The sequence below is a fragment of the Plasmodium knowlesi genome (genome assembly GCF_000006355.2).
Source record: "Plasmodium knowlesi strain H genome assembly, chromosome: 10".
NCBI classification, from domain to species: domain Eukaryota; phylum Apicomplexa; class Aconoidasida; order Haemosporida; family Plasmodiidae; genus Plasmodium; species Plasmodium knowlesi.
In genome coordinates, this window is record NC_011911.2 from 715,895 (window position 1) to 835,039 (window position 119,145).

The 119,145-nt window shown below is 40.3% G+C and overlaps 24 protein-coding genes across 24 annotated transcripts; 15 read left to right on the top strand and 9 right to left on the bottom strand.

The window, feature by feature from the left end:
- Window positions 1–2,155: 2,155 nt before the first annotated feature.
- On the top strand, window positions 2,156–3,070 carry PKNH_1015700 (F-actin-capping protein subunit beta, putative; the record flags this gene model as incomplete). The annotated part of the gene is made up of 1 exon (XM_002259604.1): window positions 2,156–3,070. One exon carries the CDS (start codon window positions 2,156–2,158, stop codon window positions 3,068–3,070), a length of 915 nt encoding a protein of 304 aa, XP_002259640.1.
- Window positions 3,071–4,583: 1,513 nt separating this feature from the next.
- Window positions 4,584–6,866, top strand: PKNH_1015800 (uncharacterized protein; the record flags this gene model as incomplete). The annotated part of the gene is made up of 1 exon (XM_002259605.1): window positions 4,584–6,866. One exon carries the CDS (start codon window positions 4,584–4,586, stop codon window positions 6,864–6,866), a length of 2,283 nt encoding a protein of 760 aa, XP_002259641.1.
- Window positions 6,867–8,343: 1,477 nt separating this feature from the next.
- PKNH_1015900 (FACT complex subunit SPT16, putative) lies at window positions 8,344–11,784 on the bottom strand (the record flags this gene model as incomplete). The annotated part of the gene is made up of 3 exons (XM_002259606.1): window positions 8,344–8,420; window positions 8,544–8,682; window positions 8,830–11,784. The coding sequence occupies 3 exons, from the start codon at window positions 11,782–11,784 to the stop codon at window positions 8,344–8,346; spliced, it is 3,171 nt and encodes a 1,056-aa protein (XP_002259642.1).
- A 4,899-nt stretch (window positions 11,785–16,683) lies between these two features.
- Window positions 16,684–17,825, top strand: PKNH_1016000 (serine/arginine-rich splicing factor 1, putative; the record flags this gene model as incomplete). Its single annotated transcript, XM_002259607.1, has 2 exons — window positions 16,684–17,022; window positions 17,226–17,825. 2 exons carry the CDS (start codon window positions 16,684–16,686, stop codon window positions 17,823–17,825), a joined length of 939 nt encoding a protein of 312 aa, XP_002259643.1.
- Window positions 17,826–19,563: 1,738 nt separating this feature from the next.
- On the top strand, window positions 19,564–21,375 carry PKNH_1016100 (conserved Plasmodium protein, unknown function; the record flags this gene model as incomplete). Its single annotated transcript, XM_002259608.1, has 1 exon — window positions 19,564–21,375. One exon carries the CDS (start codon window positions 19,564–19,566, stop codon window positions 21,373–21,375), a length of 1,812 nt encoding a protein of 603 aa, XP_002259644.1.
- Window positions 21,376–22,331: 956 nt separating this feature from the next.
- On the top strand, window positions 22,332–23,861 carry PKNH_1016200 (conserved protein, unknown function; the record flags this gene model as incomplete). The annotated part of the gene is made up of 1 exon (XM_002259609.1): window positions 22,332–23,861. The coding sequence occupies one exon, from the start codon at window positions 22,332–22,334 to the stop codon at window positions 23,859–23,861; it is 1,530 nt and encodes a 509-aa protein (XP_002259645.1).
- Window positions 23,862–24,774: 913 nt separating this feature from the next.
- On the top strand, window positions 24,775–25,837 carry PKNH_1016300 (60S ribosomal protein L12, putative; the record flags this gene model as incomplete). Its single annotated transcript, XM_002259610.1, has 2 exons — window positions 24,775–24,811; window positions 25,377–25,837. 2 exons carry the CDS (start codon window positions 24,775–24,777, stop codon window positions 25,835–25,837), a joined length of 498 nt encoding a protein of 165 aa, XP_002259646.1.
- Window positions 25,838–27,895: 2,058 nt separating this feature from the next.
- PKNH_1016400 (60S ribosomal protein L2, putative) lies at window positions 27,896–28,890 on the top strand (the record flags this gene model as incomplete). Its single annotated transcript, XM_002259611.1, has 2 exons — window positions 27,896–27,914; window positions 28,127–28,890. 2 exons carry the CDS (start codon window positions 27,896–27,898, stop codon window positions 28,888–28,890), a joined length of 783 nt encoding a protein of 260 aa, XP_002259647.1.
- Window positions 28,891–35,128: 6,238 nt separating this feature from the next.
- On the top strand, window positions 35,129–41,944 carry PKNH_1016500 (AP2 domain transcription factor AP2-O2, putative; the record flags this gene model as incomplete). The annotated part of the gene is made up of 1 exon (XM_002259612.1): window positions 35,129–41,944. One exon carries the CDS (start codon window positions 35,129–35,131, stop codon window positions 41,942–41,944), a length of 6,816 nt encoding a protein of 2,271 aa, XP_002259648.1.
- A 1,306-nt stretch (window positions 41,945–43,250) lies between these two features.
- PKNH_1016600 (ubiquitin carboxyl-terminal hydrolase 2, putative) lies at window positions 43,251–47,676 on the bottom strand (the record flags this gene model as incomplete). The annotated part of the gene is made up of 3 exons (XM_002259613.1): window positions 43,251–46,676; window positions 46,999–47,404; window positions 47,552–47,676. 3 exons carry the CDS (start codon window positions 47,674–47,676, stop codon window positions 43,251–43,253), a joined length of 3,957 nt encoding a protein of 1,318 aa, XP_002259649.1.
- Window positions 47,677–50,575: 2,899 nt separating this feature from the next.
- PKNH_1016700 (sporozoite surface antigen MB2, putative) lies at window positions 50,576–54,706 on the top strand (the record flags this gene model as incomplete). The annotated part of the gene is made up of 1 exon (XM_002259614.1): window positions 50,576–54,706. One exon carries the CDS (start codon window positions 50,576–50,578, stop codon window positions 54,704–54,706), a length of 4,131 nt encoding a protein of 1,376 aa, XP_002259650.1.
- A 755-nt stretch (window positions 54,707–55,461) lies between these two features.
- Window positions 55,462–57,681, bottom strand: PKNH_1016800 (major facilitator superfamily domain-containing protein, putative; the record flags this gene model as incomplete). Its single annotated transcript, XM_002259615.1, has 6 exons — window positions 55,462–55,591; window positions 55,749–56,608; window positions 56,715–56,775; window positions 57,127–57,230; window positions 57,371–57,441; window positions 57,582–57,681. The coding sequence occupies 6 exons, from the start codon at window positions 57,679–57,681 to the stop codon at window positions 55,462–55,464; spliced, it is 1,326 nt and encodes a 441-aa protein (XP_002259651.1).
- Window positions 57,682–59,247: 1,566 nt separating this feature from the next.
- Window positions 59,248–60,249, top strand: PKNH_1016900 (uncharacterized protein; the record flags this gene model as incomplete). Its single annotated transcript, XM_002259616.1, has 1 exon — window positions 59,248–60,249. One exon carries the CDS (start codon window positions 59,248–59,250, stop codon window positions 60,247–60,249), a length of 1,002 nt encoding a protein of 333 aa, XP_002259652.1.
- A 491-nt stretch (window positions 60,250–60,740) lies between these two features.
- PKNH_1017000 (tRNA pseudouridine synthase, putative) lies at window positions 60,741–62,462 on the bottom strand (the record flags this gene model as incomplete). Its single annotated transcript, XM_002259617.1, has 1 exon — window positions 60,741–62,462. One exon carries the CDS (start codon window positions 62,460–62,462, stop codon window positions 60,741–60,743), a length of 1,722 nt encoding a protein of 573 aa, XP_002259653.1.
- Window positions 62,463–65,139: 2,677 nt separating this feature from the next.
- PKNH_1017100 (40S ribosomal protein S11, putative) lies at window positions 65,140–66,137 on the top strand (the record flags this gene model as incomplete). The annotated part of the gene is made up of 3 exons (XM_002259618.1): window positions 65,140–65,311; window positions 65,650–65,827; window positions 66,032–66,137. 3 exons carry the CDS (start codon window positions 65,140–65,142, stop codon window positions 66,135–66,137), a joined length of 456 nt encoding a protein of 151 aa, XP_002259654.1.
- Window positions 66,138–67,198: 1,061 nt separating this feature from the next.
- Window positions 67,199–70,031, bottom strand: PKNH_1017200 (RAP protein, putative; the record flags this gene model as incomplete). The annotated part of the gene is made up of 2 exons (XM_002259619.1): window positions 67,199–67,297; window positions 67,479–70,031. 2 exons carry the CDS (start codon window positions 70,029–70,031, stop codon window positions 67,199–67,201), a joined length of 2,652 nt encoding a protein of 883 aa, XP_002259655.1.
- Window positions 70,032–72,567: 2,536 nt separating this feature from the next.
- Window positions 72,568–73,551, top strand: PKNH_1017300 (NLI interacting factor-like phosphatase, putative; the record flags this gene model as incomplete). Its single annotated transcript, XM_002259620.1, has 1 exon — window positions 72,568–73,551. The coding sequence occupies one exon, from the start codon at window positions 72,568–72,570 to the stop codon at window positions 73,549–73,551; it is 984 nt and encodes a 327-aa protein (XP_002259656.1).
- A 1,364-nt stretch (window positions 73,552–74,915) lies between these two features.
- Window positions 74,916–75,176, top strand: PKNH_1017400 (uncharacterized protein; the record flags this gene model as incomplete). Its single annotated transcript, XM_002259621.1, has 1 exon — window positions 74,916–75,176. The coding sequence occupies one exon, from the start codon at window positions 74,916–74,918 to the stop codon at window positions 75,174–75,176; it is 261 nt and encodes an 86-aa protein (XP_002259657.1).
- Window positions 75,177–78,568: 3,392 nt separating this feature from the next.
- Window positions 78,569–79,960, top strand: PKNH_1017500 (uncharacterized protein; the record flags this gene model as incomplete). The annotated part of the gene is made up of 1 exon (XM_002259622.1): window positions 78,569–79,960. One exon carries the CDS (start codon window positions 78,569–78,571, stop codon window positions 79,958–79,960), a length of 1,392 nt encoding a protein of 463 aa, XP_002259658.1.
- A 1,335-nt stretch (window positions 79,961–81,295) lies between these two features.
- On the bottom strand, window positions 81,296–86,383 carry PKNH_1017600 (conserved Plasmodium protein, unknown function; the record flags this gene model as incomplete). The annotated part of the gene is made up of 10 exons (XM_039114102.1): window positions 81,296–81,579; window positions 81,702–81,756; window positions 81,899–82,621; window positions 82,768–83,387; window positions 83,530–85,097; window positions 85,217–85,288; window positions 85,405–85,495; window positions 85,631–85,700; window positions 85,892–85,949; window positions 86,091–86,383. 10 exons carry the CDS (start codon window positions 86,381–86,383, stop codon window positions 81,296–81,298), a joined length of 3,834 nt encoding a protein of 1,277 aa, XP_038969722.1.
- Window positions 86,384–88,902: 2,519 nt separating this feature from the next.
- Window positions 88,903–91,897, top strand: PKNH_1017700 (amino acid transporter, putative; the record flags this gene model as incomplete). The annotated part of the gene is made up of 4 exons (XM_002259624.1): window positions 88,903–90,018; window positions 90,161–90,519; window positions 90,599–91,331; window positions 91,475–91,897. 4 exons carry the CDS (start codon window positions 88,903–88,905, stop codon window positions 91,895–91,897), a joined length of 2,631 nt encoding a protein of 876 aa, XP_002259660.1.
- A 319-nt stretch (window positions 91,898–92,216) lies between these two features.
- Window positions 92,217–95,096, bottom strand: PKNH_1017800 (conserved protein, unknown function; the record flags this gene model as incomplete). Its single annotated transcript, XM_002259625.1, has 6 exons — window positions 92,217–93,869; window positions 93,993–94,054; window positions 94,186–94,316; window positions 94,588–94,652; window positions 94,866–94,908; window positions 95,083–95,096. 6 exons carry the CDS (start codon window positions 95,094–95,096, stop codon window positions 92,217–92,219), a joined length of 1,968 nt encoding a protein of 655 aa, XP_002259661.1.
- Window positions 95,097–97,583: 2,487 nt separating this feature from the next.
- On the bottom strand, window positions 97,584–102,959 carry PKNH_1017900 (phosphatidylinositol 3-kinase, putative; the record flags this gene model as incomplete). The annotated part of the gene is made up of 1 exon (XM_002259626.1): window positions 97,584–102,959. The coding sequence occupies one exon, from the start codon at window positions 102,957–102,959 to the stop codon at window positions 97,584–97,586; it is 5,376 nt and encodes a 1,791-aa protein (XP_002259662.1).
- Window positions 102,960–104,641: 1,682 nt separating this feature from the next.
- Window positions 104,642–118,255, bottom strand: PKNH_1018000 (SICAvar, type I; the record flags this gene model as incomplete). Its single annotated transcript, XM_002259627.1, has 12 exons — window positions 104,642–105,055; window positions 105,359–105,994; window positions 106,288–106,992; window positions 107,350–108,006; window positions 108,560–109,189; window positions 109,417–109,523; window positions 109,736–110,258; window positions 110,417–111,079; window positions 111,470–112,033; window positions 112,351–112,445; window positions 114,142–114,973; window positions 118,142–118,255. The coding sequence occupies 12 exons, from the start codon at window positions 118,253–118,255 to the stop codon at window positions 104,642–104,644; spliced, it is 5,940 nt and encodes a 1,979-aa protein (XP_002259663.1).
- Between the last annotated feature and the right edge of the window lie 890 nt (window positions 118,256–119,145).

Consider the following 119,145-nt stretch of genomic DNA (forward strand, 5'->3'; position numbering starts at 1 on the left):
TACCGCAGTTACTTTTCCTGAAAATTATAAAAATTCCCGTTGCGCGTAAATAATGCTACGTAGGCAAAAGCTTTTATATTTTTTTTTTTGCATACGTCCCTCTTAATAAGCGTTGGCAACTTTGCAAAGGGAGTTATTTTTTTTTTTGCGCTGCTGTTTTTTTTTTTTTTTTCCTTTTTTTCCTATTTTTTTTTTATTTTTCTGTTTTTTTTTTTTTACACTCTTTTCTACGCATCGCTGCTTGGGATGCATCTCCTCTAAACTGTTACGCTGTTTCGAAGTTACGTGTCGGTTAACATTTTTTTTTTTTTTCCTATTTTTTGGCGCCTCAAAATTTTTTTTTTTTTTTTCTGTGGGGTAGGAAGAAATACGCCGCAAGGAATAGGGGGCCCCCCTTTCCCTGCGCACCGATACTGTCACCTTTACCAAGTCGCATACATAAAGCATCAGTGCATACGTTCTCGAGAGATCACCGTGAATCCCTGTATCTCGGTAAAAATCATCCAAGTGAGCGTTTATAGTTTTGTTCTTCTTATACGTTGTAAAAATGGGAAGCGCGTGGTATATTTTTTTTTTTTTATGTGCATTTCCATACAACCGCGTCGTGCACCTTTTTTCCCTATAATCAGCAACGTTGCATACCGTAGGGGAATTGAGTCAGGGAGCCCCCTTGCAGATGTACCTCCTGGCAAAACCCACACCTTTTTGCGGATTTATTCTTAGGAACTTTGCAAACGGGAGAAAAATATATTTACAATAAAATGCTGCAATGATTTAAAAGAAAAAAAAAATTCTCTCAAAGGGGAGGTAGCGGGGGAAATCACTTTTCCGCACCTGACAGATGCCACCAAGTTATGCTGCCAAATTGCTTTGAACTTAATAGGGGAAAAATAACTAAACCGTAAGTCATACACGACTGTAAATTTTACCGAACTGGCAAATTGTACCATTTGGGAAAAATAGCTCTGGAGAAGTAAAATGGGGTGATCCCCGATGATATTACACCCCCTTTTTTAAAAGGGTTAGTTCGCTGCCCCTGTTTAGCCTCTCACGTTTGTTCTCATTGGGGTACCCAACTTGGTGTATATAACAAAAAAAAGTGTGTTCCTTCTTTGCCGTTTTCCCAAAACGGGAGCTGTATTTCCACCTGGGTAGAATATGTAGATCCATTCTTACCTGCACAGTTATGCAAAATATATATATACATGTGTGGAATACTTCCTATGAAGGTGTGGCCACACAACAAGAAATTACATGGTATGCCCTTTCACACAATTTCGGAAGGAGTAATGTTCCAAAATATTATTCTTCGTTCAGTCCGTTCTTCCAATATGGGAAGCTATGCTGTCTTCCTACAATCGGAATAACTCATCTGTTTGGTACCATTTCGTAAAATTATTAAGGTAATCTATCCCTGCGAGTTTTTTTTTTTTTTTTTTTTTTTTTTTATTTTCCCTGCATTTTTGTTGCCACGTAAACATAGTTGTAAAAATAAGGGCATTTCTGCTGGTGAAACCAAATGCTGTTAGCCACTTTAAGTGAATTCTTTATGCACACCGAACATGGGGTAAATTTGATTTATTTTATTCTTCCGCGTTTGAACTTTTCCAAACGGAACATCCTTTTATTTGAAAAAAAAAAAAAAAAGAAAAAAAAAAAATAGGCGCAATGGCGAAGGGATGATACTTGTCTGAGCACATTGCACACTTTACGCATTCACATTGCTGTGCGAACAAGGGTGATCTTTTTTTCCCATCCTAAATGCGTATTTCTTACCATTTTGTTTTAAGCGAGAAAAGGACGACGTCCATTTTTCCAAAAATGTCAAATGATCAAATTATCAAATGAGCAGACCATTTTTGGCGACGAAAAAATGCAAAACATTCTGCGATGAGAGACAAAATAGGTCCAACAACACCAGGGTGGCTTCCGCGTCATTTTTCAATTTTTCGGGATCCTCTCAGACGGAAATCTTTACCCATGCAGGTGTGTACAGAAGTGTAAATAGCTGTACGCATGCATATATATACTTATCTAGACACAAGGAGAAACGAACACTGATTGTCCCTCCCCTCCCCCTTTGCGCTACAAATTATACCACTTTCTACATTGTCAACACGCGCTGCTCTGAATCCCTACCTTAAGGAGGCACAAAATGGAGGAAGCGAAGATCGAGGCCGCCTTGCACATTTGCAATATTTTGCCTGCGCACTTATTCGAGGAGACAATCAAACTGTTATCCAAAGTTGACCAAAACTTAACGAACAATATTTTGATAAACAAAGAAGGGCCAATAAAAATAAAATTCGATAGTGAAGAAAATAAACATTACCTTGGTAATATGTTCAATAAAGAAAAGGATTCATATAGGTCTCCCTACAGTAACAGATACTATCCTGAACATTTCCCAAATGCGTACATCCCATCGGAATCCTTAAGGACGCTGGAAATTTTGTACAACGAAATGTATGACCGGTACAGGAAAGCATACTACGTAGGTGGATTGTCTTCCGTTTATCTGTGGCCAAATCCAATCGAAGAAGGATTTGTCGCATGTTTTTTAATCAAGAAAAAAGAAAATTACGACAAATTCACCAGTCTGACATGGGAAGGTACTCATCTTATACAAGTAAGCATAACTCATGTAACAATTCTTTACCAAATTTCTACCACTGTAAATTTTTTCATTAAGAAAAAAAACGAAATGACCCTGTCTGCCTCCATTAACAAAGCTTTGGAAACCCCCAAGAAGGTGTCCAACGTTGATTTGGTGAAGGATAAATATTTCCACATGCACAACATGGGAAAAATGATTGAAGGTATCGAGAACTCCCTGAGGAAAAGTATTGAATATATATATTTACCAAAAATGAACGACATTTTGAATTCCATTCGGATGGACGATTTGTTTTCGTCTGGTTTGTATAATACTGATGGTCGCGCTGATCAGAACATGCGCGCCATTTCCAGCAACATCGCCTTGTCCAGAGAGAGTATACAGGACGAGTTGAGACAAAAATTGAAAAGCAGGGAGTTGAACGTAGGGGTGGAGTATTCCCTTCGAACGTGAGAAGGAGTCAAGCGCCCAAGTAACCATCCTTTCTTTCACATTGCGAACATGTGCTTATCGTTCCACATTCCCGTGCCTCTTATGAAAAGGGGCTTGCTCAAAATCAGTGTAAAAAATGTATCAACCTCTAGGGGGAAAAAAAATATATATATATATATAAATCTGAAATCATATATATTCAAAATATATGCACACATGTATTCCCCCATGTATGGTACATTCCTGTCTACACAGATGAGTTACATGTATGCGTTCCCTTTCTGTTCTTTCGAGCAGAAGTCACCAAATGGGGGCATTGTGTAACATATTCTCCACAGCGCAATCTTCTACACTTTTTGAAAGTTTTTAACTTCCCAATTTTGCCAAAAAACGATTTATGAAGTTTCCAGCCAAAAGGAGGAAGCAGTGTAAAGTTGAGTTTTTGACCTGAACAAAAAAAAAAAAAAAAAAAAAAAAAAAACAGCCAAATTGTTTTTTTTTTTTTTTTTTTTCCGAGTGTACAGATTTGTTTTTAGAAAAAAAAAAAAAAAAAATATATCTGGTATTTTCCCCTTCTACACTAATTGGACAGCGTGTATTTCATCTTTCCAAAAAAAAGGTCAACGGAAAAGTGGAAAGCAATTTAGGGGAAAATAATGTAAATCTGTTGTTTCTTGCAAACTGGTGGAAAATTGATGAAATTCCTATATAACTGCATACATCGACAAAAAAAGACGTTTCACCAGCACATGCCTGTACTTGTATGAGCGTTCTTCCGTCGTATTTTTTTTTTTTTTTTTTTTTTTTTTTTTCCTCTCTACAACGGGCCCAACTGCGGAAGCCACGTGATTGTAAACTCAACGTTTCTTCCTCTTAAGACCCTTTCAATTCGCCTGTCAATTGGCTACAACGAACTTTTCCGTCCTTAGAACATAGTGAATTTGCCCTTGTGCCAGGTTTTTGTGTCCCCCTTAAAAAACCAAAGAGGATAAAAAAAGAAAAAAACTCAAAGGTAGAGAGTAATAATAAAAAAAAAAAAAAAAAACAAAAACAGCGAAAGTTAGAAAATATTGTGTTGCACGTTATGAAAATTTAAAAAAATGAAGAAAAAGGTAGCCTGAACAAAGTTGTTTCGTTCTCCTTCCTCAGATCTTTGCTCCTTCGGAGCTCAGTGAACGCGAGAAGTTTGATAACCCCCTTTCAACATCGGTGGACAAATAGACATGGTGGATTCGTTTTGCTGTAAAGTGAAATTACAACCTTGGGTGACCGGTCCGATCTATATTTCACCAAGCACCATCTGCTAGCGACAATTTCCTTGGTGAACTAGTGAAAACGTTTTTCTTGATTTAGTTGGGAAGAACTGCTTACTATTATATTTGCTAAATACAGAGATATCACACCAACGAGCGTGTGGAGAAGAGATTAAAAAAGAATACTAGCGTGTTCTCATTCGAGAAAGGGAGGGTCTCTTTCGCAGTGAGCGAAAGAGACGAGATAACTCCGATAAAACGCACCGCTAACGCTAGCGAGGATGCATAAAATCGACGAACTCATAAAAACGATCAGCGATGAAGACAGAAGATACATCGAAGACCTGATTGAGACGGGGCAGACGGAGCTGTTGAACCATGAAGGAATAAACGAGAGGAACATCTTAGACATCATTAAACAGATAAAAGAATTCGAACTCGTATACCCTGATGGGCTGAGAACATACGTAGAGAGAGCTAAAACTTTGATGAAAAAATCGGAAAAGAAAATGCACAAATTTGCACACTGTGTGATAGAAAGACCAGATAATTTAATAAAAATAAAATTTCCCTGGGATGATATGATCCCTCAATTTGGTGGAAATAACAGAGAGGAGAAGAGGATATATGTACAGGATGGGTATTGCGATGGAAAGGAAGATCCTTTTAATGTGTCGACAAGCACGTCAAACGAAAGCAGCGTGGAGTACGATGCGAATGGTACTTTTACCCAGGACGGCAACTTCGTCTCTCTGTCAGAGGGGGAGACCACTCCGCTATCCCAGAGGACGATATCCCACAGGGAGTTATCCACCACAGGCATTCCCACAACGCCCCTTTCCTCTGCTTCATCGAATGGCCAAGCTTACGACCCGAATTTATACAGAAGTAGTTACCTCTCGTTATGTGATGAGACAAAAGGGAAGAAGCAAAATAAAACAAAGACACAGCAGGAAAATCAGGAGAGTGAAACCATAGAACAAATCGAACAGTATCTGCATTACGAGCAGATAGGACTGAGCCAAATCGATAGAGTATGCTTCGTGTTGCTAGCGGGGGGGTTGGGAGAGAGATTAAATCACAAGGATATCAAATTGAAGCTACTAACAAATTTAGTCTCAGAGAAAACGTACATTGAATATTATTGTAATTATTTGAAAGTTTTCCAAGAGTATATAAAGAGGGAAAAAAACAAAGAGGTAGAGATCCCCTTTATTATCATGTTGTCCGATGATACGTATGAAGAGACAGTCACGTTTTTGAGGAAGAATAATTTTTTCACCCTTAAGGAGAATCAAATGTACTTTTTAAAGCAGAAGAAGGTATTATGCTTTAAGGATAGCGAGGCACACATTGATTTTGTTTTTCAAAATGAATCATTTATCTTTTCCAAAAAACCGCATGGTCATGGAGATATTCATTCTCTCATTAGAAAGTACATTAATTTGGATGATCTCATAGAAGAAGGATATAGATACTTGTATTTTTTCCAAGATACGAACGCTTTAGCCATGAAGGTTTTATTTGCATGCTTGGGGGTGTCCATAGAGAAAGAACTCCATATGAACTTCCTCGCTATTTCGAGAAATCCGGGGGAAGAGATAGGAGCCATTTGCAACTTAATCGACGAGGATAATTGTAAAAGAGTTGTAAATATAGAATATAATTTTTTAGAATCCATCCTGACTGGTTCAGGTGGACAGGAGTTGGTGGATGAGGATGGGTTTTCCCTCTTTCCCGGTAATACTAGTTCTATTCTGTTCGAAATGAAGACATACAATGAGTTGCTCAAAAGAACCAATGGGGTTGTTCCAGAATATGTTAATCCGAAGTATGCGGATCATGAGAGGAAGCATTTTGTTCGTGCTACTCGAGTGGAATGCATGATGCAGGACTTTGCCTTTCTGTACTACTCTGGGGGTAGGGAAGGACCAGGCGAACGTTCATACGAAATGGGGATGAACATCAGAAGCTATGTCTCCAAACGGGGGAGAGTCGGAGTTACCCATCTAGATAGGTGTCTCTGTTTCTCCCCTGTAAAGAACGACTCTACGAAGGCGAAGAGAAAAGTGCAAAGTGGCATACACCCAGAATGCATGTTCAGCGCAGAAGCAGATCTCTACTACAACAACTGTGCCTTCTTACAATTGGCCTGTCTGTACAATCGGAAGATTTTCCTGTTGGACGAATTGGAGATGAAGACATTTAAAGGGGTTGGTTATTTCCTTCCCCCCAAGGTTTTATTAGAACCGCAATTTGCCTTTACCCTAACGGATCTGATAAAAAAAGTTACAGGAAATATATCCATTAGTAGGAGCTCCACGTTGTGGGTGAAGTCAGATGCACTCATTCAAAATTTACATCTGGACGGGGCACTCATCATTGGAGGAGTTAATTCTGAAGAAGGCGTTGCCCTCCCTGTTATATTGGAGAAGAACCTCTGCGTACGGAACAGAGGGGATCAGTTTCTACCCCTTTCGGGCATTGAGGATGAGAATTCTCAGCAACTACAAATAAGGGGGTATAAGTTAGTAAGGAGGGAGGTCCTAATGATAAGCGGCTAAGGGGCATTTAATAAATATTTTTCTTTTTTTTTAGTTCACTTTTTGTGGGAGTTTTTTTTCTCCTAGATGAATGCACCACCGAGGTGATGTTATACATATTCCCTTATAATAACTATTTCATTGCCCTGATTACATGTTTGGTGTATATGCCTGGATATATATATATATATATATATATATATATATATATATATATATATAGAAAACGCTTAACATTCTTTTCCTTCGTGTTGATTAACTTAAGCAGGGCTATACTACGTACTGTGTGTGCGAAGTCCCAGCACAGAGCAACGGCAGGGCAAATTTCATATGGATGTATTGGGTGCACGAATTTTTCCGTTTGCCCCCTTTGAAGTTCGTTCGATTATTTTTATTTAATGCTACAGGATGAGTCGGACAGGTAGGGATGGGCCGAATGGAAGAAAAAAAAAAAGAAGAAGAAGATGAACGGGAGGTACAAGGGGAGAGTAATAGGAAAACAGAGATGTGGCGGAGAGATAAAATAATGTACGACTGCATGGTGTGTGTGTGTGTGGGGGGCACGATAATATGACTAGACGCAGGAGTACCTCCCCTCCGTATCAACCAAGATGTCATTGAGGAGTAAGCATATAATTACGTATAAATGTGTGTATGTGTGCGTACACAGATGAGTATGCAGATCTGGGGGTGATAATTCCTTGAGACATGAAGTTTAAAAGGTTGTGTGGAACGGGATGTTCTCTGCCCTAGCAACCCCTCACAAGTGTACCCCTTCTGCGCCTGTATGCCACATGTTCATCTTGATCATCTGCGTACCATCGACCATCCAGAGCAGATACAGACAGGTGTCTTCCCACGGGTATATTCTCGTCGCCATCGGAATGTCTGCAACTGCGAATTGTGTCCAGTGACTCACCGTGGGGAGATAAGCAGAGAGAGAAAGGTAGCATGGAAAAAAAAAAAAAAAAAAAAAAAAATGCAAAAGTAAATCACCTATTGGTGATTATATGCCAGGGGATAGGACTACATGTGTGTAGGACCACTTTGATCTTTGGGAATGTAATCAAATGGTGTTGCGTGGCACCCTCTGAAGAGGGGGGGGAAGGAACAAAAGCTCTTGCCACAACACATTCGACATGGAAATAATAGCAGTAGTCTTGTCCATTGCTATTGTGGCGACACATGATATAGGTCGCCGAAGCGAGTGGACCAAAAAGCCAAAATCCTGTTGGAGAATTTGTAGAAAAGCCAAAGGTACAGTGAACTGCAAAGTCGGGGTGTGGATATACCAGCGAGCCAAAATTTGTTGCTCATCAGTGGGGCCAGAAAAAACTGAGCGCCACACAAAGAGGTACTGCATCTGTTGTACATTTGTATGTGCCCTTCGGAGGGAGGAAGTAAAGAGGGGCATAATATGGTGAACCCAAATTGGTAAATGGTGAGAAAAGAAACCATGTAAATGTTGACAGAACGTTTTGTGTAGTGAAAATTTACATTAATTCTTTTTCTTTTTCTTCCTCTTATTGTATCCTTCATCTTCGTCGCTTTTGTAAGCGAATCGTTTCTTGTCGTCTGCAGGGGGAGGGGGAAAAAAGAAGAAAAAAAAAAAAAAAAAAAAAAAAGAGGTTATAAGGTTATCATGTGGGCCTATCAGGACAATGGTCAGTCCCGTATGAGCGTGTTTCTTTGGTGTACCCTTTTTGGCCCGCTCCTCGAGCTCATCCCAAGAAAGCCCCTCATCCTCGGAATCTTCTTCGACTTCTCCCTCGCCGTCGCTCTCCGTGGCGAGGCTCTCATCTTCGCTGTCATCGTAGTCGCTGTCATCCTCCGCGCTCTGCATTGGGGTGGAAAGTGTGCACATAGAGAAACATGAACAGGTGTAAAGAAGGGGTTCTCATCACATGTGGCCGATTCGCACTGCATCTGAACGAGGTCCTTTACAGTAGCCATTAGCCCTTGCAGAGCCTTCACCACATCCTACCATTTCAGATTCGTCCAGCTCGTACTCGTCATCATCATCCTCATCTTCCGCGGACTGCTCCTCCTCGTCATCGTCGTCGCCGAGGAACCCGTCGAAGCCCTTCGATTCGACAAACGAGTCGATGTCAGCCAAAATGGTCTTCAAAATATTTCCCCACTGGAGGTTGTTCTTGCCCTCGTAGAAGACGATGTCAATGGTGGTCAGCCACTTCTTGATGGTATCGATGTACTCCGTGGGGATAACATCAATGCGCTTTACCGGTTTGGTGTAGTCCTTAAATACAAATATCATATCAAAATTACGTAACCCATGGTGGATTCTTTCTAGGGAAGCAATTTCGATATCTTCAACGGAGAGAATAAAGGGTGGCCACTCCACGAGATGGTTAATTGTATTTGCAGTGACAAAAATTTCTACATTGCTTTTGTTTGGGACTCCAGAGAATGTCAATTCAGGGTATGGAATTTCGAATTCTATTTTTGATGCATCTTGCATCTGTTGTACAAAATTTTTAAAAATAAGATTTAGTCGATTTTTTTGCTCTCTTTCTTTCATTTCATCATGCATTTCATCTGGGTCGTAGACGTTTCTTGCCTTGGCTCTATCCAGATCATCAATTTGTGTTCCTGCTTCACAGTAGAACTGCACGTCTAGTGTCTTTTTTTTTCCCACCATGATGTACCTCTTCAAGTGGAAATGGATAAGAATAATTAATTGCCCATCAGAAGGTTGATAAAAGGCGTACTTGATATCGTCGAAGAGGATATCAATATGTTCTGTCGTTCCTCGAGAGTTGGCTGAGTATCTAAGCCCATTGGTATGCAACTCCAGGGTTCCTAAAATTTTTCTTCCTGTAAAAATATTTGGTCTGGTCATAAGATCTCTAAGAATAATTCTTCTTCCACTTTTGTTCAGAACAAGTTTCTCTTGAGCATGCTCAGGATCATTAACATCTGCTTCTACTTCCTTCTGCCTGACGTGTTTAATGAGATCCTTCACTTGTTTTACAATATTTTGGAAATGTCTTTCATCATTCGATTTAAATATCAATTCTTTGATGTACATTTCTTTTTCCTGTAGGGTAGGGAATGTATTGAAATCTGCTTTCAGAACCCCTTGGCCACCTGGTACTTGAAAATTAATACGGAGAACATATATATCGTTGTTGTCTTCATAATTGGAACTAAGATTTTTTATGGTAGAAACGTGGAAGGGGACATGTGCACCGTTGATGGGAAGTAAAATGCATTCATGTTTATTATCTATAGATATTATATTGGGCCGTAAATCTCTAGGAAGGAGATCAACATCATTATACGCTTTTACATCTTCCAACTTTTTAATATTTTTTTTATTTGGATCTTTATAATCGCTGGTTCCTTTGGAGAAGCGAATTTTTATTTCGTTCATTTTTTTCTCCTTAAGTTCACTTTGCCTTTTGTTCAGTTCTTCCATTTCTTGTTCATTGTTGTGTGCAAGTGAATTTTTGTTCCTCCTCCTGAGTCTATCAGAAACGATAACACTGGCTGCGTTGTTTAGAATACTAGCAGAAATGCCAGTTTTTTTTTTTTGATATTCTGCATTCTGTTCTTTCTTTTCACTCTTGACGTTGTTATCCATTTCTTCTTCACTTTTGCTATCCTCCAATTCATAGGATATAGTGTTGATTTCTTTGCTGATGGAGTCGGTAAGAATGTTCACTTCACCGTTATCATTAATGCACACTGTGTCGCTGATCCAGATGGCAAAATTGTTTTTGTCATTGCCGGGCACGTTTTCGAATCCAACAGATAAATTATAGGATGTATTTTTCTGTATAATTCCTGTGTTGTTATTTTCCGTGATGAGAAACTCTTTCTCCATAAATTCAATTCCAATGACATGTCCAATGCATTTCACAAAATAATCTTCCAAATCGATCTGACTCAAGGTAGAGTAATCCTGTTTATTTTTTTTGATAAAACTAATGGCCTTCTTATACACATCTGAATAAGTGCTATTTACCTGGAGGCATTCCTTAATAATGTACTTTTCGATGGCCAAAGTGAAATTGTACAATTCCTTATGTTGCGTTTTGGCATTTAGCAAAAGTGTTCTATTCACATTAGAACACAACTCCTTGTATTTGACTCCAACCCCGACTAATATGGTACCTTCATTCTGGGAGAGGTAATTTTTATTACTACTATTTTTATAATTTAAGGTGAATTGATTTCCACTTTGTACATTGCTGTATATAACATCTATATCGTCTATATCAACTTTCAGCTTCTCCTTCAATTTTAAAACGCACTTTTTATTTTCGTGAAATTTTAAAGCTTTGTCTTTTATCTTATCGTGACTTTGGAATTCTTCACTGTCTAGCGCATTTTCAATTGTCGTTATTAAAATATTTTTTAAGATTATGCAAGCAATGTCGCTTCCACTTTTCTGTATTTTCATGTCTGACTCGGATCGAAAATTCAACAAAAACTTCAATTCACTATTCACATCTATCTGAGGTATTTCTAAACTTTTTATAAAACCGTAGCAACTTTCAAAAAAATTTCCTGTGGCATCTTTATCTTTTAGAATGGCTATTTCATCCGTTCCTGTGTCATTTATCATTTCTTTTATTTTCGCAAAATTATCCGAGTTGTCGTTACTTCTTTCCATTACATGTACATTTTGCACACTATCCAATAACGGTTGGAGGAATTTTTTCTTCTTATCACTTGTCAGGATGATTAACTTTTCCTTGCTCAGGAAGAGAAAAAATGTCTCCGTCAGTTGGTACCCCATCAGCCACATCTGGAACTGCTCCTGCGTCGTGGCATTTTCCTCCTTGCTCGACTTTCCCGATAAAACGCAGAATGCGTTGCTTTGCGAGAAGCTTTTGTTTTCCGAACTCTCCCAAAAGGAGAACACCAACTTCAACTTGGCCTTTGCGTTTTCGATATCCAGAGATTCGTTCATTTTGTGGGGGAGTTGAAAAAGTAGAAAGGTTTTTTTTTTTTTTTTTCTGTTAGACGGTAATAGGCCCTGTCAGAACACTTGGCCCAGTTGGCACCTTCTTCTAATGACACGTGGTCTCTGCTCCTATTCGCGACTTGTCCTTGTTCGCCGCCTGCACGTGTATCTGGGGGTGGCAGATCGGATGGATGGACAGATGGACAGATGGACGGATGGACGGATGGACGGAAGTACGACACTTTGGAAGCTTAACCGTGCTGCCCGAGCCGATCACTTCACTCTCTACCCGATGGAGTAAATATAAGTGAACTTCTCAATGTATTCTCAATTGTGCTCCAGGGTCGATATGCTCGTGGGTCTATCCACTTCCGCTTGCTTATATTTTCAGCGCTACAGTCACGGCAGGCACTGTGCATATACCACCTCTTCAGGGTTATGCGGCCAGGGGGGGCATATTTCGTCTCTTCCTCTCTTCCCTGTCGTTCGGTGTGCTCTCCCTCCGCTGAGGAGGTTACTTTAAGAAGCAACTTGGAAAGGTGGCTTGGCTTCTTCGGCGATTCACCAAGGTGGGATTTTATTCCCTCGTGAGAAATGCAAAAGAGGGAGATTTTAAATGCCGAATCTGATTAACACGATGGAGAAAAAAAAAAAAAAAAAAAAAAAAAAAAGTAAATATTTTCTCTTTCTCAAAAGGGGAATAAAATAAAAAATAGGAAGAAACAAATGACCATTTGGAGATTTGTGAGAAAAAAAAAAAAAAAAAAAAAAAAAAATTTCTGATCGACTTTTTGGTTGATTTAAGTCCCTATCATGCTCATGTGCAAACCACATATGAATGTGCAAGTGCATATGAACATATTTTTTTTTCCCGCGGGCGTGGCTTTATGCATCTGCGCACAGAGGCTTGCTTCACTGCGTACAAATTTCTATACGTATGTGCGCACGGGCAGGCGCACTAGAAAAAATGGGTACTTTCGAATGTGCAAAGTGGCGAGTGCCGCAGATGAGCATCCTCGTGTGGATATGATTACGTATGTGTTTGCACATCTGTTTGCGCATGTGTTTTGGAGATGTAACCCATGCGGTGTAACGCGATTTGAGCCTTAATGGGGTGTGTGTAGCGCGAAGGCAGATGCGGAGAATGACCTAATATGCACTGAGCTGGGGAGAAAGGGGAGGGGTGCCTAAATGAGAACGAGATGAATAATCTCGAGTCGCGTGTGACACCTTAGCCGGGTGTTCCGCATGTTGGGTCGCGATGAACATTATTTAGCTTAACTTTTGTTTCACTCACTTCCTTCCTTGTTCCGCTTCTTTCTTCCGGATTGTCTTAGCAAACACGACTTCACTGGGGTTAACTTTTTTTTTTTTTTTTTTTTTTTTTTTGAACTTTCACCTTCACCATTAGTATTGTGTCTCGGACATCACTTCATGTTGGGGTGGTCACCTAATTGTAGCGCATTCCTTGTGCGAGTACGTCAGAGGGATGGAGATCCACCAAGTATCCCAACATGGGTATGCACTGAGGCAGATGGACATACACATGTGTACATTCATATAAGTATATTTGCACGTATGTACAAAAGTAGGGTTTCTCTCTTTCCGTTCCTCTCTGCGGAGTGTACTTTGCCAAGTTTATCTTCTTCCAAAGTGGAAGAATCCTCTACATGAGCGGATACCATGGGAACTTCATCACTACACACACAAGACAAACCTTCTGGGTGTTGAGAAATCCAAAATGATTTAAAAAAGGAGAGGAAAAAAAAAAAAAAAAAAAAAAAGGATGAGTAGTCTTTATAAGCTCTCCACAGAAAAGATCACTACAAGTGTGTTATACACGAATGCCCACTTATGTTCATTTCTACCTTGCGATGGCGATAACGTAAACCACAATTTTCTTTCACCCATTTTACTTTCCTATTTATATTGATCAGGGAAGTGAAAAACCTTGTGCATCCCCTGGAAGGGGCCTCCTTAAAAATTGCTTTTCATAAAAAGTGGAAATAGACGGATTCCCCTTTTTGCGTATTAGAGAGGGGATCACTGAGCCGAAAGGCTTATGGGAAATGCGTCTGTGCGGGTGCAACACCTTTATACCATTTTGATGGAGGAACCCCAAATGGGTAATCCTCCCCAGGTAGTGCATAATATGTACGTGGGGGAGATTAACCCGAATGATCATTTGCATGTTTTCCCCTCCCCTACTTAACTACACGCATATAAATACACCTCCCCGTTATTGTGTTTACGCAGATGATCCATAATGTCGATACCAATTGCAAAATTGCACTGTATAATTGGAAGGGGGCATATCTTAAAAATGCTAATTCAACTTAAAGACAGGTTGCTCATGTGCTTGATGATCTGCATTTACGTAACGAACCGTTTTGCCTTTCTCAAAAATTAGCGGGTGCAGAACAATCCGACTACGTCAAGGCGATGAAAATTGAACAGGTCATAAGTTAGGGGCCAATTTGTCAGTGCATGGGGAGGTCTACACGGGTGGTTGCAATTCTACGAATGAACCCTGTCAACAGTTTTTTTTTTTTTCCAGTGTGTTACCCCCAATTGGCAGAAAATAAAAGAGTAGCAAATTTCTTCCCAAAAAAAAAATTGATGTAGGGCAGTTTCCTCGGTTATAAAAAGAATAAATAGGTTCACCATTGGGATCGAATTTATGGGGAGTTTATGCGTATCCGTATATTGGGGTCTGCATAAGGATTTGACTGATGCAGTGCTTGTGGCATATGGGAATATTCGCCTTTCACACACATGGGGTATCATGTAAATTTTTTTACGAAGAGCGCTCCCGATCTATGTTCATGCCCGGTGAAACGTACTTACATATATGCAGCTTATATAACATGGCGTTCCCCATTTTAGTGTGTGCTTTTTAGGGCGACCTTTTTGGCAAATAAAGGAAAATATACACTCGATGGTATTTTCTCATTTTCGGTGCGTTAATATGAAGTGATACTTTCGCAGTGGGAAGTTGCTTAACCCCATGTGTGCCTACCAGTTGTGCGCAAGTGTTCACCGCATGTGCTCAGCCACTCCGCGGAAGGGGTGGAGTTTCCAATGATCTATGTACAGTTCGTATGTGCTTATAGAACCTCCCTTATCCACGACGCACTCTGCAGTGCACATTTTTTTTTCCACGCAACGATTTATTTTCCCCATTTTGACAAAAGCGAAAAAAAATAAAATAAAATAATAAAATAAAAATAGAAGGAGAAGAGTTCGTACTTGACGACATAATTCAATTTTATCTGATGAAGGATAAGGGAGTCCACAAACTGGAAAGACGCATATGCCATGCAAATGTCCACAGAACCGTGTATGTTTTACATAATTTGTTCCTTCCCCTTCCACTAATGTGCATGAAGAATAAGTGTATATACAAAGGCAACTGTAATTACGACTTGCATGGTACACATACATGTGCCTACTGCAAAAATCATCGCCTATATACTTTTCTCACACGCACAAAGAGCAATGATGTTAATTTTCCCCTACCCCTCCTGCATTTGTCGTTGTCAGAATATAGGAGATACATAAGAATTTATGCTCTTTCGGTGAAGGAAGAAAGAGGGGCACGATTCTGTTGAATCAGCCAGTGATGACAAATTGAACATAGTCTTGCTGCGCTTTCTGTGCGTAGTACTCATTTTTTATGGGCAGGTGTTTATGTGCATACAGTTTTGCTTATCCATTTTTTATTTTATTTTATTTATTTTATTTTTTTTTTTTTGGAGCCCGCACCCAACACCAATTAAACGTGGCAATTTTAGCAGGCACCTACAAAAAAAAAAGCTATACCCTGGTTATATGGATGCCTTTAAATGCAGGCGCGAATACGATGAGAGAATACCCGCGGGTACGATCCATTTCTATACGCACCAAGCCAAGCCTAGGCTTCACAATTGAGCCTTCTTTACAATGACAGCAGGGATTTAAAAAAAAAAAAAAAAAAAAAAAAAAAACCACGCGCGCAGTATGAACTGTTGCTCCATCTTTCGACCTACTTATAAGAAGGAACACTACAAAATGTAAAATGAAGAAAGGTGATTCGGTGTCAGCCATATAGTTCCAAGGGAAGAAAAAAAAAAAGGAAAAAATCAAACAAACGCAAAAGTGAAAAAAAAGAAAAAAGAGAAAAAAAAAAAGAAACGGAAAGCACTATGTCGATATAAGCAATAAAAGGAAATACAAAACACAAATGCCAGGGGAAGAAGAAAGAAAAAAAAAAAAAAAAAGAGGAAAATATGACCACTTGCCATTTATTGAAGCCCTTTTTACCAAACCATAATTTTATTTGATGTTCTAAAAACCAATAACATACATCTTTTTTTTTTTTTTTTTTTTTTTTTCCAACTGACATTGAAAAAACGTAGTAGAGCGAACTTTATTATCCACGTGTGCCTTTGCGGCCAACCGCTAGTTGCAGTTCATCAGTTTTGACAAGCTACAACGTTGGTTTTGCAGAAGGCGCATACGCGAGAGATTGAGAAGGAGAAAGTGAGCACTCTATGGTTCTTCTCCCAGAATTGTGAAAGTTGTACTCTATAGGTGCACGCATAGATTGTTAGTTTCCTACCCGCTTTTCGTGCGTGTACGTTTGCAAAGGTGCGTGGTGACGAACCAAGTCGGCATCCAGGCACAGCTGAAGGTGCAACAAGGAAGGCAGGCATATAACGCAGAAGATAAAGTTAAAGGAAACTGGAGACAGAAACGTGAACGGAGCGTGAAGTTCCCAGATAGCTAACCACCCAAAGAGTATACTCGACGTAGGGGTATCCATCTCGCGTGTTCCCACGCGAATTGCGCACAACAGAAATTGCTCTTAACAAGAAAAAAAAAAAAAAAAAAAAAAAAAAAAAAAAAAAAAAAAAGTCCAGGAAGATGTCTATGAGTGAGAGTATTTCACGCATCTATGTGGGAAATTTACCGTCTCACGTATCGCCAAGGGATGTAGAAAATGAATTTCGTAAATATGGAAACATACTTAAGTGTGATGTGAAAAAAACAGTGTCAGGTGCTGCCTTTGCTTTTATCGAATTTGAAGATGCGAGGGATGCAGCGGATGCGATAAAGGAAAAGGACGGATCTGATTACGGGGGTAATAAATTAAGGGTCGAAGTTCCTTTTAACGCCAGGGATAATGGAAAGTACGGTCCAAGAGGTGGTAGAGGAATGATGGGTAGGGGAATGAGATCTAGGCGAGGCAGATACGTCGTTGAGGTAATGAAAAAAAAGAGATAACAGAAATATCACTTTATGCATCATTAAATTAACTTATAGCTTTGTTTACTTCTTCTGTGCTATTCTTACGCATTGGTGATAGTGTCCACGTTGCTATACGTCAACAATCTACGAACCGCACAAATGCACCGATGTGTGTAGCGCACCTTCACATTGGACATTCTTTTCCCATCCACGTACAGGTGAGCGGTTTGCCCCTTTCAGGGAGTTGGCAAGATTTGAAGGACCATCTTAGAGAAGCGGGAGAGTGTGGTCATGCAGATGTTTTTAAAAATGGAATTGGTGAAGTTTCCTTTTTTCACAAAGAAGACATGCTTGAAGCAATTGAGAAATTTAACGGATCTACATTTAGGTCGCATGAAGGTGAAAAATCCAAAATAACCATTAGAGAGAAAAAAATATCGTGGCATAGGGAAGATGGAGGATACGGTAGATACCGTAGCAGAAATAGGAGCTATTCTAGCAGGAGCTACTCAAGGAGCCGTAAAAGGTCCTACAGCAGAAGTAGAAGCTACAGTAGCAGAAGCTATAGTAGGAGCAGAAGTAGAAGCCGAAGTGGAAGTCGAAGCAGAAGCAGAAGTAGAAGCAGAACATCTAGTAGCAGCAGAAGTAGAAGCATGGATAGAAGAAGAGACGCATATGAAAAGAAAAGAAGTTACTCGAGAAGTTTGTCTTACCAAGAAAGGAAAAAAAATAACAGATCCATATCAAAATCTGGATCCAGATCTCCATCTAGGTCACGCTCCAGATCCTCCTCGTGGTCTCGTAAGAGAAGACATTAGTCGTTTGTATTATGTGTAGGTGAGAACGATATTCCCATGGATGGGTCCTTATCGACTTACATTTGTTTACCTTCGTGCTAAATGTCTAGGTCTCCGTGGGTGTATTTGTGCCCATGCGTTCTTTTATGTACTCATATGCGCGCAGAACGAGGAAGTTGATCTTTGTGATTCGTCCCACTAGCGTGTGTATCTTAAATTAGGTGTTTCTTCGCCTTTAACATTATTTAAAGGTTATCCTCTTCATAACGAAAATTTAGCAGGCACGCTACATCTGCACAGGCATTGGATGTACAGGTTAAAGATGTGTGCTCTCCTTTCCTCAGTTCACTTCACTATCTAGGTGCATGATTGCTTTTATTTTATTTATTATTATTATTTATTATTTTTTTTTTTTTTAGCCATCCACCTACATATTTATGTGTTCTCCTTCCCTTACGCTGTGTGTACATATGCGTATGTTTCCATGCACGCGTGTTAACGTATCTTGCTTTCACGCGTTCCCACACAACAGGGATTAGTGGCCGCGCACTGCATGGACGATTTTATAAATTTTTTTAAAATAATTATTTATAAATAAAATGTAGCCAAATAAGGTATAGCGAAATAATCTGTAGCAAAATGGAACAACCAGTTATTTGTAGTTTTTTTTTTTTTTTTTTTTTTTAATTATTATGCACCAAATTTATATTCCAAGCGGTCATTTCGTCATTACACACAGTCCCTTGGGAGAGCCAGAATCCTAAACCCTGTAATCTGATAGGAAAAAAAAAAAAAAAAAAAAGCACCCCCCCCCCCCCCCGAACCTACACAAAAGCACACGCCCTCATAACCCAGTGTTACACATAAGACAAATGCACGAGGACACTACGGTGGAAAAACTGCTACAATGGCTGCTTCAAGTTGGAGAAAATAACCCACATGGATCCCCCCTTGGAATGAATATTTAGGCCCGGATTTAGCCTCAACAGTTGTAAGAAAAAAGAATAAGAGTTGTCTTTTTCGGTCCTTTCACCCTTTTGAACGGAGCCGTTTTTTTCGCAACATGGGCCAATACGGGTATTTTCCTGTATCAAAATGGGATGGATTAATTCTGCCTGGGTATGGCCCCCCTGGAGAGCATATACTAGTACGTATATTTTTGTATCTACACATACGACGAGACAATATTTTTAATCTGCACACATTTCCGAATTTAAGGAATTCCCCTTGTTAATACAGCTGCCAAGTAGCTAGCCAATTTTGGTAATAATTATTATTCTTGTTGCTATTTTTTTTTTTTTTTTTTTTTTTTTTTTTTTTTTTTCGTATGGCTGTTCATAAAAAAAAAAAAAAAAAAAAAAAAAAGTCTTTCCATCCATAATCCTTCAACCTGAACACAATTAAACAAAATATAATTAATTACACTTCATCAATATGAAAAAACTGTGATTTCTCATTTTAATGGAGACTGCTTGATGGGGACAAGTTCTCCATTTTTATGGGAGTTTCATTTAACAGCATTATATGTTCACTATTTTCATTTTGAACTTGTCTTTCTTTCTCCTCTTTTGAACAACCTACATGTACATAAGTATAACCACGTGCAGCCGTAAGCAGGTTGCCCGTTGGATATCAAAAAAAAAAAAAAAAAAAAAGAAAAAAAGGATCAGCATTTTGTGACATATCCTAGACACACATGTTCAAGTCTATTTATCCCCGCTCCGCAAAATTTACCCTCTGAGTGTCCGATTCATTAACCATGCAATACGTAAAAAGCAAAACGGTGGTTATTCATGGATCGAATGACAAATTGAGTAACAGCCACATTGCCATAAAAAATTCAAACACTTCGCTGAAAAAGGGATTGCACACAGACTTGGAAGGAAAAAGATCCATCCGCGATGATGCATCTGATGAGGATAGACAGACAAGCGAAAATCCGCCAAGATTAAAGTCATCTCTTAAAAAAAAAAAGAGCTCTTTTGATGGAAGTACTTTGGAACAGGTGAGCTTCAAACGTGAAGATGTGGAGGGGGACCCACTGGAGGTGAGCAGTAGCGATGCTTCAGAGAAGCCAGTTAACGAGGCCACGTCGAAAATGGGAGTAATCCTAGAGGAGGGAGAAAACGAAGGTGATGAAAGCAGCGTAAATGATGACATAAACTCAGATGATCCAGACACGGATGGAAACTCGGGTGACAGCAACACAGATAGGAGTGGGAACTCGAGTGAAAAGGAATCGGTAGACAAACCGAAGAGACTAGTAAAAAGTGGAATCAAAAAAGTATCCGTGTTCCAGCGGCTAGCCACGACGCACACGCTGAGCAGTAGCAACAGACACGTAAGTCCAAAGCTGAAGAAGCTGCACACAGAAAATTTCCAGGGAGACCTGAAAAGCGGAGGGCCCAAAAAAGCCTTCAGCATGAGAGTAGACAAGAACGTGGTCTATTCATCATTCTCCCCGTACAATAAAGCGCGAAAGATAAATGTGGAAAGGAAGCTAAATATGATGAGGGCCAAGACGCAGATATTAAAAATAGCTGAGAGGCTCATGAGCACAGATAAAATCAAGCCCTTCCAAATGGTGGGGGAGCAGAACATTCAGTCGTTTGGCAAAAGTGGGAAACCCCTTTCGGAGAAGGTGCAGATTTTGTCATCGTCCCTCTCCACAAGAGGGGAGGAGAAATTGACTAAGTTCGGAAAGTTGGAAAATTCACAAGGAAAAACTCCAAGAGAAATTCAGACTTCCATCAGGAGAAGTTCAACCAAGCACGGCCACTTGGGCAACGCTAACCACCATCAGGGCTTCTATGAAACAGCAGCGAAATGGAGTGGTCACATAGAAGCGAAGAAAAAAAACGCACCAATATTAAGAAAGGATAAAAAGATGGTTTTACGTAAAATGACTAGCCAAAAGGGATTACCATTATTTGAAAACATGTTGGCAGTAAGTCTTTCAGGAGAAGTGTACTCATGGGATGGCTATGATTGGAAGAGAATAAATATCTTGTACGAATCTTTCGTGTCCTTGTGCACAGACAAAGAAGGACACATCATTTGCATCAATAGAAATTTCAATCTGGGGTTTCTAATGAGTAATAGGTGTTTCCAAAAAATAGACACCCATAGAGAAACTCTCTTTTTAAAAATGGCCATTAGTGGGAGGAATAAAATGTGGGCAATAAACCTTCGGGGCGATTTACAAAAATGGAACAAATACGAATGGGTACAGGAAAGAAAGGCCTACGGAATAGCTAAGTTGAAGTCATTGGCCTTTGACAGAAATGGGCACTTGTGGGTTTTGGATGAGAAAAATTATTTTTATATTTTCAACACACAACGTAAGAATTGGATGCTACATAGTGATAGTAGTAGGGGGGGAGGAAACATAGATGATTTTGATTTTAACGAAAGCAATTTTTTGGTAGCGCTTGCCTCTGATGGGATGATAAAAATTTGTAAAAATGGGCGATGGGTGAAGTGCGGAATTTTGGGACAAATGAAAATTACAAGTTTGCACTTTTTGAGGAATGTAGGGGGTGATCATCTTCCGGTGGGCATAAAAAAATAGCTCTGATGGAAGGTTCCCTCCGAGGAGGGGGTTAAAATAAACCTGTGTAGATGCATTTTTATAGTTGAATTCTTCCTCCTCTGTTTCAAAAAAAATTGTGGAGCTGATTTTACATTTTGTACATAAATTTCGTAACCGTTTGGGAAGCCACAATTCCCTTCGTTGCCCTCCCCTTGTGTGTATTTGTCTGCCTTTTTTTTGAAACACTTAGGGGAATTCTTCCCTCAAATAAGGTGTAAGATGGCAGAATCCTAATGGTTTTGGCGAAGGAAAAGTTTATGCTTAACAAACGTGCACTTACTCGATTTCTGCAACTGGTCAAACGAGGAGTTGCGCAATGTGGATGTGCCTCCTGTGCAATTCACGACGCGGTTATTTTTACCTCCTTTTTGTACATTTTTTCGGAGCCAGTTTTGGAGAATCTCCTGTGCGATTTGTAGCCTTCCATTTTTTTTTTTTTTTTTTTTTTTTTTTTCCAAACCTTTTCCTGAGGGAGGAGGAAGAAAAGCAACTTGGATTCGCCTCTAATTGGGCGGAAACCTTAAACCCTCTAATCTATTATTCTTACCGTTAGAACTGTCCCTCTATATTATAATAAAGTGAGGGAGAGGGTAACACTTTTTGGAGTTGTTGTTTTTTAGTGCGTACTATTTTTTTCATATGTATATCCCATTTTTTTTTTTTTTAATCCCGTGATTTGTTTCTACTCCTATGGTGGAGGGTCAAAGAGGAGGCAGAACAGGAGTGGAATGTCACACATGGCAGAAGGTTACACTTCACCGGAACAGGTGTGTCCCGTCTCTCTCTTTTTTTCTTTTTTTCCTCCCCTATCGTGCCTAATGAAGGACTACGGAACATTGTGATAATACGTATGTACACGCGCAACCTATCGCATTTCTCTCCACATGTTTGCTAGTCTACCTCGCTTAAGCATTCAGATCTCATCCGCCTAACAAATGAAGAGCTTGTCAATTCCTCTTATCCGGAACCTCATCCCGAGTGTAAGTTTGAACAAAATAAATGGTACGCATTTATTGAAACACCTGGAAAATGTGTGTGAGCATATAGCCCTGGTGGAGAGGTACACCAAGGGAAAGTCCACACGAAGGAGACACATCAGTAGGCAAGTCAGTAGGCAGGTCAGTAGGCAGGTCAGTAGGCAGGTCAGTAGGCAAGTCAGTAGGCAGGTCAGTAGGCAAGTCAGTAGGCAGGTCAGTAGGCACTTTAAAAACGTAGAAAGAAACAAGGGGGAAGAAGACATCTCCACCAACGGGACAATAGGAAGGAGTAAATTATTCAACCAAGTGGATGATCAGTTTGATAAGGCTGTGGTTCTTCTGCCTGAGTTTGGTCCGAGTGGAATCATTAGATTACTGCATGCTCTCCAAAAAATAAAATATGAAAAAAAAAAGAGAAAAAAAAATAACATCCTTAAACGGATTGAGTACTACCTACTGCAAGGTTCTGTGAATGACACGCTATACAACTTTTGGAGCCATCTAAAGATAAATGATGCTATCCTCTTGTTTAGAATGCTTATAAAGAACAACTATTTTGACCCAGTCCTTCTTTGCAAACTTATGGAACAGGTGGTGTACAATATGGATTTGTGTGTATCCTCTGACGTGGTACTTTTCCTACGTTCCTATCATATATACCGATGCAAAATAAAGAGGATTAAAAAATGGAAGTGGAAAGAAATTTCCCTGTCGGACGACTCCCAAAGGAACCTCCTCCACATCATTGTTCGAAATAACTTCGACCTTACACATAAGGAGATGTGTACCTTTTTCTCTCTTTTTTCTATATATGGTCGTGTTCTGCCTTTCGCTGAACGATGGCAAATTTATAGCAAGTCCATTGAATATGTACAGAGGACCCAGCTAGCCTATTCCCCAAGAGATTTAAGAAATTTCATACTAAGCCTCTTTAGGATTAACTTTTTCCTGCTTGATGGGGCATGTGTACAGAAGAATAATGATGACTCCCCCATGGGGGTGATCCCTCATGTAGGGATAAATGTTCCTGTGGAGAGATTATCCTTGATTAAGCCCATTTTGCGAAAGTTATTTCACCTTTACAACAACCACAATACCGACGTTCGAGTGGAAGACGAGTTGCGAATCCTCGAGAGCGCTGTACGTAGTAACTATTACCATTATGATAGCCTCGAGAATATTCTCTTCCACATAAAGAATAACATTTCCCAGTTGAATCTTTCAGATGGAGTAAAATTTGTGCGTTTGGTTAGGAAGATGCGGAATGCACAATCTACCGATGGGGTGGTCCATACAGATCCGTCAGCGTCAAACACGGAGACAAAATTTGTTTGCCATATGCTGGATCAAATTTTATCCAAGTGCGCCGAGGTATTAAAGGCCCGGTATAAGTACCCTGTGCGGAAAATTAGGGTCGTCCTCTCACTTGACCGTTTAGTGGCAGTGGAGGGGAAACCAAACAACGAATTGACAATTTTGCATTCCTAGCGGTTGGTTTACGTTCTCCAATTTGGGGCTGAAATGCTCTTTTTTTTTTCTTTTTTTTTTTTCCGTATATTTGATAGTGGCAGTTGGGGCAATAATTTCCCTTCCATGTTTTGACCCCCGTTTTTTTTTTCTCTATACCCACGGGGTATATACCTGTGGTATTTGAATTTTTTTTTTAAGCACTCCCGCACGGGTAAAAAAAGAGCAAGGCCCGACATAGGCACATCTCCACGTTTCTTTATAACCTCCGAAATAAAGGAGCAATGCGAGATTCTATACCCCCCCTTCTGTGGGGGGTGAAAATAATATGTACACAAAATTTATGCGTATATATTTTATGTACAGTTGTACTTTGAGGGATGGAGGCCGAGTTGGGATTTGTATGCCCACCTTAATACCGACAGTGCGCAATGACAGCATTTGCCTATGCGTGGCGGGCGACGGCGATGGTGAACAAGCTAAAGTAATGGGCTTAAGGACGAGGCGAAGCGCACGGAAAAGGGGGGAAAACGGAACGAGCAAGGAAACAGTATAAAAAAGGGGGCATATAACGAGCGTGCGATCTTGCGGAAAAGATGATGCCCCATTGCAAAATGCTCACAAAATTCACCTTCTTGCGCGTCGCCGTTTAATTGTTCCTCTCGACTGCTTTATGAAATTATCATGTTGGCCGAGTTGGCAGGAAAAAAAAAAATAAATAAAATAAAATAAACAAATGAAAAAAAAAAAAAATTTAATTAAAAAAAATAAAATAAAATAAAAATAAATAAATACACAAATTTATAAATATACAAACGTGGAAACGTACGAACGTACGAACGACTGAACTGCAAAACCCACTGCTTCGGAAGAACAACTCATCCGCATATTGGAACAAAATTCCCTTTGAATTAACAAACACAAAAGTTTAACAATGGCCAAAAGACCAGATCCTAACGAGATAAAATATGGTAATTATTTTAATTCATTTATTATTATATTTTTTTTTTTAATTCAACATAATGCATTAGCAGAAGGGAGGGAAGGTATTCCTTCCCCCCCCCTCCTTGCCCCTTCCTGTTGTTGATTCATTTCACCTCGTCGCATAGCGATAGTAATTTTTATTTGTATACCTTTTTTGTGAGGAAATAATTCTTACATACGTGTATATGTACGTGTTGATGCGCCTGACATTCGGTGGGGTCCCCTTCAAAGTGGAGATGGTAGCCACGCGCATATTCCATATTCCATATTCCATATTCCATATTCCATATTCCATATTCCAAGATGAGAAAATTAGTTAGGGAAAGGAAGGCTACTATTACTGTAAATAGTGTTCCTTTCTTTTCCCTGCTCCCATTTAGGGGATCCCATCATATAAGCGTATCCCCTTTGTGGAAATTCATCTCCATGGGTGTATTTGCTCTTGCATTGTGCACGCCATCACCACCATAATTGTAATGAGTGGGCTTCGGTAAAGATACCATAAATACGATAATTCATAATTTTATCATTCCCCTTCTATCATACGCGCAGTCTACATCAGACAAGTCGGAGGTGAAGTGGGAGCTTCGTCGGTGTTATCCCCGAAGCTAGGTCCCCTTGGATTATCCCCGAAGAAAATTGGTGACGACATAGCCAAGGAAACGCAGTCATGGAAGGGGCTAAAAATATGCGTAAAACTTACCATCCAAAATAGGCAGGCCAAGATCGAAGTGGTACCAACATCAGCCTCGTTGGTGTTGAAAGAATTGAATGAAGCCCCCAGGGATAGAAAAAAAGTGAAAAATATTAAACACAATGGAAATTTAAAAATTGAGCAAGTGTACTCTATCGCAAGAATTATGAAAGATAAGTCGAGGGCCAAAGAATTCAAAGGAACTGTGAAAGAAATTTTAGGAACTTGCAACTCCATTGGTTGCACCGTCGATGGAAAGAAGCCAACCACCGTTCAGGAGATGATTGACTCTGGGGAGATAGACGTACCAGACTGTTAAAATAGTGGATGGGTTGGATTGCTAACAAAAAAAAAAGAATAAAATGGAAGGGGGTATATGAGGCCGTTTATTAAATCTTGTCATAGAGATCGGAGCCCCCTCCCTTAGTCTGTCCACGTGTGAAATACTGACCTTGCGATCGAAAAAGAGAAGAAGGAACTCTATCAGGCTATGCAATGTGGTACGAAGCTCGGGATGACATGACTGCGTACGAACCTGTATTAATCCAAATGAGAGCAAAAAGGGGGGAAGTGTTCTCCCTCTTCCTTACGTGCACATTTCATTATCCATTTCGTTCATTTCGGGATATGGGCATATGTTACGCGTATGCACATTTATCATACCTTTTTTTTTTTTTTTTTTTTTTTTTAACTTAACACTCACAACAGTTTTTAATTCCAAGGAGATAAGAAAAAAAGAAAGTATACTTTTAACCTTTTATATTCATAATACAACTGTTCCTTCATCCGCCGAGGTGGAGCGACTGATAAAAAGGGAGTGCCTCCATTCAGGAGCACTTTGGAAATTGCCTAATTTAGTGGACCTAAGAAAAAATTCCTACCGTGGTGGGTATGTATAAGCCCTTTTCAACGCATTCTGGGTTTGTTATGGGAATATAGTACATTTTTTTTTTTTTCCTCATCCTGGGTGTGGAGAGGGGACCGAATTAAATAGTGTTGTCATGATGACAAATAGGGGGTTACGTTCTTTTTCCGACAAAATTCGCACAATCGTATTGGACAACACAATGGCTAATTGGAATGGACACGCGTTTTCCTCAAGACAGATGGTATGTATGTATTCATCCTTTTCTGCTCCCCCTGCATCACCATCTTTCGTTTGTAGAATTCTATACCTTACGATAAAAGAAAGGAAAATAGAAAATAGAAAAAAAGAAAAAAAAAAGTTTTTTTTCCAATTTCTTGTTGCACAATAAAAACCTGTTGCATTGTTCCGCGTGCTGGCGTTGTCGCGCTGACAGTTTTATTATTTTCCATGTTGGGAAATTCACTTTTTTTTTGTATTCTGTTTTATTTTACTTTATTTATTCTTTTTATTTTATTTTATTTTATTTATTTTATTATTTTATTATTATTTTTTTTTTTCGCTTTGCAAAGCGCCCCTGGTCATTTTCTTCATACAGCTGTTGTGCCAGTAAAAATGGCGCTATTTTTTTCGCTCTTAAATTTTCTGCCAATTTATTCCTTTCTCCAACAAGGGGAAGTGAGAGCACCAAAAAATGGGGGTAACATTTGGGGAGTCGCGGAAAAAACGGGTTCGCTTTCCGTAGTGCGCCGGGGGGGCCTTTCCTCCCTTCACTGCTTTTCAGTATGCATATGGGCAAAGGCGGGACAGAGACCCAGTTCATTTTGCCCCGGTAGGCCTGGCTGCGAATACGCATATATAATTAGGGGTAACCTCTTAAATCACCCCTTGTTGGGCACCCCGCAGTTGGGCTAACCCCTATATACATACAAAGGTATATATTTACGTGTTGTTGAATGCGTGCGCAGCGACCAGAAGAGAAGTACCGTTATATAAGTTCCCAACTATTATTTGGCCAATTTTTTTCGTTTACTTTATACTTTTACAAGCATACAAAAATTGCGCATGAAATACCCGATGAATGATTAAGTATACATAACAAATTACGGATGGGGATATGCATACCAGATGGAACCCTGGGCATTCTTCCATCGTGCAGGAAAAAAAAAATTCACTTTAATTTAAAAAAAAAAAAAAAAAAAAAAACTTTTTAATGACCATAAAAAACTAGCTGAAAAAAAAAAAAAAAAAAAACGTTGCGAAAAGTAGCAAAGTAAAAAAGGTAACACTTCGCACGTTCAGGATAACCATCCAAAAACAAAGAACGAAAAAATTTGGCCAAACGCTGCGACGAATTTGCGCGTGAATGTAAGTTAGATCCTTATTCAGGGCCAAACGTGATTATAATTTCCTGCGCGAAATTTATCCAGCAAGTGTAGAGCTTGTTCAAAATCCCACAAATTAGGGAAAACCCCCCAAAACTGCTTATAATTCCAGAAGAGATTTTTCAAAATGGGAAGAGTTATAAGAGGTACATATATTTCCCCATAGGGGCTAAGAAAAAGAACATACGCGCGTTTGCTTCTTTCTGCGCGCGCAGCGTAGAGAGTTTATGCTTTTACGCGTTCATGTGACGAACGTTTGCACGCGGGCACTGCTGTACGTGCAAAAATGCGCAGTTATTGTACCACTTGCTTTACTCACTCTACTCATGGCATTCCCCTCCGCTTTTTCCCTATACAGGCCAGAGGAAAGGAAGAGGCTCGATTTTCAAGTCCCACAACCACCACCGAAAGGGAGCAGCCAAGTTGCGCCACTTGGATTTCTGTGAAAAGAAGGGATACATTAAAGGACTTATAAAGGACATTATCCATGACCCAGGAAGAGGTGCCCCTTTGGCAAAAGTCGTCTTTAAAAAAACGGAGAAATATGGAAAGAAGGAAGAATTGATGGTAGCCACAGAAGGCATGTTCACGGGTCAGTACATTTCCTGTGGTATTAAAGCTCCTCTATCCGTTGGTAACATCCTACCCATAGGAAAAATGCCTGAAGGTACCCTAATATGTAATTTAGAACACCGTACAGGAAATAGAGGAACGCTAGCCAAGGCATCTGGATGTTACGCCACCGTTGTTGGTCAATCAGAGGATGGAAAGAAAACCAAAGTTCGTTTACCCTCTGGTGCAAAGAAAACTATTGATTCTAGAGCTAGAGCTATGGTCGGTGTTGTGGGTGCAGGAGGAAGAATTGATAAGCCAATTTTGAAGGCTGGTGTTGCTCACCACAAGTACAGAGTTAAACGTAACTGCTGGCCTAAAGTCAGAGGTGTTGCTATGAACCCAGTAGACCATCCTCATGGTGGTGGTAATCACCAACACATTGGTCATCCTTCCACCGTTTCGAGAAGTGCACCCGCTGGACAGAAGGTCGGTCTCATCGCTGCTAGAAGAACTGGTTTGTTGAGAGGTGCCAAGAAGACCAAGCTTGTTGGAAAGACAGAGGATTAAATGGTTGCTCCAAGGGGTTAAGTGCCGCGGAAACGTATGACAAGAGGCAAAGTGATATATAATTTCTTGTGCAATTTTTTTTTTTTTTCTCATTCGGAAGCAAGCACATGAACGGATGGTAAGACGGAAGGAAAGATTCGTCGATAGAATCCTTTTTTCGGCCTTTTCATTATGTTCGTTTCTATACGATGAATGCATCAACGGAATTCATGTAATTTTTTGATCATATGCCTATCAGGTGTATGGTTTTTTTTTTTTTTTTTTTTTTCATCTATTCCAATTTTTATACAAATGCTCACAGTATTAATAGGTATAACAGGAAACCGAAAAAATGTACAATTTTTTTAAAATTATTAAAAAAAAAAAAAAAAAAAAAAAACATTCTTTTTTCCCATTTTCCCAAGTTGCTAAAGTCCACCATCAGTGTGGAGTTTGCATTGGGAAAATAAAATATCAAAGGTGTGCAAAAAGAGGAGGAAAAGGGGTCCACGAAAAAACTGCCCTTATAAGCATCACCCGAACGTTATACCAATACATCACCAATAATTTAGGCGGGGTACTGTTATCCGCACCTTTCCAAATGGATGAGATGGTGAAGCAAAATATCAGAGAAAACATGACACACGAAATTTAATTTGCATTGCATGCGGGGGTAGCAGGGGGGACAAATTTTCCCGATTTGGCGTGGAACATTCACTCCATCAATGTGGCATGCCTATTCGTCTGAATTGCTTCCTTTCCTTATGCACAAAGAGCAGCATACAGCGTTTAGCATTTTCCTATATTTTCTCTCCTTTTAATTCGCTATTATTGTCCAGCATGTTTTTCCTAATTATAACCATGCGAAGCGGCTTCTTTGCTAATCTAGCGCTTAATACCCATTTTGAGAATTTTTCTTTTTTTCTTTTACAATTCCACCTGAACAGTTCAGAAAAAAGTGACTATTTCAGTATTAATGGCTGAAATAGCTAACTGGAAAAAAAAAAAAAAAAAAAAAAAAAGAGTTTCTGCAAAAATGTAAAAAAAAAACACATATTCCCCTCCAAAGTGGGGAATTATTTTGATCTGTTCTGTGTACGTCCCTTGGAGTTACATAATTTCGCTGAAGTTTGATGCAAACCTGCGCTCGGAAATGGAAAAACCATTGACGGAAAAAAATCGAAAAGAGTGCAACTTTCATAGTAAAGGCACAGCGTAGTAATTATGTAATAGCAGAGGCAATTCCCAAAGAGGCGAGAAGGCTCGGCGAGTGCACGTGCTCGTTCGCATAATAACCGCAAATGCATCTGCTTATTTTCCGCACCTTCGCTAAATGGCTTATTATCATGAATGTATAAATATGTACGCACATGTATACAAGCATGTATTATACATATATAGTTACTCAATTTTTTACGCATTCTTGTATGCGCTTCTTTTATTATAAATATGTGCATATAGGGAACTTCAAAAAATTCCTTTTCCCGCTTATTCCCTATTTTTTTTTTTTTTCCCATTTTCCCATCACTTTTTTTTTTGTTCCCATTTTTACTCCTTCGGGTTTCCCTCAAATGGAAGTCCCTATTATTGCTGACGTGCGTGCAACCCTTTTCGCATCAAACAATTCCGACGTTTTATGTGTACATTTTTTTTTTTTAAACTTATGCACACGAAAAGAAAAGCACCTCCTCCGATATGCTGCGTTTTTCTTTTTCCTTTTATACGTTTTTTTTTTTTTTAATTTTCCACGTGCGTGCGACTAAGCATGTTGGCATATATGTAGCATGCACGGGTACGTGTATATATATGTACCGATGTACATATATGCAGCACATGGGCGCCTCCTTCACATGTACACTTGCATGGTTATACGCATTTCCATGTGTAATACGTGTATGCGTAAAAAATTAAAAAACAATTTTCCTTTTTCACGTGAACTTTTTTCTAGTATGCATATATATTACATCCTTAGAGATAAGTTTCATGACAGAACGAAACAAGGAAAAAAGTTAACACATAAGTTGACTAACATATGTTATGTCAACTTCTTCCTTTTCTTCACCTTATTGACATGTGTTTTTTTTTTTCTTTTCTTCCCCTCTAATACTTGTAGTTTTACGCCATTTTGTTTATGCAAGTTTGGGAAGAAGCGTTCGAGCTTGTTCATTCGTTTGCTCATGTTACATGTCGCATTTCACGTTTTATATTTTTTACTTTTTTTTTTTTTTTTTTTTTTTTTTTTTGTTTTGTTTTCTTTTTTGTGTTCCCTTTCGTTTTCTTCTTTGTTTTTTTCTCTAGCTGCCCGACCAAACATACTATGTGTTACTTGTATGCGTGCACGCAATACATACATGCAGAAAAAGAATAAACACTCGCATTGTAAATTGTATACATAGTAGTAACTGGAGCATGCGCACATATATATGTACACGTGTATATACATGCATACCCACCCATATGTATGTACATGCGTACATGGATGCCTATGTAACTGTGCATATTCATTCATGAGTGCACGCATGTGATATGTATGGGCCGAGCACAGGTTGAGAAACATACGGAACAAATAAGCAAAGACAAAAATAGGAAAAACAAGAAGATAAGAAAAATATGAAAAAAACAAAAAAAAAAAAAAAAACCAAAAAGTAATGAATAAAAAAAGAAAAAATCTTAAGACACTAGTGTGCGAAGAAATTCATTTTTACGAAATTCATAAGGTTCCTTTTTTTTTTTTTTTTTATTCATCATTTTGTTATTTTTTGCTTCACTTTGCCATTTTTTCCATCGCCTTGCTACCTTTCCTTCGTTTTGCTGTTTCTGCTATTTTAGCTACTTTTCCTGTTTTCCCTTTTTCTCTCCTCGCTTGGCCATATCGCCTTTTGAAGGATAATTTTTTTTTTTTTTTTTTTGTTCAAAGCGAGAAACGAACGAATTTCGTTCACGAGTAGTAGATGCTAAACTATATGCTACACATCGCTCAGTGTATATGCAGTACGCGAGAGCGTGAGCACCCAATATGTACTTAAAATAAATACAAAGAAAACCTTTTCTGTGCATACGAACATTTTTGTATTTCCTCATTTGTTCGCACGTGCATTTTCTTTCTTTCTTTCTTTTTTTTTTTTTTTTTTGTACATGCAAATAGTGATAAGAAAAATTACGGAAAGGGACACACAGAAAAGAAGAAAATAGCAAAGTGTTCCAGAGGGAGGAGTGAACACTTCTGCCATTGTGCTAAGAAAAGAAACCATGAGCAAATAGAGTGATCCCTTCGGCTCACGCATGTGTAACACTAGTAGCACATTCCCTGTGTGATGCACTACATTATACATACGTGTTTTCGTGTGTGTATTCGTAGGATTGCATAAGGTTTACGCGTTTGCATAAGTACACACGATTGATGCAAAGCATACATGTTGATACAAAGTATACACTTTTTTTTTTTTTTTTTAATTAACCTTTTACAAATAAGCAAATGTGCTTACCTGGAAAATAAAATGTAAGTAACATTTTTGGAATTATATTGTTCATTTGTTTTTCATATTTATGATTTTACATTTAGCATACATGAAGAAATTCTGTTAATGTACCTGCCTTTTAATTTTCATCTCATTGTATTTTTGACAGATTAACAGTTTAAGCTTCTTTTTTTATTATTTTATTTATTTTTTATTTATTTTTTATTTATTTTTTATTTATTTTTTATTTATTTTTTATTTATTTATTATTATTATTATTTTTTTTTTTTTTTTTGGTGTACGAAAATATTTGCATGTTAAGCTGAATGTGTAAGGATAATTTTTTTTTTTTTTTTTTTTTTTTTTTTTTGTTTGCAACGATAATCAGTAATGCGAACCGTTTTATGTTCCTTCCCCCCTGCGTGAACACTCCCTTTACACTCCTTACGTGTATTTAAGAATAAATAGGTTGGGGGAAGAAAAGTAGGACACACACCCTCGTTACTCCTGAGTGTGCTTGTGCACCAGGCGTGTAGCAAATGTTGTTAGGCACAAGTGCCCACTTTTTTCCATCGTTCTGTAATGTTCCATAAGCACATGTGTGGAGATACGCAGATGTGCATGCGTTGTAATTATCCCCTGTACAAAATAGCAATTTTTGTAGTGGAACAAATTCACTAATAAACTTTTGCGTTTTTATATGCCCCCTAATACGTGTGTACACTACAAGCACGCACAGATGAAATTGCGCGTCCCAGACCCCGTGTAGTGCCAACACGGAGTGGTCTGCATAGCGCGCATAGTGTAAATTTATTGAAGCATATCATACGCGTAATTTTTTTTTTTTTTCATTTCCCGTAGGTGCGTATTTTTTTTTTATTTTTTATTATTTTATTTATTTTTTTTATTATTATTATTTTTTTTGAGTTCGTGCAATATATAAGTTATAAGGCAGGACGAGCGCCCGATGGACGCGTCATTCTGCTTGGTCTTAGATCATCTGGACTGATTTACCGTACGTATGTACATGTTGAGAAGCACGCGTGATGCATACACGTTCTCTTCTCATGTCGACATCAATTACGTAATGCACCGTGGAAGTGATAGAAACGGCACTCTCTAAAAGACATGCATAACTTCCTTTCGTTTCATCACCAACGATGATGAAAAAAATATACTAACCAGATCAGGTACTACATTTGTCGTCGTAGTGAAGACTACTGCATACGGTCTGGACTGTACACGCTGTTGCGTGGTTTAAATAATTCGTCTTCTATTGTGCACATATAAATGATGTGTTATAGTTGCATGTATTTATCTCTTCAAGTACCCCCTTCAAGCCTGCAGGTATGCACAACTCGAGGGGTGCATATATAAGCATAGTTTATTTATATCTGTTCTATACGTACTAATTAGTCATCACATGTGTGTACATGCTCATGCACACAGTGTAGCAGGTTCATAGTTTCCCCCGCTTTTTTTTTTTTTTTTTTTTTGTGTGCATTCACTTGAATTGTGAAATGATTATCTTTTTGCCTGCTATGCATGGCTGGTATCCCCCTGTTCAAAGATTTTATTTTTACAATTTTTATTTTATTTTATTATTTATTATTATTATTATTATTATTATTATTTTTTTTTTTCTCCTGCTACGATAATCGTTAACCGCTCAGTAGCATACGATTTAGTGCATGTGTTTTAGTAATTCCTGAATTTTTTTCCAGCATCCTTTTTTTTTGAGGAGCGTTATATGTAGATTATGTGAACCCTCGCGTGGGAAGAATCCACCCGACTCTTTCAGCACTAGTCCTCTCCTTCCGGCGCGGCTTATGCGCGCGGCGAGTTTACACCTTCTTCATTTGTTTTCATAGATTTTTATGTACGATAATTTTTAGAACAAGTCTATTTGCATAGGGGAGAATCTACCACTGCGGAAGCGGAGCCCCGTCAAGGCTGTGTTATATAACGCATAGACAAGTGTGTATTTGCCTTGGGGTCTATCAACCGACCTGCATCCATTCCTCACTTTGTACAATAAAAGGAGCTCCACCAACAGCCCGAACATTACTACATTATGTGTACACATACGTATACATTCAGGCGAATCCAGGTACGTATTTTATTTTATTTTTTTTTCCCCTTTTATCTCACCTCCTTTTTTGCCCGTTTGTTCGTCCCAATAGGGTCTGCGCCGTGCATTAATTAATTTTTCTGTGTATGGCTCAATCTCCCTGGTGCGAAAAATTCTGTGCCTTGAATACATAGAGATTGATGGTCTGGTTGAACTCATCCTCTGTGTTACCAGGCGGATAAAGCAAAAGAGGAAATTCCCTTGATTAGCCAATTTTCGCGTGAGTGCATAAGTGGGTACGTACATATATCTATAACCTTGTATTTCCTCTTTTTATTCTTCATTTTGCGTCTTCCCATCCGTGGACATAGTACCCTGTGAGGGGTGGATCATAGAGGTTTATTTTTCGCGCAGTTGGGCTCCTATAAGTAGAGACAGAGCCCCTTTGGATGCACCTCTTTTTTTTCTTTTTCTTTTTTTTTCTTTTTTTTTCTTTTTTTTTCTTTTCTTTTTTTTTTTTTTTTTTGCTTATTTGGAAGAACTCATTTTTCTCACAAGCATCCTCACTGCACATTCGTGGACACCCTCGTTAGACCTTCCTTGCGATCGTTTGACCTGAAGTGTCTTTTACCCCTTATTCACCTCACCTGGTGTTGTATATTTTCTTGAAGTCACCTTTTTTTGAAGAAAACCTGTGAGTATATTTTTCCCTAACACGGGAGCACAGCTTATGTCCCAGAGCCCCCACACAGACGAATCGATGGAGACAGAAGAGGGAGACACCCCAGCAGAAGTGGGGCGCGACGTGGGGTGTGTAGTGGGGCATGCCGTGCCTGTGAACGGGGATGGAGAAAAGGGGGAGTCGGCGGAGGGAAGCGGGATTGGTGCTATTGAAGGGTTTTTCCAGGTTAATCAGATCAACCCCATTGATGATGTAAGCGTTATTGCGAGCCCAGGAAGCATCTCCCATGGAGAGGAGAAAATCGGGGAAAATGACATTTCCCACACGGGAGGAATAAAAATTGGCATCAACAAGAAGGACTACGATTTGTACATTAGCCAGTTGAAGGATAAATGTGGAGAGGATGTAGCAAAAATTAATGGAGATGAAATAAGAAGCAAGGATGAAGGTAGAAACAATGAATGTGATTCATACTATTATGATGAAAAGCACTTGGATGGAAACACCACGGTGTTTTTGGATGATGGAGACGCATGTAACAAAAGAACAATGCACACCATTATAAGTAGAATGGATAGCGATATCACCAACACAGAGGATGCATTGAGCAAAATAAACGACAACAGTACCACGTATATGAGCAATGAAAACAATATATGCCTTGTGAATAATGAAGGAGATATTTCTGATGACAACAATTTCAACTCTAATTTCCAATTAGATGAGGTGGTGGAATCTACCGATAAGATGACATATTTAGAGAATTGCGAGCACGTTAATATTTTAAAAAATGGGGAAACAGATCAAGTCGAGTTCAAGAATAGAGGGGAGTGCAAGTCTTCCGAGGAAAGCGCCTTCCACGAGGGTGTAAGCGAGCATAGACATGACGACTTAATGCAAGAACATTTCACTAACGTAGTTAACAATGCAATGCGTTTAAACATCGCTCAAACTTTTGGAGGAAGTGAAGAACAGAACGAAGAGAACAAATTGTCGAACCGATCGAACCCAATTTTTTGGGATTCGGTCCACCTGAACAAGCTACAACAGGTACTGCACAACAATTACGCTTTCATGGACAATGAAGGAATAACAAAAAAATTAAGTAATTTTTACAGTAAAATTCAGAATGACGGAGAGGCGATCTCTGGAGGGGATTCACTCTACCCATTAGATGGCCAAGTAGGAATCCAATCAGAGTTGAATCTACAGGATAAGGAGGCATTGTTTGCAAGTACTCAGTTGTATGAACAGAAAAATATTCATCAGAGTGGCCTTTCAGGAGGAGACCATTTGTACCTTGCAGGCGCAGACAAACAGGAAGAGGAAAAGGGAGAAGGATCTGAACGATCAAGTCATCACCTCAGGAAAGAAACTACAAATAACGGGAAGAATAACAAAGAAGACGAACTACGTAATGATAGAGAGGATAGAGAATTTCTGTTCCAAGAAAAACAACAAAATAATGTTACCATCCGTAGTAATTATAATGATCTATGTGACGAGAGCCAGAAAGATATTACTGAGGAGTGTCTACGCATGAGTTGTGGGGAGAAGAAAGATCCCAGCGAGTACAGAAGTTGTGGGAACATGGCTTGGTCGAATGGAGAAGCACTGTCGTCGAATGGAGAAGCATTGTCGTCGAATGTAGCGTTGAACAGCTTTGGAGAGAAAGAGGTAAGGAAGGAGGGCTGTCAGGAGGTAAGCCAACCACAGGAAGGTGTGCAAAGAGATGAAATGTACAACCAAACTTTTGTAACCGCCAAGAAAGTGGGCAGACGGGTAGGAAGAAAGAGTAAAAGTAATGCCAATAAGTCGTCTGTAGATTTGAACGGTGGTGTAAAGCGGAAGGCACGAATCAGTTTGAGGTCCTCTGATGGGTGTGAGGTCGATGCTGCAGGGGATTGCGCATCGAATTTTGCATCGAATTTTGCATCGGAGGAAGATCACATGGATGATCGAAACCATGATTGCTCAAAAGAGAACGGAGAGGAAGAACAATCAAATGGTAATGAGAGAGAGGAGGGAAAACATGGAAGTGCGAATGAGAGCTACGCAAGGAGACCCCTCAGAAATGCAGCGAAGAAATGCATTCACTTGTGGTCGGAGGAGCTAAAAAAGAAAAGCGAAAAACATAGTGCCACATTGGAGAGGAACAAAAATATGAACGAACAAAGGAAGGAAGAAAAAGGCCTTCGGAGAAAGGAGAAGGTAATAAAGAATGGATCTAAGGTAATTCTCAGGGGAGGATTGGCGAAAGGATACGGTGGAAGAGGTTGGGCAAGAGTGGAAGCCAAAAGGGAGATGAAGTTTGATCAGGAAGATGCGAAGGGGATTGATCCTGCGGAGGAAGACGTTATTAGGAAGGAAGAAGTAAAGTATGAACAGGAGGAAGAAATAGAAGAAGGAGTCGACGGTGGGGAAGGCGTCGATGGAGTGAATGGCACGAACGGAACAAATGGAACAAACAGAATGAACGGAACGAGCGGAAAAGTAAACTGTGAAGGACAGGAAGGTACTCATCGACGGGCAAGGGGGCGACCACCCCAGCGAGTAGGCAGCCACACGGAACCGAAGGTACGAGAAAGGATCCAAGGAAATGAAGCTTACGGGAGTGGCCATATAGAGTCAAACCAACTAGGTAATGATACCAACGAAAGAGGAACAAAAGGAGGAAGGAAAAAAAACGACTTGTCCACCTTAGGACTTGATCAGGAAAACATTCCGATCCTTTTTAATGATTCTATGGATGAGAGAGAAATGTTTAAATATCTAGACCTGTTGCGACACTTACCAAGTAAGAAAGGAGGTGCACAATATAAGCTGCACAAGGCTATATTAACAGAGGAAATGGTTCGAAGGGCAAAAAAATTTCCACTTGTTCAGGGAGTATACTTTGATAGATATCAGCAAAGATGGAGTGTGAACTGGAATGAGGATGGAAAGAGAGTGGCGAAATATTTTCCCATTAAATTATTTGGGTTCGACTATGCGCGCAGATTAGCCATTTATTGTAAAAACTATCAGAAGATCCCTGAGGAGGCACTCATATTTGAGCAAGCCTATCGGGCAAATCAGCAGAATAACAAACACAGAAATGATCATTCGGAAGTAATCAACGGGGTAACCGGAGGGGTTGGCAATGTTGGGATTAACGAGATTGGGAGTGGAGACGGGAGCATGAACGGAGGGGGAAAGCTTAGACGGGGAGGACCAAGAAGAGGATACAAAAAGAGGGGTCTCCGAAAACAGGAGAATTCGAATGAAGACAAACCCAATAACGGTTATGGGAAGAGGAGAAAAAATATTAGCAACTATCAATGTGGGGAATTGGACAACACAATGAATGCGGTTCCGGGGGATAACGAAGGCTCCAACCGGGGCCCAGGACAGATATCGCCCGGGAGTAGCTATCCCCTGTGTAGCAATTACTCAGGTAGCGCCAATAGCGGTGTCAGCAGTGGCACGAATAGTAGTGAGAAGAGGAGTTCCAATTACAAAAGCGATGGAGGCGGGAAGGAGATGGAGCGCAGTATATTTCCCAAGGTGCCTCCCTACTTTCCCGGAGGGAGCTTGCCCGGTTCGCAGAGCGTCGGGGAGAAATACCCCGGCGGGTTGAATCATCCTCACAGTCACCACGGTTTGCACAATCATCACGACCTTCATACCATCTGGGGAGGCCTTGGAAACATGAACACATCATCTGCGGGGAATGATGGTGGTGAGGACAAGCAGTATGTGCAAGGGTACCTTTTCGAGGGCGACTCCCTCCTATGCGACTTAGATGGTGAGATCGCCAAGCAGGGACATCAAAAAAGAGATCATCCAGGTAGCGATCATCCAAATATTGATCATCCAAATAGCAGCTGCCCTAGTGGCGGTCCTTTTGGTAGTACCCAGAACGAAGCAGGACAAGGACCGAATAGTGTGAACCCCAGCATTATCCACGTGGAAGAAGAACAGAAGAATATCAGAGGTATCGATGGGAGTATTGATCGAACCGATGTGGAGAACATGATGCTCATGAGACAAAGGATGATAATTTCTGATGAGGGGAGAGCAACGAATTCGAACAAGTACATTCCTTTTGGAAGTAACAGCATGGGAGGATTCCCCGTTGCACAGTCGAGCAAGGAGATGAGACGCCTCGGAGGGGGAGAGACTCATTTGGATGGAGAGAACAAGAGTAGTTATATGCATAACATGGTTGCTAGCACAGGTGATAAGGTAGGTGATAAGGTAGGTGATAAGGTGGGTGATAAGGTAGGTGATAAGGTAGGTGATAAGGTAGGTGGTAACGTAGGTGGTAACGTAAGTTGTGTAAAGGGCAACGGTCTGTTACCCATGTCGACCCAGTCTAATCAACCCAGTGGTGTAATCCATGCCATGGAAAATGGTAGGGAATTGAGTAGTAATAATTTGCCCCACATGATGATGATGAAAAACTCGACTGTACAGACTGAAGAAAAAAGAAGAGGAAGAAAAAAAGGAGAATCAAAGAAGAACCATTTTGTATGCACATCGACAGGGACATCTTCCTTTAAATCATCATCTTCTCACATTTCATCCACCTCGTCCTGCTATAAAAATATGGAAATGTATTTGTCGTCTAATGGGCCTTTCCATGACATGGGTGAGGCGCACAGATGGAAAAAAGGAGAAACTGCCACGGGTACAGGTGATATACCAGACACGGTAGATGTAGCTGATTCTGCACGTATCTCCATTAACAATGATGAGAAGGGTAGTTACTATATAACTAATAAGGAGACAGGAAAGAGAAATGAGCGAACCATTAAGGAGGATCAGGAGGATAAGGTTAGCAGAATCAACATGGTGGAAAACAAGGGTGATGATAATAGTGAGAGGTATTACCTACATGGGGGGGGCGAGAAAGTCAACGATGGAAGCGATGGAAGAGAAGATGATGATAATGACGATGATAGTGATGACGAAGCAGATGTAGAAGGAGGAGAGGTTAACCCCCATGAATACGTTCCAAGAGGGAGAAGCATAATCTCTAATGTGGATCCTTCAATGGAAAGACACATAATTGGACATGCAGTTAGAAATATAATACCGAATGAAGAGAAGAACCAGAAGGGGGTAACAACCCATTTGAGCTCTGTTGATGATGTGCCGCAAATGGGTGGTGACGATTTAGGAAGAAACGCATCATCTCATGATGTAGTCAAAAGGATAGTGGTCGATGGAGATCAGACGAAAGCACAAATAGAAAATGATGGAAACAAGATGGAAGATATAATGAACATAAACAAGTACAGCGAAATAGTGAATAGACTGGATAATTACAACCTCATGAGTAGAATGGGGCAGATGGGAGTAAAGAGGGAGAAGGAGTTGATTCACTTGGGGGGGATAAATTTGAAGAGGGAGAACACAGAATGTGCGAGTAAGGAGAGTATGAGAGAGGAAGTTGCACCAGAGGAGGAAGACAACGTAGGCGATGTACCAATTGAGGGAGTCGCCCCTAACTCTGATATTATGAACGAGGGGGAAATTGCCAATGAGGATATGATCAACGGGGGAGACCTCGCCCAGGAGAATAACCCAGAGGATATAAACTCTAGAATAGTGGGAGTACATTACGACAGAAAGCAGTACAGGTGGAAGGCTACATGGTACACATCACACGGAAGAAGGTGCGCAAAGTATTACCCTATAAAACAGTATGGCTATTTGGAAGCGAAAAAAATGGCCATAGAATGTAGGAGAGCATACAACGCCTACAAGAAATTAAAGAAGGATCCAGAAAATGGTATCGAAGAAGGAGAGTTCAATTTTGAAAGTAGTATTTTTCCCAAGGAATATTATATAACTCTATTCGAAAATGATGAAAAGAAGGATGGCTATTTTTGGAACCCTAAAAAGAACAAAAAGACGGGTAAGAAGAACCCGTTTTTAGACAACAACGAGAAACAGAGAAGACACTACAATGAGGCGTTGAAAAAAATTACTAATATCAAGTATAAAGAGCTTTCTCAATTGAATGAATTTATGCTCAGGAAGAATGACGGAGAAACATCTACGTATGCGTCCATGGCGATGGTTGTAGACCCTGTGGAGGGTTCCAATGTGTTCGGGCTTCCACAACATCAGCAGGTGGAGGAAGAGGAGGAGTATTCTTGTGCGCAGTTGGAAATGGGGGTGTACGAAGGTGGAGAGTTTCAGGAATCTGCAGGGCCCTGTACAATGACAACTCCAGCTGCAGATTCTAGTGTACCCATTTCCGGGAGAAATGTGGATGGTGGCACCATTCCCATCTTGGAGAATGAAGAAAAAGAGGAATGGAGCACTTTACAAGGAGTATACAATGAGGGCGGAATTTTCCAGGACAGTTGTTCAAATGTGATGAATGGAGAAGGAGAAAATGCCACCTCAAGCGGATACTCTGCTCAAAACGTGTCCTCCCTCCTTTCGTTGTACTACCTCTCCGAAAACATCTTCAAGTTCCAGAAAGGAACCATCAAATGTATTCTACAAGACTTGAGGGATAATTGTCTGTCTAATTTGGCCTACGACATTAAGAACATAACTTTCCAGGAGTATTACATGGCCATACATTACCTGAACAGGTATGTGGAAGACTCCAACTGCTACGATGACATTTTATTTCTCTTAAAGATTTTAGCAAAAAATTTAGAAATACGCAAGATACCTAGTTTGTACAATGAAGAGGAGCAGAAGGAGTTACTAAACTCGTTAACCGTTATTACGAAGCAGATGAAAAGCGGGTATTCGTATTTCACCCCCGAGCCTGTGAGAAGTGCCAGTGAGGGGGGGGAGGGAGGAACAGCTGGTATGTCCCCATCCGACCGGTTTTCCTCCGTCATATTTCAGTAGTGCTTTAGCGCATGCGCCCCGTTAGGGGATTCACACTAGGCACCATCAGCACAACTTCCTTATTTTGTGCATTCATTTCCATTTATATGTGATTTCAATATATTACATATTTTTTTTTTTTTTTTTCGTAGCACTTTTTTTTTTTTTTTTTTTTTTTTTTCCGCCCTGTGATGGGCACATGTGTTTGCGTGTTTGACATGTATAGGTAAAGGTACTCATACGTATGTCTGTATGTGCCTATACATTTGGATCTGCGGGAACGGCACGATCGCCCTTCAACTTGCATTCCAACACCTTTAGCCTAATTTGAATCTTTACAAATTTCACACCTTCCTGGAAAGGTTTTTCGCAAAAAAATTGACATGTTAGGAAAAGGTGGTTTAGAGGTATAGTATGTTCTTTGTTTCTCGTCGAGAGAATCCATTTTGGATGTCTTCCCTCCATGAGTTACTCATCAAGGAATTGTCTAGACACAGCTATGACCTGTTTGCGTGAATGTGTGTACATACGAATAGGTGGGAGTAACCCTGTGTTTACTTCCAACGTGGGAGAAGACGCCTTGGTACAATTTCGTACAGTAACACTGCGTAGAAGCAGATGTACCGCAGAGTCACCCATCCATCAAATGTGAAAGGGGGAAAAAACTCCTATACGTTATATTACCTACGGGATGATTTCCCAACGTAAGAAACGAAAATGTAAAATTGTTACATTGACAAACTGAGTTGAATTGAACACATGGAGAGGTTCGAAAGGAAAGGAATAAAAAAATGTAATGGGGATAAAAAATGAAGATGTAGGGATGTGAGGTCATTTTTCTTTAAAAAGGTGAAGAGACATTCGGGATGGGTAAAAAATTAATTTAAAGTAGGGTAAAAGCATGAGATGCAAAACTGACACTGCAAATGGTTGAAAATGATACAAGGTGGGTTTCGAGCAATGGAGGGTGAATTCCCCTAGGGAGAGCGCTTCACAGGATGGAACTGAACTGAGCTGAACTGGAAGGCCTCTGCGTGAGGAATACAGAAAACGTTTAATTAAAAGTAGAAGCAACAAACGCAGAGAGGGGAATACTTCGGAAGGAAGCATAAAGGTAACGGGGCATTAGCAGATTTTTGTAAGTAGTACGGAATGCCTCTCTTCTCGTTTATCATTCAGGTTTGGTCTCATGCGGAGCTTCAAAATTTTTAAAAAGGGGTTTTTCACATTTGGAGGTGGATCGGTGGTGCTATGTTGCTATAGTCAGGCAACTGTCTTCGTTGGTGTGAGAACAAATGCGGTGAATGTGATTCTGCTACATCACCTCCTAATTGTAATAGCTGGCGTTGGCCATGCGAATAGCCTCCTCTTCGGCCAAGTTCCTCTGATCAGCCACACCCGTGAAAGTCTCGTTCTTGTGAGTATGCAGCTGATAAAAGAGCAGGTATGCATCTTTTGTGTTGACCTGCGACTCCTCAATGGTCGTGACGAAGGTATCATTGAAGTTGTACCACTGACCGTTGAGTTTGACATAGGCGAAGTAGTGCCCCCCACAGAGACCACCCGTGTGGCAATTAACTCCAATTAACTCATATAAAGGAGAATAAGTCGGGTCCATTTTTATCATGTGCTTTAAACCATCCTCCAAAATGTACGGGGCCATATCTAAGTATTCATTTTCTTTGTGAGGGTAGTAAACATAGGAATCAATCTTTGTCCTTAGCCACCTATTCGTGTTGTTAAATCTTTTTAAGTGTAAAATAAGGATGATTGGCATTCGGAATAGGTCGAGCTTCTTGTAGGCTTGTACGTGGAGCTTACAGTTACCACAGTACCAAGTGTTATTCTCATCCAGGTGTTCCTCCTCCGAAAACAGCTTCAAACATGTATCAATCCCATAGCGTTCCTCCAAATCTATGAATGTCATCGTTTTTATGTCCAAGGACAACTCATAATCTATTTCAACACTGTTAAGGTGTATAATTATCAGTCTCTTCTCTTCAGAATTTTTTATGTAATCTGAAAGGTAGGTTTCGTCTCTTTTGAGTTCGAATCCCAGGTTATCTTTTGGCGTCCATTCCTCCTTCAGATTATAGCAAGAAAGATATAGAGTGAATCTGCTGGCGCCATTTTCCTCCATATGAACCCCATTTGGGTTTCCCTTTTCCTCCAACACCCGATCGTACTCATTTGTGATGGTCTTATTTGTAACGTCGGTACTGGATATGCTATCCTTCTTTGCACTTTCTTCATCTCCTCCGCTTTTTACATTCCCGTTATGTGTATACACTTCTCCATAGGGATTCTTGTCATGTGGTTGATTATTCTGATCATTGGAATTGTGGATAAATTCCATGTGTGCACTATTTCCCAAGGGCTCCTTCCTGTAGGCATTTTCCACCTTGCTGTACAGGTCATTCAGTGTAAAATTAAAAGGGATATTTAGCAGAAGGGGCAAATCATTATTTTTCATTTTGTAGAAAAGTTGCTCATCCTTGCAAAGGGGTACTATAAGGAGGGAGAAGTACTTGTCGTGCAGGTTGTACACATCTGGTGTAGAAATAATTCGATCTCTAAGAAGTTCATTGTAGGAGATGTGCTGCTGACAGTTATATCTGCTCTGCCTGATTCCATTGGAATTATATAGAGGCATCTCTGAAGAACTGTCCTGCATGTTTAAATCGTTTGACTCTTCCATGGCTTCGTCGTAAGCCTCTGGTGTGCTCCCATTGACATTTCCATTTGCGTGAGAATTTGTATTTAATTCCCCTGGAACTGATGTCATGGGAGTGACCTCGTCGTCTTCGTCCTCCTCCGCTCCGGGAGGGTAAATTTTCTCTCCCTTCCGAATGGGGCTACCATTATTGTTGGGGGAGCTGAGAAGACCTTTTCTCTTTTTAAGTATCTTGCTAGAAGGATTGCTCTTCTCCTTGAAGGCCTTTTTCTCGGAGGTACCATTATTATTACTACTATTATTACTATTATTATTGTTGTTGGTGTGATTTGTTTCGTTCTTTAGGTTCATCTCTTCATCCCTGAGACTGGTATTGTTCGTAGTGACGGTGGAGTTGGTGAGTACTTCCAAACTCTCATCAGGCACCTTCACATCCATGTTCTTATCAATCAGGTGGGCATATAATTTTGGCAAGATGAAAACAAAAATGTGGCTAATGCCCTTTCCATTTCTAGTATGCGGCTCGGTGACAAAATCTGTGTTATTTAAGACTTGAAAAAATTGATTGCAAGCCAGGTTTTTAAACTTTGTAAAAAGGAAACTCAAATTATTAATTTCTAGCTCTTCAATAGACTGTATGTTACACATGGCACAGATGCTTTCATGGAGGATGCAGATATCTTGTTCCTTCAATGTGTTTGTTATTTTATTTTTATTTTTTATAGCCCTCACGTAATTGGCAATATCGGCATTGGTGCAATTATCTTCATTATCTTCGTAGAATTCATTTTTTTCATCTAAATATTTTTGGTGAAAATTAAAGGCACTAGTGTTAGTGGCATCTGCCGTCCCACCACTACAACTGCTACCACTGCTACTGGGCATAGGTCCATTGGCATGATTGCTATTTCTGCCCTCATGATGGACAGTCTCCTTGCTATTTTTTATTATACACTTATTATGAAGTAGAATATTTTTTCTTTTCACTTTTAAATTTTTTATTATGGTGAGAAGGAAAATTTTCAATTTTAGTACTTCCTGTGAACCACTGAAAGAGCAGGAGAATCTCATGCCTATTGGTACATCCCTGTTTAGGATAACGTGGAACCAAATACGATGGTTCTTTTTAGGAGGTAAGGGGATGGATAAATACATAAACGGATCGAAGGCTATGCTAACTTTCTTACATTGGGGGCATTGTAAACGCGATCTGTACTGTCCTTGGAACAGGTCCACTATAATGGAGTTGTTAATTTCTTTGTGTCTATTCCAGGATGCTTCTGCTACATCAATATCTAATTTGTCCAATCCTCCTTGTAATTTCTCTTCGTAATAGGGCTTCTTTTGTATTAGGTTCAAATCTTCATGGAGTCCATCTAAAAGGAAGGCTAACAATTCTTGTGAATCGTGTTGTTGGTACCCGTAAAACTCATCCCTCTTTTCACTTATAGCTAATTTTAATGCCTTTGGTGCGTACGGTTCGCTTCTCTTATTTATTTTCCAAAGTTCCAGCAATGTTTCGTAATAAGCTTTCGCTAGTCGTCCATTTTGACCTACTGGGTTGGAGTAGTTTATGTGATTCCAAAAGGTTCCACTTAGGAAATAGTTAGAAAATTTTTTTATTTTCGCTAGACACTGCAGAGAGGAATTCAAGAAGCACGTATTTCCTAAATTGATCAATCCTCGATCACCCCCATGTTCAAATATATAGCTTATTTGTTTATCCATGTTTTCTTGTGTATATCCAAGGGTGTGGGTAGTACTAGCATACCCTCCGGTGCGTCCACTCGAATAGCCCCTCATACAATCTTCCTCCTTCTCTGACCTCCTAAAACTCGCCTCCCGCCTCGTGTAGGCATAGTCGCTCTCATTTGTCAGACATTTTATATCCGCTCGCTCATTTGTTATTAAGAAACAGGTTCTGTCATCGATATCATATTCGTGAATCTTGTTGTTCAAGGGGTACTCTGTCGAATCGTGCAGATACAGGCGCTCCCAATTGTACTCCTTCTTTCCGCTCATTTCCTCTGCGTAGAATAGGTTCTTCTTGAAGCTCGCGGGGTCGAAGTCAGTGACGATCTGCAGTGGGGGTTACGAATGGGTGAGGATGTTGTGCGAAACAGTTGGTGCGAAACAGTTGGTGCGAAACAGTTGGTGCGAAACAGTTGGTGCGAAACAGTTGGTGCGAAACAGTTGGTGCGAAACAGTTGGTGCGAAACAGTTGGTGCGAAACAGTTGGTGCGAAACAGTTGGTGCGAAACAGTTGGTGCGAAACAGTTGGTGCGAAACAGTTGGTGCGAAACAGTTGGTGCGAAACAGTTGTTCAAAACAGTTGTTCAAAACAGTTGTTCGAAACAGTTGTTCGAAACAGTTGTTTGTGGTGTTGGCGCGGGCGCATTACCTCCCTTAGGACATCCTCCACCGTGTCGTTGCGCAGGACGACGATCTTCATCTTGGACGGGCTGCTGAAGTCGTTCGGGTTCTTCGAGTACACCACAATTTTCAGGGGCTGAATGTCAACCTTATAAATTACCTTCTCCCTCTTCGGAACCTTATAGGGGTAAACAGCCCTAGGTATTTTTAAGTTAAAGTGAAAATGCTTTTCCAACACATCTATGGCCTTCTCTGGGTATAGGAGGAAATTAACTCCGTTGCCATTTTCGTAATCCTTGAGAAGTCTGGTCCTCGTGGTGACATTACTGGCATCCTCCACAAATATTCTGTTGTCGATCAGAGTTTGGTATCGACTCGCCTTCCCTTCTTCGTAGCTCTTCAGGCTGTCTATGAATTCTTTGTTCACGATGTACCTACGAAGGGGGGAAAAAAAATATTCACTTTAATGATAAGAAAAAAAAAAATAAAATAAAATAAAATAATAAAACAAAATGCACATGGATACTACCTCCGTAGAGAGAAAAAAATAATGATCAAGCAATTTCTCGCCATGAACTCACCATGTTTCATTTTCGTTCTTTGGATCGAAGGGCAAATTATCAAACAGTTTAAACAAATTCAAAATTTGGATCTTATCAAGAGTTAAGCTTTTGCTAGGCGAATTCGAAGTGACTGTAGAATCCATTTTTTGAAAAATCAGGAAGAAGGAAAAAAGGAAGTAGGCCTCGGGGGAAAAATAGGCGGAAAAAACAGATCAGAGATGATAACAGATGGGAGGTACCTCAGGATGAAAGTCGCCTCTACATGAATGGCTGCGTTGTCATTTCGAAAATGGTTCTCCTGTTCGCAGGGTACGGTACGCGTGGGGCACACCTGCGACGGTTTGACTTCACTGAGCTACGCTTCGATACACTTCGATACACTTCGATACACTTCGATCCGCTTCGGTATATTCCGATTTCCTATTTGCGTGTCGTTCTTCTCATGATTTCCCCCTCTCGGGACGCTCAACTTCGGTGAAAAAATTGTCCAGGCAGGATCCTTTAATTTTGTAGACAATAACAGTGGGGGGGAGAGGTAGTAGACTCTCCCCGTATAATATCCGCGTGTACTTCGTACTTATGTTGCTAACACCGTTTGGCGATTCCGCAACGGAGAGGAGGGGGGGGGGCTTGTGCCTTTGTGTGTTTGGAGACGAACTACACAGCTCCTGGTGACATGCCTGCATTAATGAAGCAGCTCCACTGACGACCCTGTTTTTTCCCCCCTTACTCTTGCTCCAATGTGATATTTTTAATTAAAAAAATATATATCCGCATGTAATGCAAATGCCACCCAAAAAAAAAAAAAAAAAAAAAAAAAAAAAAATTGCAAAGTGTGGATGACAGGTGAAGAATGTAATAATTTCACCAAGTGTGGGACACGGGTAACGGGAAAAAAGGGAAATAAAAAAAAAAAAAAAAAAAAAAAAAAAAAGGGGGAAACTCGGGTGAACACGCTACGTCGATGCTGTGCCGAAACTGCGGCAACCCTACGCAAAGTGTCGCGGAAAGTTCATTCTGGGGAGAAGCAGGCTGAAACAAACGGAGCATAAGATGGAAATCAACAGGAAGCCAATGACAAGCCGACAACAAATGAACAAGAAAAATAGAAGGCCGGAAATGAAAAGAAAAACCCTTTGAGCAATTCGCCTCACTTCACGTTTCATATATCAATGCGCGATTTTTTATTTCGCTTTTTTAAAAAAATAAATAAATTATATCCATATAATATCCTTGGCACCTTTGAAGTCCCGGGGCAAGGAGAAAAGAAGCAGGCGTTCAAAATTTTCACATACAATTTATATATACCATACAATATATGTTTCGGGCATTAGGGCCATTATACGTACCTTTCGTGCGCATATATACAGGGCGGTCGTTGCCCGTTTGACGTTCCTCATGCGGTTTAAATTCATTTATTTAAGCCTGCATGGGCACACGCTCCGAAAATTCAATCAGCCAGCGCTCGCATCGCCGAAGTTGACAATTTGGCAATTTGTATACTTTTTCCTTTTTTTCCCCCTTTCTTTTTTCTTTCTTTCTTTTTTTTTTTTTTTCTCCTTTTTCCTTTTTTTTTTTTCCTTCACTTTTCCCTGCCTACGTCGCCTTGCGACAACAAATGCGATGCGCTTCGCGGCCTGCAGCATTCAATCCTTATATTATTATATATATTTTTTTTTTCTTCCGTATAAAAAAAAAAGAAAAAGGGGGAACACAATGTCATAAAAACAAAACACACTTGAGTTTCCCACACTGGTAAAAATATTTTCCTGTGTTGAGGTGTTAAACGTGATTACGCTTAAAATGAAAAAAGAGGTGTGTCACTTTTGAAGACTTATATTTTTTTTATTTTCTATTTTTTATTTTTTTTCCTTTTTTTTGGGGGGGGGGGCCGAGGCTTTGTGAAATTAGCTGCGTTTTGGGTGTAACCATGTTTAACCATTCTCCCGGTGTGTTTCCAAAGTAGGAGCGAGCAGTTCAGTGTGGCACAGGGCAAGTATCCTAATTTTTACCAAGTTGGTCTAGGCACATCGTGGCTACGTTTCTTTTTTCCGTGTAAGAATTAATGCAAAAAAACTGTAGTAAAAATTGTCGCCCTTCCCCCTCCTGTGCGCCTGGGAAAAGCATAACGCAAAAGTATTCACAAAGCTACATAAGTACATAATAAACGTTAGGAGATTTACGTCTCTTCGGTTCAAGGGTTGGTCAACCAGTCGTGAATTTCCACCTACCCCTCCCCCACAGGTAGATTTTTCACATCAAGGTGTAGGTAAATTTTAGCAGCCATGTTATTAAAAAGGCAGCTGCACAATTTGGGGAAATTTTTTTTTTTTTTTTTTTTTTTTTTTTTCCGTCTCACGGGGGTGAAAATTTATCTTTGGTTACTTCTCCATCTTGATGAGCATTCTGTTCTTCTCTTCTCTTCTCTTTTTTTTTTTTTTTTTTTTTTTTTTTTTTAACTACGCCGTTTTGGTTGTTTTGTCCCCCGCGGAGTGCCCAGGTTGTCGTTTGACAGGTCCGTGTTGGGCGTAGCAAAGAAATTGTCATTCAGCCATCAAGCAAATCGGCAAGAGAAGCTGCAAAAGGAGCAGCAAATAGAAACTGCCGAAATAAGTGGGCATTAAATTTTCCGGAAATTGCCATATACTCGTGGATGATGTAACGCGCGGGCTCTTACCCATCCGTCGAGAGTTCCCCTTTTTCTTATTTTATTTTTTTTTTTTTCGCGTGTACACCTACGTTGTAGCATGTTTGCAGAGGGAGAATTCTTCTTTGCTTAAGCTTAAGAGTAAGCACTATACGGGCGCGTGGGAAAATGCAGGGACAGACTACCAGTCGTCCAGGTCATTCCGCAAGCTTTCGGGGGGAAAATGTGAGCACACGCTGCAACGAGAAGGGTGACCAGAGAAAGGTAGCCGGGTAAAGGGTAACCAGGTAGGAGGTAGCGCTACTAAAAAGTTATCGCTAAGAGAAGGCCGGAAATACCTCGAATAATAATTCTACAAGGTTTGTCCTCTCCCTGATCGCCCACACCACTCAGTGATGTTCGGCGACTGGTTCCTTGCACCAACTATATTGCTCATCTTACTATATATCCTTCCTTGCGCGAACCCCAACTTCTGCTACGCTTATAAGTTACCTAGAGGAAAAGTTACCACTTGGGTATTTAACCCATGTGTGGAATTAAGACAAAGGAAAAGTTCTCCCCTCGGACCGATCTACGGTAGTAGGGATAATTTTGAGGCAACTAAAAGGATCGTTAGCATTTCTGATGGGGATATACCTAGAACACTTGATCTCTTGGGATTCCCATCGAGGGGGAGTAAAGCCAAAGGTTGGAACGCGGCACGTAGTTTTATCGAAAGGGTAGGGTTGACACAGAAGAAGTGGCAGAACGGAAACACAAACAGGAGAAATGTGAGAAAAAAAAAAAATACATATCTGTTCCTGTTTACGAGAGACCATATTGAATATCCACCCATCAGACAAAAGGCCAAGGGACGGGATTCCGCCATCTATGGGAGATCCCCCAAAAAAATCGAACACAGCAGTAAAGAGGGCACAAGCCCCCGTGGGGACGAAGAGGGAAGGAATAGTAAAAGTGTTAGGAATGAAGAACTAATAACTTCACAGGAGGAAAAGTACAAAAAGAGAAAGTATGCAAAAGTGAAGGACGAAAAAAAAAAAAAAAAAGAAAATTTGCAAAAGGGCGATGGAGAAGGATTCACCGAGGTAGTAACCTCTTTGCAGAAAAAAGAAGTGAAGCAGGGGAAGGACTTATCAAAACTTGGAAGTAAGTTAATATATGGTGAGAACAATGATCCGAGGGAGGCTATCACAGATGATTCGATCAGAAGAAGTACCTCCCCCATGAGGAATAAGCAAAAGATTAAAAATAAATTTGTGCACACCAATGACGGGGGGAATACCCACAGCATATATGGACAAGGCGTACCATCTTCGTATTATAAAAAGAAGCGAATTGAAAAGGAGGCAAGTTACAAGGACAGTCAACAAGAGAACGCCGGAATTGATGCATACAAATACCCCCTCGTAAAAGAGAGCTATTCTAAATTGAGAACCCCTGAGGGAGATACGCCCAGTGAAGACAACATCGGGAAAACCTTCGAAGGTGAAGTATATTCAGTAAGTCCAAATGCAATTATAGTGAAAATAAAAAATACAAACCTTTTTGGAATGCTCTTTAAAAAGAGATGTAACTTTGGAGATGATGTGGAAGATCTGAATGAGTATTTCAAAGTGAAACAAAAAATTTTCGTAAAAGTGTTAGGAATAAATATGAAAAAAAAGTTGTATTACTTGGGAAATATAATTAAATACAATCCAGATGTGGAGTTGAAAATTGGAGATACATCAAAGGGATTAATCACCAAGTTGTGCGAATCGTACGTATTTGTTAAGGTTCTGAAAAATGGAAGCACTGGGTATCTACATAGGTCGAAAGTGTTTTCCCCATCTGAAGCACATGTAGGGGAGGAGAACAAGGGTAGACATAACCACAGGTGGAACGACTTATTAAGAAGGATACAATTTACAGAGATATTTAAAATCTGGGATATTATAGATGTAGAAATTTATGAGAAACCTGATGTGAACTTTAAATCCAACTATATATTAACCATCCCCGAGGAGTCCAAGACATTTTCCAAGGTGCTTACCTATTTTGATTCCTTGTCGGAGAAACTCCCACATGAAGAGGAAGTGAATCAGGTAGGAGGTGAAAACATTGTAGATCAAGCGGAGGGAAATCTATTTCTGAATGAAGGGGGGAGTATCCCGTTGGACGATCCCTCAGGCGAAGGTGCAACTGACAACAGGAAGAGGAGAAGTAGAACAAGTTACACAAAAGAGGGACATCATACAAACCCAACTCATGAACAAGAGAAAAACATGACAACACGCGGTACCCCTTTTTTAAAAAAAAGTAAAGAGACGATCCATAAGGATAGAGCATCGACGAAGTTGTATCGGGTGCCTGAAAATGCAAGTTTGTCTGTTTTTGCGAAAATTACAAAAATATCGTTATCGTCGTTGAAAAAGTTTTTTATAATTAACGAGAGTAGGGAATACCATTCGGGACATGCACTCAGCTCGGATCAGATAAAGAAAGCGAGCGACCATTTTAAGATTAGCTGTGTGGTCGACGTTGGTGAGGAGTTCCAATTGGAGGGCGACCCCGGCGAAGGTAGTACCGTGGAAGCGGCTACCCCAGATGTTTGTCCAACGAGGGAAAGTAACCTCGCAGACGATGTGGTCGCTACTACTCTGGAAAGCTCACCCGGGAAGGGAAGGAACAAAGAGGAGGAGAAGGAGAAGGAAATTCAAGGCGGTGTGAAGGCAAACTCCAAAGGGGAAATCAAATTCGGGAAAAAGAGTGACCGAGTGGTGAGTAAGCCTGCGCGTATTTCTTCGCCAATGGAAGATCCAATCGAGAAAAATAAAAAGAGAAACATTGTAGTGACATTTATCGGGCATATCAACCATGGAAAAACGTCGCTCTTCGATTATATATGCAAGACGAACGAGAGGGATAAGGAGAAGGGACTCATAACTCAAAATATAAGAGCCTTCAAAGTGAAGTCGAGAAATAATGATTTCACATTTACACTGATTGATACCCCAGGACATGAAGCCTTCATGCCCATTCGAAGCAGAGGTGTTAAAATATCTGATGTAAGCATTTTAGTTATTTCTGGAGAAGAAGGAATACAGGAGCAGACAGTGGAGTGTATTAAGCTGATTAAAGAACATGACATACGAATTGTAATCGCAGTTACCAAGATGGATTTGCCGAACGTATCGGTGGATAGAATTGTTAATGATTTAGTGTATCATGAAATATATACCGAAATGAATGGCGGAGATGTTCAAGTGGTTCCTTGTTCCATTATGAATGCAGATTCTATGGACAAACTAGTAGATGCAGTATATTTAGAATCCGAATTTTTGGAGTTACCATTAGAGGAGAATAAAGATGGACAGGGAGTTATCCTAGATTCGTACGTTGATAGAAATGGAATCGTATCCATTAACTTAGTGCAAAGTGGAACCCTGCGTGTGAATGATTATTTCTACACAGGATCATCCTACGGGAAGGTGAAAATGATGAAGGATCACTTGAACAAAAAGGTAAATTTTGCATGCGCCTCAGACCCAGTGATGGTGGTAGGTTATGAGAAGAACTCCATTCCTGTCGCAGGAGACAAATTTTATGTCGTAAAGAATGAGACAATCGCGGAGGAAATTGCACAACACCACAGGAATGAGTTACTAGCTTCACAGATGCGGGACTTTAGTTATGGACAAGAAGAAGGAAGCCTGGATCGATATCAAGAGTACATAATTAGGGAGGGCGCCATTCCCTCCGATGAGCAACAAAAGCAGAAGGATGCAAATGATCACTCACAGTTGGAAGAAACTGCAACGCAGGAAGACTCCCCCCAAGGAGAAGATAGCCCCGAAGATAACCCCACAGAAAAAATTAACAACGAAAGGGAGATTAAAAATTTTCAAGAAAAAGATCTCAGGACAGTATACGTAAGTTACTTTATCAAATGTGATAAGCAAGGTACGATTGATGTTTTAAAAAATTGTCTCCAAAAATTACAAGTCAATGATACACTGCACCGAGTTCGAAACAAAATTGTCTATTCCAGTATCGGAGATATCACTGCCAGTGATATTACGTATGCTCAAAGTTTTGACGCTATCATTATTGGATTCAATGTTAAGCTTTCTAAGAGCTTCCCAAAGAATGGAAAGAACATCACGAGCGGTGGAAAATCAAATAGCCGAATTATTTATGTGAATGTTTTGTACGATCTGATTGAAGAGGTGGAAAATGTAATGAAGGAGAAACTGAGTTCGAAACCGAGGGGCACATATAAAGGACAGGCAAGTATTTTAAAAGTTTTTAATGTATCCAAACTGGGTAAGGTGGCCGGGTGTGTGATCACCAGTGGCACCGTTAACAACAATAGCAACGTGAGAATTTTGAGGAACGACAAAGTCATCCACATTGGAAAAATTGTGTCGCTTAAAATTGGCAAGGAGGAGAAGGAGCAAATCAAGCAGGGCGAAGAGTGTGGCATGGGCTTTGATAACTTTGTGGATTTTCTCCCGGGGGATACGGTCGAATCGTATGAAGAGTAGGCGGAATTAACTGTGTGATGGGGCGTTCTATTTGCAGTTCAATGTGCGATGTTGTGGGCCGAGGAAGGATTTGACCCCTTTAGGACCCACAATTATAGGGATAAAGCTTCAATGTCAAAATGCTCTCGTGGGATCTGCACTGACATTTTTGCCTCTTTCCTCTTTTTTCTTCTTTTTTTCTTTTTTTCTTTTTTTCTTTTCTTCTTTTTTTTTTTTTTTTTTTTTTTTTTTTTCGTCTTTCATCCGTGCAGAAGGGGGAAGGCCGGTATGTGTTTACACTTATTTGCTCATTTGTCAACTGTGTCATTATTTTTTTTTTTAATAAATACAAGAACCTACCTGTCTACCTTTGCAGCCGCTTTTTATTAAGACAAAACTCTTTCTTCGTTTATGGGAGGGATATATTTTTTTTTTTTTTTGCATTACAAATGGAGAAGCAAAAAAAAAAAAAAAAAAAAAAAAAAATGTAAAAAAAACAAAAAAAATGTAAAAAAAACAAAAAAATGTAAAAAAAACAAAAAAATGTAAAAAAAACAAAAAAATGTAAAAAAAAAAAAAAAATGTAAAAAAAACAAAAAAATGTAAAAAAAACAGTTGTTTCAACAAGTTATAAAAAATTGTCATATATACTCTTTGTGCAAATGGTTGGACACCACAAATGTGTTTGTATAAAAACAGTTAATCAGGTGTGTTGTGTGAAGGGGTAGATAGATATTTACACGTAGGCTGATTTGATGATGCCTTTTTTTTTTTTGTTAAGCCACCTTGACGCTGGAAAACATGGTTTCCAGGCTGTCAGTGTCTTCGTTAAAAATTTGTAGTGTTAACTTGTCCAGGGCGAAAATGTACGTGGTGATGACGAAGCAGATGATGGCGCAGAGTAACCTGAGGAAAGGGGGTAGCATGATGAGGGCAAACAAAGGTAACCGCGTAACAAATATTAGGAAGGTAAGTGGAAATATATATACATGTATACATATAATGTTCCGCCTTTTTTTTTTTCTTTTTTTTTTTTTTTTTTTTTTTTCATGTTAGGCTTTACCAGTAGAGGCCTAAACCCAAGGCGATGTACGACTTGAAGGCAAAATATGGAGCTACTATGGTGACAGCGTAAAAAATGGACGTGTTCAGCCCAATGGCAGTTCCTAATTCGGATTCTTCTACTCTCTTTGTCATTTGACTAGTGCCACATATGTATAACAAGGCTCCTCCACAAAGAGGAATGGACATGAATATAAGGACGAGATATTCATTAGCCCCACATAAAGAGAGTGATAAAAATCCAATTAAAGTTAAAGGTATAGAAAACTTGCAACAAGTTATATCCCCCCCAATGGAGCTTAAATAAGGTGCCAGCAGGCCCTCTGCAATGATGGTTAACATTCCTGCATAAGTCATCAGGTACGATGTGTGTGATGGGGTTAGCTTGAACATATCCACCAGTACAGGAGCAAAAGCGAACTTTGTCATTAAAATGGGAAGTAAGCCAAAGAGTATTAGTAAACACATTCCATAGGTTTTTCGAAAAAGATTTAATATACGTATATATTCCTTCTGCATGCTACTGAACATTTCCTTTATTTTTATTTCTCCTAAGTTGACTGGTCTTAAAAGTTTTGGATCCTGATTCAATGTTTTGGCTACATACAATGCTACTATCTGTGAGGCCAGTGCGATAAGGAGGTTGCCTCTAGAACCCACAAAATTTACCATGAAGCCTGCGATGAGACTTCCTAGGATTATTCCCATTCCGTAACTGAGATTGAGGTAGCCGATGGCGGCGGTCCTGTTTTGGCTATCTGTTTTGAGGCACACCAACAGGGAGGAGGCTTGAAAAGCTTGCATGAAGAAGGAAGGAAGGAAACTCACGTAGTACGCCCAGGTGTCTCTGCAAGCCGGGAGCTGCCAAGGGGGGTGGGTGGTAAATTGGGATAAATTCCATGAGACACATGTAGGAGAGCCTTCCCCTCGGGGGAGAAGAGAATGTCAGTTGTCTACCCTCTCTCACCATAAGGTACATCAGGCTGGAGGAGCAAAGGGACAAGTAAAAGGAATTCTTCACGCCCCATCTGTGGGAGGAATGGGGGTAGCACATGATAAGGGGTGTCACTGTTTATACGCAAGTATGTATTCACGCATCTATTCACGCATCTATTCACGCATCTATTCACGCATCTATTCACGCATCTATTAACGCATCTATTCACGCATCTATTAACGCATCTATTAACGCATCTATTCACGCATCTATTAACGCATCTATTCACGCATCTATTCACGCATCTATTCACGCATCTATTCACGCATCTATTAACGGATCTATTAACGCATCTATTCACGCATCTATTAACGCATGTATGTGTGTGTGTGTGTGTGCAGGTGCCCCTCGGGCTGACGTTACAACGAGCACTCATTTTAACATATCAGCTAGTCTGCCAAAAAACATGGAACCCAAAAACTGGAGTAGAGAAAAAAGGGTCAAGAGGTATCCATTGTGTTCTATGCCGGCTTTGGAACTGATCAGCTGCGTGTATTTGTGTGGAGAGGGTGAAGATGAAAAGGTGTACGTTTGCATACTGAGTGGTGGGGCTAGGGGGAAAAGCAGGATTAATCTAATTAAACGTGAGGGCTCTTTCCCCCTTAAGAAAGTACATGCTCACTCACCATATAGGGTAGCATGGCAATTTGTATTGTGTAGCCAATCCCGTAGAGAACGTTTATCAAATGAGCTTTGCCTGAAGGGGGAGAAGTGGTTACCCTTTTTTAATGATCAACCAGATGGGAGGGAGGCGGGATCTACCAATACGAGAGTTTGTGTGCAGAGGCTCGTCGATGTATGACGCGCCCGAACGGTTGGGCAAACAAATGGTATTACCAATTGATGAGAAGAAAAACTTCTTTTCCCCCTGGACAAGGTCAGATGGGTCGCCTGCGACATTGTCGCTTTTGTCTAACAGGGCGGAAGTGACGTCCATTTGTTCGATTTGAAGTTCTTTTTTTCGTTATATGGGGTGAAGCAAGGATACGCACAAAGCAACAGTCAATTCTTTCAAACGGAAAGGGAAGAACACACCGACAAGATAATCGCTTTGGAATATGAGGGACAGACAAAATGTGAACGTGTTAATTTCCTCTTTGGGAATTTTTTTTTTTTTTTTTTTTTTTTTTTTTTTTTTACCAGAATTTACCAGTGAACGTGTGGCTTGACTAGACGATTGAAGGAATAATGTAACGCACGTCTACAGTGGTATGGTTTTCATGAACCATATTTTGTCCTTTTAAAAAAGGGGAAAAGAGGTGTACGTACTCTAAGGGGCGCTCGGCATGCAGTTCACTTCATGTCTCATCATCCTTTGGGGCCACTTCGCGCGGGTGCTTAGTAAAGGGCGACACGGTATGCCAATACATGAGAATACATATGCGTTTCTCCTAACTAATGTGGATATGCATTTGCACATTGTCTGTGTAGGGTTGAGCGAGGAAGACTTGACAATTGGGCGAACAGAGCAGGTAGCCTGAAATAGGGTGGGGGTGACCACCGAGAGAATAACACAGAGGAAGACGGATGGCTATGTGGGAGAAGATTTTTTCATCCTTCTCCCATTCCTTTTTGCCTGGTTCATTATCCTTCCTTCTCCCCCCCCCCCCCCCCCCCCTGGTGACGCATTCTCCAAATAACAGTGCATTTTGGGGGGGGGCGCTCCATACCAAAGGCAACGTGGACGCATAAAACGGGGGAAACGTCCTTCTGGAGGGGAAATAATAAAGTGCTAAGAGGTGAGCGCAAAATGTGGCACTAATATATATATATATATACCTACTCGTGCAACACATAAGTGGTCTTTTCATCCTCCTGCGATTATGTGATGAAGGTTACCCTTCACCAGTCGGATTTCCCCCCTTGTGGATTTTTTTTTTTTTTTTTTTTTTTTTTTTTTTTTTTTTTCCCCATTTGGTAAATTCATGCAGATAAATTTAAAAGGATGATGCGTGAGTTCGTTTCCCATCTGTGATGAAGAAACACTTTGGGACATGATGACCCCCCCCCTGTGATATTTATGCCAATCAGATTTTAGTGCGTCGTATCGTGGAAAATTGTGTGGGGAGTTATAGCGTGCATGCGTCGCACCCCTAGCTCTGTGGGTCCGTTTGGCGCTCAGGTTTGTACTTCCTAAGAAGTGAACTTACGGTGATGCGCCAGGATATATGTTCGTGCATTCCGCTACTGTTTCGTTACTTTACTGTTTTTTTTTTTTTTTTTTTCTTTTTTTTTTTCACCCATCGCGGTGTACCAAAACGAATATGGGTAATTCTGATCCGTCCCATTTTCCTGAAACGATAAAGTGAAGTTGGTCCTGAGAATGCATCCTTCCCAGTTGACAGTGTGGGGACCAAGTGGTTGGCACATCGCCTGCTACATGCACTGTCATCCAAGCACGTAAATATAGCTACATATATATATATATATATATATATTTACCGATTGGCATTACATAAGCAGCGCGTGCCGCCCCTCTTTGGCTAGGTACCTTTGGTGAACCATGTCGACCACGAACCCCACGGGGGAAACCACCGAGTGGGACGACCTGCAAAGGAAGTATGGGAATTTGCCCCCACTCCAGAAGGAGGTAAAGGAAGAAGAAATATATCTAAACAAGTTGGAAAAACTTGAGGGAGTCAACCCGCTAGAGAAAAAGAACCTGCACGAACTGACCTTGTTGGAGGAGAACTGCGTGGACGAGGACTACCTTAAAATCATCGAAAAGCATAAAGCGAATCGCATAAAAGAGATAAACAGAAGTAGGGCCCTGGATGTATTTGGGACAGTGTATGAAATTTCAAAGGACAACTTTCTGACAGAAGTTAATGAAGCCAGTAAGAGGAACCCCCTGGGAGAACATGGTGGGCGGTCAATGGAAAGCACACGGGGGGATGAAGATTTAGAGGAGGACGAGGAACAAGGAGTTGCGGCATCATCCACAGAAGGAACAGAAGGTACGCATGTGGTAATCCATCTGTATTCGGATAACGTTCTCGCGTGCAAAGTGATTAATAGCATATTAATTCAAATGGCCAGAAAACACAAGTACGTTAAGTTCACCAAGGGGGTATACAATCGAATTGTAGAGAATTACCCTGAGTCCAAACTACCAACGCTTCTCATTTACTACAATGGTACATGCATACACCAGATTTGTAACCTACTGAACAACATAAAAGGAGGAATGAACAACTTAAGTTTGAAAACCTTTGAACGACTTATGGAAAAATATAATATTTTGAGATATCCTTCAAGTTGGATGAACAGTAGACAGAGTGTTAGTGATCACAGCGTTAATTCTAGTGATGTTGACAGTGAGGAGGGAAGTCGCTATGCGGAGAAGGGTACTCGCGTTAGAACACATAAGCAGTACACTTCTTTTAATATGTTTGATAGCAAGTACACAAGTAGGGACTACTCCTCTGATGAAGATAGGGAATTGAAGTCCAGGGGGTATGCTTCCTCCATGCTCGACAAGAAGGTTAGTCGAAATGAACTCTAAATGAGCAAAATAATATATGTTTGTTTATCGGAGTAGGCGTCTTAAATGAGAAAGAAAAATCGATTGATTTCCACATTATGTGTTGCGTTCTCGGGGGAGGGGCACTCCTTTTTTTTTTTTTTTTTTCCTCCCCATATTTTCTCCTATATTTGTTGCCCACATTTGTTGCCTACTTTTTGGTCCAATGTTTTTTTTTTTTTTTGTTACCAACTGGATGTAGTTTCATGTTGGAGGGACGGGGGAGAGGCACACCCACGTCTCGGCTGCGAATGGCACGTGACCTTCCCTCTCCAATGAACAAACAAACAAACAAACACACACAAAAAAAAAAAAAAAAAAAAAAAAAATATATATATATATATATATATATATATATATCAAGCCAAATAGGCACACATTCGGAAAAAAAAGAAAAGTGCAGGAGTGATATTACATCGGATAGAGAAACACAGAAATGGGGATGTGGCGCATACATACATGCACATCTTCCCCTAACGCGAGAGCAAGGCCGCAGAAATCTGTCCGTTTATATCAGGAGGGAACAGAACCTTGGCCAAGCAGAGGCCCTGTGCAGGGGCGCAGAGCTTTACCTTGAGTGGCTTGCGAAAATGAAGGGCATCTTGCACATCTTGGTATTGCAACAGTCCGACTCCAACCTGAAGTAGAGTGCCGACTATTATTCTAATCATGTGATAGAGGAACCTATCTCCCTGGATAACAAATTGGTAAATATTACTCCTTAATTCGTGCAACTCCAAATAATAGATGTTGCAAAATGGGTTGACCTTCCTTTCCTTCTCCGTTCCTTTCAAGGTCCCGCAAAAGAATTCAAAGTTGTGTTGTCCTATGAAGAGCTTGGAGCACTCCTTCATTTTCTCAATGTCGCAGGGGATGGTTGAGCTGATTCCCCCCTCTCGGTTTATTATGTGCAGGCAGTGTGAAACATCTGGTTGGGTTGGCATTTCGGTTGGCATTTCGGTTGGCATTTCGGTTGGCACTTCGGTTGGCACTTCGGTTGGCACTTCGGTTGGATGTTCGATAGGTTGTTCTGTTGGCGATTGGGCCGCTTTTTCCCTGCCGTGCGTATCATCAGATACGACCGCTTCACGAATGATTTCTTCACAGGTGGGTTGCTCCAAAGCGACCGCTGGGCCAACTTGCGCGGCGTGGTCGCCAAGAGGGTAACACAAATTTTCGTCTACACTGGCGATGGGAAGCCTCTCACTGGACAACTCGTTTGTCGTTATGCAGTTATTTTGGTATTGGACGGTCTGCTCCGTGGCCTCCTCTAGTTGTTCTTTTTTTTTTTTTTTTTTTTTTTTTTTCGAATTCCCCCGAAGGAGAAATGCAAACCTCGGGTCATCATACAGTTGCCATGCGTAGTTTCTCTCCAAAGGCTGGCTTGGAATTCGAATATCAAAATTGTAGGTGTAAATTTTCCCCAAATTATTAAACCTTACATTGAAGTCTGGGAACGGTGCATTTAAAACGCCTAAGATTCTTATATCCTTATTTAGTAAACCATTTAATGCCATTTTGATCTTATGTAAGTTACCATCACACGGGGGAGGCTTTTCATAAGACACATACTGGCACACATATTCCTTCGCGTGGACTCCCTTGTCAGTTCTACTTACCCCAATAAATTCAAAGGCCTTCAAATTGGACTTCATATCTTCTTCCTCTCTTTTAACTTGATATCCATATCCATGAATTTGCAACAAGCAATTTAAGATGGTGTTTTGCACTGTATCATATTTGGAGTCTCCCTTTGTTATCTTCTTCTTTCCAGTTATTTCATTTTTATAATTTCTCGTTGCCCTTAGGTAAATATCGCTACAGTTTTCAACGCCCGTCCAGCCGCTATAATTTGTACCGTCATAATCTACGACGAGAAGTATGTTGGTTAGTTTGGGGCGCATGGGGGTGGTTTCCACACTTGGGAAGTTACCTGCTTCGAATTCTTTATTTTTATAAATTTTGGGAGGCTCTTCCTTCAGGAGGCTTAACTCGGTAGTATTATTTTCATCATCAACCGACTGTGAAGCCATTTTATTTCTTTTCACCCTTATCACATAAAATGGCTTGTTTCGTATAAAAAAGGGTTCCGTCTGATGTATAACCTTCACTTTGAGGAGCTCTTTGGAGAAGACCCTTTTGCTTTCTATTTTTAAAAAGACACTCAGATATAGAAGGAAAAGGAGAGAATTCATATTCGAGCCAGCACGAGTAACTGTCTTCTTCTATGTGCTCACTCTGGGGTACTACTCGACAGGTGGATAAATAGAACTCTACATGTGTTGGTGGAGAATGAGATCTTTACCAAGAAATCGTAATGTTGAAAAATTGATTGGTGCGATAGGGACACGTAATTTTTACACTTCCGGTTGGGAAAAAAAAAAAAAAAAAAAAAAAAAAAAAATTTAAGGTAACTCTTTGGGGAACGTGCCTACAACGCCTGCTGATTCAACCAATCTGCAAATGCCTCGAGTAATTTTCCTCTTCCTCATTTCTTGAAGGATGGCCTGAGGACTCACCCGGGTGGAGTCGCTCAGATGAGTTTCAGAGCAATTCAGAGGATTTTTCTCTCCGCGAGGACTAACTTTTGAAGTAGACACTCTACCGAAAAAAAATAACCGAACCGTTTATATCGGTACAGCTTTATCCGCCTCAACACACATGCCCGTATGAGTGGAGGGAATTACGCCCCTGGACTCGTCACAAAAATGGATTGCAAAAAATATATGGGTTTAAAGGGGCGTCCACAAATTTGTGCAACAGGAAGGATACAATAAGTGCAAAGCGACAATGCGAACAGAGGGTACCGTGATTAATCCCCAAATAATAATCTTTGTACTTTTTTACAATGTCGAAAAATGGTGAGACGAGACATTAACGGAAAGCAAACTTGCATGAATATTTTTAACTATACAGGTGCGATGATTACATTTTACCCGATGTCTCGAGTGTGCAGGGTGTATGCGTAAAATGCTTTTTCTTTTTCTTTTTCTTTTTCTTTTTCTTTTTCTTTTTCTTTTTCTTTTTCTTTTTCTTTTTCTTTTTCTTTTTCTTTTTCTTTTTCCATCGCTGCTTCAGGGACAGGTTAGTTCAGCTTCTTACATTCGCTAACTGGTTCGTTCCTTTTGCAGCTTTTTTTTTTTTTTTTTTTTTTTTTTTTTTTTACACTCTCCTTTTAAGCCTGTCCCCTCCAACCGCGCTTCCTAAACTGTTTTAATCTCCCTTGCTGTTCTTTATTTTATTTTATTTTATTTTTTATTTTTTTTTTTTTTCCGCTTTTGCCATTCTCTAATATTAATAAACGAAAGGACGAAGATGCAAACTACGTACTTAGCCAAGTATATGCAGCTGTGTAGGTCCATTGTGTTGTTTTCATTTTTTTCCTGCCCTGCACTCCCTTGTTGTGCATACGTTGTGGTGGCAAATCTGTCCTTTCCCAGGGGTGCTACTTAAAAAATCTCACACGACAGGTCTTGGGGTGTGCTTTCCCCGTTTCCACTTCGTTGTGAGGTGATTAAAGAGGTTTTTTTTTTTTTTGTACAAACTGGGCAAAAGAAAGGTTAAAATGGAAGAGCAGAAAATTGCGGACTCATGTATATCCCAATGAGGCACATATTTTTGAAAAAGAAGCTGCCATCCTGGGTAACATCACAAAAAAAAAAAAAAAAAAAAAAATGAACAGTTAAAAGTGTTACTTTTTTTTTTTGAATGAATTGGTGGTTATCCTTATTCCTTTTACTTGTGGTTATATTTTTCAATTGGGGGGGAAAAGAAAAAAACGCTACACGGTAGTGATTATTTTCGCACGGGGCAAAACGCGGCAATATGGTACATTCGTAACATAGGTTACATTTCGCCAGAGGTTCGGTGGGAATACATGTAAATTGTTAATAGTTTGGACTCATCCCCGGTACATCATAACCGCAAGGGCACATAAAAAAAGTTGCTAACTTTCTTTGCGCGACACGACGACATGTTTTAATTTTCCCTCGCAGTTTGGACTCTTTTAGCGTGAGTGGGAACCGCGACAACTGTAAAAGTGGGCACCGGAGGTAATATGCTACAAAAAGGTTTCCCCCCCCCACCCCCTTGCCCGATATGGTATACACTTGGCCTTTTTGGGAAATCCGAAGGCGCTTCACAATTATCTACGGGTTAAGGCGGGTCGAGGAATGGTGATTGAATTTTTCTCTTGCCCCCCCGCCCCCGTTTACTGGAACAAGAAACGGAAAAGTGAACGGTGCTTGTTTGGCATACGATCCCATTCGTGCGTTAAATGTATGAGCGGAACATCTCTCATAAAAGGGACCCATATCCGCATTGTTCCTTTCCTAAGGTTAAAAAAAAAAAAACAAGCATTGCAGGAGGGGCATAAAAAAAAATAAATAAATAAAAAAAAAAAAAAAAATACTGAGGAAAAATAAAATTGCCCTCGCAGCTGCATAGTACATTATTGACAAGCGCTTTTCGCAAATTATATTGGCAAACCTACATGACATGGCACGACACGCGACTCGACATGGGATACGACTACGACTGCTCCTCTTGCAGAGAATTTTTTTTTTTTTTTTTTTAACTCCACTCACTGAGGTAAAATAAACCAACAAGAAGAAAAATTAAAGCCATTTTTATAAATGTCACGCTGAGGATTCCAAAAAAAAAAAAAAAAAAAAAAATTTCCAACGAAGGAATACAAATAAAATAACTCCAAGCCAGAGGCATATATATAAGTACCTCCCGTGCGGCATTTTTCACAATTGTTCAACACGAAAGGGAGATCCACTCTTTTATCATTTCGCACGACGAGAGTTAACTTTACTATATACTACTGTCGCAGCGACTAGGTATATACGCTTCAATTTCCACTACAAGATGGCATCCAAAAAGGTGAAAACCCCCCAACCGGAAACAGCCATTGTTTCCGGCCCGCAGCCCAAGGAAGGAGAATTGGTTTTTGGCGTCGCGCACATATTTGCCTCCTTCAATGATACCTTTATCCACGTTACTGATTTAAGTGGAAGGGAAACCCTCGTCAGGATTACAGGTTAGTTGGGACGCAAGGAAAAAAAAATTAAAAAAATTAAAAAAAAAAAAAAGCGAAAAAAAAAATACATACATATGTATATGTACATGCGCGAAGGGGGATAAACACCACCATTATCTCCTGTTCGCAACATCCCTTCGAAATGTAGCAACGGTGGACGGTGCCCTGTGTACCGTTGTGGCTGCTTCCACCTCGTGGAGTTGCAGTGAAGTTAAGGAGGGGTATCACTACGGGGAGACTCGCCTATTCGATCACAACCCCCCGCCTTGTTAACCATTTCACCGTTTCTACCTCTTTTTTTTTTTTTTTTTTTTTCGTTCATTCCAATCTTCCCACAGGTGGCATGAAAGTCAAAGCTGACAGAGACGAGTCCAGTCCGTACGCAGCCATGATGGCGGCGCAGGATGTGGCAGTTCGACTTAAAGAATTGGGAGTATCAGCCATTCACATCAAGTTAAGAGCTTCAGGGGGTACCAAGTCAAAGACCCCAGGTCCAGGAGCGCAGTCAGCCCTAAGGTAAGAAGAGGGCAGAGATCCAAAGAAAAAAAAAAAAAAAAAAAATATATATATATATATATACATACATATGTGCACATATGTAGAACGGATGCGCTTCATAATGAGAAAAGTGCCCACCCTCACATTAGGCACATGTGAATATTTCCATTTTGTTACCTACTGTTCACCGTTAACTCGAACACTCACTTGCCACCCCTGCAGAGCCTTAGCCCGTTCTGGATTAAAAATTGGCAGAATAGAGGATGTGACTCCAATCCCTACCGATTCCACGAGGAAAAAGTCGGGAAGAAGAGGAAGACGTTTGTAAAGCAGTTTACGTGGTGCCCACCAGAGGAAGAAACTTGCCGATCTGGAAGAGGACACATATGTGTACGTTCACATGTGTGTATGTGTATACCGTATGTACCCGCACATAAGGTGATTTTGCGATGTTAGGAAAGCGAACAACGTGGGGATTGGAGATAGCCAAACTGGAAAGGAAGAAAGCCAAATGTTGTCTCGCCCTTGTCATGAAGTTACTGCAGACCAACATAACGCCCGAAGAGAAGCACATTATGTGTTTACGCGAACAAGAAGCATGTATGCTTTTAACCCCTAGTTGCTTCGCGGCTCCCCTCAAGCTGCACCTGTACTTTTAACTTTATTTTACTTCATTTCAGTTTTTACCCTATTTTTTCCTTACATTCTCCTTTTCTTTACTTTTCCTTTTTCTTTATTTTTTCCTTATTTTTACTTTACTTTATTTTAATTTAATTTTTTTTTTTTTTTCCATCTTTTCCACGTGCGTGCATGAACAGTAATTACCCCTCCCCTTTGCAATTCCAAAAGGCATATCAATTTATTGGTTAACCAGATTAACGTAAAAGGGAAAAACGCTCTTCGCGCAGACCCCACCAAATGTGAGTACCATATGTAATTGGATAAACGTAAAAATTGATTTATCGAAAAGGCTCCCATCTTGAGAGATGAGAAGAACTTTTCGTTGGGACAGACTAAAAAGGTGTGCTATGGGCCATGCAGTGTATGTACACAACTGTCTATAGGGACATCGGGAAAATAACAACGTCGTAAAATTTTTGACAAATAGCTGCACAAGTTGTATAAACGTGTGCAGGTAAAAGGGTGATTTTTTTTTTTTTTTTTTTTTTTTTTTTTTGAAGCCTCTTTGGCATAAGAGTGTACAGCCACATTTTACGATAAGCACTCAAAATGGCTGTTTTCTTAGGCGAATGAATTTTCCACCTTAGGAGGAACGAAGATGGAAAGTGAGTCTGAGATAAATGCAGACACATGGGGATATACAGGAAAGACGCTCCCCAGTATCATCAGTCGGAGGGGTCTACGCATTCCCCACCTGATTTCTCCGCTTCATATCAGAATAGAATAGCGCTTGAAGTTTTCGCGCAGGAGGGCCTTCTTCTGCTCGGAGTTCATCTGAAGCCACTGGCCGCCGTTGATGGGGATGATCTGCGGGGATAGTTGGGTGTGGGTATGTGTACAAACATGGTATGTAGAACATGCTATGTAGAACATGCTATGTAGAACATGCTATGTAGAACATGCTATTTATAACATGCTATGTAGAACATGCTATGTGTAGTTTGTGGTCTGTATGAACGGGTGATGCTTCCTACGCTTAGAAACTCACCTTCCAACCGTGTGCATGGAGGACGCGCATCTGTAGGGAGACGAAGCCGCTGTTCATATGATCCCAGTTAGCCGTTTCTAGAGTGCGCATCAGGTGTTCCTTGCCAAAGAGACAGATGCCTATCTTCATACCCTCATTCAGAAGGATATCAATCATGTAGGGGGAGTTGTGATAAGGCTCAAAGTGTAGTTCATACGAGACTTGAAAACATTTTAGTATATGTGTTAGTTCATTTAATATTCTGTTCCTCATTTTCAAGGCGTCCTTCTCTTTCTTGTAAACGCTAAAATCGTTCCTCAGTATTTTGCACTTGTCATGCATACAGTACTTGTACATACAATCCACTGCATCTACGTTGACTAAACAGTGAGGTATCTCGGTAAAACACGCATCTGCAATCTGATGGAGCCTCTTGAAAGCTTGCGAGTCATCTGGGTCTCTGTCTAGAAAGGTAGCATTTAAAATGTAGTGGAAATTATCATTGGCTTTATGATAATTTGCAACAATGTACGACCAGGTGATGTTGACAAGGCAGTTCCTACTCATCATTTGATTTTCTGTACTGAGGGATTCTTTTTCTAAAGAGTTTATAAGTAGGGTGTAGGAGCTATCAAAGAGGGGTTTAAAGATGATGTTGACATAGGCACAGGACCACAAAAAGGTAGCAACGTCAACCATTTTTACTTTGATTATATCCCATTCCTTGTAGACCTGTTCGATTAGTACCTTATACACCTCCTCGTCGTATACATTCATTTTCACGATGGAAGATAACACCTTCAATATTTGAAAGACACTCAGTCGACTAAGCACGTAGGTATCCTTCACATAATCAAACACGTTTCGTAAGTAGTTCTTGTGAAACCAAGAAATTTTGGCCAAATTTATGATAGGGTGTATCCACAGGGAAATATTCTTCGCATGAAGAAGATCGTTCGATCGTTCGCATAGAACATCTAGGAAGTTATTGTACAACACGATTCGTTTGTTGTATGAGGAGAAGCAACTTATTGCGTGAACCACATCTTCTACATCTAAGAGACCAATCAACTGTGTATTCCTCTGTAGCAACTCACAGATATCATTCACTGCTTCTTTAACCTTCACTCCGTTTTTTTTGTTGTATTCCATGTATTTCAAACATTTTACCATTTGGCTGATCTCTTGGGTTTTTCTAGACATGTGGTGTTGAGGTGCTATCTCTGATATGTTGCACTTATTCAGGTTTACAGTTCCATCTGTTTCTGCGTCTTTCCATGTTGACATTACATCAGTATCCACGTTCGAGGAACCATTGTATTCCACCTTTGAGGAGCCTATTTGATTCTCCAACGGAGAATCCTCCCCCTGATTGCTCTGCGAGCCCACCTGCTCAGAGTTCAGTCGTTTCACCTGAAGACTTACATGAGAGCTTACTAAGTTAATCAAATTGACGTACCTGTCGGAGTGCTTAAAATTCGTGGCGACCTTCACTACAAGTTGACAGAAGGGTAAGTCGAAGTGGGCGATATCGTTCACCACTGCATCTAAAGCGCAATCGTAGAAACTGGAGTATTCCTTGCAGAACCGATGAAACGAGTGGAACAAACTTTTTAGTTGGTTCAAATTGAACTCTCCTACCTTTTCTACACATACAGGAACTAGTTTGTCCAGATAATGTTTCGTCCTCAAGCTGTGCTTGTAACACTCCTCTGCAAATGACACCAGTCCATCTGTGTCCAGGTGCCCCACTTTAGAAACCATAAAATCGTAAAACTCGGAGAAATAAAGAGAGTGCCTATTCAACACGGTTACACAGTGAAGACAAAGTTTTATTTCTTGTTTGTTTTCCTGTTTATCTTTTGACAGATCCCCCCCTTTGAGCATCTTGGCTATCTCGTAACACAAATCACGGATTCTGTTTTTCATGTTCAGTTGGCTTAGTCCCGTTAGCAGTTCGATCAGACTGTGCCTGTCTATCTGCTGCACTTGATAACCCACTTGGTTGAAGAAGTTGTTTGCGTATCTCTCTTCCATGTTGAGAAGTATGTTTTTTTTCTTGTTCACTAGAGTCACCGCGTCAATTACAGAGTTGGCGTTTTTTTCCCCTCTGTTGAGCATACCTTTTAGGAGCTCTACATCGGTATCCCCCACTGTGGCACTCTCAGTGTGGTGTGCATGCGCATGGACATTTCCCTTCCCATGTGTTAACCCCACGGTGCTCATAAACCTTTGGTACTCCATTTCCTCCTGGTTCTTCCACTTCTCCTCGTCCACGCTGATGTCGAAGGTGAGGCTCGTAGCGACGTTGTCGTCAAAGTCGACGCTGTCAAATGGGGTGTTCTCACCCATGGCGTAGTTACCTGTGGCGTTGCCAAATGAGCGGTTGCCACTTCCTACGTTGTCACCTCTGACGTTGTCGTGTTGAGCACCAAACATATCCCCCTCATCTTTCCACTTGGCAAACGTTTCGTAATTATGACCGCTGGAGAAACTGCACTTGGTCAAATGGACCCTACTGGCAGGGTACTGAACGAGCCTCGCCCGAAGGCTCCTTATGGGGAGTCTTTTCATTTTGCTCTGACGCGGCTAAGTAGAATATGGGCGCTTCTCTGTGACGAAAAACGATGAACTGGTCGACTGTGCAATTCTGCAAAGGAGTTGCCCCCTAATTAGAAGCAACTTCGTCGGCCGCTTGGCCAAATAAAGTAACAAAAAAAAATATATATAAATAAAATAAAAATAAAAATAAAATAAAGCTCCTACACCTTCTTTACTTCCTTTCTTCCGCTTCCTTTATGTTGTTTTTTTTTTTTTTTTTTTTTTTTTTCACAAGGGGTAAATGTGGCAGTAATTTTTACGGGGCTGTTTATTCAGCGCATTTTTATGTGCACTCGATAGATATTCCACTCCTATATTGATGGAGAAACAAACGGTACCCATAGCGCATGGGGACAAATAAAGAGAGGGGGGAGACACCACTTGTGATATACTCATAGTTCAACCTGTTCGAGTGATGGGACTTGTGTGCATACGCCTGTTTGGTCAAACGGGAGGTGGTGGGGGGAAAAGTCGATCAGTATACTGTATCTTGTTGGGAGTTGTCCCGAATTTTTCCAACACTACAACTGGCTCTACCTGTTCACGCTGCTGGCCGTATGAGGTGGTACAAATAGGGATGCACAAGGGGAGGGACTATACTGAATTAATATGCCACCCAGGGGTAAGCGCAGGCGCTAGGGGTTCCAGAAATATACACATCGATGTTGTAGAAACCGTCCGTGGCCCTCTCCTTGTTGTATTATCAGTTTAACTATGGAAGCAGCTACACGCTCATCAGTCATTTGGGGGCGTAGGAAAAGGGTTGAAGTTGCGAAGGGTACATTTTCTGCTTGGCCAGTTGGAAGTTCATTTGGGAAAGTGACACATCAGGCGGTGCCACAATCTCCATCGCCGACCAGGAAAAAATGAACCAGTTAAAAATGTGCGGGAGAAAGAATAACAGCCAGATGGCAATGGAGCGGAAAACTGTTTGTCCAGTCTGGCACAAACGAAATGATTAGGACGGAAGGGAAGGTCCACCCCAAAGTGTGCTAACCCGCCCCTTGGTGTATGTGAAGTTGTGGTGCACCTGGATATTAAGAGCCACGTGGGATGATGTCTGCAGAGGCAAATTTCCTACCTCTTCTTAACCAACCCAGTGTGCAACCCTACAGATAACATGGACGATGCGTTGTGGAACAGGGGAGGGACATTTTTTGGGGGAGTGGAAGAAGGGGAAAATAAAAAATTATATAATAATCTTCCTATGGCATTTCGCCTTCTCCGTAATTTTGAAGGAGATAAGAAAAAAAATGAATGAAAAGGATAAATGTTGATAGGTGTTTATTCTTTTTTATTCTTTTTTATTTTTTTTATTATTTTTTTTTTTTTTTTTTTTCATCTTCACAACATGAGAAATCCAAGCTGGTGCCACTTTATGCTTCTATTATGAAGGGAATGTACAGTGAAATTGCGGAATTGTTCCAGAGGTGTGTGTCCGCACAGGCACATATAAATACACATGGTTAATGCTGTGGGTACCACTGGCAATGGGACGTTAGTATTGCGCTCGTGGTCTCGGGGGGCAGAAGCTGTACGAGGGCCTACTGCGTTGAGTGTGAACATCACGACCATCGGTACCTCCGTTGCCCCGCCCCGCGTATGTAAAAGGGTTTCTTTTCGCAGGGTGCCCGTTAGCCCAATTTTGTGCAGCGCCATATTTTTGTGCCATCCCCGAAAATTGCAAAAGATAATAAAAGGGAGCTCCTCCCGCGCGTCAGCAAAAAGTGAAACAGGAAAAGTGAAACAGGAAAAGTGAAACAGGAAAAGTGAAATAGGAAAAGTGAAACAGGAAAAGTGAAAAAGGAAAAGTGAAAAAGGAAAAGTGAAATAGGAAAAGTAAAAAGTGTAAAAGAATAAAAAAGAGGAAACGCACAAAAAGAGGAAAAGAAAAAAAAAAATAAATAAAGCGAAAACGCTCAAGTACGGCAACCCCTAAACCGCATCGACGCGCGACCAAGTCAACTCGTCCTCGTGAGCCTTCGACCAGAAGCGTGAAGAACGAATAACTTAGGAACGAGGCCCCTTTGTTCTATCCATTTGTTTGTACCTACGTTCTACTCACCTGTGTGGCAACTCTTGTGTGCGCGAGGAGAAGTACACACCTGTAGCAAAAAGGCAATCGCTCCTCCAGGTAACCCTTTCGCAAGGCAATCGTTTGGCGGCGAGCTTAAAGCAGGAAGAAGGAATTGTGGGCCCCCGTTACTCTCCCCCCCCCTCTTCTACCAAGGAGCAAATGATCCACGCATCCCTGATTGAAAGAACGACCAATTTAAAGTTACCCCAAGGAAGTGCATAAAAAAAAAAAATTTCAGACAAGGCGGAAAATACAACCACGTTTTGGATAATCAATTGGGAAGGGTGTACCCACTGGAGGAGAAGTATAACATCTGCACAGTTTCAAGACATCGTGTCGATCAGGCCGGGTCTCCCATCTGCGGTTCCCCCCCCGTGCAGGCCCGTAAAATGAAGTGCCCTTATTTGCACCGTAGCATAAATTAGTAGCAGCATGAAAAGGAGAAGAATAAAACGATGTATCTCTCAACTCTTAAGCAAGTTAGAATTTTACGTAAACATATGGCTAAAAATAAAGGATGTGGTAAAGTACGTGTTTCGTACGCTTATCCTTAGGGAAAAGCTACACTTTAGAACATACAGGAAGAGGAAGATTTGTCCAAGTATGACACTAGTATTAGATCTAGATGAAACACTCATTTATTGTACAAAGAAAAAAAAATTCAGTCATCAGAAGGAGGTAGATGTATTAATCAACGGGAGATATTTCTCCTTATATGTGTGTAAGAGGCCATACATAGATCTCTTTTTCTCCATTTTGAACCCTTTTTTCGAAATAGTAATTTTTACAACATCTATTAAATCCTATGCCGATACAGTTCTTAACATAATAGATGTGGATCATTACATAGACAAGAAATTCTACAGAGAAGATTGCTTTGAAGTGAGCCAGAAGGTTTATATAAAAAACTTGCAAAGTATAAAAAAGGAAATCTCAAAAATGGTATTAATTGATGATTCTAATATATCTGGTTTGAAATACCCCGAAAATTATTTCCCCATAAAAAAATGGCAAGGAGATTTAAATGACACGGAGTTGTTGGATATCATCCCTTTTTTTTTGAACTTGAAAAAACTGAGAGATGTTAGATCTCTTTGTTCTTTTAGGTTAAGGTCTCAGAAGGAAATTAGCAGATTACTTCAAACAGCTCCTTCCAAGCATCTCAAGTACCTAACAGATCGGGGTACTAACTTTCTTTATTCACCATCCCTTGCTTTTCAAGCCATTAATTATTTGAAAATATTTATGAGTCGCTTCAGGTATGCCAGCTCCAAAAAACAGTGGAATGAATTGGGTAAAAAAATAAACAGCAAATTGAAATCCTATCCTTTCTCGTTATCCAAACTTAAGGGATCCAGTGATGATGAACATCGCAAGCGCCACCGCAAGGCGGCACCAAGGAAGGTGTTGCAGTAGTGGACAAACGTAGGTGACAGACCTCTTAACCGGTTGGAAGAACCTTGTTTTTTAGTGTATATATATAAATGTACGGTGGTGGCGGTGCAAGTGGCAAATTATAATAAAAAAAAAGAAAAGAAAAAGGCCATCTTTCCATTGTGGTGAGTGTGCCGAATCAGATGGCGCCTTTAAAATTATGGTGCCACCAGGAAGATTTATCTATCCCAACCCTGCGTAACCCTCGTATGTGCAACTGTCATGTGTATAACTTCTGCCACTGTGCCGTCACCACCAGTGCACTTGTCCATTGTGTGTATACCATGAATATTTTTCCCCCCGTGCGTGGGCAGGAAAGTCACGCAAGCCGCGTAGATACGCATGTACACCCATATGAAACATAATTAAAAGCTACCACCTCGTTAGCAACGCTTTTTCAAATGTGTTTCTCCGTTTCGGTGCCCTCGACGGCTGAATCTGCGAAAAGCGCAACCCCGTTGTCAAGGGGGCTGTGTGGAAAGGGCGCACAAAGGAACACCCCCATTTTCACGCGAATATGCAATTGTATGCAAACCCTTTTCTTCTTCTCTACCTTTTAATGCACCATTTTTTTGGGGTGAACCAAATTACGTCATCCCCATATGGGTGATGATAGTGTGCCGCTTAATTTGAAAGACTACTTATTTTGAACGAATGAGGTGCTTCTGTGTGCACGGGAGAATGAAATAAAGAAAGTTAGAAAGGAGAACTTACGCAAGGTACAATATCTAAGATTGCCAATTTTTAATGACCCACTTGGGGATCCCCATGTGATGGAAACGTAGGCAAAAATTAAAAAAAAAAAAAAAAAAAAATTGAAGGACATTTGAATGCTTACATAGATCCTATGTATTAAAGTTTTGCCCCTCTCCTAATGCAACTTTCAGGGGTGGAGAGAAGGAAATTTTTTTTGCGCACGGATAAATACATCGTTTGTTTATGTGCCCCGTGACTTTCTTCGCGACATTCCTATACATTGATGGTCGCATGCTGTATTATTTACATATCTATACTTAGAACTCCCTTTCGAGAAAAAACAACTCAACCAATTTTTAGATTAGCATCTTTTGTTCAGGGTACCATTTAAAGAAGCGACACAAAATTTGACATCAGTTCGTTGCGTAAAGCAGTGAAGCGGCACGTACGCTATACATCGACGATGTGACATTGCTCCATATAATTTTTTTTTTTTTTTTTTTTTTTTTTTTTTTTTTTATTTCCCCCTTTCCCCAACGTTGCCTGGCGACATTTCGCTTCTTCCTCTCCGTGCATAGTAATCAACTTGTTTACTGTTTTGTCACTTGTACCCCTCCAATCCAAAACTAATGTTTTTGAGCGTCTTCAAAATGAGCATACAGAAGGTGATCGAAGAGAAGTTAAGCTCCGCCTTGAAGCCCACCTTCCTCGAATTGGTGGATAAGTCGTGCGGTTGCGGAACAGCCTTCGATGCAATCATAGTGTCCAGTAACTTCGACAGTAAGAGGTTGCTGGACAGACATAGAATTGTTAACGATGTTATAAAGGAAGAATTGCCCAACATACACGCTTTTTCTATGAAATGCCACACACCCACTGAGTTTGAGAAGTTGAGCAACAGCCAAACATGAGGAGTTGTCAATGGGAAATTCTCGTACACAAGTAACACACTCCTCATTTCCATTTGGAAAGAACATTTTAATGTTAAATGTTTAGGAGATGTTTTTTTATTTTTATTTTTATTTTTATTTTATTTTATTTATTTTTTTTTTTTTAGCAACACCTCATGGAACCCCTTTAGCAGAAGTAGATATGAAAAAAACTCTGTTTCACCTTTATCCTTTCGACCTTATAACCTAAGTGCGACATCCGTTCTCTGCCTTTTCGAAGAAATATTATGCGCACCTAGGGTAGAGGGATGGTATTTTTTCCTCAAATGGGAGCCCCTACCTTGTTGAGCTATTTGTCCCTTTTAAAGATGTGGACCCTGATCCATGTGCAGGCGCAGACGCAGGCACAGGCACAGGCACAGAGTTCTTCTAGGGGCATACACACACAGTTGCTCTCCATTCTCAGGCAAAACAGATTCGCGCACATAATACGCTGTTTAAAGATTTTAGGACAGTCGCAATATGGGCAATTTCCCTTTCTTTAGCAATGCACACCACAAAACTCCTCAACATAGAAAAGTGCATCTGATTCATCCATCCGTGTACTCATCATGTCCATTCCCCTTTGTGCGTTTTTTTCGTCTAGGCAGGCTGTATTTGCCACACATATGGGTTAACATATTTTTGTTTCTCAAACATGTTGTCGCTTAGCTTTTTTTTTTTTTTTTTTTTTTTCCTTAGTGGGAAATTACTTTTCGTGGCTAGTTAATTCTTACTGGGCCAATATTTTACAGCATCACGCAGAATAATGTACATGAAATGTATGAACATGTCCAACATGCGACCATCCTCCTGGAGGTGCACTTTTTTTTTTTTTTTTTTTTTTTTTCTTCCTTTTCCCGTTCATCCTTCGAATTGATAAAAGAGCGGGTTTGTCTAGCACCAAGTTGCACAAGGCGAATTGGGCAAAGGGGACTCATCACATTGATGTACAGGTACTCCTACATACAGGTACATTTGCAGAGTACATATCATTTTGTAGGATGATGTCCAAGGGAAGAAATATTGTCACACATGGAAGTAGGTACCATAAATGATACCCCCCGTGAAAATAGTTATTCCACTTCTTTCTTATCCGCAGTGGAACTATTTTACAATTCCTCGCTTGGATGTCATCTCTGTTCAGATGACTTTTTTTTTTTTTTTTTTTTTTATCCTCCTACCGACATTGTGACATACCAACATACGTACCTGCCCCGCGAAGAGTTACCTCGTGGGCGTTCTTTTTTCACTCTAGTCCTTCAGAATTTTTTGATCCCTTTGATTGGTCTTTTTTCACTGCAAAGGTTTGTTCTCGTGTGGAAAGGAAAACAGGAAGGAAAAGAACATATCAAAAATAACGTAACAGAAACCAAAATGGAACAAAATAACGTGTGCTCGTTCGCCACCAATGCGCAGGGATATTTGCGTGCATTTGAACATATCCAACACGTGCACATGTGCCTACTAGTTGCATACTCCCCTGTGTGTGTGTGTGTATACAGATGGCACAGCAAATGTAAGCGTTCACTCGTCGGCTACCACTGCATGTTGGTGTAGAATATGCTCCATCTTTTTCTTGTGGAGCACTCGGCGGATTGAAGTTAAAAAGGGTAAATGGCAAAACGCCAATTGATGGAAATGCTGCAAAAGAAAAAAAAAAAAAACAAAAAAAAAAAAAAAAAAAAACAAGTCCCAATTGTAAAAAGCTAGAAAAAACAAATTGTGCAACAAAAATACACACACATGTATTGTAATTTGTAAATTAAAATAAATATGAACAGGCAATAAAAAAAAAAAAAAAAAAAAAGAACAGACAGCTAAAATCTCTAACTTTTGGCTTTATTTGGTTTGTTAAAAAAAAAATATATGAACAGGCAATACGAAAAAGTAACGAGCTGTAGCACGGAAAAGCAATACGCGCGTATGCGAAGCGAACGGAAAATAATTCTACGCCATTCGGAAAGTAAAAGTAGAAAGCGGAACATAGAAAATGAAACATAGAAAGTGGAACACAGGAAGTGAAACATAGAAAGTGGAAACGCGTGAACGCATCAAAGGAAAGAAGCAAAAAAAAAAAAAAAAAAAAAGAAAAGAAAAAGCAAAGCAAAGCAAAAAAAACTAAATGGGCAAAACGTACAAATCAGACAATCAGACAAACTGGCAAAACGGACAAAACAGACAAACAGACAGATAAAGAAACAAAAAAACGAGTGAAGATAACACAAATGAACTAGAAAAAAAAAAAAAAAAAAAAAAAAAAAAAAAAATTCAACGCACATGTAAATTTGTTCATGTGTATCCATCCATTTTTAGCTTTCTTGCGTGCTTTTGCGTGACACAAAAAATTATTTCATTTTATTTTAGTTTTTTTTTTTTTTTTTTTCCTTTTTTTCCTCTTTTTTTTTTTTTTTTTTTTTTTTTTTTGGGTTCCTTCTTTTATGTTTTCTTTTTTTCTTTTTTCTTTTCTTCTTTTTTGCCTTTTCTTGTAAATTTTATTTTTTCGTTTTTAAAGACTAGCATATCCGCAGTGTTCCCGAGAGTTCCGCGCACGTCCGTATGCATACGCATGCACTGGCACACGCGTACACGTAAGTGAAGGAGCAGTGGGCATCGCGGGTGTACTCGGGAGTGTATTTGCCAGTGTATTCGCGAGCGCATTGTGGGGACGCATTGCGATGTGTATGCTTCACACGTGCACGATTTGCGTATGTTCACCTCTCATATGTACATTTTCCATGTGCACACTCACCCCTCATTATGCATTCACTCACCCACGCGAACCCCCCCCCATTTACACACGGCAGTGAATTAAAAAAATCATTGTACAGCCAAAGGCCACCGCACGCGCAGAGCGTGTCCAGAAGCGGAAGCGAACACGATTTTATTTTGTTGTACGTTCGTGTGTGCACCATTGTGAAACGGTAAGCATCGGGAAAAGGAAGTAAAAAGAAAAGGAAATGATGTCCAAAAGACATCCAAAAAAAAAAAAAAAAAAAAAAAAAAAAAAAAAAAAAAAAGGCGAAAGTGAAAGTTAAAGCGAAAGCGAAAAGGGTAACCGCACGAACGCGTGACCCATTCGAGTGCACATCACCAACGACACACTGAGTTTTCTTCTACCCCTGCAGACATTGACAACTAATTATTTTAGTTGAAACCTGCCCAAAGGGAGTAAACCGTGGAGGGCGCAGACAAGTCGAATAGCGCAAAAGCGCGAAACTGAAGAAAACAGACAGGCGAAACGCCGCACGAAGTGTAAACCGGCCTTGCCTCGCCGCGCATACACACAGATACAGATATAGAGACAGACACGCACAGTGTTATTCCCCCTTCCACCCCCATCCACCCACCCCCTCTCCCCCGAAAAGAGCAAGATGGAAAAGTTGCAGTTGCCAGAATGGAACGATATCGAAAGATATTTTAAAGACCCCGAGTTGATAACGGCGGAAATTCTATTTGTAGGTCTCACCTTGTGTAACGTATTTGTTATGTACCGCCTATTTTTAGATGTCATTCCTTTCCCAATTTTTGTGACTTGGTGGCAGTTGGCGCAGGGGTTGTTGGTTGCCTATGTATGTGGAGAGTTAGGAAAGGAATTTCCCAAGTTTGCTTACTTTCCAAAAGTGGAAATAAATGAAAATATGCTTAAGGTGTTATTTGTTCCGTCTATTTTCTATTGTCTAATGCTAGTGTTGTCTAATTATTTGCTATTTAAGACCCCTTGTATAGCGTCGTACCCAGTGCTTGTTAGTTTTACTGTTGTCTTTCACCACCTGACTCGTTTTGTTGGGTGCGGAGAGGAGTACATGCCTCTAAGATGGAAGTCGATTGTATTTCTCCTGGCCGCTTTTGTAATTGGTTGTTTCGATTCCAAGACTACAGGAAAAGGAGTAATAGTATGGGCTTTATTATATGCACTATTTTCAGCCATCTTTAGAGCAGGCTTTATGCAGAAAATAATGCACCTTGTAGATGGAAAAGGGAATACATTACACAACAACCAACACCTACTAGGAGTTCTACTTCTACCTATACTGATTGTACTGTCTGGAGAATGGGCCGTTTTTGGACACATGCCTTACAACATTATGTCCTTGCACACATGGCAGATGTGGGGTTGTTTAATAACTGTAGGTGCCTTGCCATTTATAAAGAATGTTATTTCTAATAGGTTGGTTAGAAGAACAGGACAAGGCCCATGGAGATTTCTAGAAATTATTTCTATCGTGTTAGTTTTTTTTATCGGGATGACATATAATACACCTTCCTTTTTAGGATATGTTGCCATAGTGTGTGTAATTATTGGTCGTTCTTTGGGTGCCTTCGATGTGATGCTAAATGCATCGGATTATATGATGGCTGAAGATGAGAGGAAGAGAAAAACGTCCAAAGCCAACTATGCCAAGAGTAGACAAGGAACACAGGCATCCAAGCCTTTCCTGTACTCTGGGGATAACGAAGACGATGAGGAAGAAAGTTCTTTCAGTTCCAATGACAGCAGAAGTTACCAGGGATCTCAGGATTACGACGATAAGGACAGTGTAAATAGCAGCTCTCAACAGTATAGCGTCCATAAGGGGACCAGCCGAATTGACAGCTCATCGAATCAAACTAGTCATGCGGGTTTGTCTGGGGATGAGAGCAGACGAGGGAGCAAGATAAGTGACGCCAAGGCCAGTGGGCGCGGTGCCAGTTTCCAGTCCAAGGCCAAGTTGTCCCGGAACTACTCCTCCAAGAAGCAGGAGCTTGTCGACTCGCAGGCCTAGGTGTGTGTGTGTAGCGGCATCGTCAGCGCAATGATGTATTTTTGATCATCAGATCAGGATGACATCGCTAATGCAGCGCTGAGTCTGCACCAGTAACGCGCCCCTCAGATTTGTCGTGGCGCGTTCCCCCCATCGTTTTGCCCTTTTCTAACACGGAACCGTTACCTCAGCCGATGCGTACGTACGTGCAGATACGAACACAAGTGTAGGCATAATTATAAGCATAAGTATGTATGCGCAAACACATCTATGTACGCTTGTATGTATTCCCTCCCCCCACCCCGTTTAAGCACACATGTGTAGTCCTCCAAGAATACATTTGCCGTCCTCCCTCTTTCCTTCCTTCTCTTCCTTACTTCCTTCCTTCCTTTTTTTTTTTTTTTTTTTTTTTTTTTTTCCGCCAGTGCTATGATTGATTTCCCTTTTTTTTTGTTAAATTTTTCGATTTATAAAAAAAGAAAAAAAAGAAAAAATAACAGCAGACACGTGTGCGCATGTGTATTTGTCGGACCAGGGTTCACCTCTCCGTGACGAATTGTCACGTCAAAGGGGAAATGGATTATCGCAGTTTTGAGTAATTGAATTGTGGCATATTGAAGCGGTATTACGCCATTTTTCAGGCAATTTTTTTTTTTTTTTTTTTTTTTTTTTATGTGTGTCTTATGCTCATCGTGGGAGCAGGTGGATGGGCCGGTTGTCCATGCGATGAGAGAGGGACAATTGTACGGTCCTCTTACGAGAACACTTCTTTTTCCAGAAGGTGTTCCGTATAGTGCGAGATGGATGAACAACCCGTTGGAGGGTTATCCGATCGGAAATGCAATCCAAAGATGTGACCCCACACATGCAGAGAAATTCCAAACGTGTGAAGAGTAATGCAGGTAAGAGAGCAGGGAGTTTAGTTAGCCGTACCTGGACATGCTAAATTTTAACTTGATGTTTGGCAAAACATTCCGTTGTTTTTTTGTGCGAAATTTTGCTAATTTTATTTTAGGTGGTTAAAATGCGCATAGAAATGGTAAAAATGACGAAATGGTAAAAATTGGCTTCACCGCATGTGTGGCCATCCCTCGTTGGATATCGAAGAATGAAAAAGGGTCTCTCTGCGTGTTCATATGTACCAATTCGGGATGATACCCCCATCCACACACACACATCAACCCGTTCCTTCGCATTCGCGTGAACGCTCTCTGTTACGGTACAGGGATTTGCTCTCCCACATAATATACTGCATACTACATAAGGGTGATGTTGTTGGGGCCCACGCGCCAAAAGAGAAAAGAGGCAAACATGTCCCTGTGGAAAACACACATAAGTACAGCTACACGTATAACCTTACAAATTTCTGAATAAGCTACTTATATTTATATCCCCCTTGGATGAACAGTTGCCGGATGCGCCAAGAAAACCAGACGTACCCTTTCCATAGCCACCAATGTTGTTCCTAAGGAAGGGAACTGTTCCGCTGTGACCTTTATGCAAATCTGTACTCTTCTGGGATGTTATATTTGGGAAGAGAACCTCCATGATACTTTCATATGGCCCACTCTTCTGCTTGTGAAGGGCTTCTGCGGGATGCGATCTTCTTGGGAATACGGAGGGGAGATTTTCCGGGAAGTCTACAAAAGTAGATGTAAGGGAGAGTAATACAAAATGGATTGTATGTAGTTCATCAGGAAGACTTAAAAAAAAAAGGGGAAAGACACAGAATTGTTGATGCAATGGAACGTTTGAACATTACTGTTGGAGATAATTTTGACGAGGCTGTCGGGTGAAAATTCGTCTAAGTGGTTTCGCTGCAAAAGGATACCGTGGTGTTTTGTCGTAGTGGTGGTATTGTTCGGGGAATACTCAAATAAGTACACATGTATTTGTGTACATGTTGATCGATGTGATGGGGCATTTGTAACCACCTCGTAGTAGCTGTGTGTAGAGTACCTCCCCTTCGGCGTCCATGCTAGGAATGTACTTGGTATCGAATCCCTCTCCCACGACAAGCACATTAGGCATGCTACAAATCATCTTTCCAATTTCATTGTATTCACATATACGCATGAGTGGTCGCAACTCGCACTTGTACAATTTGTACCACTCATTAGTTAGATGTATGAATTTGATCCCATAAATCCCATGGTGAGAAAGAAGGAAGAGCGTCTTGGCTACTTGTTCCTTTTCAAATAAGCTTTGTCTGTCTGTTATAAAATCTTCATACGTTAAGTCGGAAGAATAGTAAATGGGGCCACACATTTGTTTGTTCATTTCATACTCGCTCAGAATCACACCATTTTTCTTGTAAGCTAGGTATAATGCGTTTTGTTTTTTGCAAACGTGGATCACTAGATTGTAGAGAAGTTTGTGCAGGTGGTATCGTAGCACTTCCAGATTAGTCTCCTCTCCGCCCCTCTCCACGAATGGCATGCCCTGAAGAAAAGTACCCTCTTCATTGCTCACAAATGAACCTCCCCCATTGGGGTGATCGAAAATTTTGTTCCTGTAGTTGATGTAACTACCCACACGGTTAAAGCTGCGACTTTTCCTGGACTTGTTCATAATTTTTTCATAGCTCTTACTGACAGTGGATCGGGGTGGCTTCAGATGGTCCAGTCCTAGCACCTTCATCATTTTTGAGCAGTCCCCTCTGGCAAATTCCTCGGCGACATCCTGCGCGATTGGGTGGAGAAGTGCATCATATACAGAAAAGATATGTCGAAAGTGAAGGCGGGTTTCCAAATCGATCACTGCTATAGGGGATAGGGGTACCAATATGGGCGCTATCGCTTATAGCACCACTAATAATATTAACGCACTTTATATGTGGCGTCCTTGAAGTAGTGTGAGGCACTCATCGGGGTGAACTTGGACCGGGAGAAAATCTTCAAACTAGAGAGCTCCTCAGAAGAAAAGTTATCATAAATATATTGGGCAGTGTCTAGAGTAAACACTTGTATGCTCCTACTACACCCGGCAATAACAAGGTTAGGAATTTCCTCCAGAAGCCTCCTCAGCTTCTTTGCCTTGTAATGGTTTAAGTAGAAGCTCAAAGGGTACTGCTCTGTGTATGCCTTGTTCCATTCACTTTTTATGGAGGAAACAAACACGCCAATGATATTTTTAGATACTTCTTCATCTGGGCCTTTCTCCAACGAACTGGATAGCGGGTCCTTCGAGTACAGTGCAGATGATGTCTTGTCTGATATGCTCTGCTTGGCCGTTTCTTGTGTGGTGAAAATTTCATAGACAAAATCTGACATGTTCGTAGTGGAGTTGTTTTGTTGATCTTCTCCTTTACCTTCCCCTGGCTGAACTTCATTTGACTCTTCCTTTGCACTGTCAGCGTCCACCTCTACTTTATTAACATACTCTTCGCACCCGCTCACCTCCAGTTTGCACCTTCCCAAGTTCTCCTCCCCGTATGTCTTGCTACTATCTGCAGGTTCAGGAGGTGGAAGAGGTAAAGCAAAATAATTCCACATACTATTGAAGATAGATAATCATGCTACCGAATCTGTTCATCATGTAGGTGTGCTTCCTTTTCGATACGACACACACAAAAAAATAGGAGGACTCACTCTGATGGAGCAATTCCTCCTTGATTTTTACTATGTCATCCCACTCCATCTTCTGTCTCTTCGTCAGGACAACTATCAGCTGGTACAGTAGAATGTGCAGTTGCGTCTTGGATAGCATTTTGATGAAGGGGTGTTGTTCTTGGCTGTTACTCAGGTTGCGACTGGCGTGTTCACTCAGGTTATGATTCAGGCTATGACCCCCGTTTGTGTGTTGCTTTGAAGGATAATTCTGCCCCTCGGTGGCTACCCAGTCACTAGAGTAAATGCACGAATTGTCGTGGTTTCCGTGGGTACCCTGTCTGTTAAGCTTGCACATCAAATTGGTGCAGGGTTCCTGGGTAAAGCTCCCCTTCATTTGGAGAACCGACTCGCTGTCCCTGTCGTCTGGCACATTGTTCACGAATACGCCATGAAGCAGGCTGCTACCACTTCGATGTATACTTCCACTGCTAACACCCTTCCAGATGCGCTCATGCGACTTGGAAGTCGGCAAGAGAAAACTGCCATTAGAATTAAATTTTTTATTCTTAAAGTCATTGTTTTGAGTGAGAACACTCCCCATATGCACGTTGCTAAAGGATCCTCTGTCCCTACTGTTGAGTGCACTAAGGATACTATTATTTTCTCCTCCGTTAAATGAATTCGACCTAAAATACTGATCATTAAAAAGTGTCGAGATGGGGACTTTTTTGCTACCCATTTTGGAGGGTGCACTAACTTTGAACTCATTGCTCGGTAACGACTTTATCGACTTCAGATCAGGAATCTTATAACTATAAGTTAGCGGAGTAATTCTAATTTTCACATCATTAGGAAGTGATATTATTTGTATTTCTTGGATCTCTTCTAGGAATGCTTGAAGTTTGTCTATTCCACATCTCGTTTGCAATATTTTTAAATTGAAAGACGACCCGAAGATTTTCTTTACCTCCTGTTGCAGCCTCGTCAAAGAGACACTACCACTCTCTGGTGTTTCTTCCTCCGTCAACTGAGAATTGTAGTTGGTGCATTCTCCTATCGTGCCTAGAATGATTTTCAGGAAAAATTGTTTGTCTTCGTTCATCTTTGGCGTCTTATATTTTATAATTAAGTTTTTTTCTGAGTCGTGATTTGCTTGTTTTGGTTCATTTGGGGTTGGATCCTTGTCATGCGGCTCCTCACATTTTTCCATCGATTTGTCCGTCGGTTTATCTGTCAATTTATCTGTCGATTTGTCCGTCAATTTATCTGTCAATTTATCTGTCGATTTGTCCGTCAATTTATCTGTCAATTTATCTGTCGATTTGTCCGTCAATTTATCTGTCAATTTATCTGTCGATTTATCTGTCGATTTTTCTGTCGATTTATCTGTCAATTTATCTGTCAATTTATCTGCCTCTCCTCCCACTTCCTCGCAAATCAAGCAGTGGTCCAGGCTCCTGATCATATTGTAAATGTTGCTGAACCCTGCATGCCTCAAGTTGAGGAGGGCGTTGTACTTCTTGCAATATTCACCCGAAATTTTTTCCATCTTTATACCCTGGTACCCGAAGGATTTTATCAGCATTACAAGGTTTTTTGTTGTGTGCCTGAGAAAAGGGGTGAGTTCACATGCAGGAGTAGAAGGAGCAGTTGTCGTACGTTCGATAAAACTTCCCAGGTTGCAGCGCCATGCACCGATTCGATGATGTTTCGGCATTCTACTCACTGCTGCATCTGTTGATACACATAGAGCGAGTTCTGAGGCTTGAACTCGGGGGCCACTGGATTCAGCTTGCTCCTGTACATACATATGGGTGTAAAATAGGGTTATGGAATCGGAATGTACATCTTAAATGTCCCTTCACATGCCTAATCAGCACACTGTGTCAGTGAAGCATGTTGAGTTATAATTACTCATATTGGGGGATGGGCTGTCCATCTCGTGTTTCATCAATTTCGCACTTCAAACTTTCTATGTACTGTACGTCCGAGAGGTTGTTTCGTTCTGTGTGTGCATTAGAAAAGTAGGAGAGGTAGTTTACAAGATTGTGACAAGAACAGGAAGCTTAGTTGTAACCATTACACAACTCTTATCCCTCTCTGCTAAAGCAGCTTCTCTGCCTTGTCATCAGATGTATACTTATTTTTTTTTCCGATGTAGAGCACTCCTTTCCCAAATCTTCCTTTTCCTTTGCGTCTGTTAAGCATACCTGGACAAGAAAAAAGACGCATGAATTTTTTTTTTTTTTTTTTTTTTTTTTTTTTTTTTTTTTTTTGCTTGAGCATACACATGGAGGTAGAATAGACGAACACCCGACATAAAGAGGTGACGTGCTAATATGTATATTTGTGTGTGTAAATTTATGCACATGGTGGGAGTAGTGAGCAATGAACTCTTTACTTCATCTCCAGCGTCTTCATTCCCTCCGGTGGACTTTGCAACACTATCTTCTTCCTTGCTGCGGAGGTGGTGAAGTAGCCGATACTGTTTTTTCAGCTGCCAAGAACAGAGCAGTGACGAGAACGGAACGTCCCGAAATTGTTAACCACTTTTTGGGTGAATTTCCCCACTAATCTTTTTTTTTTTTTTCTTTTTTTACCTTTCCCCTGTGGATGTATCACAGTTGTCACTTCGCCTGCTCAGAATTGTTCCGGTTTTCCTTTTTTTTAAAACATCTGAATCTTGATTAGCAAGCAAGGAATCTTCTTGGACCTTTTCACCGGGATTTTCACTCAAGCTACATACATCCGCGCTTTCTACATCCTCTTTCGATTTGTCCAAGTTTTTTTTGTCAGACTCCTCCTGTAGAATACTTGCTACTTTGGTACTCCCCAAGAAGCCCATTAGACACGACTTGGCATCATTTATTTTTGTCCTTACGTTTTCTTGCATCTTTCTTTTGGGTGAGAAAGTGAAGTTGAGTTTCGTTAGCAATCTTTGTCAAACTTAAAATGTGTGATTTTTTTTTTTTTTTCTTTTGTTTTTTTTTTTTTTAAGTATTTCTTTTGATATATATATTTTTTTTTTTTTTTTCCTCATTTAACCTGTACAAGTCAGGTAGAAGTTCCAATTAGCTAGTTACGAAAGTTACACATAGAAATGTGTGGAGCGATCCCCTTTGCCTCTTTCCAGCGAAACCGTTGTGGCATCAAGGGGAGTGGAGTTTTTCAAATGTAAGCTACACAGATTTGAAGCTACTCTCACGTTTTCCTGTTTTTTGTTTTTTTTATTTTTCTATTATTTATTCTTTGCCTTTTTGCTAGACAATGTGTAGACTCGTCCTCTTCGCCGATCTGACACATGGAACATGTAGGACGGGTAATAGGCACGTGCAGGCAGGGGAATGCATATACGGGAGCACGTAAAGACGATGTATCCTCTATATCGCTAGTTTGTATGCGGATTCTCTCACCTTCTATGTGTAAAAATATAGTATCAATGTCGGTCAAATGGTGGGAAAATGGATTCACCCAAAACGGGTTTAGCTATGTGCCTCCTTGAGGACTGGGGCTGCGTAGATTGTTAGCTTAAGCGTATCACATAAAAGCATCGTCCGGAAGTTTCATTTGCAAATCTTCTCGGCGAGGTTGTTTCACCAGTTCCTTTTACAATATTTTTTTTTTTTTTTTTTTTTAATGACTTGTCCACTGACGCAAGCATATACACATCCGTTAGTCCAAGTCCAAACTGAGCCCAAAAAAAAAAAAAAAAAAAAAAAAAAAAAAAAAAAAAAAGACCAGCTATATTTTCTATGACTTGATCTGTACTTAAAAAAAAAAAAAAAAAAAAAAAAATAGTCAAATGGGAAGTCAGGAAAAGTCGGAAAAAACAAAATAAAAAAATAAAAAAATTAAAAAATTAAAAAATAAGTAGCGAGAAGCACGAGGAAATGATGAAGTGAGGAGGTTGGCAATGGAAACGATAAATGTAGAATGTCGAGGTAATCTCTCAATTTGCATACAATGATTTGTATGATTGACTATTCCTAGTAGGGATATACACCCTATTTGTCCTTCTCGCCATTCGCTAACTGGAGATATTCCCCCGTCTGTCCATGCACACATGTCGGGGGAGTGTTGAGCAGAGTCGAGCAGATTGAACGGACCACTTTGAGCTAAACTGTTGGATACATACTGTTCAAACATGTGTGCACAGTTGAAGTGAGGAAAAGGGGAAAATAATTGCGGACAGACATATGTGTCTATATTATTTTTGTTTATTCTGATTAACACATCGCTTTGCTTGATGCTTAATCATTCCTTCCGATGTTGTTGTCGCGTTGGTACATGTGTGCGCATGGAGATGGACACGGACGCCCCCCCAACCCCCACACACACATACACCTGGACAACTTGACAATAGCAGCAACTCATGAACGCCTCACCAGGTGGGATAGGCAATTCAGGAACCTTTCTTTCCTTGCTTCATTCGCAGAAAAAATGGCACCATGAAAGTTTGTGTGTGTGGGGGAAATGGAAATTCTAATTTAAAAATGTGTGAAAAGCTCTATTGTCACCACGAAATGGAAGAAAAAAAAAAAAAAAAAAAAAAAAAAAAAAAAAAAAAAATATATATAGAAAGAGCTAAATAAAGCAAAACCGGATTCACAAATCACTTAGTTCTCACTTGTGCGAATCCCTACAGATCCTAAAATAGACCGAGGGACGCATGCCGATAAGCATTCCCCACGTATGCCTATTAATGTGCTCTACATGGGCCTATCAATTTCCCGGGATTTCCCTTACTCCCCCGCCTTCTCCCCGTTATTACTCCTTCATCATTTGGCCTCTACTATTTGCACATGAATACATGTGAACTTCTTTTTTTTTTTTTTTTTTTTTTTTTTTCACCCCTCCGCGGTGTCCCCATTTTGCACTTCTTTCGTACACACACCTGCGGATGTAGTACATGAATCGGTGAATTGAATTGAGCTGATCTAGGGTGAGCGTGAATGGAGCGGATGGAACTTTCCAAATTTAAATTTTGGCATCGCAATTTTTGAATAGGGACTCCAACAATTGCAGACAGAAAGTAGTTAATAGCGGGTGTTAGAAGAAGCATGACACCACGCCTCTTACCTTGCCCAGCATGACTTGCTGCCTTGGGTAATTCTCCATTCTGTGTGTAGTTATAGTTTTTTCTCCTTGATTCGTAATACAGGGTTCACGAACACAGAGGTGTGGATGTGCCTACCCGGTCTAGAAAATTGGTCACCTTTTTTTTTTTTTTTTTTTTTTTTTCACCACGGAGAGTAAGCGCACTGCATCAAGCGTTTTATCAAAACAGTGTTTCTTGCAATTGAAGTTGACTTCCTCACCATAGGAATTGCAAAGGGACTCCATCCCGTAGAGTAAATGTGTATGATGTTGTAACCGCCGTATAACAACCCTGCCCCGTTTATACTTTCCACTATGGAAGACGAAAGTGAAGTGGCAGGGGAGAGGGACAAGTGTGTATGTCGAACTTCATTAGGGGCACGCACCAAAAGCACCTATGAAAGCGTAATTGGGTGTGTAAAGGAAAATAAAAATGACCAGAAAAAAATCCGATACTCACTATTCCTAAAGGCGTATGAAAATGCAGAGCTCATTCAAATGGAAAAACAAGACAAGCAAGAAAAGTTAAAATTAAAGATGAACGAATGGAACATGTGGAACGCCTGCAGCGATATGAAGGGTTCCAAAGAGAAGCAAAGATTGAAGCTGCTAAGTATGCTAAAAAATTATCAAATAAAATACCAAGCATATTCAAACCTGAAGGCGTTATGTGATTACAATATATATTTTGAGAATCCATCAATTGGAAAGGCATCAATTGGGAAGGCATCAATTGGGAAGGCATCAATTGGGAAGGCATCAATTGGGGAAGTTATGGAAAACTGTGAAAATATTTTAGAGGACCCACATAGAGAGAACTTCTTCTACCATCTGGTTAGCATGGGTGTGTCCTACAATGATATAATACTCATCTCAAGTGTCTTCGAAAAGATAGAACACCTGAAAAATTGTAATTTGTATATGTTGCCATGGATTTATAGAAAGCTAAATGAGTTTCATAATTTTGATACAACCACATTTATCATTCATTGTGTTGCTTATTCTTTATCCACTTTCCCTTGTTCATTAGCTTTGTTTCTTCAATATAGAACGTTGGCTATTGTTTTTCCTCTATTTTTTACATACATGATTTTATCATTTCCTTTTTTGTTACAAGAAATAAATTGTGGTCGTCTCTTCTTGGATGGATGCATGTCTTTCTTCGTTTCCTTCGATTACTACCACCTCCCCATCGGTATAATCCTCCTCATTTCATACCTCCTCTCCATTATCAATTGTGTAGATATTATATGTTTGCAAGTTATTTATTTTTCCTTTTATCTCACTCCTAATAACCCTTGGGTTTATCGGAATGTCGATACCAAAATATGCTCCAAGTTTAACGGAACCCGGAGCATTTGTGATTTTGCCCGCAACATCTGCTACTACAATGAGGCCACTGACGTGTGCGAACTCAACCGGATTAAGCTGGTGCGTGTTTTTTTTTTTTTTTTTTGGGGGGGGGGAGTGATCGCCGACGAGAAGAACAACAGTTCTTACATTCCTTGAACTTGCTTCGAATTGACATCTTCACCCGCACCCACGCAACTTCCTCCCCTCCATCCTCCTCTAGGGCACCAAAATCTACGACACACTATTGAGCAAGTATGCTGAACCCAAGAGCGAGAAATTTGCATACACCACAGTGCTTCTCTCCTTCCTCCTCCTTATCCTTTACAACATCTTCTCCAAGTATAAGACTTCGCACAAGGTCCTGAAGATCCACCTGTCCATTCTGATACTGGTGTTGGCCGTCTTCATAATTACGATGCGAGATTTCACGATGATGCAGTTTCTCCTTGCTGACTTTAATTGGGACAGAGTCATGAACGTGCTTCTCGACCACGAGGTCTGGATTGCCTGCATGATGCACTGCACAATCACCATGTCACTACATTCTGGAATGTACTTCTATACTTCTAAGGGGCTCAGGTGCGTATGCATAATCAATGCGCCAAAGAAGATCAACCCAAAAGAATTCCCCTCATTACTTCTTCTCCCCCTCCCGCAGGCTCGGCATCGATGTCATCTCGTGCACCTACCTCGTCGTGCTCTGCTGCTTCCTTCTGGATATGCTTCTATTCGTAACTTTCTCTAACATCATCGGCATGTACATAAAGGATATAGCGAAGAGCTACTCCTACCTAATGAAGTTGGTGAAGAGGAACGTCTTCTACGTTCTATTGCCTGTGGGAAAAAACTTCTACTCCAAGTTTTCCTTCTTCCTAGGGATCAACATATCGATAATCTTCTTGACATTCATGTTGCTTTCTGCATCGAAGAGGATAGAGATTTTATTTCTTTCATTTGATGATATATACTTTTTCAAGCCAAAGAACACATGGTTAGATGTGAGGTGGGTATTACTCTTTCTACTTTACTACTTGTACAGCTCCCTTGATATAACTTTCCTTGATCTTTTCTTCACGGAAATATCTCACATTATTACTCTCCTCATTCTATTTTACATTAACTTTAATTTCTTCTGGATACGTGGATTTAAAAAGACGATGGAAAAATTCGGCAAGTGTCCACTCATCTGCCAACTTGTTCTGACTGCATTAAATCAGTTTTTCTTTTTCTACTTTGAAATAATTTTTCGTCTTCCCAACCGAGTTACTCTCTACTTGGTGCGGCAAGTTATTAACATTTGTATAATTCCCCTCGTGTCGGTGCTCCTATTTCGGTGCGCTTGGTTCGGGGGGCCTATGCAACTGCGGAGGGGTGGCATAAAGCAGATTCTGGTGAGTCACACACTATGCGCGAGGTCAGCTAGTTGCGCGAACAGCGCATTTCCTTATGCAACTGTTACTTCCTCCTCCTGTACCTTCCCCTACTTTAGACCCTTCCAACCACTCAGACACCTCCCTCACCTTTTCCCCTTTAGATGGACGCCTATGAGCTCGCCACCGAGTGCACCAACAAGCCCAAGAACATCCAGCTCGAGTTCAGCCAGACATCCAAGAGTGCCAAGTGGTTCAACCTCTACATCATCCTTTTCTGCAAATACCTGGGGATCGACCTGGTGTTTATGTGCTTTGTACATGTGGGAAGTAGCATTTTTTCAATAAAAGGAAATTTTTTTAAAAAAAAAAATGTCCATCTGCAGACGGATCCCTACCTCCTCTTTTTTCTCCTCTTCCTTTGCTACGTCTACATTGTCTACATTAATGTACCCCTCCTCCAGATGATTAAGAGGCGCAAATTCTTCCGGGTTAACAACTTTAATGTCCTCGACTATCCCATATGTTTTGAGGAGCCCAAGAGGTCGCAGAGAGGTCTCCTCTTTCAGGAGTTTAAGCGAGAGTGAGGCGCACGTCGGTAGATGGCTCAAAAAAAAATCAGCTTCATAGAGACCGAGCAGATATGCCTCTTCCACGCTAAAACTTACCTTTTTTAAATTAAATTAATTTAATTTTCTTTTCCTTCTTTTTCAAATAAACGTAACGAATGGGGCACAAAAATTAAAGACACGAAAAAAAAAAAAAAAAAAAAAAAAAAAAAAAAAAATGGCAACGTTAGGTGTAACGAAGATGACGAAATGGAGGCACGCAACGGCAGGGGGGGGGGAGATGGAGCAATAACCTGACGACGACATTTTTTTGTTCCTTCCCCCTTTGAGAGAGCCTCTACAAAATGGCAAACTTGTCTATTATCTTTCGAAGTAGTGGCTTATTGAGGTCTACCCCCTGAGTGGGAGACTTACCCAAAGAATGCGCAGAAGTGCCGAGGGCAGTAATATCCCCTGCTGCTCCAACCGGAACGATATCCTCCCTCGCATTATGGACTAAATTGTTTCGGAAAAAAGGGTTCATTTGGTGGAGAAATTCATCCTTTTTATTTTTCATCCCATCTACGTTGTAAAAGTTGTTACCATTCCTTATGGTGTATGTGTTTTTGTCAACATATCTGGTGTTCTTTCCTTCAGAGCTTCTGTGCAGGTATTGATCGGTTCTGCCATCCCTGGTACTTGGACTGTGGAAGTCCCCTTTGTGGGTTAACACTTTGGATGCATTTCGGGGCTCCCCTCCCTGTGTTATACTACCACTTATGGGGTGCACATGATCAAAATTGCGTAACCTATTCATATTGTTTGGATCCATATAGGTTGGGTTCTCCCTCCCATAGTAGGCGCCACTGCTCGGGGGCAAGTTGGCAAAGCTTCCTCTTCCACTCTGCATCGTAGAACCCCCACTGATGACACTGTTACCTGCATTATTATTCATTATTATGACATTGACTGAACCTAAATCCTTTTGCAACGACGAGACGTACTTGTTTGCTTCTTCGTTTTTTAAAATTGCGGTGTAGTTACTATTGAGGTAGACATTTCTGTTGCTCCTTTTCTGAGCGTCTATACTATTCATGGTGTAGTTAACATATTCCATCTGAGGGGTGTATTCAGACGTTGCTCCATGTGGTTCGTGACCTCCTATCCGCGGTGCATCCATTTGTCCATCCGGATAAAAGGCAGAACTTCCATTGGGTACTCTCCTCGTGGGTGTCATCACTTGGCACCTATCTAAAGAGGAGACATGTAGTGCTGATCTCCACACCTGGGGGGTAGACCCAGCGTAATCGCCACGGAAAGCGTCACCCAAGTTGCCACCCAAGTTGCCACCCAAGTTGCCACTCAAGTTGCCATCCAAGTCTCCACTGGAGTTACCCCCGACATATTCCTCCAGATGACCGTCGTGCAACGTAGTCGCATTGCCCCCCGAGTGTGCATTCCCTTCGTAGTTCTGTTCGTACGATTCGCCCACAGGCATAATTCCATCATCCACCACTCTTTTATCATCCGCGCAGGTGATACTTTCCTGGGAAGTCCCCTTGGAGTTGTTAACAAAGGCGGCATACCGACCCGTACAATCCTCTTCACTCCGTGACAGTTCATTATTATCTCCTTTAGTGGAGTATGTCAAAATTTCCTTTTCATTTTCTCTTTTGTGAAGCTCCTCCTCCAGCACTTGATTAATCTCCAATCGTATTCGAGCAAAATCTCTCAAAGAATTTGGACACAAGGAATTCTTCAGAATATCATTTCTTAACTTTGCAGCTAAGTCACAATCGAATCCACACTCTCCTAAGTCCTTCTTGTCGACATTTTCTTTGGCCATGAAACAGTTGTATGCTCTCTCTAGTTTTATCATTTTAGACAGGATGTCTAGTCTCTCTCTTTTCACTTTGTTGATTCCTCTTGTGCGCACTCCCTTATATCCTTCGATGATGGATTCCATTATTTCTTTGTCCACTGCTTTCGCGAGCATGCTTCGCAGTTCTTCCTGTGTAGAGGTGATCGTTAAGAGGTATGAAATGGAGCACGCGCAAGAAGGCTCGGCATGGCAAGTCCCAGAACATGGAAAAATACAAACGTTCCTATTTCTGCCTGCGTGCTTTTTTCTTACCTTAATTTTTTGCGCGAATATTTCGTCGTCCCGATCGAGCTCCTTCAACTGGTTCAGGTACGCTGTGTGTGTGTGTGTGTGTGGATGGGTGGGTGGGGGGACAAAGGTGGTAAAAGTGAATAGAACAAGCAGACGTGGACATAAATGTGCCCTTCCCCAGGGGGACATACACTAGCGCAACGGAGGTAGGCACCTTGCTGCTGCTCTATGTACGGCTTCAATTTGACGAAAAATTCGTCCACGAAGGAAATTGTTTTTTTAAAGCTCTGGTTCCACAGGGTTTGCGGCTTGAAGGTACACTCTTTCTCTTCCTCCTCTTGCTTTCTGCGGTGAGGACACAAAGGGGACAGACAATGTGGTAACCTCCGAAACGTACAAATTGAGTGAAACGGAGATGAGAAGCAGGGGAGGAGTAGACCATTTCAAAAAAATAATGTAACTACATGTAGGATTATCATCTGATCATTGCACCAACTTGGGGTTCTCTCCTTCCTGCCTTTTATTCTTTTTTTTTTTTTTTTTTTTTTTTTTTTTTTTTTTTTGTGTGTGTGTGTGTATATGTGTGTGTGCCCCCCCTTGGTAGGGTCTCCCTTACTGCTTCTCCAGGGAAGCCTTCAACTGTTTGTTCATTTCTTCCTTAATTGCCTTTTGCTGTATAAGCTGCAGACGGGGTTGGGGTGGGGGGGGAGCAATAGTCATGGGTGGAGCTTCCAAGGGTGAATCCAATACTCCCCATATTAACGTTCCTCGGAGCAGCCATTTTTTACACCGAGGAAAGAAGTAGGGAACAAATTGGAAGGTGCACAACCTATGGGTATATAACAAATAGTGTGTAATTGAACCCGTCTTGGTAATTTTTTTTTTTGGACTTACATTTCTCCATTTTTTGCCCCAAAGAATGTCTTGCTTCTTTTTCCTTTTAAGGGGGAGAAACAGGGGGGGGAAAAAAAACAAATTTGAAGGGTACGTGAAGCGACTACGACGAGTTATTTTAAAATGAGAGCAAGGGTATAATTAGCAGATGTTGTATACGCCGCTGATTTGCAACGGATTCATCGCAGCGCCTTTCTTGCATCTCTTTCATTATCACTTTAGAGAGTTCATTTTGTTGTGCCGTCGGAGGGGATTACGAAGAGGGTATCCTTTCTGGGGCCTTTTCCAGTTCTATTTTCTAATTCTTGCTGTGGCTTCGTTTACGACTGGAGAAGCGGCAAGTAGGGATCTGACGAAGGAAGCGCTTGCGGTTTCCTATCTTTCTGTCTTTTTTGACTTTTTTTTTGAGCGTGAATGCTGCGCAAGCGGCCGAAGGAACTCCTATGGGAGTTCAAAATAGGCAGCGGTTCTGGGAGAAACAGGAAATTGCTCACAAGGCGTGTGGGCAATGGGGAACACACAGTGTGCATGCAATTTCACAGATGGAGAAAGGGCTCCCCACGACGGATCCGCACAAACACGTGTGGATAGGGGTAGGCGAACTTAAGTATCGCAAAACAATTTGAAAAACAATGACACAAAAAAGGGGTTTCGATTTGTCCGTTTCTACTGAGAAGGTGCGTCTCACTTCTCTACGCATGAAATTTACAAACAAATGCTCCTCACGTTACGCGCACTGGACAACATAGGTTGAAATAGTTTTTTCATGTATGGTGTACACGTTTCTACATACTAGGGGTGCTTCTTCCTTTTTAGTTTTCTAAAATTTCTTTTTATTTTTTTAGCAGAAATGTTAGTTCTGCGTTTTTATTTCGGTGTGAAAGAGGCAGTAAAATGAACGGCAAATTTTATACGGATAAATTTAGATGGACAAATTTAGAAGAACAAATGAGCGCAAAATTTTGGACAGACAAACATGAAGGATCAAATTTGGAGTGACAATTTTGGACGGAATTTTTTTTTTTGTTACATCCTCTTTGAAAAAGAGAAAAGATGAAACAACGTGGCACAGAACGGCATGTGACGTGGGTAATCGCAGGGGTATCCTTGGTGATCCGCCTCCGCAATTTTGCCCGCTGGTCATTTCGCCCCTTCGCCGATTATTATTCCATTTCGTCCCCCCGTTAGCATTGCAGAAAAAAAAAAATAAATAAATAAAGCAAAAAAAATAAAACAGAAACAAGACAAAATAAAGCAAAAAGAAAAATAAAACAGACACAAGGCAAAATACAGCAGAATAAAAATTAAAAACTCCTTCCGCGGTACAATTTACGAGCTTCTGCCATCAAACTGGGATACCTACATGTAGACATTAATATCCTTATGTAGATAGGGAAACAAAAATTAACGTTCCATAGTTGTGTGCATAATTATGCACATTTAGGGTAAATAATTTAAAAATGAAAAGTTCCCAATGGGGTGTGCTTTTATCACCTCACTGTGGTTTTAACTTTTCAAATATTAATGGCTGTACAATTTTTTTTTTTTTTTTTTTTTTTTTTTTGTGCAGAAAAGCAAGGTAAAAGTGTGCACATATTTTTTTCCTTCATGGTTTTTTTGTCCAAGTTGCACACACCGTGACTTCTGCACAGTTTTAACTTTTGTTCTGACTTAGTTTAGCTACCGCTTTAACTTCACACTGAAGAGTTTCTACATTTTTGCGATAGCAACAGGGAAGGAATACTTCCAAGTTGATGCATAATGCTTATGCAGCATGGATGTGTGAATGTGTGCGTTCCAGAATGTTCGTATTTTTGTTCTTCCTTCGCTGACATTTTAGTTTCGAGCTAAAATGCAACCCTGGCGAATGCGTTTTTGCCTGAACAGGTTAGCTTTTTTTTTTTTTTTTTTTTTTTTTTTTAATTCCAACTTCCTATAGGCGCAATGTTTGTGAAAATGGCTCACCTGTTTAAGAAGCGTACACACCTTAGTGTGTGGAGGGGTTTGTCTTCCTCCCCCTGTGGCAGGATGCGGCTGAGAAGACAAACCCCGTTTTGGTAATCCTGCTTACACTCTTCTTCTGTGTCAAGCTTTCTCATGTTTTGTTGTTTCGCTGAGTGGAGCAACCCTCCTTTCACTATTGCCACGATGGGCATGAGAAAAAAAATGGTGCGTCAAAATGGTAACACGCAAATGTGCATAAGTAGGGGGAGGGGGGTAAGGAAAGAAAAAAAAAGGAAAGAAGGCCATATGTAACCATGTTGTTACGCGTTCTGCGCATACCCATCAGACTTTTTACATTTTCTCTCTTAATGGTGAATTTCCTTTTTTAAAATTAGAGACATGTATAACCACACTGGGAGTAAACCCCACTGTACATAGTTACAGGCATCCTTTCGGTTAGGAACAAATTGCCTTGGTTTTAAAGGAGCATTTTTTACCTGTCCACCACGCCTATGCAGGAAGGTAAATTTTCACTTTTACTACACATGTACATGAACGTGTTTGTGTAGATGGAACACAAAAAAAAAAAAAAAAAAAAAAAAAGAAGAATTCGCGAGGTCGCAGGGTTGTGACGCTCCCAAGCGGGGAAAAACCACGGAAGGAGCAACTACACAACAAAATGACAAAAAAAAAAAATAGGATCACATATCAGTGGCACCTACACAAAGGAGTAAGAGGTTGCAGCAGAAAAAAAGATGAGCAACTTATCCGCTGTCACTTCCAGTTGAGGGCCCACTCGTGCAGCTTGTCTACCACGACGGGGAAGAGGGTTTTAACGGAAGTGTTGATGACACTCAAAAAGTAAACCTCCGCGGCCTCGTCGTTTAAATCCAATCTGAACTTTTCCTGAACCTTTAGTACGCACAACTCGGGGCTCATTTTCATGTCCTTCAATCCAGACTCGCACATGCAATCGAGCAGGCTAATGATTAACTTGGAGTGGTAGCGCAGGTACTTATAGGCCAAACAGCACTTCTTCAGAAATTGTTCATATCCAACACTATGGGCTCCACCCATGGCTTCGATCATTTCTTTGCACAATTTCATGGGGGGAGAAAACGGCTTGGGGTCTTCTCCGAATATGTACCCAAAGTCAATGTGGAAAAAACATCCATCACGTGAAACCATGAGGTTGTCTAAATGTCGATCTCCTATGCCAAGTAAGTAAGTGATGACACTATATCCTGCACAGCTGGAGATGAAGTTTTCCAAAATGGTGGCATCAAATCCGAGGGGAGACTTGGGATCGGTGCCCTTCTCCATGAAGTATTGTCTAATTTCTCCTTTATAATTCTTTTTAATAGAAGATATAGATTCTGCGTAGTTAACAAACTCGATAAACCCATCATCTGTGGAAAGGGCAAGAACTTTGTAAAGAGTTAACTTCAAATCCAGTCCATACCTTTTCCATATGTTGTCAATGATGCATATTATCTGTATGACCAGATGGTCTTGTCTCAAGTCATCTCCCGCTTTGTAAATGTATTTTTTAATGGAGAGTTCATAAATTTCGTTGTATTTCTTTACGCACTGCTTACTGTGTGAGGTACTTTCCGTCTCGTGATGGATCACCACTTGTGCGTTGGGGGGATCTGCAATTGGGAAATCTACACTTGGACACTCTTCACCATCACGGGGGACCAATTTTTGCAACCCCACTTTCTCCACTCTCCTGCCATTATAAAAGATATTTTTGCCTTCCCACTTCACTTTTCTGTAATGACGCTCAAAATCAGATGCGCAGTCAAAGGAGCTATACAGAGATTTTAAAAACTTCGAGTTGAACGAATGATACATGGAATAGTTTTTTTTTTTCTTGACGTTTTTTTTTAAATATTTTTGCTCATTGATTATCAAATTGTGGAAATGTTCATGTGCCAATTTTATTTTTTTTCTCACCAGGCAAGCTATTACAATTGGGTACAGGGAGGATCTCAATACGTATGACTGTTCAGGTAAAAAGCTCAAGAATTCTATGTCTGGATCGATGGGTAAAATTAGCGGAGCTCTAATTCTCTTTATTTTCTGCTTCCTGACGAGACTTATGGAATCATCCAGAATGTCGATATTATTGTCCTCATCACTGTACGTTGCGCTTAGGAAAAAGTCGAAGTTATCATTTAATTGCAGGAGGTTGGAGAAGAAGGACGTATCTTTGTTCCTCTCGATAGGGGCCCCTTTGGAGTCGTCTATGTAGTTGATAGTTTTGCTTTCCTCCGTGCTGATATCCGAGGTTGACCTGTGGGTCAAGGGCAGTGTACCCTGCGCGGTTTGCGTACCCCCGGGATCGTACTGGAAGCAATATACGTCTGCTTCCGGATCCGCGTGGATACTCAGCTCTCCGTTCAGGTAGTACACGGAGTTGCACACATCGTTCTGATGGTGCACTGAATCGGCGTCGGAGTCAACGTCCACGGTGGCGTCTTCCTCGACCACTTGTTGCATCGTCACGACGTTTTTTTCTACGTCTACTTGAGCTTCCACCTCGCCTACCATCCCTTCCACCTCGCCTACCATCCCTTCCACCTCGCCTACCATCCCTTCCACCTCGCCTACCATCCCTTCCACCTCGCCTACCATCCCTTCCACCTCGCCTACCATCCCTTCCACCTCGCCTACCACCCCTTCCACCTCGCCTACCACCCCTTCCACCTCGTCTACCGCCCCTTCCACTTGTACTCCTTCCGCCGCAGCTCCCTGCCGCGCATCCCGAGGAGAGACAAAATCATAAACCTCGTTGTCCGACACGAAGATGTTATTCTTAATAAAATCCTTAATCACAACACAACCGTAGTTCTGGCGGTAGCAAAAGAGGAACTGCCTGAGTTTCTTCGTTTTGTTATAGATTCGATCGGACTTGCTCTTGGCAATTTTCGTGAGGTACAGCAATTGGTTCCTAAATCGGTTTTGGTTTTTCAGAATAGATAGAATCTTCCTTTTCTTTTTCAAATTGGATGTCATTAACTTGGTAATGAAGAGCTTATGAATGTGTATGTAGAGGTTGCCTTTACATTTATCCTTGGTTTCGCTTAACAAAAACCAGTGGAGAAATATAGATAGTTTCTTCGACGTGATACACTTGTTAATTAAGGTTTCAATAAACAGATCATCAATCGGCTGGTGGTTAAAAACTCGAAGACTCTGCACCAGTTGGAATAGATACAACTTTAGTTGGTCCTTTTTCGCCTGAGCAATTATCTGCATCACGTATTTCTTAATCACTGTACGCTGTAGGTGGCAATTCAACATCTCAAGGCAGTTTTCCAAAGATGGCTTGGACCAGTAATTTAGCAACTCCGTGGCTTCATCCTTTTCTTGTGGGTTCTCCCAATTGACGCTCTTGACAAACGTACCCAAAGCTTCTTGTCTGTTAACTAGCTGCAGGCGGAACTTCCACAGACACTTTTTCTCCACCTCATTTAGCTTAATCACTGGTGTATTCAAAATTGTGTTTATCGTTTTTATTTCCTCCATCGCTGGAGCTGCGTCAGCTGTGACATGCCATCCTCCCTCCCTTTTCTGGACAGAAAAGTCAAACGGGTAATCATCGTATCTGCTTCTATTCGCTAGGTGAATGTTTTTACTAATTCGACTTGCGTATCTATTCATATGCTCGAATATGTCGTTTCGCTTTTTTCCCTCTCCCGGGGTTTCTCCCTCCACTGTTCCCACATCCAAGTCTTCTTCCCCCTGCAGTGTCTCTTTCCCCCCAATGACAGGCCTCTTCACTCTTTTCAGGAAGGCCCGCACTACAGAACTCGTGCCCCTCCCCGGCGTGCCATCGACCTCGCCCACATAGTCGAAAGAGTTGAAAAACCAGTTACTTCCATAATCACCGTCATCACGATTATCGGGGTGGCAATTGGTCGGATAGGATTCCTTCCGATGGGCTCCCTCCTGATGATTCTCTCCCTTCCTGTCTCCATAATATATGCAACGTTCGTTAAAAAGGGAAAAATGAAAAAAAAGGAATCCGGCAATATGCGCCTTTTCCTTTATCTTCCACTGGGCGTACATTTCTGATATTCTCCTCAAGGATGCCACCACGCGATTCCGTTTTGGCAGGGTATCCTCAAAGGAATGACCAGGCTTGCCATATTCATGATATATCCTTCCCCCTGCGCAGAACAATTCCCATTCGTATTGGCGCAACTTTCTCCGCAATCGTTTTACCTGACTTGTCATATATATATATTTTTTTTTCCTCCCAAGGTTGGTCACACGAAAGGAAACACAACCGTTGTGCTTTCGTTGTTCTTCTTTCATGAGTATCTCCCCCTGGGTGAAATCGAAGCGATGTTCCTCATTAACGTTTTCTTCAGTCACTTCGCGATGGTCATCCGCTTGGCAGATTATCCTCCCCGCGCTGAGACAATTCTCCACTGGAGTGTCCCATCCAAAAAAAATTCTCCTTACCGAACGTACGTAACGTGAGATGCGATTGTACTGTTTCATCGTTTGATAGAAGGTGTTAGTTCCATGCCGATGGGGAGGATTCTCTGATCCTGTAGGGAATATAGACTTCTCGTGTCCTTTGGCACTACGATGGGAGGTAGTATCAACCAGTGTGTCGTGTGGATCATCCATCTCATCAGCCTCATACACACCTCTAAGAACATTTCGCTCTTTTTTTTCCTCTCTTAAGGGGAGAATACTGTGATGACTATCCATTTCTGAGGATGCTCCACTTCGAACATTTTCTATACTACCTTCTCTACTGAGGACCACCTGACTGAACTGATCCCTCCTCCTCTGCACACTTCCCTTTCGTGAGCGACGGTACAAACACAGCAAATCACGATAAACACTATTTCCTTGCAAGAAGGAAATTATACTCTGGTGAGAAGTACTCTTCCTAAAACTGTTATCATCCATATGAGCAATTTTCTTCCTCAACGCAGAGGTAATGATATCCTGAATTTTCTCCTTCCTCCCAAGATGGTACAATTTCTTAATTTGAAGTCCCTGCTTAATGGCCCCACTGGGGGAAAACACCCTACAGTACGAGTAAAACTTCCAATCTTTTTTTTCCCTATGTTGGATGAGAAAAAATAAGTAACTCTTTGGGCTCAGCTGGGAGTACCTAATAGGATAATTCAGGGTTCGATTGATTGTGCACAGATTCCTTCGTATCGCTTTGGCTTTTCTGTTTCTGGGCATCGTTGTGGAATTTTCCTTCGGGGAGTTATCAGAGTGGTTATCACGACAACTGTCACACTTAGCAGGGCCACCTGTGTGTGGCTCTCTTCCACTGGACAGATTATTACCCCCCAGTGAATTCTTAAACAATTGTTCACCTTCTCCGGTGTCCCTCTTCCCTGACGTAGAACTCTTCCTTTCGGACTTGCTCAATATGTTCGCCATATCCTCTGCAATTCGATTATCATAATTTTGCAACTCATCTTTTTTTACGCGTGTGCATCTTCTTAAGTTCTCCCCCCAATGGTTCACGCATTTGTTACTAAGCTGTTTGGCACGGTGACTTTTCCTCCTGCTGGAGGCTGCACATCTGACACTTACTGGATGGCTATAAAATTCCTTGTCCATAAGAAGATAGCAGGTGGCTTCAAATTCATCACTGGGAATTTCCTCTTCGCCCGCATACTTAACATCTGAATGTTCTCTCCTTTTATTTCGATTCAACTTAGAGTCTAAACCACTTGTTAAACCTGCCCCTATTGTGACAGTAGTTCCTTTTAACTGAATGGGGGGCACTCTCCTTTTAGAATTCCCCCTTCCTGGGCGAATTCTTTCTTTGCCATCCTTTGACATGATCAGGTGCTTCTTTTTCCTCTTCCTTTGGAGATACTTGAATTTTTCCAGTCTCCTCATTTTGCGCAGGAACACCGTTTTGCTCTCCCCGTTCGGGCTACTGACAGTATTCGCAGTGTTCGCTGCGATATCGTTTGCATCTTCATCCGGGGGGGAGGAGGCCGCTTCCCCAGGGTCGACGGCTCGGTCCTTCACCCCATGACTACGCCGCCTTCTCGTGCTGTGGACATCACACCTGTGCCCACCTTTGAAAACTGTGAAGAGACTTAACCTTACGGAGAAATAATCCCGGACATCTTTTATGCTCGTATTATTCATCTTGCGTTCCTAAGGAGTTAGGCGCTTCACATTTCCTCTCTCACTTTCCGGCGCATACAAAAATGTACGTACACTTGGATTACTTTTCACCACTCTTGGGGGGGTTCCCCTCCAACTGAATTTTTTTTTTTTTTCAGTATGGCCTTAAGGAATAAAAGAGGAAGAAACCTCTTTTCCATTTTACAGAATGTCAATAAGGAAATGTCGAAAGGGTTTCGGTTCCTCTTGAAATTCCTTCCTTTTTGACACCCCCCCCTACGTCAGTGTGCTCTGCCATGTGCACTCTTTCATCCTCGCATAATTTCATCAGCTGGCGGGTATAATTCCACGCACAGTCGTTATGGTGATGGCGTTGAACAGAAGCGCAACAACTGAAGGTGTAAAAGCGGATCATCCCCTAGTAAGCATTTCTTAACTTTTTTGGCGGGCAAAGAAACTTCCGGAAAAAGCATTTTTTTTTCTTTCTTGGTCCTGTAACATGGCACGCTATGGTGAAAATGTACTTGATATATATAGGTCGACACCTGAGGCGCATGGGAGGAATAATATATGGCATGGACACGAAGAAATATGCCACAGCGAAATACGGGAAAAAGGGAAACCTTTTCTCTTGCACCAATGAAGTCGTGCACTACGCCACGCGTGACCTTCCCGCCGCGGGAAGCGCTCTTATTGAGTTAATGAATTAATGTACCGGAATAAAATGTGGAAAGGAAATGAGGGTTAGAATTACCAAATTATATTATACGGGGAAGAAAAGTACTTAAAATGTTTTATTAGAAGAAAATCAAAGAAGGAAAAAAAGAAAAGGAAAGAAATAAAGGAACAAAAAGAAATGTCCACAATTTGGAACACTTCTCAAATTTCCATATTTAGAATTAGCAAGGAGAAGGATGATGAAAGAATTATTAAAATTATAAAAAATTATTAGGACAAAAATTTTTTAACCAAAAAAATTTTAATGAACACTTTAGATGTTCAGTAAAGTTGCAAACAAAATAAAAAATAAATGTGGAAGAAAAAATCCTTTTTTTTTCTTCTTTTCTTTTCTTTTATTTTTTTTTTTCCTCTATAGGCTCTCATATTCATGATACATTGAACACATGAGTACATTCAAACAATACAAAAAAAAAAAAAAAAAAGGACAAAAAAAAAATTAATAAAAGAAATTCAAAAAAAAATTAAGAAATAACATGAATATTCAAACTCCTTATGTCTGTTTATCACATAAAAAAAAAAAGGACAAAAAGGGTATGAAAGCAATATTTCTTCTTCCCAAAACATTTTTCACTCCAAGCATATATATTTTTCCCTTATCACGAGATTACGTCAAAATTATTTCTGTGTGCGTGTGTGTGTGTCTGTTCTATATAATGAATTGATCTAAATATAACACATTATCAATTAAGGTTTTCATTCATTTCACACTTGTGAAACAAAGGTCTTAATTTCCACAGAGTGAAACTTTTAATTTATATCTTTAATTTTAAACCTTAAACCCTGAACCCTAAACCCTAAACCTTAAATCCTAAAACCTAAACCCTAAAACATAAACCCTAAACTGTGAACCCCAAACTGTGAACCCTAAACCCAAAACCCTGAACGCTAAACCCTGAACCCTAAACCCAAAACTGTGAATCCTAAACCTAAAACTGTGAACTCTAAACCTAAAACTGTGAACCCTAAACCATAAACACGGAACCTAAACTTGGAACACGTTCCATTGGAACACTTTCCATAGGAACCCCTTCCATAAGAACTTCTTCCTTAGGAACCTGTTCCTCTTCCATTAATTCGGATCCCATGAACTCTCGAACCAAAAGTTCCAGAAAATCCTTCTGATTCAATTGTGTGTCCCCTTTTTGACATTCATCCAACACTTCAAAATGAATTTCAATAATCGTTCGACGATTCACGCGACCAGAACGCTTCGTTCTGGTTGGAGCAGAACGAGGTTTTCGTTCCTTCACCAATTGATATTCATGTGAACTATCTGGCTGCACATGATCGAGGAGTTGTTCCTGTACAGATGGACGAGATGCTTGAGCAGGAGATCTTCTGAAACGTGGTCCTCCTTTACCAAGAGGACCAAAATACTACAAAAAGAAAAAAAGAAAAAGGGGAGAATATTTTTGTTAAGAAGATTGTGAAATGTTCTTTTTACACATTTATTTTATTTTTTCTTTTTTTTTCTTTTTTTTTCTTTTTTTTTCTTTTTTTTTTTTTTAACCATTAAAAAAAATTTTCTTTTCCTTTTAACCATGAAAAAAATTTTTTTTTTCCTTTTAACCGTTAAAAAAATTTTTTTTTTCCTTTTAACCGTTAAAAAAATTTTTTTTTTCCTTTTAACAATTAATTTTGTCCATTAAAAGAGATTTTTTTTTTTTTTTTTATCTTACCTTCCAAAGGTAATAAGCCATAGCAGAAAGGCCAATGGAGACAGGAGCCAAAGGAAGAAAAGGGGTAAGGATATCCGTAAGAAGGATGGGACAGACTGTATTCTCTAATGTTTGTTGCATATGGTTTTTGTTCGGTTGGTCTTGGAAGATTGATTCCACTTCAGACTTTACATTGTCAGTGCCAATCAAGCAATCATTATAGTCGTTCAGTTTGCATTCAAAACAAGAAGTATTACTACCATTCTTGTTGCATGGAGGTGTTCCTTTCATAATGTCACCACTTTTCTTAAAAGCATATTCTATGCCCTCTTTTACACTACAATCAGGATGTACCTTATACTTTTTTTCTTTATCTGCCATTACTTTTAATTGTTTTGCATATTCTTTAAGAAATAAACAACCCATCGTTTGTCTGAACGATGGGCCCTTCTTTTGGTCATTACCATGGGTATAAATGTGCTGCAACCCTGCAGCAAAAAGCAGACAAGCTGCTTTATTTGTTTTGCTTTGTTTATGGCCTAAAGTATACCAATCGTAGTCTTGGCAGTATTGGGTAACTGCATTCTGATTTTCAGACTTCGTCATATATTCTAAAAGTTCTTTTAATTCCCTTCCGATCTCACCGCTCAAGGCATCCTAAACATAGAACAAAAGAAAAAGAGAGATTAAAAAAAATATATATGTATATGTGTACACAGATGTATACACATATGTGTACACATATACATATATACATATATATACATATATACATATACATATATACATATACATATATATACATATACATATATATACATATACATATATACATATACATATATACATACATATACTTATACTTATACTTATACGTATATACATATATACATATATATGTGTATATGTATATATAATGTTGTTGCTGTCATTGATATGGGTTCGCATACCCAGTTCACTCCGCTGCTTTGTCCTTTTTTGTTTTTGACTTCTACGTAGTATAATTTTGCTGCGCATTGGAGTTGAGTACAGAAATTCTTGTCCATTTCATTTATTTTATCTAGTGTTTGTTTCATTTGGGATTCTTTTTTGAGTAATTCGTCCATTTTTTGGGGGACCTTTTCTTTGTTCTCCTCGCAATTTTGTCCATTTTGTTTTGTCTTAACCAAAGAGCTGTCAACACTTAGTTGGCAACTACTAAATTCTGATTTTGGCACCCTCTCACATTTAAAACAACCGTAAACTCCACTCGAACACGAAGGCGAAGACGAAGACGAAGAATTTTTATTATTTTCATTATTCCAATCATCAAACATTGCCTTTATTCTTTCCTCATCAATTGGACAAATATTCTCCATTTCTTTTCTTATTTTAGTTGCGTATAGGTTAAGTGCTGCGCACATCATAGATTGTTTAAAAAACTTATCATCATCCTTATTACCGTTCTGAGTGGTGGTATCACCTGTAATTGTGTTAATGTGTTGTAAACCTGCTGTGATATGATTACATGCTTTTCTTTCGACACTATCAGCATTACCATCACCAAATGCTTTGCATACAACATTATTGTTCTTTGCAGTGTTATTTCCATTCGTCTGAATTATTGTGAACATATTCAGAAGTTCGCCTTTAACAGTCGTATCCCAAAAGTCACACTGTAAAAAAAAAAAGTAAAAAGTTATATATGTAGTAGATGGGTTAGTGTCTAGTATCCGGCTGGTGTAGTATCCTGTCCCTGTCTGCGAGAAGTTTTTCCTTTACCCCCCCTAAAGTAGCTAAAGCAAACCCCGGAACCCTATTCATATACCCTGAAAACCTTATTCCAACACCCTCAAACCTTCTTCCTATACCCTGAACCTCATTCCAATACCCCTGAAACCTTATTCTAACACCCGGAATCTGAATTTTTTTTTTTTTTTTTTTTTTTTCTTTTTTTCTTTTTTTCTTTTTTTCTTTTTTTTTTTTGTTCCTTTCTATCCCTCTGGTGTTGTGTTGTTTGTAGTAATACTTACCCAAGTCTTCTTTGGAGTAGTTTTTCCGTTCGACGTCGTTGCGTTGTTCTGGAACCATTTTGGTGCGGCACATTTAATGTAATCGCATAACTTATCCATGTGATTTATTTTTGTTAGGGCGGCAGTTACAGTTGTGTCATTGTCTGGAAGTACTGTTTTTAAATTTTGCGTCACTTTCGTCTTCCCTGTTTTGCCATTAGTGCTAATTTCGCAAGTCTCCAAATTTTCTTCCCATTCACATTCAATGCACGAACTGCCGTTCTTACATTCACCAGTAGTAATACCTGTATTCCATGTCTTGAAAGCTTTCTTTAAACCGGAATCGATAACACATTTTGATTGATCTTGCATTTTTTTTGCATATTCCTTCAGGAGTAAACAACCCACTGTTTGCCTCAACAGTGGGTCCTTACTCAGGATGGGGTAAGTTGAAGTTCCATTCGTTGGAGTTGTCTTGAGTTGTTCAAAACCGGCATGCAAATAATTGCATGCCTTCTTTTCAGGGTCAGTAGCAGGTCTGCCATTGGCAGCGCCACTGCCATCATCCATTGTCCCACATTGACCTCCTTTGTCTTGACCCCCATTATCTGTCATTGCTTGTGACAATTCTTTCCATAGTTTGGCGACTTCGCCGCCTTCCTTCCCCCAGAAGTCGTCCTGTATAAGTGGAGTAATATATATATATATATATATACATATGCATATGCATATGCATATGCATATATACATATACATCCATGTATATGTACATACATACATATACATACGTATATGTATAAGTATACATTCTTTTTCTTTTTTTTTTTCTTTTTCTGTTTCGTGTTGGTGTGTAGTGTACGTTTTTGGATTCCCAGCCATCCTGCCTCTATCTGCGAGGAGTTTTTCCTTTCCCCCCCTAAAGTAACTAAAGCTAACCCCGAAACCTTATTCCAATACCCCTGAAACCTTCACTCCTAAACCCGGAGTCTGACTTCTAGCAACCGCAAACCTTATTCTAACACCCCTACAACCTTATTACAGCACCCCCACAACCTTCATCCCTGAACCCGGAATCTGAATTCTGACACCCTGACACCTTTATTCCTAAACCCGGAATCTAAGTTCATACACCCTGACACCTTTGTCCTAAACCCGGAATCTGAAGTTTTCTTTCTTTTTTTTTTTCCTTTTCTTTTATTCCTTCTATTCCTTTTCTTTTTATTCTACTTACCGCACGGTTGTTTCCCATGGTCAGCTGAACTCGAGATGCTAAACATTGGAGACGATCACATAAAGTGACCTTCCTTTTTATTTCGGACAATGTGAATTGTATGTTGGTGTTGGTGGTGCCATCGTTTAACTTTTTCATTACTTCATCCAACAAGTTCTTGTTCTCAATTGTGGAACTGATACACTTCTGTTCCTTACATTCCTCACAGGAACCATCATCCTTTTTACCATTCTCCTTACACCACTTCTTGCGATTTTCTTCCTTCCCGGCTGCAACAAAGGCCCCCTTTATACCTTCCTCCACAGCGCAAGCATAACCACCCTGTTTTGCATGTTGTTTTAATTTTTCTGCTAATGCATTCAATATTACACAACGCATGGTAGATTTAAATATTCGGTCATTCAATTTGGCCCCCTCAGAACCGGATCCGTCTTCTTTCTTGATTTGATGTATGTCCTTTAGTGCTCTAACAATAAGTTTGCATGTTGTTTTGCTCACACAGTCCTTTGCACCATTGGTACATGTAACGGCAGAACACAGACTGTCTACGTCGCCGTCGCTTCCCCCATTGTCAGAAAGGGCGCTGTCAAGCTTGGTGACTTCCTTTTGGACTTCGGTCCACATTTCATTCTACAATTGAAGTAATATATATATATATATACATGTATACATACACGTGTATATGTATACATGTATATACGTACGCATATGTACATACATATGTATATATGTATATGTATGTACATATAGATGTGTATATGTATATTTATTCATCCCATGAAAACATATATAATGCATGCGCATACACTTCGTACACTAATCTATCACCTGATAGAGTGGACAATATTATTCCATACCTCCTTCGTTTTATTGGATTTATCGTGCCCCCTGTCTTCAAGCCACTGCTTCTTTACACATTCTACACGACCACACAAACCCTTTGTGTCCTTACATTGACCACCACCTGTATGGAAAGATGTTAAAAGAGAATGGGAAGATGAAAGGAAAGGAAGTGGAAAGGTGAAGGGAAAAATAGAAAAAGGAATAAGAAGAAAAGGAAGGAGGGGAAGGTGGAATTGGTGATGATAGTAGAATGCTTTGATGGTGATGATGGTGGTGATGATGGTGGTTGTGCGGGAATTGTGAAGTAGGATTGTGTTGGTGGTGTCTACTTACATATGGTCCTCGTTAGAGAAGACTTCGATAAGGAACTACTAATATTGCTATCTTCCAACATTGGATCAATTTTATCATGTAACTTCGTTACTTCCGATGTGTTGCTATTTTCTTTAATGTAGCATCTGCTGTATTCTTTGAACCTCTCACACTTAAAACATTTATCACCCTTGCAGTTGACACTTTTATCCTTAATGGACTCACTATTGTCAAATGCCTTAGTTATCCCTTCCACTACACTCCTTTCCCCTTTACATCGAAGGCCCATCAGTCTATCTGCAACGGCATTTAATAAAACACATTGCATCGTTCTTTTGAATGATTTTTCAACCTCGTTTCCGTCCTTGATGTCGTAGAGGTTTTTTAATCCTGCTGCTATACGGAGGCAAGCCTCCTTATCTCTCGGCCTTCCGTCTCCATGACTCCCGAGGTCCTTACAGTATTCATGAACTTCCTTCTTCTTCGAATTTATGTCTTTGCCAAGGGTGGTGAGTTCATTCTTTGCTGCGTCCCACACTTTCTTCTACAATTAAAGAAAATATATATACATACGTACATATATATATGTATATATGTATATACATATATATATACATACATGTATATGCGTACATATGTAAATATATGTATATATATGGCTGTATATCTATGTATGTTTATGTGTAATGGTTATTCCCTTACCCAGTCAGAGGGTTCCACAGTTCCGCCCTTGTTTGCTTTTTCCTGTTTTAACCATCTTTCGGATACACATTGGAAGCGTTTACATAAGTCCTTCACTTCATTCATTTCTTTCGCCGCTGCCGTCACAGCGGCATCGTCCTTCGTGACGATGCCGTCCAATTTCTTCTCAACCTTCGAATCTGTCTTGCCATTCATTTCAATTTTGCAATTGTCATATTTGCTTTCATTCCATTGGCAAGGGACACATTGTCCCTTGCCCTTGCCATTCTGGCAAGAGTTTGCCTTAGAATTAGGGTCCTTCCATAAAGTGAAAGCTGTGCTTATCCCCTTTTCAATATTACAAATTGCCTTTTCTTTCATATGTTTTGCATATAAATGAAGTAAGAAACAACCCATCGCTTGTCTCAACGATGGGTTGTCCAAAATTGGATTACTAGTTCCTGACGGCGCCGCCGTCGCTGCCGGCGCCGTCGTCGTATACAGATGTGTTAATCCGGCATGCAAAAATTTGCATGCTGTCTTTTCAGGGTCGGTGGCATCCCTTTCATCATTAGTGCCCTTATCCACTATATTACAATCTCCATTCCCTGTTCCCTTACTGGCAGTCATTTTCTGTGCCAATTCTTCCCACAATTTCTTTACATCGTCCGTCCAAAATTGGTTCTGTAAGTGAAGTAACATATATATATACATATGCATAAATGCATATGCATATATACATATACATAAGTATACATACGTATACATACATGTATATGCATATACGTACACATATACATTGGTATATATATATGTATACATATATATACATATACATATATGTGTATATGTAAGTGTATATATGTATATACATGTATATATATGTAGATGTATACATGTATGTACTTATGTATGTATGTATGTATACATGTATGTATGTATACATGTATGTATGTATACATGTATGTATGTATACATGTATGTATGTAAGTGTATATGTATATACATATGTATATACGCATATGTAATGGTCATTCCTTACCACCCAAGCAGGTGGTGTGTGTGCCCACTTACCTGTCCCTTCCCTGGTCCCCCGTTGTTCTCATACCACTTCGCTGCACATTGTATACGTTCACATAAGGAATTTACCTTATTTATATCAGTCAGGGTTCTCTGTATTTGGGCGTTCTTCTCCTTGATCGTGTCATCAACTTTCTGCTTTATTCCCGTGCTGTCATTCAAGCAACTATCATAATTTTCGTTCTGTGTGCATACGAAGCAGTCATTAGTGCCATTCGTGCATTGACCTGCAGTAGTCATAATGGTACTACTTTGTTCAAAAGCTTTCTTTAAACCGTCGTCTATGTTACAAAGCCCTTTTTTCTGTGCTTCTTCTTTTAATTTTTTAGCATAGACATTTAACAGAAGACAATTTATAATTTGATCAGATAATTGATGTTTGCCACTTGCCGTTCTGTACATAAGTTCTAATTTAGCAGTAATGTGTTTGCATGCTTCTTTATTTGCATTATCTAAGCCATCGTTTTCGCATTGGTTAGGAGTGGTGCTACTACTAGTGGTCCCCCGATTAAAGAGATTGCCCAATTCGTTCTGGACGTGTTCGTCCCAGGAAACTCCCTATATCGAAAGGGAAGGTATATATATACATATATATACATATATACATATATACATATATATACATATATATACATACATATATACATATATATACATACATATATACATATATATACATACATATATACATATATATACATACATATATACATATATATGTACATATACATATACATATATATACATACATATATACATATATATGTACATATACATATACATATATATATACATATACGTATATATGTGTATATATACATATATGTATATATGTATATATATGTATATATAGGCAGTCTTTTGCCCTTGCTTACGCTGCTGCTCTGCTGTTTCGTCAATTCCCAATGTGTTTTTGCACATTTTAGGCGCTCACATGAACTCATGCCGTCTTGCTTCATGCATGCTTCAGCTGCGAAAAGAAGATTAATACGACATGTAAAGTGCCATATGTGTATATGTATGTACTTATGTAGATTAAGTGAATGTATGTCATTCACAATTGATCAATGAAAATTTTTTCCCTCCTTTTCCGTGTAGACATTTCTACATTTCCGGTTGGTGTAGTATTCGGTTGGTGTAGTATTCGGTTGGTGTAGTATTCGGTTGGTGTAGTATTCGGTTGGTGTAGTATTCGGTTGGTGTAGTATTCGGTTGGTGTAGTATTCGGTTGGTGTAGTATTCGGTTGGTGTAGTATTCGGTTGGTATAGTATTCGGTTGGTGTAGTATTCGGTTGGTGTAGTATTCGGTTGATGTAGTATTCGGTTGGTGTAGTATTCGGTTGGTGTAGTATTCGGTTGGTGTAGTATTCGGTTGGTGTAGTATTCGGTTGGTGTAGTATTCGGTTGATGTAGTATCCGGTTGGTGTAGTATCCGGTTGGTGTAGTATCCGGTTGGTGTAGTATCCGGTTGGTGTAGTATCCAATTGGTGTAGTATCCGGTTGGTATAGTATCCGGTTGGTGTAGTATCCGGTTGGTGTAGTATCCGGTTGGTGTAGTATCCAATTGGTGTAGTATCCGGTTGGTATAGTATCCGGTTGGTGTAGTATTCGGTTGGTGTAGTATTCGGTTGGTGTAGTATCCGGTTGGTGTAGTATGCGGTTGGTGTAGTATCCGGTTGGTGTAGTATTCGGTTGGTGTAGTATCCGGTTGGTGTAGTATCCGGTTGGTGTAGTATCCGGTTGGTGTAGTATCCGGTTGGTGTAGTATCCGGTTGGTGTAGTATCGGTTGGTGTAGTATCCGGTTCGTGCAGTATCCGGTTGTGTAGTGTCCGTTTGGTGTAGTATTCGGTTGGTGTAGTATTCGGTTGGTGTAGTATCCGGTTGGTGTAGTATCCGATTGATGTATAGTATCCGGTTGGTGTAGTATCCGGTTGTTGTAGTATCAGGTTGATGTAGTATCAGGTTGGTGTAGTATCCGGTTGTTGTAGTATCCGGTTGATGTAGTATCCGGTTGGTGTGCCATCCTGTTACTACCATCCGGTTTCTACCATGCTGTTAGTGCGTAGTATCCTGTCCCTGTCTGCGAGGAGTTTTTCCTTTACTTCCCCACCTTTAAGGCAGCTAAAGCTAACCCCGGAACCTTATTCCTGAACCCTAAAACCTCACTCCTATACCCCTACAACCTTACTCCTGTACCCTGAAACCTTACCGCTATACCGTACAACCTTAATCCTAACCCCCTGAAACCTTACTCCTATACACTAAAACCTTACTCCTATACACTAAAACCTTACTCCTATACACTAAAACCTTACTCCTATACACTAAAACCTTACTCCTATACACTAAAACCTTACTCCTATACACTAAAACCTTACTCCTATACACTAAAACCTTACTCCTATACACTAAAACCTTACTCCTATACACTAAAACCTTACTCCTATACACTAAAACCTTACTCCTATACACTAAAACCTTACTCCTAACACCCCTAAAACCTTTATTCCAAAACCTGCACACCCTTCTCATCTTACAGAATCCATCAACCTCCTTATCTTCCATCCCCATCCTTTTTTTTTTTTTTCTTTTTAATTTATTTTATCATTCTCTTTCTTTTTCTTTTTTTTTTTAAACATTCTTTTTCTTTTTCTTTAACACTTACCTTCATTTTTTTGGATTTTCTCCTCTACTTTGCTCATTAAGGTAGCAAAGTTAAGGGGAGTGCCAGTGCCATCATTCTGCATAGACGACATTATTGCTGTCTTCAAGTCTCCGATTGTTAACGACTCCTTATCACTTATTAATTCGTCCATTAACTGTGCCCTATTATTGGTGTCGCCTACATTAAGGAAATCTCCGATACTCCCTTTATTCTTTTCCTCTGTTTCCTTCCCCTTTCCCTGCTTTCCCCCCCCACATGCGCTCGACCAACTCATCCATGGCTTCAGGAGCCTCCAACTTATGCCCCCCCACCCTGGTGCGCGCATTAATTCTTTCATTCTTTGTTCCCACTCTTTGATTGTATCCCCAAGAACTGCTTTCCCGACTATTAAGTCGTTCGCGGTAATCCCCTTACATGCATCCAAGTTATCGATAGCGCCATCGTGTGCCTTTAACTTATCCTCCACGCTCTGCGATATGTGATTAATCACATCCTTCAAATGACAATGATCTCCATAAATTTCGGATAAAGCAACTGCTCCAACGAGACAACGTCTATAGGCTTCAGGACCTCCCACTGCTTCATAAGTGGGTGGTACATCTTCCCCGCCCTCGAACTCACTACCCTCCGTTCCTATACCACTCATGAAATACCTTATTTCAGCAACTGCCTTGCACATCTCCTTCATTGCCCCCACCACCAGTCCCTTCCTTGTTCCCCCGGGTCCCGTTATGTTCTCACAGAAGTTCTTGATTTCCTTGGACTCGTTTTTCCTCGTCACCCACTTCTTCAAATTCTCCCATGTTTCTTTCAAACTCTTCTGCATTTCTTCCTACACATAAAAAAAAAAAAAAAAAAAAAAAAATTACATATACATTTCGTAATCCGAATATATATATTCATATATTTATGGTGACACCATCCTCCCTCCACTTATGTTCCCCCTATCTCCATATTCTTTTTCTTCTTTTCCTCCATCTTATAATTTCCTCCCCCCGTTTGCTTTCAATTCTCCAGTTCCTTCCCTTATGCGATTGTCCCCCTGCGCAGTTTTTCCCAACTATATGGTTCCCCCTGTCCGGTTGGTGTGTAGTATCCGGTTGGTGTGTAGTATCCGGTTGGTGTGTAGTATCCGGTTGGTGTGTAGTACCCGGTTGGTGTGTAGTATCCGGTTGGTGTGTAGTACCCGGTTGGTGTATAGTATCCGGTTGGTGCAGTATCCGGTTGGTGCAGTATCCGGTTGGTGCAGTATCCGGTTGGTGCAGTATCCGGTTGGTGCAGTATCCGGTTGGTGCAGTATCCGGTTGGTGCAGTATCCGGTTGGTGCAGTATCCGGTTGGTGCAGTATCCGGTTGGTGCAGTACCCGGTTGGTGTATAGTATCCGGTTCGTGCAGTATCCGGTTCGTGCAGTATCCGGTTCGTGCAGTATCCGGTTCGTGCAGTATCCGGTTCGTGCAGTATCCGGTTCGTGCAGTATCCGGTTCGTGCAGTATCCGGTTCGTGCAGTATCCGGTTCGTGCAGTATCCGGTTCGTGCAGTATCCGGTTCGTGCAGTATCCGGTTCGTGCAGTATCCGGTTCGTGCAGTATCCGGTTCGTGCAGTACCGGGTCCATGTCTGCGAGGAGCTTTTCCTTTCCCCCCCGTGCTCAACTAAGGCTAACCCCGCAACCTTATTCATATACCCTAAAAACCTTATTCCTATACCTTAAAAAACTTATTCCTATACCCTAAAAACATTATTCCTATACCCTAAAAACCTTATTCCAATACCCGGAAGCCTTATTCCTATACCCTTAGAACCTTATTCTAACACCATACAACCTTACTCCTATATCTCTGAAACCTTATTCCAACACCCCTAAAACCTTCTTTCTATATTCGGAATTTGACGTCCATCAGCCCTAAAACCATAGTCCTTAACCCGGAAATTAATTTCTAACACCTCTCAACCACCTTCTTTTTTCTTTTTCTTTTTTTCTTTTTCAGTTGTTATTGGTACTTCGTTCCTGATACTCTGCCATCCAGTTAGCGTGCAGTATCCGGTCCCTGTTTGCGGGGAGTTTTTTTCCTTCAGGGAGTATGCCTGCGGCATTCATCAGGGGGTTTCGTGTAGTATCCGATCCCTGTCTGCGAGGAGTTTTTCCTTTCCCCCTCCCTCAAAGCAACTAAAAGCTAACCTCTGAAACCTTATTCCAACACCCTTAAAACCTTACTCCTAAACTTTGAAACCTTATACCAACACCCCTAAAACCTTTATTCCTAAACCCGGAATCTGACTTCTAACACCCCTCAACCTCCTCATCATCCTCTCACCCCAATCTTCTTATTTTTTTCTTTTCTTTTTTTTCCAATGTGGTAAGGTAATGCGTATGCCTATTTGCCTTTTTTTTTTTTTTATTCTTTTCATTTTTGCGAAAAAAAAAAAAAAAAGAAAAGAAAAAACCTGTCACCCTAGAACCGAAAGCATACACCCTGAAGCGTACACCCTAAAAATGCGAAATCTTACACATATGCACCGTAAAATATTATAAATCCCGTAACCCCAAAATGCGAAATCTTACACATATACAACGTAAAATATTATAAATCCCGCAACCTAAATACGAAATCATACACATATACACCGTAAAATATTAAATCCCACAACCTAAATACGAAATCTTACACATATACACCGTAAAATATTAAATCCCACAACCTAAATACGAAATCTTACACATATTCACCGTAAAATATTATAAATCCTGCAACCTAAAAATGCGAAATCTTACAAATATACACCGTAAAATATTATAAATCCCGCAACCTAAAAATGCGAAATCTTACAAATATACACCGTAAAAATATTAAATCCCGCAACCTAAATACGAAATCCTATATATATACACCGTAAAATATTAAATCCCGCAACCTAAAAACGCGAAATCCTACACATGTACACCGTAAAAATATTAAATCCCGCAAAACTAAATACGAAAATTTACGCATATACACCGTAAAATATTATAAATCTCGCAAAACTAAATACGAAATCCTACCCATGTACACCGTAAAATATTAAATCCCGCAACCTAAAAATACGAAATCTTACACATATACACCGTAAAATATAAAATCCCGCAACCTAAAAGTACGAAATCTTACACATATACACCGAAAAAATATTAAATCCCGCAACTTAAATACGAAATCCTACCCATGTACACCGTAAAATATTATAAATCCCGCAACCTAAAAATACGAAATCTTACACATATACACCGTAAAATATTATAAATCTCGCAAAACTAAATACGAAATCCTACACATATACACCGTAAAATATTAAATCCCGCAACCGAAAAATACGAAATCCTACACATATTCACCGTAAAATATTAAACCCCGCAACCTAAATACGAAATCCTACACATATACACCGTAAAATATTAAATCCCGCAACCTAAAAATACAAAATCCTACACATATACACCGAAAAAATATTAAATCCCGCAACCTAAATACGAAATCCTACACATGTACACTGTAAAATATTATAAATCTCGCAAAACTAAATACGAAATCCTACACATATACACCGTAAAATATTAAATCCCGCAACCTAAAAATACAAAATCCTACACATATACACCGAAAAAATATTAAATCCCGCAACCTAAATACGAAATCTTACACATATACACCGTAAAATATTATAAATCTCGCAACCTAAAAATGCGAAATCTTACACATATACACCGTAAAAATATTATAAATCGCGCAATCTAAAAATGCGAAATCTTACACATACACCCTAAATCCTAAACCATAAACCCTGAAACCCCGAAACTCCGAAACCCTGAACTCTGAAGCTTGGAGCTTCCTTTTCTTCCTCCCTCAAATATTCCTCCCTTTTTCTTCCCTTAAGACCTTCTTCCTTTTTTTCCTTCTGTAACATGCTTTCCCCTTTGCGCTTCTCTTCACCTCTCCTTCTTCCTTATTTTATTATATGCACTTACCGTAATTTCCTGAGGATTCGTCGGAGGCGAACCCCCCTTCTTCAATAATTCCTCCATCCACTTCCCGAACAATCCGCCTCCACCCTGTGTTGTCCCTGCGCTGGGTTCTGCCATGATTTGTTCTTGTTGTTTGTTTATTCTGTTTGTTCATTTATTCTTATTTTTCTGTTGTCTTCTACAATTTGTATATATTATAAAAAATGAAAAAAATGAAAAGAAAAAAATTTTCCTCAAAAAAGAAACAATTTTCTTCCGTCGTCGTATTCGACGTACCCGTCTCTTTTTTCTTTTTTTCCTGTCCGGTTCCCCTAGTTTCCAATACCCCTGCCATCCGGTTCCTAAAATCCGGTTGGTGTGTAGTATCCGGTCTCTGTCTGCGAGGAGTTTTTCCCTTGACCCCCCTAAACCCTGAACCCTAAACCAGAAATGTGATTTCTAACACCCCTAAAACCTTATTCCTAAACCCGGAATCTGACTTCTAACATCCATAAAGCCTTTACTGTCTTCCCTTATTCTTCCTTCTTTATTTCGTTCTTTTGCTCTATTTGTTCCTTCTTTATTTCCTTCTTCTTTTTCTTTTCTGTTCCTTTCTTTTTTCATTGCCGAAAAAAACAATAATATAAGAAGGAAAGTTTTGTTTAAGGAAGGGAAGGAAAGAAGGTTTCTTACGGGATGGTAAAAGAAAGAAGTTTTTCGAGGGGAAGAAAAAGAAGGAAGGTTTTCAAAGGGGAAAAAGAAGAAAGAAGATTTTAAAGGGGGAAAGGAAAAGAAGGTTACTTAAAGAGGGAAAAAAAAGAAGGTTTAAAAAGAAGAAAAAGAAAGAAGGTTTCTTAAGGAGAGGAAGGAAAGCAGGTTTTCAAAGGGGGAAAAGGAAAGAAGGTTTCTTAAGGGGGGGGGAAAAACAAACAGGGTTCTATAGGTAAGAGAAAGAAGGTTTAAGGGGAAGAGGAAGAAGAAGGTTTTAAAAGGGGGAAAAAGAAGGTTTAAACGGAAGAAAAAGAAGT